We start from the raw sequence: 144,179 nt of genomic DNA, 5'->3' as shown, positions 1-144,179 counted from the left end.
TTTTAATGGGGTTCGAGGGCCCGATGAGAGAAGGAACTCGGAGTTTGTGGCCACAAATGCATTAGCTTTTAATGATTTTATTGATAGGGCGGAACTTGTGGAATACCATGGGGGGGGGGGGGTTCTTTTACATATATATATGATAAAGGAGATAAATTCAGTAAATTGGACCATATATTGGTTTGCAAATACTTTATGAATGAGTGGCCACTCGTGTCTTGTACACTTTTGGCTAAGGATTGTTCGGACCATCGACTGTTGTTGTTATCATATGTTTCATCTAATTTTGTTCGCTTCCCTTTCAGGTTCTACAATTTGTGGCTTGATTTAGGTGATATTGAGGAGTTTGTGGCCGCCGAATGTGGTCGATTCAGGTTACAGGGCGGGGCATATCTGGCTCTATCAACAAAGCTCAGAATGCTGAAGTTAAAAATTAAAGGCTGGGTAGTTGGATATAAGAAGCAGAAGGCGAGTCTATATGCTTTGAAGAAAAAGACTATTTAGAACCTGGACTTGACAGGCGAAAATAGACCGCTATCAAAGGAAGAGATGGAAATTAGATTGGAGTGTTTGGAGTTTGTGAAAAGGGTAGATGGCCTTTTAAGAAAAGAATCTCAAACAAAAGTCAGGGATCCGATGGGGCGTGGACGAGGATGAGAACTCGAAGTAATTCCATAATGTGTTGAATGCCAACCTGAGCAGTAACAGGCTTCATGGCTTACTTGTTGATGGGTTGTGGGTCTATAATTCGAACTTATTAAAGGAGATTGCTTTCGAATTTTCAAGTCACGGTTTCTTGAACCGGCGCAAAACAAGTTAGTCTTAGTCTTGTCGTTTATCAGTAGGTTAAATGGTATGGAGGCGGACTCGTTGGTTTCCCCGTTTACAATATCGGAAATAAAGGCGGCGGTGTGGGAGTGTAACAGGAACCGTGCTCCGGAGCCGGATGGTTTTAATTTTAAATTCTTGAAAATATTTTGAAGTTGCCTTCAAGGAGATTTGCTCATAGTGTATGAAGAATTCTTTCATGCAGACTCATTTAGTTTTGGGTGTATGTATTCATTTATTGCCTTAATTCTTAAGGACAAGGATCCGATCTGTCACACCCGGCCCTGAGCGGCAGAAACAGCCGGGCGCGCGCGAGTGGGGATTGATAATTAAGCACGGGCCATTGCAAACATTCAAAGTAAGATTTTCATTGCGCATGAAATGTTTAATAAAAATACATTACATTGTTTAAAAATTTCATAAAAACATCCAAGTATAAAAACTGTTGAAGATTTCCACGCCATATCCCCTTGCGCGGCGGGAACAACCATGCGCATCGAAGGGATAGAACTAAAATCTTCCAAAAAGCTAGTTTTAGATGTTCAACGTGAGGTGCTCTAAGTGTGACTCCATGCGCTACCTAGTTATCTCCTGAAAGACACGTAAAACATTTGAATCAGTATAAACTGAGTGAGTTCACAAGTTTTAGTAACTTGATAAATCGCATTGCATCATAGTCTTGATAAAAATCATATTGAAACACATGCTTAGTAAAACATAGTTCTGATAACATAATCTGATAAAATCGTTCCGCGGGTTACGCGCGAACATTTCTGGGAACTATGCTCGTCTGTGTAAGTGGCGCTGCCACTACGAGCAAAATAAGTAATACCGTCCCGCGGGTTACGCGAACGTTGTGCCGGAAAACAAGGCGCTCGTCCATGCAAAGAGGCGCGACCCCTACGAGCGGGCTCAATCCCGTAGTACTGCCCCATGACCATACTAGGCACTCGTCCATGCAAAGAGGTGCGACCCCTACGAGTGGGTGGATCAAACCAGCAGTCCCTACCCTTCGAGTTCCAATGGTAAAGTGATCACTTACTCGAATTCTAGCGCACATACATCGAAAACCATAGATAACCGTTCGCATTGCTCATTATGAAACATAATTTAAACACATAATCGCTTGCATAGCTTGTAAGTATACCATGATAAAACATTATTTAAGTACGTGTCCCTCGCCCCGAAAACAGTTTAAAAGTAGTGAAAACAGTGAAAATAGGGGCTGTGAGACTCACATGTGGTTCTTGTTAAGGGAGTAATCGAGATTCGGGTTTTCTTGGTGTTGGCCTCGGAATTGAAGGTCTAGAATACGATTAAATAACAAGAAGTATATATATTAAGATCAAGAAATAGGAGAATATAAGGGTTGGAAAGTAGATCTCAAGGTTATATTCTCGGCTTACCTAGTAACAGGATCGGAAATGAAAACAACGGATGCTTGGGAGATGATTAGTGCAAGTTTGCAGTTCTTAAGAGAGAAGTTTGAAGTGTGTTTTGGGTGATAATTTAGGTTACATATTTATAGGCAAACTCAAGGGAACACAATCCCTTGCTTTAGGGGATTGTAATCTTTTCATATCTAGGTGTAATGATGATAAAGTATGGAAATTATTATTATTTATTTAAAAGTGGAGTAGTGGATAAAAGATTTTGATTTGATTTGGACAGGACATGCAGGTCTGTGGTTGGTGGGAGTAGGGTGGCTGACAGTTGACTTTTCATGTTACAGTGTGCTTTTTCAGGTACTTTTGTCAGTGTACAGTAAAAAGTGGAAAATCTCTGAAACACGCTACTGTTTCCTTTTGGGCGGGAGTAATTCCCTTATGGATGGGGATTAGGCTAAGTGTTCTGCGCGTATCACTTTGTGCGCATAGCTTTCTGCGTGAAGGACATTTCTTTGCTGCGGGTAGGTACGTAACCTTCTCGCAGTCAGGGACATTGAGTTTCATTTGTAGATTCTCCAGGTGGTCTTGGTATTTCAACATAGTGATCAGTCATGTTGAAGTCAATTCCATCTTGGAGCTTCAGACAAACTAGCTCTCAATGTTCCCGCCATGCGGGGAGGTTAGTTCCCCTTCCGCACGCGCATAAACGATTTGGGATGCACCCGCCTTAGCATCATGCGGGACGGTCAACCCATCATAAAGTTAAGTTACGTGAAAACATAAAGCCAAAACGCTCGCGCAGGACGCACATAACATGCCTGCGCTGACTAACATAGCGCGCTCGCGCAGGGCGCACATAACATGCCTGCGCTGACTAACATAGCGCGCTCGCGCAGGGCGCACATAACATGCCTGCGCTGACTAACATAGCGCGCTCGCGCAGGGCGCACATAACATGCCTGCGCTGACTAACATAGCGCGCTCGCGCAGGGTGCACATAACATGCCTGCGCTGACTAACATAGCGCGCTTAATATTTACAATCACCTAATTATTAGGTTGATTACTTAGTTTATAGGATTGGGAAATTACCGGGTGTCACATTCTCCCCCTGTTAAGAGAATTTCGTCCCGAAATTTAGGAGACGTCGCTGGCAGAAGCCATGCTCTGAAAGAGGTGTGGGTATTTCTGGCGCATTTGATCTTCTCTTTCCCAAGTGAATTCAGGCCCACGCCTTGAGTTCCATTGAACCTTTACTAACTTGATTTTGCTTCTGCGTAACTTTTGTTCTTTCCAATCGGTTACTGCTATAGGTTCTTCTACGAAGTGTAGTTGTTTGTCGATGTGAATCTCTTCCAACGGTAAAATCAACGTTTCGTCAGATAAACACTTTTTGAGGTTGGACACATGGAACGTGTCATGAACTCCACTGAGTTCGGCGGGTAAACGGAGTTTATAAGCGACCGGACCGATCCTTTCCAGGATCTCAAATGGTCCAATGTAGCGCGGATTTAACTTTCCTCGCTTGCCGAAACGGGGGACTCCTTTCCATGGAGAGACTTTCAAAAGTACTTTATCCCCTACTTGAAACTCCAACGGTTTCCTTCGCACATCTGCGTAGCTCTTCTGTCTGTCACGCGCTGTCTTAAGGCGATCCCGTATCTGAAAAATCTTGTCTGTTGTTTCTTGGATCAATTCTGGACCAGTCATTTGCTTGTCACCCACTTCAGCCCAGCACAGTGGGGATCTACACTTGCGCCCATACAAAGCTTCAAACGGCGCAGCCTTGATGCTTGTGTGATAACTGTTGTTGTAAGAAAATTCAACCAATGGGAGATGAGTATCCCAGCTACCACCGAAATCGATTGCGCACGCGCGCAGCATATCTTCCAATGTCTGGATTGTTCGCTCGCTTTGCCCATCCGTTTGGGGATGATAAGCCGTACTCATGTCCAGACGAGTACCTAAAGCCCCTTGTAACGATCTCCAAAATTTTGAGGTGAACCGACTATCTCTATCAGAAATGATGGACACCGGGACTCCATGTTTTGAAACTACTTCTCGAATATACAATCGGGCTAACTTTTCCATCTTATCGGTTTCCTTGATCGGCAGGAAGTGCGCTGACTTAGTTAGCCGATCTACAATAACCCAGATCGTGTCGTAACCCCCAGGTGTCCTTGGCAGTTTGGTGATGAAGTCCATAGAGATTTGTTCCCACTTCCACATGGGAATTTCTGGCTGCTGAAGTAACCCCGACGGCTTCTGGTATTCAGCCTTTACCTTCGAACACGTCAGGCACTTACTGACATACATCGCGATGGCGCCTTTAAGATTGGGCCACCAATACAGCGCTTTAACATCTTGGTACATCTTGTCTGCGCCAGGATGTACGGAATACCGCGTCTTGTGAGCTTCGTTTAATACTTGCTCGCGCAATCCTCCCTTGAGAGGGACCCATATGCGGTTAGCGAAAAATAGATTGCCGTTTTCCTTAAGTTCCAAACTCTTAATCATACCCCCAAGGGATTCGTTTTTAGCAAACTCTGGTTTCAAGGCTTCTTGCTGAGCGTCTCGGATGCGGGTAGAGAGATCTGCGCGAATGGTCAACCTTAGAGCCTTGACTCGTAGCGTTTTTATTCACTCCTTCCTACTTAGCGCGTCTGCTACCACATTCGCCTTTCCAGGGTGATACTTTATTTCACAATCATAATCATTCAACAATTCAACCCATCTTCGTTGCCTCATGTTTAGATCCTTTTGATCAAATATATGTTGAAGGCTCTTGTGATCCGTAAAGATTATACACTTCGTACCATAGAGATAATGGCGCCAAATCTTTAGCGCGAAGACAACCGCTCCAAGTTCCAGATCATGTGTTGTGTAGTTCTTTTCATTGGCCTTGAGTTGGCGCGAGGCATACGCTATGACTTTGTCTCGATGCATAAGGACACATCCGAGTCCCTGATGTGAAGCGTCGCAGTAAACGACGATGTCATCCGTCCCCTCGGGCAGAGACAAAATTGGCGCACTACATAACTTCTGTTTCAACATTTGAAACGCCGCTTCCTGATTTTCGCCCCAAACAAACTTCTTGTCTTTCTGAGTTAGCGCGGTCAGGGGTAGAGCTATCTTGGAGAAGTTCTCAATGAATCGTCGATAGTAGCCAGCTAGTCCTAGGAATTGCCTCACCTCAGTTGGGGTTTTTGGCGCTTCCCAGTTTTCGATGGCCTTGACTTTGGAAGGATCAACGTGTATTCCTTTCTCGTTTACAACGTGACCGAGAAAGTGAACTTCTCTAAGCCAAAACTCGCACTTGGAAAACTTCGCATACAACTTTTCTTTCTTCAACAATTCCAAAATCAATCTCAGGTGTTGCTCATGCTCGGCCTTGGTCCGAGAGTAAATCAGAATATCATCTATAAATACAATCACAAACTTATCCAAGTATGGTTTGCACACACGGTTCATCAGATCCATGAATACAGCCGGCGCATTAGTTAGCCCGAAAGGCATCACTAAGAACTCATAATGGCCGTATCTAGTTCGGAAGGCTGTTTTCGGCACATCTTCCTCATGGACCCTAAGTTGGTGGTATCCGGACCGTAGATCTATCTTCGAATAATAACTGGATCCCTGCAACTGGTCAAATAAGTCGTCAATCCTCGGTAAGGGGTACCGATTCTTGACTGTCAGCTTATTCAGCTCCCTGTAGTCAATACACATTCTGAACGAACCATCCTTCTTCTTAACAAACAGTACTGGAGCTCCCCAAGGTGAAAAGCTTGGGCGTATGAAACCCTTATCCAATAGTTCCTGTAACTGATTGGATAGCTCTTGCATCTCAGATGGAGCTAGTCGATAAGGCGCTCGAGCTACTGGCGCAGCTCCTGGGACTAAATCAATACGAAATTCGACTTGTCGCGGTGGCGGCAATCCGGGCAAATCTTCAGGAAAAACTTCTGGATATTCGCGCACTACTGGTAAGTCTTCAATTCTTCGCTCATCTCCTTTCTTCTCTACTACATGCGCCAGGAAGGCGTAGCACCCTTTCTTTAGGCACTTGCGCGCCTTTAGGCACGAAATCAGTTTCGTCGCAACTCCCCTTCTTTCCCCTTGAATCACCAAGATTTCTCCGTTCAGCAGTGGGATCCGAACCTGCTTCTCATGGCAAATAACTTCCGCGTGGTTCTCGACTAACCAATCCATACCTATCACAATGTCAAAACTTCCCAAGTCTATTGGCAACAGGTTAATATTGAACCCGTGACCTCCCATGACTATTACACATTGTTCAGTTCTTTCGTTCGCGCATAACTGCCTACCATTGGCTAGTTCTATAGTATAAGGTGTGTCTAGCCTACTGGTTGCTAGGCCTAGGGAGTCTTTAAACTCGGCGGATATAAAACTTAGGTCAGCGCCAGTATCAAATAAGACAGATGCAAAATGGCCGTTAAGCAAAAACGTACCGGTTACCACATTCGGCTCTTTTTTAGCTTCGCCCGCGCCGATAACAAAAGCTCTCCCGCGAGCTTGGTTTCCCTTTTGCGGGCAATCCCGACTAAAATGCCCTGGCTTCCCGCATGCGTAGCAGTTGTCACTGGCTCCAGCTTCCTTAGCACGGCAATTCATCGCCTTGTGTCCTGGTCTGCCACATTTGGCGCATTCGATTCTTGCGCATTCACCCTCGTGGTGATACTTGCATTTACTGCACCATGGGCGGGGCCCGCTGTATCCTTTCCTTGATGGTTTCGCGGCTTGGATCGCGTAAACCCTTGCGCTTTCTTGCTTCTTGAACGGTGGCTGCTTGGAGTCGGACCCTCGGTGGTGAGAGTTCCATTTCCTCTTGGGATCAGAGGTTCGCTGCTCGATTCCGCGCGTAGTCAACATACCCGCACGGACCGTATCCCTTGTAAGGGTGATGGCCCGCGCTACCGCCTCATCAAAGGTTGGAGGCGCTGCGGCGTTGAGCGGAACCCTAACAACAGGAGGTAACCCAAAGATATACCTCTCGATCTTCTTATCCTCCGTGTTTGCCATGTCTGGCACCAACTGGCAAAGCTCGTTGAACCGGTTGTTGTAGGCGTCGATATCCGTTCCTAACATGGTGTGGTTCCAGAATTCCTGTTGCAGACTCTGAATTTCTGCGCGAGAACAGAACTTTCTCATCAACATTTCCTTCAGTTCCTCCCAGGTTTTGTGAAGAGCAACTTCTCGCCCCAAAGTCTTCACTTGAAGCTTCCACCAAGACGAAGCTGCTTCTTGGAACATGCAGGTCGCGTAAAGGACCTTCTGGTTCTCACTACATCCGCTAATGGAGAGAACTGTCTCCATCTTGTCAATCCAGTTGTAGAGCCCAATGGCCCCTTCGGTACCCTTGAATGGCCAAGGCTTACAGGCCATAAATGTCTTGTAGGAGCATCCTTTGTCCAAGGCTCCTGATTCGGGTTCTGGGGTCTCATTCTGACGACCCTGACTTGAATCGGCCTTGCTGGCCTCGTGTGTTGCGATCGCTTGCGCGATTATTTCCGCGAGTTCCTCGGGTGTCATGGTAATTCCCTTGGATCTAGTTGGAGGCATTCTCGCTTTAAAAGAGTGAAAATATATCAAACTTAGCGCATGTACTCTGAGCACATAATGTTTTTATCTTTATTTACTAGACACTGTGTGACCCGTGTTCCTAAGTGTGTGTATAGTTTCTTTTGAAAATATTTTCTTTGAAAAATATTTCATGCGATTTCCCCCAACGGTTATAGTCTAGGTTAAAACTTCTTTTCCTAGTTCGCTATAACCAGTGCCCTGATACCAATCTGTCACACCCGGCCCTGAGCGGCGGAAGCAGCCGGGCGCGCGCGAGTGGGGATTGATAATTAAGCACGGGCCATTGCAAACATTCAAAGTAAGATTTTCATTGCGCATGAAATGTTTAATACAAATACATTACATTGTTTAAAAATTTCATAAAAACATCCAAGTATAAAAACTGTTGAAGATTTCCACGCCATATCCCCTTGCGCGGCGGGAACAACCATGCGCATCGAAGGGATAGAACTAAAATCTTCCAAAAAGCTAGTTTTAGATGTTCAACGTGAGGTGCTCTAAGTGTGACTCCATGCGCTACCTAGTTATCTCCTGAAAGACACGTAAAACATTTGAATCAGTATAAACTGAGTGAGTTCACAAGTTTTAGTAACTTGATAAATCGCATTGCATCATAGTCTTGATAAAAATCATATTGAAACACATGCTTAGTAAAACATAGTTCTGATAACATAATCTGATAAAATCGTTCCGCGGGTTACGCGCGAACATTTCTGGGAACTATGCTCGTCTGTGTAAGTGGCGCTGCCACTACGAGCAAAATAAGTAATACCGTCCCGCGGGTTACGCGCGAACGTTGTGCCGGAAAACAAGGCGCTCGTCCATGCAAAGAGGCGCGACCCCTACGAGCGGGCTCAATCCCGTAGTACTGCCCCATGACCATACTAGGCACTCGTCCATGCAAAGAGGTGCGACCCCTACGAGTGGGTGGATCAAACCAGCAGTCCCTACCCTTCGAGTTCCAATGGTAAAGTGATCACTTACTCGAATTCTAGCGCACATACATCGAAAACCATAGATAACCGTTCGCATTGCTCATTATGAAACATAATTTAAACACATAATCGCTTGCATAGCTTGTAAGTATACCATGATAAAACATTATTTAAGTACGTGTCCCTCGCCCCGAAAACAGTTTAAAAGTAGTGAAAACAGTGAAAATAGGGGCTGTGAGACTCACCTGTGGTTCTTGTTAAGGGATTAATCGAGATTCGGGTTTTCTTGGTGTTGGCCTCGGAATTGAAGGTCTAGAATACGATTAAATAACAAGAAGTATATATATTAAGATCAAGAAATAGGAGAATATAAGGGTTGGAAAGTAGATCTCAAGGTTATATTCTCGGCTTACCTAGTAACAGGATCGGAAATGAAAACAACGGATGCTTGGGAGATGATTAGTGCAAGTTTGCAGTTCTTAAGAGAGAAGTTTGAAGTGTGTTTTGGGTGATAATTTAGGTTACATATTTATAGGCAAACTCAAGGGAACACAATCCCTTGCTTTAGGGGATTGTAATCTTTTCATATCTAGGTGTAATGATGATAAAGTATGGAAATTATTATTATTTATTTAAAAGTGGAGTAGTGGATAAAAGATTTTGATTTGATTTGGACAGGACATGCAGGTCTGTGGTTGGTGGGAGTAGGGTGGCTGACAGTTGACTTTTCATGTTACAGTGTGCTTTTTCAGGTACTTTTGTCAGTGTACAGTAAAAAGTGGAAAATCTCTGAAACACGCTACTGTTTCCTTTTGGGCGGGAGTAATTCCCTTATGGATGGGGATTAGGCTAAGTGTTCTGCACGTATCACTTTGTGCGCATAGCTTTCTGCGTGAAGGACATTTCTTTGCTGCGGGTAGGTACGTAACCTTCTCGCAGTCAGGGACATTGAGTTTCATTTGTAGATTCTCCAGGTGGTCTTGGTATTTCAACATAGTGATCAGTCATGTTGAAGTCAATTCCATCTTGGAGCTTCAGACAAACTAGCTCTCAATGTTCCCGCCATGCGGGGAGGTTAGTTCCCCTTCCGCACGCGCATAAACGATTTGGGATGCACCCGCCTTAGCATCATGCGGGACGGTTAACCCATCATAAAGTTAAGTTACGTGAAAACATAAAGCCAAAACGCTCGCGCAGGACGCACATAACATGCATGCGCTGACTAACATAGCGCGCTCTCGCAGGGCGCACATAACATGCCTGCGCTGACTAACATAGCGCGCTCGCGCAGGGCGCACATAACATGCCTGCACTGACTAACATAGCGCGCTCGCGCAGGGCGCACATAACATGCCTGCGGTGACTAACATAGCGCGCTCGCGCAGGGCGCACATAACATGCCTGCGCTGACTAACATAGCGCGCTTAATATTTACAATCACCTAATTATTAGGTTGATTACTTAGTTTATAGGATTGGGAAATTACCGGGTGTCACACGATCTCGTTAAACGAGTTTCGTCCGATAAGCCTTATTGGGTTCTTGAATAAGGTAATGTCAAAAGTGTTGGTTGGTAGATTGAAAAAGGTCATTGGATGGCTAGTTTTAGAGGAACAATCTGTGTTCATTGCTAATCGAAACATCCTTGATGGTTCTCTAGTTCTCAATGAAACCTTGTCTTGGCTGAATAGATCTAATAAGCGTGGTATGATTTTTAAAGTTGATATCGAAAGGCCTATGATTTGCTAAATTGGAGCTTTTTGGACTCGGTCTGTCACACCCTCAAAATTCACTAACGGAGTTGTACCGTCAGAGGGTGTGAACTAACAGGATCGGAATCATTAGTTATATCAAACACCATAATTAAAGTTTTAAAAACAACCAAGACATCAAGTCTTAAGTAAAGACGCGGAAGCGTAAACTGTAAAGCAAATAGTTGCGCCACACAGGACGACTTAAAGCAACACTTATCATGATAAAATTTAAAAGAAGTTTAAAGCATTAGAGTTCAGTGAATGCATGTCCTATACCGCTCGCCCGCCTCGGGCTACCTGAGATAAACATACTAAAAGTGTCAACACAGGGTTGGTGAGTTCACAGGTTTAAGCAAATTAAGCGTTTCGTTTTAGCTTTACCAGATAGTGTTATGTCAATATATATCAATAGGTAGCTAACCTATCAAGCATGTATTACTAAGTGTTCGACACCGAAGCTGACTGTTTATACGATTGTCTTGCCACCATGTCAACCACGACCATGGTAATGTGTTAGCCATAATTACACCCACTCGACCTACAGTCGAGTTTAGAGTTGGGTGGGGCTTGTCAAACCCAGTAATACTACTCAACACTGACTCGCTATTATCCAATATTAACCGGTTCGATTGTTTCTGAAGGACTTAGTTGGTTTGTTGACACTTAGTCTTACAAGTGATATATAAAGAAATAAACAAAATCTAAAGTGTTGGAGTATGTTATCTCCCCCTAATAAAAACGATAAAGAGTAAACGGGGTCGTGAAACTCACTGTTTGCGAAGTTATCAAAAATCCGAGAAAAGCGTGCGTCACAAATCCTCACTAGTGCTCTAAAAACAAAAATGAGATTTCTAAGTGTTTGAACTACGAGTGAGTCTCTAGACTCGACACATAAAGGTTATGCCTGAGATGTGTTCGTGTTACGCTTTTGAAACAAGTGCGACTCGACAAACACGTTGGTGATAAGTTACACATGTGAACAAGTATAGTGTTAGGTGTTACTATGGTACATCATCAGTAAAATATCTACCACAAGGGCAAATATGTCAAACACATAGCAAACATCAGTCAAATAATCACTTTTTAGGTTAAATCAAAGAATTCAGCAGCTAAGTTACCGAGACAGATTTTAACACGTCAAGATTACTCTATTTAACAAACCATACCTATAGATAAAATCACCAAAAATTCATCATAGAAGCACACGTGAGTTAGGTTTCTAAAAATATTTTTATTACATACGGTTTTCTAACAAGGATCAAAACATCACAGTAAGCACACATCAGTCATTATCATGCGCAACAAAACATTATTTTTTATTCCCGTTACATGATTAATCCAATTAATGCAAGGCCAATTAGGTTAGATTCCAAACTCAAATTATTAACTTCCAGAAGTGGAATAAACTCAATTGGTCTTGTCGTTTGTGAGATATACTAATTACAAAACAGCCTATAAGAAGGCTTCCCGAATCAGACTTGCGCAACAGATTTGTAAATTAATAAAAACTAACTTCCACACCTCCAAAAATTACAAACTCAGACTCTTTAGATACTAGATCGACCTAATACATCATAGAATCAATAATCACTTCCAAACACATCATTAACATCAAGTTACAGTTGTTTTAACATGCAATTATGATTCTGTCCAGCATCAGTTTTCATCAAAAACTCAACAAACTACTAATCTATGAACAAAGAATCATGCATACAACCTAGCTCATCAATAATCAATATATTTAGAATTTAGGGTTTATGATCATCATGTTTAATCATGCCAAAAATCGATAGAATAAGTTAGATAGAGTGTTTAGTTTACCTAGTTAGCAACCTTGGATCTTCAAACAACTTGTAAACAATCTTGTATGTATGTGTGTGTGTGTGTTTTTGGCCGATCAAGGGAGAGGGGAGGGGGTGGGGCTGCCGTTGCAAGGGAGAGGGAGAGAGGGGAGAGTTAGGGATTTGTGTTTATAAGTTTCTTTATATATTAACTAATTAATTACATGTTACAACTTGCACCCTCAACTTCTATTTTGTATAATTCCATCACAAACTATTTCTTTTTCATTCATGATATGAGGTTACACATGTAAGCACCAAATTACACATAAATGTAACACATAATTATATCAAGTACTTTTTTATAATATTTTGTTTGTTCACCAACGGTTTGAGTCGACTCGTATGTGATTCGGTGAAACTCCGAGAGACTACTTGTGTAATGATTGTCATGTGCACTCTAATTAAATGCAATTTGAAATGCGTTAACTGGAATGGCATAGTTCGTGTGATCTTGCGTTTGAATTAACGGAGTTAACCTGAAATTGACGAGTGTCACAGTATGGGCCACATGAATTTCCCGGAGAGATGGCGCAGGTGGATATCGGTTATCTTGTCAGCAAGCCGGGCTTCGTTATTGGTAAACGGTTCACCTACCCGAGAGGTTAGTGTTCCCGGGGCCTAAGACAAGGTGATCCTCTGTCCCCTTTTTTTATTTTTTTTGGCTATGGAAGCCTTGACGGGTTTGTTGAAAAGAGCTGCTGATCTGGAACATGGGTTGAAATGTGGGTCGGAGGGGTCGATTGTTTCACATCTCATTTATGCGGATGATGTGGTATTTGTTGGCGAATGGGATACGGTGAATGCTTTGAATCTGGGCTGAATTCTCATGTGTTTTTTCTTTGTTCAGGGCTTCAAATTAATCTTTCTAAGAGTTGGAGTTTTGGCACTAAGGTGAATGGGGTTGAGTTGAACCATATGGCAAGGAAGATTGGGTGTAAGGTTGGGATATTTCCTTTTGTACATCAAGGTCTTCAAGTGGGTAAGAACATGAGCAGAATCAGCGCGTGGGACCCGGTTGATGAGGTGGTAAGAAAACAGTTATCAAGATGGAAAGCTAACCACATTTCTTTTTGTGGTCGCGTCACGGTTATTAAGTCGGTTCTTAACTCTTTCCCAACATAATATTTTTCTTTATTTAAGGCACCCGAGGGCGTTCTAGATAAACTTGAAAGATTGAGGATGGTGTTTTTTGGGGGTGGGTCAGAAGAAAAGGCTAAAGTTAATTGGGTGGCTTGGGATAAGGTAGTGGCTCCAACTGAGTATGGTGGGTTGGGTCTTAGTCATCAAAAAGACGCAAACATGTATTTGTTAGCTAAGTGGTGGTGGCGATTAAAAAATGATAAAGGAAGTTTATGGCAGAAAGTTATTTTGGCCCTTCATCACTCTTCTAGATCTTGGTCTAGCATTCCTGCTAGGTTGTCGAGTCTGGGCCCATGGAGCCGGATTGTAAAACTGGATTCGGTTCTGAGTGAGTTGGGAATCGAGCTACGAAGATGTATGCAACATCAAGTAAATAACATTGCTATATTGCCATGCCTTTTGGACTAAGAAATACATGTGCGACTTATCAACGCTTAGTCAACATGATGTTTAAAGACCAACTATGGAAGACCATGGAAGTATATATTGACGATATGGTAGTCAAATCCAAGACGGCTGAAGATCATATTAAAGACTTGGAGGTAGCCTTCAACATCCTTGACCAGTGTAACATGAAACTCAACCCATCCAAATGCCATTTTGGTGTTAAAGCTGGGAAGTTCCTTGGTCATATGGTCACAAAGAGGGGTATAGAAGCTAGCCCAGAACAAATAAAGGTTATCATCAACTTGAAGTCACCCGCGAATGCAAAAGATGTACAAAGGTTGACCGGCAGGATCACGACCTTGAATAGATTCATCTCCCGATCTTTGGAGAAGTGTAAGGATTTCTATGATATCCTTAGAAAGATTAAAACGTTCGAGTGGACAGAGAAACATGAGGCTGCACTCAAAGCTTTGAAGGATTACTGATCCTCAGCACCAGCATTAATGAAGCCAGGAGATGGGGAACCCCTATCCTTTTACTTAGCTGTATCGAGTAATGCAGTAAGTGCTGTCCTTGTAAAGGATCATGAAGGGGAACAAATTGATATAATACAACCAATATCATGTTATACAAGATTATTTGGGTATCAAATTGATAAAAAAAAGGAAATACGGATCAAATATGATTGAATTACCATAAATCGTGTCTTTGATTAGGCCGATAATATCGTAAACAATGTATTCACACGATCAATTAAATTAATAACGCGAATCTTATGGTCCAAGATAACCAATTTGATATTCGGGTATAAGAAACTAAATACGGTCGGGTTAAAGGATTAGTTATCCAGATTCTGAAAATGGGTTATAATAAAGTTACAAAATGGACCTAGGAGTTTGAAGGTGGTACAAAGAAAGATAAAAGTTTATATTTTTGAGCTAAAAATGCCAAAACCTAAAAGTTATAATTATAAGTAATTAAATATTATTAAAAATAAATTTAGTTCGATAAAAGTAACAAATTTTAATTGATAAAATTAATCGAACATAAAACGGGTCGGGTAATATAGATTGGGAAAAACCGAGTTGTTACACTCATAACTTCACATACGTTAGAAATACTTAGAGTTCTCTCTAGCAATAGATACACACACATAGCATTCGTTGTATTAGTGATCATAATCCCCACCTTTGTAACCTTGTTTTTGATTAATAAAGTGGTGATAGACGATTTGTCATCACCCGGGGTTTTTGTGCCGACGATTCGACCAAGATCAAGGGCTTTTTCTCGTAACAAATCTTTGTGTTCTCGTTTACATTCGTTTCATAACTGTTATTGTCATACAAGCACTAAACCTCACCTTACAAATTTGGTTACATTATCCTAAATCAATTTTTGACCAAAACACTTTTTATGAGGAGATGAGTTTCGATAGTAATATTCTTATATACCAAACATACACCCACTGGTTCTAGCGGAGGGTGCGAAGCACCCGACACGCACACACACGGGCACAAGCAATGGGCGCAATGTGACACTTTGATGGCGCACTTTTCACTTCGCACTCTCGCATCGCCGCGAGCCGCTTGAGAGCCTTCTTAGTATTTTTGGAAAATGGAAGTAAGGCCAAAACATAACAAGTTACCAAAGACAATGGACTAAAAGTGAAAAATATGAAATCTAGATCCTTCGTGCTACGCGAACGTGCAAGGATCTGGCTTTTCACCATACGCGAAGGAGCATGGGTAATATCAAAGATTTAACTGGTTCGCGCTACTCGAAGAAACAACTCATGACTACTTCGCTCTACGCAAAGTGACCCTTAAAAAAACTTTCGTTTGGTAAAATTAGCATGTGTGACACGTGTGGACACATGGGAACACGTGTCAGACCACATGGCAGTCCCGACGATGATTCAACAAACATAAGGTTGGTCCGCATGATCCGAACGACTAAATGCATGTTCCTTCGCGCGATGCGAAGCAAAACAAAATTTGCTATAAATAGGGGGTACACTGCACGTACCATATCACACCAAAACACCTTCACTTACACACTTTGCATTTTTTTACGTGCCGAGCATCATAGTGCGTACCAAGCTCCGAAGTCCTGATAGTTTTAGTCCGCGTATGCGACATAGAGTAGAAGTGTTGCTCATAAAAGCTTAGGCGTAAAAACTCTGAGTACTCATGTAAGGTAGGGGTTCTGCCGAAGTTATTATTTTATTATTATTATATTACATGGCTTAGACCCTAGTCGGGGATATATCCTAGACCTTGATCAAATTTATAAATACAAAGGTTATAGTTAAAATAATGTTTCTTTATAACTAAGAAACATAGAATTGTATATACATCAGGATATAACTAAAATATTGTTTCTTCAAGATTAAGAAACATAAGCTTTACATACAAGGGGTATAGTCCAATTAGTGTTTCTTCATGAGTAAGAAACATAAGAATTTATAAATATAAGTTATAGACAAATGACGTTTCTTCTTGAAGAAGAAACTTATCATAGATGTTTCTTCATGAAGAAGAAACTTAACACACGATTGGTAAATAAACATAAAGACTATAATATTTTATTCATACAAATGATCAATCAAGGTTTAAAGCTATCAAAACCAAACTAAAGGTCCGCAGCCAGATCAAAAGACGATCCGAATATTTATATAAACCTATTTTATTATAGGTTAATCATCATTCATTCACAAAGGTTTTCAAACGAGATCACCACATTATCCAGAACAGACAATCACAGGTGAATACGTTAAACCTTTTTAAACAATAAAAACATATTTATACTCGATAAGATAAACGGGTTGTTTGTCTTAAAGAGTCAGTCAAATGTTTACATGAGATTACGTGATCTCTAAAACGTTATAATACAAGATAGATAATAAAAGCAACTCAGACCGATTACACATGTGTATAGATACCACTAAAAATATAAAAATAATTATGTATAATTTCTAGAAATTACACAGTCAACTATTATACCCAAAACTCATTTAAGTATCCCCTTGTACGTATTACATGGTCGCCGTAATCACTAAAATATCTAGGCTAATTCAAATTAAATAGAATAAGTAGATAGTAGTAAAATAAAAATAGATATAAAAATTTCCAGATCATAACAATTACGTGATACTAGAAAAACGATAAATTAAAATAAAACAAAGGCATCTGAAATGCTTGTTCTTGTAGTTCATATGTAAAATAAATTATTTTGAATTTGTGATGAGATGTTGAAAAATCCTAAAATGCAAGATATTCAAATTACATATAAGCCATTTTCAATTAAAATAATAAAGGTTTTGACAAATAAAAATCGTAATTAATATATTTAATATATTTTATTAATCTTATCAACAAGAGTTCGTTGATGTCTAAAATAAATATTTAAAACAAACATTATTAAATAACTTCTCAAGTTGTATTATTTGTTAAGTATTATATTATAAGTATATATTTTGAATTATATTACGTAAATCTTGGTAAATAAAAGTGGCTTTATATAATAACAAAGTAAATAATAAGTGTTTTCACAAACACACCCGATCATAATCAAATCCCGAATCTATATATAATCCGTCTTTAAATTTATATTTATCTTCGCTATCGTTCTTAACTAGGGTTTTTGGTTGGTAATTCTCGAAGAATGTGACGACTCATCTTCTTCTTATTAAATCATTTAGCCTTGTTGCTTATTTGACAAGGTGAGTAACTTATTACCCTTTTTATTTATTTTCAACTATTTTTGGGACATATACGTAACCTATCATATTTACATATTATTTAGTATTCACATTAGCAAACTAATGATAAAAACACCGTGACCCACGGTGTGAACCGTGGGCCATGGTCAGGGTCGTAACTGCCCGATTTCCTTTACTTTTAATCTCGTTTTTGATGTCTTTTCACCTATCTTCCATTCAAGAACAACCTAAAGACGACTTTGGAGTGCAAGAACAATATTTTGGTAATTTTTATCATTAGTTTGGTTTTGTGATTCGTATGATTACCCTAATTGATGTGATGATGAATCAAACGATGTGTGGCTAGTTCTCTTTGTGTTCTCTCCCGAATTGTAAGGGTTATAATTGATTACTTGTTATTCGTTTATGTGATTTGTGGGATAGTCTTTTGATTGTATGATTAAATTGCTATGGTGATTATGATTTTGATTAGTAATTGTTAATATAGTCTAGGCAATCGAGATTTAGTATAAGAGAATTAGGGTTAACTATATAAAACTGATTATTGTGTGACAACCTTGCGTTTTCATAATTCAAGTACTTAGTCCTCTTTTGTCACTGTCAAACGCATTTTCACGAACTAGTTTATGTAGTTCATCCCACAAGTAAACGTTAACTATATCAATATTGAAAACCTGAAATCAGGGGAGAGCATTATTTCTCTGATTGTTTAAAACTCGTTTATTTGCTTGAGTCCTTTATTGTTATTCAAATTAAACAACCAAATCATTGAATTTAATATAGATAAATTTCATAACTACTTAGTAACACATTTTCCACAAACTCCATGTGTTCGATACCCGCTTATCACTATCTAAATGTTGTAATCGGTTTATTTTTGAGTGAGTCTTCGACCTTACGTCAAATTTTGGCGCCGCTGCTTGGGAGTAGTGCGCAACGTGTGTTAGCTTTAGTAGTTGTGTTTGTTATTTTTGGGTTTACGCTGGTTGTGTTAGTGTGCTGTACCTATAGGTGTATGCATACTAGAAGCTCTAACAGGTCATCACCGCTAGTTATTGATCCTGAGATTGGCAGAACACATCGGAGAAACCGAGTCCTACTTAGAGAGAACAAGTTTCTTGGTTCTCCAACTGCGTCAAACAACAGCATGGATTCACCAGTTCCCACTTCGGGTCAAACAATTCCAACTACACCTCCACCAAATCCACCTCCACCAATCACTACTAATATACCTATAGCATCAAGTGAACTCCAACCACCACCTACAACACAACCCATCGATGCTTAATTCACCTATGCAACATCATCCACATTGCCACATATTACCAACCGTTTTCCTAACTTTGGTGCGTCATCATCATCTCAACAACATCAACAACCACCCTTTCAACAATCACAATCAATGTAACATCCCAAAATTTCAATAAATAATATTTTATATATTATCTTTTATGGTGGACAAGTTTACTTAAGATGGTAAATAAAATGACAATAATAGGAGGATAGATAAGTAGTCTAATTAAATGGAAATAATCATGGACCAAAAAGTAAATATGGGCCTTAGGTCCATGGGCTTAAGGGAGTATAAATACCCCTTAAACCCTAAATCTTTCCATTTCCATCCATCTTATCCATCTTATTCTCCCTACACCTTAAAAACACACACACACACCTTGCCATTTACGGCCGTGAGAGGAAAAGAGGATCCGAGATCAAATCAAGCCTTTTATTGATAGATCTTTGGTATACACGTTATATACAAGCTACAAGTTCACGTATCAAGCTAGACGTGACTTAGAGAACGTCAAAGGTACGTTCTTTACGATTAAAGGTACGTTTTTATGAACGGTTTGCTATGAAACTTAAGCCTAGAGTAGATCGGGTCTAAATGTTTCATAAAAATGCAAACTTGATGTTTAATGAGCATAAAGAACTAGTAAATATATACGGTTCATCAAGAAAACCCTAGATCTAGTTAAAGAACGTTTCTATGCTTAAAGGTCCAAGCTTTATGTCTAAAAACGAGTTAGATCTAGGTGATGAAATAGTGACGGGTGTAAAACGGTTAGTATGAGTAGAAAGGGTAGTTAAAATTCTGGTTATGAGCCATAAAACAGCTAACAGATCTGGGTAAGAATGATTAAAATGGAAGATTAGCTGAACACACCAAAACTGGGGGATCTCGGCCAAGACTGGGGGTTCTCGGCCAATATGGGATTTCGGTCAAACCTGAGTTCTCGGTCAAACCTGAGTTCTCGGTCAAACATGAGTTCTCGGTCAGACCATAGTTTTCGGTCAACATGATTTTTCGGTCAAGGGTTCTTGGTCAAACTTCAGTTCTCGGTCAATACAGTGGTTCTCTGTCTTGAGTTCTCGGCCATCCTGTTTCTGTTTGACCTTGGGCCCGAACCCAATTGGGCCAACTAGTGGATAGTTGGGCCTGACCTAGATAGGTCCGCTTAATGTAAAACCCATATCTAATTTAAAACAAATAAGCCCAATTTAGAAAATAACTCAAAATGTTAATGGAAAATGTGTTAAGACAGTTAATACAAATAAGCCCAGCTAGGGGCTCTGCCCCTTGGACCCCTCTAGGGGCTACCGCCTCTAGAACCCCGCTGCCAGGGGCGCTGCCCCCAGACCCCCGTTCATTGAGGGTAATGATTAGACTAGAAACGAGAGATGAGTAGTGATAGTTATTTGATGCATGTAATTATTATACAGTTAGCCGTGCCCAACTAAAGAAAGGAATTACGATTAACGGTGAACGCAACAAGATACAGGTGAGTTTCTAGCCCCATTTCCTTGTTATGTTTTCGGGGCTGTATGCATACTCGATGTGATAGTTAATACATTTACCTTAACTGGTAAGCGTATACCTTATATGGTTTATATGTTATGTATGTATATCTTAAATGTGAATGAAAGCTTGTCTGTATGTGAACGATCTTCGGATATTGCACGTGCCAACAAGGGAGGTATGTTTATGATAGATGAATGTGTATGGTAGGTATACATACAATATATGAATATGTATGAATGATTAAAGAGAGTATGTATGTTATGGGTATGTAAAGATAGTATGTACGAAGATGAATAAAGAAGGACCAGATCCTAATAATATCTGAGATAGAGAGGGAGGGACCAGACCCTTTATAATATCTGAGATAGAGAAGTAAAAAGGGACCAGACCCTAATAATATCTGAGATAGACAAGAAAGGGACCAGGCCCTAAAATATATGAGATAGACAAAGGAAAGAGGGACCAGACCCTAATAATATCTGAGATAGAATGGACAGTAACTATATAGTATGAAAGTAATAAAGAATGAATATACGTATGAAATTATGTATTGAAAGTAAATTAGTAAAGTAATTATTATGTATCTTCGGATGCATAATGGAAGGTAAGTGTATGTATTGTATTATGTTTGATTAACTAGAACTCACTCAGCGTAGCTGACTTTTAGTATGCACGCAGGTGAGTAGGATGAGGCAGCTCGCTTGAGGGGACACGTGGTATTGAATAAAAGGCTGGCATCAGAAGACTCTTGACGATATGTTTAATGTTATGTTATTTTGAAAGACAAGAATGTTTATTTTAAGACAAGTTATGGATTAACGTGATGTTTTATGAAAGTTTTTATATTCCGCAAATGTTTTATTAACTCTGATGACAAGAACTATGTTGATGAGTAAATCCAACACCCAAATGTGAGGCACCGGTAACGGGGCCTTACAATCAAGCTACCAATATCAACCCCAACCTTTTATGCAATATTCAAGAACACAAGGTGACGGATACAGATATGGGTTTGACAGTGAACTTAGGGGGTATGAAGTAGAAGGTTACTACATGGGAGTTGATGGAAGCAAATTGGTAAATCTGGGAAATTTTGGTTATGGTCAATGGCATCAACCGGAACCGTTGCAAGAGCTTAATCAACAACAACCACCGCCGGTTTTCCAACAACAAGCTCAACCACCAGTCCAACAACAAGCTCAACATCAACCACCAGTTGTTGTTAATCAAGTTCAACCGCCTTCGATTATTCAACAACCGCAAGGGCAACCTCAAGATCAACAATTCCAACCGCAAATGCCCCAACCATAGTTTCAACAACAATTTGCACAGCCAAGGCTCGTTTATAGGCAAATGGGTCAACCAAGGGTACCAATGGGGGTGCCAAGAAGGCATGCAAGAGAGATGGTAAGGGGGATTGAAGCCCATTTTCGACCGATAATCACAAATAATCCGTCTCCGGTAGTTATTCCTCACAACCAACAAGGGAGGACTTTTGAGGTGAGAACGAATTCCCTCCAAAGTCTTCTGAAGTATAAGGATCTAGCAACGAAGGAACCTTACTTTCATTTGGAGGCATATGACTCCATTTGCAACACAATTGGGGGTCAAGGTTTTACATCGGATGAGGTAAAGTTAGTTCTATTTCAGTTTTCATTGGAAGATAAGGCAAAGAGATGGTTTTACACTTTGCCTTCAGCATCCATTTATACTTGGTCCGAAATGCAACAAAGATTTTTGGAAGAATTTTACACGGCCCAAAAGACCAACGATGCAAGAAGAAGTTTGAGAACCTTCTAACAACAATTGGGGGAAATGTTCCATGAAGCGTTCGAGAGGTTCAATATGATGATTAAGAATTATCCTCATCACGGTATTGCTTTATGGGAATTGTTGAATGCGTTTCATGTGGGTTTGAGTATGGAAGATGAACGGGATTTGTGGTCGTTCACTAATGGTACATTTGGTACCAATTATGAACAAGATGATTGGGCGTATTTGGAACAAATGGCGGTTACATCGAAGAGAAAGGCTCAAACCGGGCGAAGAGCAAGACCGGTGATTGGTAGACCCCAAGTGCAGGCCGTGGAAAAAGGAAATGTACAAACCACTAATCAAGTAATCAATGTTTGCACAAATTGTAACGAGTTGGGTCATGCTTCGGAGGTGTGTGTGGTAGGTCAAGCACCGGTGGAAGAGGTGAATGCACTTCAAGGGGGAGGTGGTAGGAATTACAACATGAACTCCAACACCTACCACCCCGGGTTGAGAAATCACCCGAATTTTCGATATGGAAACCCAGCCACTCAATCTAACCCGAATTTTCATGGAAATCAAGGCAATTATGTTCCTCGCCAACAATACAATAATCAAGGTAATTTTCATGGTGGGAATAGTCAAGGGTTTCAAGGTCAAGGGGGTGGCGGTCAAAGCGGGTCAACGGGTCAAAGTTCATCGAGTGGAAATGAGGTTATGGACATGTTGAAGTTGATGCAACAAGACATGCAACGAAGAAATCAACTTGATGAGGTTAGAATGCAAAAGGATGAAGTTAGAGATAAGGCCATCCAGTCTTTGACCACACAAATGGGTCAACTCGCAACTGAAGTGTCAGAGTTGAAGAAAAATAAAGGTCAATTGCCAAGCTACACAAAGGTAAATCCTTCTCATAACTCTTCTCGTAATGTTCCTATTAACCACGTTAGTGTTTTAAGAAGTGGTAAAGAATACAAAAAATATTTATCACCGGGTGTGGTTGATGGGGAAGTTGAGGATATTACGGGTAATGAAAATGATAATGAATTTGAAATTAATAAACCCACTAAACATGTCACTTTTGAAAAACCGTTACAAAATCCGGGTCAAACTTCAAATGTAAAAGATAAAAGTACGGAAGTGGAACCAAATGCGGTTCCATTTCCCTCGGCTTTACTTGACCCGGGTAAGAAAAATATAATTTCAAGAAGGGGTCCTTAAAAAGAAGAGATGTGGGAAGTTTTTAAACAAGTAAAGGTAAATTTACCTTTACTTGAGGCAATTAAACAAGTTCCCGCATATGCTAAGTTTTTAAAAGAATTATGCACTCAAAAGAGGCAACAAAAAGTGCCTCTACGAGTGGATTTAAGTGAGCGGGTAAGTGCAATTTTAAAAGGAGATCTTCCTCCTAAGCTTCAAGATCCGGGAACGCCCTTAATTAACATTCAAGTAGGCTATTTTCAAATGTCTAAGGCGTTACTAGATCTTGGGGACGGAGTAAGTATTCTTCCGGGGGGTTTATACGACCAATATGATTTTGGTCCTTTAAAACGAGTTGAGACAAAGGTTGTGCTAGCCGATTTGTCTCATAAACTTCCCCGAGGAATTGTGCGGGATGTGATAGTAAAAGTTGAAGAATTTTACTATCCGGTTGACTTTTTGGTTTTAGACTACTCATCAATTGATTTAACCCAACAACAAAATGTTATATTGGGTCGACCGTTTTTAAACACCGCTCATGCTATTATTGACTGTCGATTTAGTACGGTTGATATGGCTTTTGGAAATAGGAAAATGAGATTAAATGTGTTCACTAACGGATCTAATTCTTTATGTGGTGATGAGTGTTTCATGGCAGATAATGTTGACATGTGTGAACCTCATGATTATGAGGAAGATGCTTTGGAAGCATGTGTTTGTGATTTTTCTGAACAGGTATATCTTTGTGCATTGAGGATGGAAGAGAAGAATCAGTGTTGGCAGTAAAAGAGGGACGACCACCATGGACTCATCAAATTGAAAGTCTGCCAGATGTGATCGATTCGGGTACAAAACCGTCATTGGAATGTCCACCGAAATTGGAATTGAAGGATTTGCCTAGCCACTTGAAGTATGTGTTTTAGGGGATAATGAAACATTACCGCTCATTATTGCATATAATTTAGAAGAGGCCCATGAACAAGAATTGTTGAAGGTGTTGAAGACGAACAAGGCGGCCATAGGTTGGACAATTGCCGACTTAAAAGGTACTAGTCCGTCTATAGTTATGTACAAAATCATCACCAACGAGGAGGCAAAACCAACCCGAGAGACTCAAAGAAGGTTGAATCCCAATTTGAGAGAAGTTGTGAAGAAAGAGGTAATAAAGTGGTTGGATGCGGGAATCATCTATCCCATTTCGGATAGCGTATGGGTAAGTCCTACGCAGGTGGTACCAAAAAAAGCAGGTATACAGGCAATTAAAGATGAAAGCGGTGAACAAATTGCCACCCGACCGGTCACCGGTGGCGAGTTTGCATTGATTATCGCAAATTAAATGCCGCTACATCTAAAGACCATTTTCCATTACCTTTTATTGACCAAATTATTGAAAAATTATCGAATCAAAAGTATTACTGTTTTTTGGATGGGTACTCGGGTTATAACCAAATTGCTATTCACCCGGATGACCAACACAAGACCACCTTCACATGTCCATATGACACTTTTGCTTTTCGGCGAATGCCATTCGGATTGTGTAATGCCCCAGCCACATTCCAACGTTGTATGATGAGTATTTTTTCGGATATGGTCGGGGAGTCACTTGAGGTATTTATGGATGACTTTTCCATTTTTGGTCCAACTTATGAAACTTGTCTCAATGAATTAGAAAAAGTTTTGAAAAGGTGTGTTGAGACAAATTTAGTTATATTTAGGAGAAAAGTCACTTCATGGTGAAAGACGGTATCGTGTTGGGTCACGCGATTTTGGAAAGGGGAATGGAAGTGGATAAAGCAAAAGTCCGGGTAATATCATCTTTACCACCACCTAAAAACATTAAAGGGGTAAGGTCATTTTTGGGGCATGCGGGTTTTATAGAAGATTTATTAAAGGCTTTAGTGTGATTACAAAACCTTTATGTAATTTATTATTAAAAGATGCTCCTTTTGATTTTACTAATGAACGTTTTCAAGCATTTAATGTTTTGAAGGAACAGTTGGTGAAAGCTCCCATTCTACAACCACCGGATTGGTCAAAGCCGTTTGAGATTCTGTGGGATGCTAGTGATACTACTATCGGAGCGATTTGGGTCAACGAGTTGATAAAAAGCCGGTGGTTATTTTATGCAAGTAAAACTTTATCCAAAGCTCAACTTAATTATACAACCACCGAAAAAGAATTGCTTGCGGTGGTGTATGCTTTGGATAAGTTTCGCTCGTATATTTGGGAAAGTAAGGTGATTGTTTATTCAGACCATAGCGCGGTTCGATATTTGATGGAGAAGAAGGATGCAAAAGCGCGGTTAATTCGATGGGTATTGCTTTTGTGTAACATCCCGAAATTTCTAAATTAATATTAATTATACTATTTATTTTTGGTGAGAAAGTTTACTCGGGTTAGCAGAGATATAATAAATAGAGTAGGAGTTAGCATGGGTCGGGCTTGTGTTGGGTAATGGAATTGGGTTATGGACTTGGGTTAATAAGGAAGAAAGACGGACCATGGGCTCAAGCCCATGATCCATAATATTTAAGCCTTAAATCACCCTTTAATCCTTTTCATTTCACATATTCCATACACCACACAACCCGAGGTAATGATAGTATCATATCGTAGAGATACAAACCCGTTAGATTTAGTCATGAAACAACGAGCTGACACTGTTAAACCGTTGAAGTCACGAGATCCGGGTATAAACCGAACCTAAGATGAGCTTAGGGATCACCCTAGCTCAGATCTGGATCGTACGGGATGAAAAACGGTGAAAACGGTTGCCAAACGAGTGAGATCTCGCTTTTCCGGCGAGATTTACGTTTTTCCGGCAACGGCGGCGCCGGAAAGGCGGCGCCGGAGGTTGTGTCACATCAGATGTGACGTCTGACGTCTGACAAAACCCTAACCCTAATTCGTTACGGAATTCTAACGAATTAGCGGTGATTCGTTAACGGAAGGGTAGCCAGTTCGTTATGGCAATTCGTTAAGATGGGAGGACGAACTAGAAGCAGCTCGCTAAGTGATTTGTTAAGGAGAAATGACGAATGAGGATAACGAATCAGACCATGTTAGCTGATTCGTTACTCGTCCATTTGTCATGACAAGATAACGAATTAGCCCACTAAGTTCGCTAAGTCAAGATAACGAACTAGGCGGTGTTTTGATAGCGAATTAGACAGTGTTGTAATAACGAATTAGGCTTAATTCGTTATAGCAAACAAGTGGGCGAATTATATAATAATTTAAAATTGTAGTGGAAAATGTGATAAGACGGTTAATAGAAATAAAATTTTTCCAAGCTGACCTGGCAGCTCGACCCTAGCCAGGGGCTATGCCCCTTGGACCTTGCTAGGGGCTGCCGCCCCTAGACCCCGCTTCCAGGGGCGCTATCCCCGGACCCCCGTTCGTTGAGAGTAATAATTAAACTAGACACGCGATATAGAAAGTGAAAGTAATCAATGCGCATAATTGTTATACAGTTAGCCGTGCACAGCCAAAGAAAGGAGTAATCATTAACGGAAGAAGTAACCGAGTTCAGGTGAGTTTCTAGCCCCATGTCCTTGTTATGTTTTCGGGGTTGTGTGCATACTCGATGTGAAGTGTGAATACACTTACCTTAAGTGGTAAGTGTATGCTACAGAAGTCATACGAGGTAGTTATTATATAATGCTTGTCGGTGCGTGAACGATCTTCGGATATTGCACGTATCGCCAAGGATAGTGATTTCCACGAGGTTGTTAGTATGTATGAATGCTATGATGTGACTTGTGTATTATGTAAATGATGTAATGATATGAAGTGTGTTGTAGACAAGTAGAGGTAGAGTGTGTTAGAAGTGGCAAGAGTCTAGTAAGAGTGTTAGTGGCATGATGGTAGTACGTGGTAGGGTAAGCCTATACGTGACTTCGTTATTAAAGTGGCAAAGTGGCATAACATTATACCTTATTAAAGTGGCAAAGTGGCATAACGTCATTCGTTATTAAAGTGGTTAAGTGGTAGGGATAAATAAGAGGTTAAGTGGTAAGGTGAGCAGGTCAAATAGTGGACTACGTGTCTTCGGATACGTATATAATGCATGTAGTGGTTGTATGATAAGTTGCTTGATTAACTAGAACTCACTCAGCGTATCTGACTTTTAGTATGCACGCAGGTGAGCTGATTATAGAGTTAGCATGAGGACGACACATGGCATCGATTGAACGACTGGCATCTAAAGATAGAAGTAAAGATGTTTTAAATATAATGTTTTGTGTTATGGTATCAAAGAAAAGATTTAATGTTTTGTAACAAATGGTTGATGTTTTATATTCCGCGAAAAGTTTTAATTAACTATAATTTGCAAGAACTGTGTTTATGAGTAAATCCTACGCTAAAGTAGGGCTACCGGGAACGGGGCCTTACATTTTGCAAGAGTTTGATTTAGAGGTTTGGGATAAAAAAGGGTGTGAAAATGTAGTAGCGGATCACTTATCCCGAATTCCATTGGAGGGTGTCGATGACCCGATGGATATAAACGAACGGTTTCCCGATGAACAATTGTTAGCCGTGTCAACCGCACCGTGGTATGCCCACTTTGTGAATTATCTAGCAATGGGGTCTATTCCAAGTCATTGGGTGAAGAAAAGAAGACAACGGTTCATGGCCCAAGTGAAACAATATATTTGGGATGAACCGGACTTGTTCAAGATTGGTTCGGATCAAATGATAAGGAGGTGTATTCCCGATTCCGAAGTGTGGGAAGTTTTGACTCATGCACATGCATCAGCGTGTAGAGGTCATTTTAGCGGTCATTTTAGAGATTTTAATGTACAGGGAATTGACTTTATGGGCCCGTTTCCAAACTCGAATGGATTTTTATATATCTTGGTTGCGGTTGATTATGTGTCGAAGTGGGTAGAAGCGGTAGCAATAAGAACCAATGACCATTCGGTAGTTTGCAAATTCGTTCAATCAAACGTCTTTGCTCAGTTTGGTATCACGCGGGTTATTATAAGTGACGGTGGGTCGCATTTTAAGAATTTCAACTTTGGGAAACTTTTAAAAAGGTACAATGTGAATCACCGAATTGCTACTCCTTATCATCCACAAACAAGTGGACAAGTTGAAGTGTCAAATTGCCAAATTAAAGAAATCTTGATGAAGACGGTACGGTCCTTTCTGTTCAATTTGACACAATTCGACCGTGACCCACGGTGGAGACCGTGGGCCACGGTCCGGCTGATATCGACGAGCAAATTTGAGTCAACCGTGACCCACGGTTGAGATCGTGGGCCACGGTCCGATCGAGACTGACGAGAGAAACCACGTTTTTGGTGATTATAAAACAATAAAACTTAAGTTTACACCAATTCTAAAGCATACAAACCACCTACCATTATTATTTACTTCAATTATCATCTTTTTCTTCCTCACAATCATCTCTACAAACCCTAACCCCAATTTCAAACCTTCATAACTTTCTCATATCTTCACCAATTCAACCGATTTTTGGGTCTAAATTGGCTAAAATTTCACAAGGGTCTCGATTATATCATTGCATTTGAAAGAATCCCTTGTTTTGTCGGTCGATTTTGGACAAATAAGTCTGAAAATTTTGTGGGGTTTGGTTTACTTTGAAGTTTTCTTCATCTTCATCTTCTACAACACCAAGGTATGGAATTTATTTTCATTATTGATGGTATATTGCATTGAAGTTGTAAGTTGTTCATAGTTGTTCTATATACCCACTTGCTTGTTTGAGTAATTAGTATAATGATTAAGCATTATGGTTGTGGCTAGTGAATAAATGTTATAAACTTATAGTTGTTTAATTGATAATGTGAAAATTATGTGTTGGAGCAAATGTTGAAATATTTGGTCAACTGATTAACGAGTAATTATCCAAAACCATAGTAATAAGCAAGTGTGGGGAAGTTTATGTTGACTTAACTTGGTTTGTTTGGGATGTTTGTTGTGTGTAGATGCGTAGAACTTCGGACAAGGGAAAGTCAAAGGCATCATCTTCAAGTGGGAGAGCAGCTCAAGCAAAGAGACAGAGGTTGCATGAAGAGCAAGCACATGTGCAAGTACAAATGGTAAAACCCACGTGGAAAGGTGGGGGATTGTCAAAGTACGCATTGGAATGGCAAGCGGAGCTGTTCATTGATAAAATGGCCATGTTAAATAAACGAATTGAAGGATATATGTGCGAGAAGGAGGTAACCGATCCCTGTTTTGAGGCTTTTGTGATAGTTGACAAACTTGAAGCTTTGGGTTGGGAAGCAGCTCTAAAGTGTTATGATGAAGAGACTAACACTTTGTAAGATCGAGAGATTGAGGAGTGGATATCTACATTAAGATGTTCCGCGTACAAAAAAGGTAATGACATGAAATTGATTGGGACGGTGGGAGGTCAAGAACTGGTGATGTCATTTAATACACTTAATTAGATCGCGCTTTTTGACACCAAACCAAGCAACTCATACATATACCCTTCTACCAAAGACTTATTTGAATGCCCTGACAAGCACCCTCAATGGCATAACATGCTTGAAAAGGTTCTTAAAAGAGGTGGAGGTTCGGGTGATCAGATTAAAATAAAGGATCTGAAGATTGAGGCAAAGTTATTGATGTCCATTTGCTTGTACAATGTGATGCCTCGAAGGGGAGATATTTCGATAGTGTGGAACTGTGATATTCCCGTATTGTATGCATTGGTGTGCGGGACGCCCCTTATTTCTTACCGGTATCTAGTCATGCATAATATCTGGATCAGCTGGGAAAGCAATAAGCGAAAGTTAATTCTGTATTGTCTACTGATCACAGCATTGCTAAAGAATCATGGTGTGATAACTGACGAGTCGGTGGGAATAACCAAGGTGTTCAAAGAGTTTAAGCTGTTGGATTTGTCGGATTGGAAATACACACAAACCGATAGGCATCACGTGCTTGTGTGTGATAATGTGAGATGGAGAGTAGTAAGAGAGGATGTTGAAGTGGAGGGGGATGATGAGATAGAACAGGTGGAAGAGGATGGTGAGCCCGATTTCATAGATGTGGGCGGTGGCAGCAGTTCCCAGCACGTGGGTTGGGACTATTCGGATGGTTATAACTCCTATAGTAATAATTGGGCCGATGTGGGGTCAATAAGTGAGATGGTAGAATGGCATAGGCCTTCCACATATGAAAATTGATCGGATGAGTCACGTGCATTATTTGACCATAAGACCTTTATGGGGGCTTATGCTGAACTGGCCGAAAAAGAGAGGCACGAGATGTTGGAGATGTGGAACTGTGCCAATGCTTATGGGCGAGAACATGAGATGAATATGAGATACTTGGATGATAGGAATTAGAGGATGCATGATTAATGGCATGCAGGTGAACCGGTTGTACCGGATCCACAAATTGTAGATTACACGACTCTACCTCCGTATGACGGTTCGGTACGATATCCCGAACCACCACTTCATCATTCCATGTGGGTCAGTCCAATGCAAATGGCACCACCACCACCACCACCACAAGAAGGAAGCAGCGGCGGTGATGAGGCATTTAATTTCGGCCAGTTTTCAGACTTCATGACATCTATCTTTGGGCCGGCCCACCCGCCTTACAACTGATCGAGCCTGGTGATGCCAGGTGAACATTGTTCTGTATATTACTGTATAATTGTTATCTTTTGTGTTTTTATGTGTTTTTGGGTGGATGGGTGGTGGACAAAATACTTTTGATTAAGTATTATGGGATGTGTTGAAATGAAGGTTGTGTTTAACAAGTGGTTTGTTTTATTTTTCTTAAAACCGTACATTGGGGACAATATATCCCAAGTATGGGGATGAGGAAAATTTCGCTTTTTTTGAAAAATTTCGTTTAATAATAATAATAATAATAATAATAATAATAATAAAATCAGATAAAAAATTAAAAATTCAGAAAAATAGAAAAATTTAAAAGAAAAAAAAATGTGTTTAAAGAAACCGGAAAGTGGTAAGATGGCGCGGTAAAGTTTTGGTCCATTTTCATGGTCACAATTCCCTAAATAACATGTGTCTAGTTGTTTTTAAAAGGAGATTATGTAGTTTTCTAACCAAGGTTAGCATGCTTTCGGTGTAATAACTTGCATAACATATTCGTTTACACTTGAGAATTGAGAAAGTATTGTTTGGTGAGAAGGTTGATATTCTCCGATAGAACTTGTACAATTAGTGCATTTCGAGATCTTAGCGTGGCATGAGTGCAAAAGTGATAGGGGCACTTAGGTTAAGCCTCGTCTGGATGAGCGAGAGTGTGGGTTTTGGGGAGTTGGGCCTCATACATTACATATATGAGGGGCAGGAGGTTGGTTCCTTTAGAAAACCTTATTGGGCCTATTCTTTTATTTAATCAACCCCGGTGTTATATTGCGAAACGATCCAACTTAATAGGTTTCTATGTAATTGTTTTTAGTATTTGTCAATTAGTATTAAGCATTATGTTTATTATGCTTACAAAAAAAAGTTTGTATTAGAGTTGCAATGTTTATGTATGCAATGTTCAAAGTATTATGTATTGAGTGAAAAAAAAATAAAAAAATAAAAAATAAAAATAAAAGAGAAGTTACTGATGTTTATAGTTTTTTATTTCTTTGTTTACATAGTTTGTTTGTAATAAGTCGGATCGGGTCGCTTGAGCTACTTTCAATATTCCCTTCCATACCCTTACACTTGGCCCCATTATAACCTGTTTTAAGACCACTTGATTTGTATTCATGTCAAAAGCATTTACATAGGTGGAGATTTGATGATTGTACAAGCGTATGCGAGGAGAATTGATTAAATATGAAATGTATGGATGATCACCAAGAAAAGGTAATGTGTTATGTATAGATAAAAACCGAAAGCATGTTAGGTTTGGTTAGAAATCTATGGTTTAAATGGAAAGTCAAGTGAACTGGTGCGACGGATAAAAACAAGGGAATAGGGTATGACTTGGGACCTTAACTGAACTGAAATTGTGGTAAAATTGGTGGTTACAAGTTGAATGTAATAGAAAGTTTGTGTTGAGATGTTGCTTGGGGGAAAGCAACGTTTAAGTGTGGGAATGTGACGGGTGGTACATGGGACAACCCTTAAGTGAGTTAATACCATAATAATCATGTATTGAATTGGTTTATCTTGTGGAATTAGATGACTACGGTGTATTCGGTAAATTGTAGGTACAAAGGAGGTTCCGGGGCTATTATGGTGTATAACGAAGAAACCAAAGGAACCAGCGAGTCAAGAAGATCAAACAAGTGAAGAAAATGATGTTTCGTGGCTGAAGTCCGACCGTGAGCCACGGTCCAAATGAGCAAAAAGAGCAGAGGCCACCGTACCGTGGCCTCTGTGGTCACCGTGGGTATCACCGTGGTCCACGGTGTGAACCGTGGGCCAAGGTTGAACAAAAATTCAACAACATAGTGACCCACGTTGTGAACCGTGGGCCATGGTCCAGGTCATAACTCCCCGATTTCCTTTACTTTTAATCTCGTTTTTGATGTCTTTTCACCTATCTTCCATTCAAGAACAACCTAAAGACGACTTTTAGAGTTCAAGAACAATATTTTGGTAATTTTTATCATTAGTTTGGTTTTGTGATTCGTATGATTACCCTAATTGATGTGATGATGAATCAAACTATGTGTGGCTAGTTCTCTTTGTGTTATCTCCCGAATTGTAAGGGTTTCAATTGATTACTTGTTATTCGTTTATGTGATTTGTGGGATAGTCTTTTGATTGTATGATTAAATTGCTATGGTGATTATGATTTTGATTTGTAATTGTTAATATAGTGTAAATCCGTGTTCTTGATTATCCGTTCTTGGTGCCATAGGCAATCGAGATTTAGTAGAAGAGAATTAGGGTTAACTATATAAAACTGATTATTTTGTGACAACCTTGCGTTTTCATAATTCAAGTACTTAGTCCTCTTTTGTCACTGTCAAACGCATTTTCACGAACTATGTTTGTGTAGTTCATCCCACAAGTAAACGTTAACTGTGTCAATAATGAAAACCTGAAATCGGGGGAGAGCATTATTTCTCTTATTGTTTAAAACTCGTTTATTTGCTTGAGTCCTTTATTGTTATTCAAATCAAACAACCAAATCATTGAATTTAATTTTTGCATTTACTTTAATATAGATAAATTTCATAACTACTTACTAACACATTTTCTACAAACTCACTGTGTTCGATACCCGCTTATCACTATCTAATAGTTGTAATTGATTTATTTTTGAGTGAGTCTTCGACCTTACGTCAATCATACGACCGTCGTAGTAGCCAAAACCCACTTGCAACGCAATGGTTTTACCGACACACTTAATTTTCTCAATGGCTTTATTGTTTATCTCACAAAGGACAGTTTCGCATTTTTGTATTATATTATATTTAAATTACTGATGTTTTACTCACCCAACCTTGTGTTGAAAAATCCTAATTTATTTTATACGCATATGCAGGTTTCTGGTTGAATTGATTGCCAAGGTGAAGAACTTAGGGATGATTTAAGTTAGAAGAAATTATTCAAGACTTATTTTGAATTTGAACTTGAATTTATTTTGTTTTTTATTTTAAGGATTGTGTACTTTGGTTGTTTGGAATATTTTTAAAATAAATATTGTCACCTTTAATATTGCATGATAGTACCTTATGAGCCGTGAATAATCAGTTCGCGCCCATGAGTTTCCTTCTTAGGTTGGGGTGTGACATTTAGCACACCTTTCGAGAACATACTGATTATTCTCTCATATGGTGCCGCACATGACATTCTCACCTGAAACCCTAAAAGTTTTCCGTTGTACATTTATGACTAATTCATATGATGGAAATCTTTTGAGTTGATCGTGTGTCTGTCTATTTGTATACTTACTATTATAAACAACATCTTGATTCTAGCTAATTCCACCGGCTATTATCAAGGGGTCTTTACATATTTGTATTCCGTGAGTATTCTTGTTGATTAAGTTGTTTGTGTCACTAAATCACTATCCTAACAAGCATCCAACTATCTCAATTGGATGCTCTCATCTTATGTTGCCACGTGGCAAAGGGAATAAAGTTGGATCTAGCCATCTCAGATGGCTGATCCAATCACTACAGACTTACACGTCGTTGCTTACGTGGATTGCCACTAGGAGAGATGAATCCAATCCAGCCATCTTAGATGGGTGGACTCCTAAATACCATTTGCTTCATTTTTAGAGACATAAAACCATTTTTTATATTAAACCTACTATTTAAAAAAATAACAATACTAATAGGTGCAGTTATACACCGTCCCACATATAGCTGATATTGTTTAAGACCCAACTAACAATAAGCATGTTGTTCTTGACCCATAATAAAATACTTCAATTAAAACCAACCAATGATTTAGATGGATTATTAATCTCACTAACCACAGTACGTTAGAGTTTATGAAAATTTTTTCACCGATGGTTCTCACTAACCACCATTCTTCCATTCAACTTTTGGCAACCGACAGAGATCAATGTGCTTTCAATGAAGCATCTTTAATGTAGTAGAAACTTTTCCAGTTTGACCGCAACCTCCTCGAACTCATAGGTCCGTTAGTGCTTAAAATAAGAATATCATGAATATTTATTTTAAAAGGATGTTGAAGAACAATGTTGAGTGTTCATTTTGAGAGGATGTTGGTGTTACACCCCAACCTACGGCAAAAATGCCAGGGCGCGAACTGATTGTCCCAGCTCTCAAGATTACTATCACGAAACATTAAAAGTTTTAATATCTATTTAATAATTTCAAGCAAATATTCATATACATCAAATTTATAAATAAACAATTGCATTAAACATCCAAAATTAATTTCTTGTATCTTTTCTCTAACATGTATCCTAAGTTGCTTCAAAAAATCTTGATAATCACGTCACACGATAACCTGCATATGCGTTGAAAATAAAATAGTTTTGTCAACACAAGGTTGAGTGAGCAACACAACAGTTTAGTTGTACATATAGTATATATCAAAAATATGTAGTTGCAACAAGTCATATGAGAATAAGAAATTAACCAAATGAGCAAGTATAACTGAGATGTCGAGAAGCACAAAGGCTAACGACTGGCGTATGATCATACTAGACTGAGATTATGTTGGACCTCTCCGAATGCGGAAGTATACAAAGCAAATAAGCACATAAACAAGTAAGGTATAAGTTGTTAACACATAATACAAAGTTGCAGTTTTGAGTATAAGTATATATATAAGAAATATAATTTACGCATATGTCCCCAAAACGTGAAAAACAAGTAAAATAGGGGAATGTGGTACTCCCCTTAGTAAATAAGCAAGGGATAATGATTAGGTAAGAAAGCGGTAAATGAAGTTCTCAGGGAATGCTACCGACGAGAAGTCCTAATAAAGAATACTTGAGGAAATAAATATGGATCGTATAAAGAAACTGAAACTAGTTAGAGACTCGGGAGTTGATGATCGAGTGTACTAACGAAAGTTAAATATTACATGACTTTCAATACTTTTATCATTTTAATTTATCAAAGTTTATAATAAATAATATAACTTATTTTTATAAAATACTTAACGAAATAAATATTCATAAATTTTTAGATAGATTGTATAAAGAAATTGTTTTAAAATGAGAATTTTATACTAAATTTTTTTATGTATTTACGTATATTGTTATATTATTAATAAAGATTTCTATTAAATAACTATCGTGAATAATTAAGTTACTAAATAATAAATAACAATATTTATATAAAATATAATCTTTTTTTATAAAATACTTGAATTTAAATATTTTATCTTAAAACCCTTTTTAACTAATAGAACATTAAATAAATGATAATAACTAATATATATATATATATATATATATATATATATATATAATTTTAACCATGAATCGGAAAATGTCTAGTTAATGTGTCGGTTTTAAAAAAATATCAATTTATTATTAATCTTGTGATATTTATAATTGAATTTGTTGAATTAATATATTATGTATAATTAGAATAAACCAAAAAAAAATAAAAACTTCAAAACGCAGCCTGCTAGGACTCGAACCTGGGTCCCCAGCCGGCATGACCTTCAAACACACCCACCCCTAGCCAACGGGCTAGGGGATTTAGTTGTTGTTAACCCAGACCAGAAAATATATGTCAGGCATTTAAAGATCCAAGTTTAAACATAAACCCTAACTAATCAAATCAGTCAAACCCGTGTATAATTGTTCGATCAAGCATAGGGTTTTTTATCTGCAGAAGATAACGAACATAACCATGTATTTATATACCTCGATTGAAGATTGTAGCAGGGTTAATCAGACAGAAACAGGGCCGGCGGTGGTGAAGACGAGCGGACCAATAAACAACGATGATAACTCAATTAAATAGAGGGTTTAGGATGGCGAGGGTTAGAATATGGGGTCTGCAAGTTCAATTGGATTATTACGATGTATATCGTGTTCTACAAGATTAAACGAATGACGGTTCGTTTAAAAAGGTAAAAGGGATCAATGATGATACAATTGACTTATTAGGGGTGTCGGTTAAGACCGATTTCAATGATAATAAGTGATTTCCAAAATCAATTCCGACAATTAAGGTCCAAGTTATTGATTTATAGATCCGGGTCCAAGAAATAGAAATGGATACAGGTATGGGTCTTGGCAACCCAGTATGATAAATGAGTTATAACACAAGTTACAACAAGGGACCCTGGAGTTTGAAGGTGGATATAATATAAGCTAAAAGTTTAAGTTTGGGTTGAATTCGTAAACTTAAGAAAGATATAATTAAAATAAACAAATAATAATATACTAATCAATTTAAACTTGATAAATGCGGTAAAATTTCCAGAATATCGAAATGGGTCGGGTTTTAAATAAAGATATAGTTTTTGAAAAGTCCGAGTTGTTAAAGTCTCCCCTACTTTAGGGAATTTTATCCCGAAATTAAAGGATCTTTTAACAAAACAATTAAATTTTGAAGAAAAGAAAATTTAAAATAAAATTTAAATATTAATCATGACATAGAATTTTGAATAGTTAGAACAACGCTTCAAATGCAAATCCGATAAGGACACTTATATATAGGATGTACCAACGGCGTATCCACCATGTACTTATCATCTTTAAATTTGTACCATTATCCCAACCACTTTCGATTATATATTATGACACACAATCTTACGCATCATGATTTCCATGCGAGGACTTCGATAATTATGTTCCGGACCATAATTATGTTCATCTTCGGATGGTCCATATAAATCGTCCCATCGTGTGGATTTACAAAACGTTTGATTAAAACATGACTTTAAGGAAACACAAATTTTAAGGAGTTTTAATTTAGAACACTAGAGAGTCACCAATGTAATTTCAAAAGTTGCAGTGAATTTCAATAAAGCAAAGAAATTGTAATACGACTTTTAAACGTAAAGATATAACTATTTAAAGTTGAAAAAAGAGATAATTCATTAATAGTTAAGATTAATGAGGGTAAATAAATAAGATATAAGTAAGCTTTAATTAAACAATCATTTTAAACAAAAGGTACTTTATTCTAGAGCTAGAAGATAAATAATTCAAATGGGGAAGTAATTGAAAGTCATAAAGAGGCGTTACAGTAAGTAATTAAGAAAAGACAAAATAAATTAGGATAGATAAAGGTAACGACAAAGGTCTTCAATATCGTTGAGTTTCTTAATTGATGTGACTTGGGGCACAATGAGGAGTTGTAGGAGTAGGAGAAGTCGAGGTAGGTTGATTTGAGATAGCTTGAATAACTTGAGCTTGAACGGTTTGCTAGAAGGTTTGATAGTGTTGGGTTAATTAAGATGGGAGGAGCTTGAGGGACATGAGGTTGATGGGTTTGAACCTAGTGAGCATGGGTCCAGTAGTATGGTGTAGTCGTGGATTGGGCTTGATGAGCTTGGGTAGGTTGAGGGTACGCATTACGTAGGTGATTTGGGTTTTCACAATGGTAGAAAGCACGGGTATTAGGAACATCAGGTTGAGCATGAGGGGTAGGTTGTTGCGGGACAGCTTGTGCAATAGGCGGGACACGACAAGTGTTTGAAAGATGGCCATAACGATTACATTGGGTGCAACAACGGCATAGGGATTTAACCGAGTGATCATAATTACAAACGGAGCATGACATAAAAGGACCGAGGTAAGGTTTCATATTTGAGGAGACTTGCGGGTGGTTAGGATTTGTCGCAGCATTGTTCTTACGTTTCTTGTTGTGAGGATGAGTGGAGGTAGATATTTTGTAGTCACCAGCAAAGGAACTAGTGGAAAAGGTTGAATCGGTTGCATGAAGGTTCCGAATTTGGGTTACTATCCTAGGGATCGCAGCAGCTAACTCTTTAGCGATACAGGCAGCCATACGGTGATTGTGAGAATCAAACGATTGATGTCGAGGATACCGGTGATTTCTTAGATGAGACATTCTACGAGGACCAAAAATAAAGATTTATAAGTTGAAGGATAAGTTGAGGAAAACATTAGGATAACAAAATGTCTAAGTATGTAGGTAACTTATAATAACATTGTCTCGAGAAGTAAAGGGAATTGTGTCATGAGGATTAAAAGTAAAAGTTTATAATATGAGGGGGGTACATTGCTTAAACATTTGTTAATGCTATAGTCAATAAGATTAATGTGTGATGACTACACGAGGAGTTAAGTCAGTTTAAAATGTAGATTACTATTTGATTAAGTTTACAATAAACTAACGAAATATAAATTGTGGATGTTGGCCTCCCATGAGCTTTCCATGGCAATTTGAATGGCCCAACGAACTTGTCACACCCCGACCAAAGGCGGAACATGCCGGGGCTTAACGTATTGATTGGACAGTAGCTCAAAAAACACTAATTTACGCGACAATATTATTTAATTTCATTAACATTAAAACAAGGACACAAATTGAAAATACAGAATAAATACATCGTACTTTTTGGGTTTAGAATAAATATCCTAAGGTAAAACTAATTTCTTCGATCTTGAACAAGGTAAATTACTTGTACTTGTAGCATGTATAAAAATAAAGTTTGTCAACACAAATGTTGGTGAAAATACATAAGTTTAGTTATATATATATATATAGATAGATAAATCACAATTCATATGTAAATGATGAGTATTACAATTCTTATGAAAATGTAAACAAACTAAATAGATGTGGACCCATTATTATTGATACGAAATCAAAGTACTTGGGTAAATGTATGATCATACTAGATGAGAATGAGATACCAACCACCAAACATAAATAAACAATTAAGCACATAGAGCAGTATCATAGAGCATGCAATAATCACACATAAACATATATTGAATTATGTTTTGAATAGATGTGGAAATAAAAATGGGTAATGTAAATAGGGTACGCATGCACCCACAAAATTTAAAAGATGAAAAAGGGGGATATGTAAACTCACCTTACAAAGTAGGATAAACGATGACGAGATAATAAAAGAAAGAGCTAGGATGAAAACGGTCAAGCTCCTCGAAGTTCACCGACAAAAATTCCTAGTTGTTACATATAATATTAATTAATTATAAACAATTAACAAGGATTACAATGGATTTGAGATTCGTTTGGGTGTTAAGTGAAAGCTTGTTATTTGTTTAATTATCTATATTATTATGGTCATTATTATTATTATTATTATTATTATTATTATTATTATTATTATTATTATTATTATTATTATTATTATTATTATTATTATTATTATTATAAATTTTTAGGTTTGATAAAACATTAAACTTTAATAAATAACCACTAGTTTGTAATATATATATATTAACGGGGAAAGTTAAAAAGAAAGTTTATTCTTTGATCATTAATAAATCATTTTGTTTGGTTTATTAAACGAACGGAAAAAAAAATATTAATATCATCATCTTTATAATTATATATATGTATACCCTTATATATGTATATATATAGGATTAGTTAAGAAGTAAAGGTTCAAGACAAGAAAACGATAACCCAAGGTTCGGTTTATTTAAATAATGGTTGTTTAATGTTATATATATATATATATATATATATATATATATATATATATATAATATCAATAATTTTGATAAAAAGCTCTTAAACTACAAAAATCGAGCCTGGGGGATTCGAACCTGCGCCCCAGGCCGGTACAGATGTTTGCGAGATCATGCGCTCGCCACCAGGCCAGCGCCTTACTTTGATAAGATGATGGAACTGAAAAAATAAATACATAACAAGCCGTTCTTGTTCATCCTCAAACAAACCCTAGATCACCTGAGTTCGTTTGATTCGTTTATAATTGATACAAATTGAGTTAGGGTTTTTGTTTGTTGATTAAAAATGACCAAAAAGCAATGTTTAATTACCGTTAATGCTGAAGTAATGATGGAGAACGTTCCTTTAGGGTTTGCTACTTTAGTATGACTTCAAATTTGATCTTACGCTGCTTATCCGTTGAAATTATGCCAGGGGTTTGTGTAGGCTGGTGGTAGAGGTGGTGTGTGCAAGTTTAATTGAAATATAATTGAGTATTTATAGTGTTACAAGGTCAAAAGAGCCACGGTTCGTGTTTGTTAGGTTTGCTGTCAATCGTTAATAGTTTACCCTGTTTAAGGTGTCGGTAGGATCAGATTAAGGTAAGCTAATGATTTGGTAAGATCAATTTGTCCAAAAATTGAGGAACAATAAGGGGGGGGGGGGTCATGGTCGTCGGTGGTGGTAGAGAAAAAGGAGGGAAAGAATATGATTTTGTTTATTGCTTATTGGTCCTTGATCTATGGTTTTGGATGCAAGATTGGATAAGTTAGTTAAGGGGGTATTATAGTATATTGTTCATAGTTATTGTTAATAAATAAATAAGCGAAAAATTTATCCTTATAAGATGGCGGGAATTTATTTAGTAACGACCGTTTGAATAATAAATGAGGCAAAAGAAAATAAACGGGTCGGGTTTCGGATTTGAAAACTAAAGAATGTTACAGAACTAACGAAAAAAACAGCTGAGTTGGATAGCCCATGGGCGTTACATGGAAATTTGATTGTCCCAACTAATTAACGAATTAACAATGCAATGAAGTTTGTCTGCCAATGAGCGTTACACGGCGTTTTAACCGACCGAACTAAATAACGAACTATCGAATTAAATATGGGTAGTCGGAGTATCTTGTGAACCATCACGTTTGATTACTCCAACAAAAACACGAAAAACAAGTTGAGAAATGGATAGTAGGAGTGCCCATGGGTTGCATGGATTTTTCACCCAACTAACCATTTAAATAACGGAACATAATAATCAGGAAAACCGAGTTTAGCCACGAATCACCGTGAATTCGGTTTAAAAATATTATAGGGGTGCAACCACTAACGTGGTCACGGTTGACAGCTTAGGGTGTCGGTCATATGGCATTTATGGGTCTCGCTCGGGTCCATAGGGTCGAGTACTGTGGTCAGGTTATCACCCAGGTAAGGAATAACGTCTTACCTTTGGTTCTTGGAACCGTTTTGCCAGTGCCCAACTCACATTCTCTTTCCCTTTCATTTATCATCGGGACATGCCACATAACCTAGCCTTAAGGTGTACGAGCAAAAACAACAGGTGGGAATTCTTAAGGAATTTCCCGAAAATAAAAGCAATCTAATTTCGAAAAGTTTTCTTTGAATGTTGAGGCATAGCCTCGGAGTTTGTGTGTGTGTGTGCATAACAATACAATAAATAATAAATAAAGAATTATCTAAGAAAGTTGTAACAATTTAATCTGAACACATAGAGGTTAACATATAAGCACGTATGGGGCTCCTAAGAATGTTACTATGGCACCACTAAAGACCTATCTTAAACCTTCGGCTCTGATACCAATCTGTCACACCCCAACCTACTGCAAAAATGCCTGGGCGTGAACTGATTGTCACAGCTCTCAAGGTTACTATCATGTAACATTAAAAGTTTTAATATCTATTTAATAATTTCAAACAAATATTCATGTACATCAAATTTATAAATAAACAATTACATTAAACATCCAAAATTAATTTCTTGTATCTTTTCTCTAACATGCATCCTAAGTTGCTTCAAACAATCTTGATAATCACGACACACGATAACCTGCATATGCGTTGAAAATAAAATAGTTTTGTCAACACAAGGTTGAGTGAGCAACACACCAGTTTAGTTGTACATATAGTATATATCAAAAATATGTAGTTGCAACAAGTCATATGAGAATAATAAATTAACCAAATGAGCAAGTATAACTGAGATGTCGAGAAGCACAAAGGCTAACGGATGGCGTATGATCATACTAGACAGAGATTATGTTGGATCTTTCCGAATGCGGAAGCATACAAAGAAAATAAGCACATAAACAAGTAAGGTATAAGTTGTTAACACATAGGACAAAGTTGCAGTTTTGAGTATAAGTGTATATATATAAGAAATATAATTTACGCATATGTCCCCAAAACGTGGAAAACAAGTAAAATAGGGGAATGTGGTACTCCCCTAAGTAAATAAGCAAGGGATAATGATTAGGTAAGAAAGCGGTAAATGAAGTTCTCCGGGAATGATACCGACGAGAAGTCCTAATAAAGAATAGTTGAGGAAATAAATATGGATCGTATAAAGGAACTAAAACAAGTTAGAGACTCGGGAATTGATGATCGAGTGTACTAACGAAAGTTAAATATTACATAAATTTCAATACTTTTATCAATTTAATTTATCAATTTATCAATTTTATAATAAATAATATAAATTATTTTTATAAAATACTTAACGAAATAAATATTCATAAATTTTTAGATAGATTGTATAAAGAAATTATTTTAAAATGAGTATTTTATACTAAAAATTTATGTATTTACGTATATTCTTATATTATTAGTAAAGATTTCTATTAAATAACTATCGTGAATAATTAAGGTACTAAATAATAAATAACAATATTTACATAAAATATAATCTTTTTTTTATAAAATGCTTGAATTTAAATATTTTATCTTAAAACCCTTTTTAACTAATAGAACTTTAAATAAATGATAATAGCTAATATATATATATTAGTTTCAAAACGAACCCTCTTCTACCCACAAGATACAGTGAACCGGACTTTGTCTTTCATCGGAACTAGATCAACTCATTACGGTGATACGTCGACGGTATATAACGATCCTTTTTTCTTGCCACAAGCTAACACGGGATTTCCTTTTACTACCTTCCATTGCCAATTCCCGAACTTAACATGGTAGCCCTGATCATCCAACTGTCTGACTGAAATCAAATGTTTCTTTAAACCTGGAAACCCTCACATCTTTCATAGTCAAAGAAGTACCGGCTGATGTTATCAAATCAACATCTCCCATACCCGTAATCTCTAGAATATCATCGTATTCTAGTCGATTCAAAAATCCCAAACTTTAGATTCTTCATCGTTTCACTACAGTGAGTGACACACCATAATCCGTCATCCAAGCATCAACGTTACTCTCCACACTGCAAACCAAATCCTCATCACTAGTGACCCCTTTCATCTGTTTCGTCTTCTGTAACATTCACATCTTTCTTACCATTCAGACACAAATTCCTGAAGTTTTCCTTCTATTTACAATTCCAACATTCAATATCTTTACAAGTCTTAAACTGACTCTCTTCTTGTTCCCACTGCCTCATCCTTTCCTCCTACCTCTTCCTTGTGCGAGTAACATATTGACTGATGATTCTCCTAAACTTCTTCATCTTGAATCTTCTCCCAGAAGCAGACCCCAATCCCATCAAAGGTAACTTTTTAGACAAACTAGAAACTGCAATCACTATTTGAGACCAACTGTCGAGAAAAGAGGATAATAACAAAAGGCCTTGAATTTCATCATCAAACTTAATGTTGGCTGGCACAAGGTGAGACAAGATTGAATTAAGATTATTAATATGTGTTATAACTGATCCATGATAGTCGGTCTATTTGTACATATATTTATTCGTTAATTTCTTAGTTATCATTATTTATTGCACGAGATTTGATACTTCATATGCATTTGTTATATTTCAAGTCATAGGTGACTAATGCAATTTATATGGACCTATACGAGCACGAAGTAAATACCCGGGAGGTCCATCACGCGTTACGAGACATGAAACTAAGTTTGTGGTGTAAACATCCGTCGCGATACACGGCGGGGTGGAATGAAGACCATCGCTTTACGCGATGGTATTAATTATTAATAATGGTTGACTATGGTCCATCCGATACGCGATGGACATATGAAGACCCTATCGCGTACCATGATGGGTGCCAAAGACGGCAAATCCAAGGTGTAACATACGCCCCTCACACCACCAATATTGTCCGCTTTGCCCACGAAGAGCTCACGGATTTGTTTTTGTTTGCCCAGGTACTTCCAAGGTGGTCACCCATCCTAGTACTACTTCCACCTAAGCACGCTTAACCGTGGAGTTTTCATGTGCTCCACAGGCAACTAAGCCCAAACCGCGTTGGTGATGTTAAGAGGCAAGACATTACTTATGAACCAAGGATCTCTCTTGTCCACGGCCGATGTGGGATAGCCTAAGAGTGGGACGATGTTGTGTTTTCCAAGGGTGTTACAAACAACCCCCCTTTGGACTCATCGTCCTCGATGAGGCATGTCCCATCATCTTGAACGGCACAAGAGTGGCTTAGATACTACCTGTAACATCCGGCCCCTCACACCACCAATATTGTTCGCTTTGCCCACGAAGAGCTCACGAATTTGTTTTTGGTTTCCCAGGTGGAGACTTCCAAAGGTGGTCACCCATCCTAGTACTACTTCCACCTAAGCACGCTTAACCATGGAGTTTTAATGTGCACCACAACCAACTAAGCCCAAAACGCGTTGGTGATGTTAAGAGGCAGGACATTACTAATGAACCAAGGATCTATCTTGTCCACGGCCGATGTGGGATAGCTTAAGAGAGGGACGATGTTGTGTTTCCCAAGGGTGTTACATAGGGTTTTAATTAAAACATTGTCTCACGACCCTATGATCATCCAATACTTTCCTGAGCAGTTTCTGAGGCAAGAGAGACCATTTCCATCCTTCGGATTCATCCTGAGATCATCTATATGGGTTACATAATCAGAATCGAATATCTTGTGATGTCGAGGCTCGTCTAATCTTCTCGAATCATACCCGAGATGTAGAGTATTGTATTTTTTATTTTTCTCATGTGCTTTAGAACGAATGATTTGTAATTAGCTTTGATTAATCTATGAGTATTGATGTTTGGTATCACGGTGCGTTTAGTCGGTTTAGGTTTATTTTGATCAAAACGACTAGTTTGTCAGTTACTATGATAATTTCTTATAGGGTTGTTTTGATTAGTCGATTATGATGAAGCATACAAATGCCCATATTTGAGTCACACTGGCTGTCACACCCTCAAATTTTGACTAACGGAGTTTAACTGCGATGCGTGTGACATACCAGGATCTAGCTTATTTATTATACCAAACATCCAATTCAAATATTCAAAATATTATTTAGGTTTCATTCAAACAAGGGAAAACAAAAACCAAACCATACAAATTAAAGTTTTGTGGAAGCGTAAAGTAAATGGATTAAATAATAAACCACGTGCTCAAACATGGACAACCCATCAAATGTATACAACGTGAAATAAAAGTTCATGCGACAACTGTGACTCCTAACATATGCAATGCAACCCGCTCGTTAGCACATCTTGCAACCTGGGCAAGTATAAATACTCAAGGGTCAACACGAGGTTCGCGAGTTTAAAAGTTGTAGTAAAAAGTATTTATGTAGTATAGATAGTATACGTAGAATAAGTAGATTTAGCACTTTTCAAATATACCAGGGTAGCTAACCCATTTACAAGCTACTAGACGTTTGAACCGAAGCTGACTGTTTGTATGCCTTCTTACCAGGTATATCACAAAACACTGGCGCAAGTATGTAAGGACAATTTACACCCGTCTGACATCCAGTCGAGTTTTAGCAGGTGGGGTTTGTCAAACCCAGTAGTACTACTTAAATTTCCCCGCGATCCCATCCTAACGGTTCAAGGTATGTAAGGACTTTAAGTGATATGAGGGCATCTAGTATACACTTGTGATATATAAGAAATTACATAAATCCAAAATAAGTTGCTTCGTTTTCCTCCAGGAAACTAGTATGTAAGTATGTATGTGCTTTCAATCCAGAAAACAAGTATAGACAAATGTTTTGTGTTTTCAATCCAGAAAACAAGTATACGAAAATAGTTTAGTGTTTTCAATCCAGAAAACAAGGAAAATGTTTGGTGTTTTCTTTCTAGAAAAAAAGTATACGAAAATAGTTTAGTGTTTTCTTTCCATAAAACAAATTGGAAAAAGCATGAACTCACCTGGTGTCGCGTGTAATAGACTTTTCTCAAAATCCAAAATGATGCACTTGACTCGCTAATCGTTTCCTAGTACAAGTGTTTAAGTTATGAGAGTGTGTTCAACAACACATGACTCTAAGACCCACATATGGACACACACATAAACACAAACTTGAACTGAAGACTCATTGGTGATAATAAGTAATTTCAGATGTACCAAAAAGTCCTAACAAGTATCCACACATCATATCATGGCAAGGCAACTAAATATTCATCATACAACTTAACTTATGATCATTCAGTTCACGAGACCAATTATGGAATGTACAAACTGATTTTATCCACTAAGTAAAACTTAAGGATAAATTATACAAAATTTACCATAGTAGCATATAAGAATTAGGTTTCTCAAACAATTTTTATTATATTTTCCCATGCATACAAAACTCACAATAATTCAATCATTGCAGATAGGTACCAATAGTTCAGCAGATTGTGCGACAAAAAGTTGTTTCATGGTTCTCTCAAGTCATTTATCCAAATTGTGCAAGGCCAATTGGGTTGTCTTTTAGACTCATAATTCTAAATTCCAGAAGTGGACCAACTCATTTGTCTTTGTTAATCTCAAGTAATGATGTCGGGAAGACAGACCAGAATTTGAATCCCCGCATCATCTTTGACACGTGTTTTTGTAAAATCATAAAAACTATTCAAAACTTGTTCAAAAATTACAAAATTTACCTTTCTGGAAACTAGACTTAGAATAATATATCCTAGAATCAAGAATCGATCAATAATCATCATTTAACATCAAGTTACAAACCAATCAATAAACGAGAATGAATCTGTCAGCAAACTGTTATCATCAAACCTCAAACCCTAACATGTCATCCCTAGGGTTCTAATTCATCAATTAACATCATAATCATCAACAATACAGAACTTTGTAGATTTACAGTTTATCAATAACTCATCAAAATCATAAAACTAAACAAAATTAAAGATTTATCTTACTTGATATGCATGTAGAATTGATGGATGGTCAAGAAACACCGTCAATTGCATTTAGTTGGCGTGATTAAAGATGTTGAAGGTTGGGTTGGGGTTTCACGTTCGTAAGAAAGGGAGAGGGAAGAGAGATCAGCTGGTTAGGAGAGAATTAGGGTTTAGGTTATTTTATTTAATTTTAATTTAATCTAATTTAAAAAGAATGGTCCTTGTTGAAACAATTTTTGCCTTAAACAAACTTTTTAACAACGAACCAGGTTATAACGAAACGTTATGACTAAAATGTTAGTCCAAGTTTATAAAAGTTAACTCTCATTGTTATGTTGTAAATAATACTTCATAAAAGCCTAAAACGTAGAAGTTACGCGCAATTGATCGAAATTTCACACAATAAGCTACGAACTAAGCACATAATCATTTAACGTGTAATTTCAAATAGATAATATTATAAACACATAGTTGATGTATTACTTTAACATAATAACTGAAAGCAGGTTAAGCGAGCATAATTTACTAAATCATGTAACACAAAAAAAATCATCTTGCACATAACAATTATATCCGAATTATGTAAACATACCTGATTCGACATTAATCACCAACGTGCACTAGCAGACTCATATGTATGACTCATTTTGACACATGTAAATGTCATGCATGACATGTAAGATAACAGACTTTGGATTAATGGAGTTAATGTGAAAATGTAGGGTGTCACACTGGCAGGGACCGTTTGATAACCAGTGTCATGTGTTAGCGATTGTTGATGCCTAAGGTTTATCTAATTAATCAATATGTGTTGATCATTGATGATTTATCTGTTAAGTTAACATGAGATTAATGTTGAATTGCATGCTTGAACCCCGGGTGTGATTTGTCTTTGTTAATTGCTTGAAAGTTGTTTAATTGCTTTATTATTCTCAAACCCAAATTTTTTTCTAGTTGATCAAACTTTTGACATTTACTTCATAATTCTTGAAGCTGGTTGCATATTACACTGACCACATACTTCTCGTGGTTCAACACCCTACTTACCCTAGCTAGCTTAGGTGATTAGGACTTGATTTTAATTGTTTTTTACTAGCTAGCGACAATCTAGCATAAAATTGGTGTCGTTGCCAGGGAGTTAGTGCATTTAGTGTTTTGTGTTGTTTTATTTTAGTTTTAGTTTTAGTTTTTAGTTTTAATTTTAGTTATTATTATCTACCCATTTTACACGGGATGTGTTGATTGTGCAAGTAACATGTTTATGCTCACCCTCCATTCAGGCATGCAATCCCCGCTTATCTTCGAGCCAAAGATTGAGAGAGTAGCCCGGCAGAACCGAGCTCAACACAGAGAATCCGAAATGGAAGGTCAACACAAGAGCCAGAACCAAAACTAAAACCACAACCAAAACCCGAACCCACTCAATGAAGATAATGCTTTCCACCCAAATAACAATAATAGCCAAGATCCGCTGAAAACGACCCAAAACCACCAATAAATTCCAGCCAACAACCAAACCCAAACAACTCAGCTCGCTTACCCAGAAACCAAAACCGAAACAAAGATCAACCAGGCTCATAATTCCCACATAATTCCCAAGACACGGAGTTCAATTGTATCCATGTGAAGATTATTTAAGTGTTCATACTGTGGAATAAGAATAATATGGGGAATGGAATGAAACAGATCAGAGGGAATATGGTAGTAATGGGGAAGATTGGAGGATCAGACATAATGAGGTATTCAAGCTAGTAAATGAAGTTAATGATGGGTTGGGATGAAGAGGTAGAATAACTAGTGAATCAGAGAGGTGCGTGGTTGTTGAACAGAAATAGGGGCAAAAACGGTATTGGAAGGAACAAAGTTAACGTAGTTGACAGAGTTAATAGGGATCAGGAATTGAGGTGTTCTACATAATCGAGGGGTGATGTATATAAAATTGTACATCTTTTTAGAATCAAATAATCCCTAAAAACTGCAACTTCTATCAAATAATATAGTTCAAATGGCTACTTATCATGATAAAATGTATTTTCATGTAAACCCAAGCCTCAAACGAAGAAATAAACGAAAATCCAAAGAAAAATCAAATAAACCCAAGAAAACATTAAAACACGCCCCCATACCTCATGGAACACGCCCCCATGCTTTCTAGTGCAAGTAAAGACAAAAAAAACCTGAAAGAAAGGACAAAATATTGGACAGCTGGACACGGGGCCGTGCCTCAGAAGACATGGGGTCGTGGTCACCTTTCAGAAAACACAAAAGAAAATATAACAAGACACCAAAAACACGGGGCCGTGCCTCATGAAGCACGCCCTGTGGTGAGTCATCATGTACAATCTAACAGAGCATTAAATGCGAGTGTACATATGAACACGGGGGCATGCCTCATGGAGCACGAGGTCGTGCCTGACCTTTCAGACTTCCTATAAATAGTGGAGCATGTTGCATTCAACAAATGTGCTTGAATAGAGTTCTATACGAGGTTCTCTTATAAAAACGCCCACTTTACACTCATATTGAAGGTCTTGTGGAAAGTTTGAAGGCTTGGAGGTTATCATCACCATCATCCATCATTATCATCACCATCATCCACCATCATCATCATCCATCACCATTGAATAAGGAAGATTCATCAACATTTGGTTAGATTGTTCTAGTTTGATCATGTGTTTGTTATCTTCATCTCTTTTGATGTTCATAACCATGTTGATTATGGGATAAACTTCATTTACCATCTAATTTCTATGAAGAATATTTGTTTTACTTGATGATTATATTAAATATGTGATTTAGTTTAGTTAAGTACATGGTTATTTTGCAATTATCATTTGATGAAAAATGTTTTATCACTTTAACTCAACAAATCAAGGTTGATGATTAACAATCATTCATGATTCACTTATGTTATTGGAGATTAGAAATGGTAAAAAGAATACCTTGATAACTTATTCAAGATAAAACATGGATCCTTATATTGTACTTAGAAATGAAGAGATATAAGCTATGATCTATTTCTCTAGTGTTGGTAATTCTGAAATAACATTGTTAACACGATTGCTTAGGTTATCATGCTAGTTAAAGAAATCATATGTTAAAAGGAATCTGTAGTTATAACCTAATTAAATCAACTAAGGGGAGGTTGTGTGACTAAATTATAACCACCCAAAGTTGTTAGAATTGGTATTTGAGAAATCGAAGTCAATCCTAATCGTTCAACTTCACTAAACTACTTTCCTAATTAAATTGACATTCTTGTGGTAGTATGAGATTAAGCAAGGATGGCCTTGAAAATATGTGTGCTACTTTCTTTTATGTTATAGAATATGTTCACTTAGAAGTGAGGGGCTATTATATCATATATTATTAGGGCAAGTTTATCACATGTTTACTTAATAATCATCAAGGAAGAATGGAGTGGATTCTTGATCTTAGATGGTAACCTTCATATAATTTATTTACTCGTTTAGAATTTCTCTTATTGTTCACCTACATATTATATATAAGTATTTCTATTAAAGTTTAAAAGTCAACCCCAAAATGATAAAACTTTCCGATTAAAGTAAACGAAGATTTACTATTAGAAACATTTGTGTTCATGGATCGACACTTCGTTCTTACCAATACTATTCTACATATACGATAGGTACACTTGCCTATTTTTTGTGTGTTTAGTCTTAGTAGAAATCATTTTTATAAATTTAAAACACGATCTTGTGCGAAAGCTAAAATTCAATCCCTTTATATTTTATACCACAAACGCAGCACATCAAGGGGGCAAAAGAGAAATTCTGTTGCCCCGGTTCAGGGTGTTAACAGTCGGTTTAGATTGGCTATTTCAAACGGTGCATCCCCATAGTCCCGCAGGTGCGTATACTGGGATAACTCGTTACCGATGTAAATTATTTGAAGTTGGGTTGAGATGCAACATGTGTTCCTAAACGAGCACTATTCACAATCGAAGACGAATGAGTCCAGAATTGAGATTCGTCATTTTTCACAATTACCAGGCGAGTTGTTTAATGAAGCTGTTATCCATTTCAAAGAAATGATCAAAAAATCATCGCACCATCAGATCGAGTTGTGGGAATTAGTGAAGAGTTTTGTAGACGTGTTAACTTATGAAGATAGAAAACATCTAAAAGCCTCGTGTAATGGTCAATTGTTAAATCAACTTGACGAGGATGACTGGGATTTCCTTGAGTTCATGTGTGAAGATTCTAAGTCAGAAGCAGCTGCAGAAAGAAAAAGGAAGCAGGTTAACACCAAATCGGTAAAATCAGACACAAGTGAATCTGAACGAATATCTGAGTTAGAGCGGGGGTTGGATGTGTGCAAAAAAGATAAGAATAGAGCGGTTGGTAAGTCGGGGTGAAATTCCCATTTTGCAAGGACTGTGGTGAACTCGAGCATACGATATATTATTTCCTCAAGTATGAAGATGATGAGGAGAATCCTGAAGAGGTCAGCTACGCTTACGGGGATACCAAAGGCCTAGGGTTTATCTCAAAAACCTATCACCATGCCCAGAGAAACCACCTGAACTTTAGATACGGGAACGCGGCTACCCACTCAAACCCGAACCTTCAGGGGTCTAGCCAGAACCGATAGCAAGGAAATTACCGCCAAGGTGGTTATCAGCAGGGTTTGTATAATCAGAACAACGGTCGAGGCTATAACAAAGAGCGGACCGGGGTAGTAGCTCGTCGGGTGGCTAGAATCAGGACCAATAAAAAGGTCCACGAGTAATTCAGACGAGTATGTGCACTTAAAATTGGACGCTTTGCAGAAGTTCGTGACAGATAATCAGAATGACACTCAGAAACAGGTTGAGTTATGAGACAAATCTTCAGAAGCGATGGCAAAGCAGATGTAACATCCTACTTTCGGTTGTATTAATAAAATAAACTTCGTCTATTTTATAGTGGGTCGTTATCGGTTTAGATAAATAGAATATGAGTTGGGCTAGTGTTGGGTAAATGGATATGGGTTATGGACTTGGGGTATGAAAGAAGAAGGAAAGACCATGGGCTTAAGCCCATGACCCCTAAATATAAATACCATTAATCATCACTTAATCCACATTCACACATATTCCATACACCACCCAAAAACACACACTTAAGATTTCTCTCTAGTTCTTCCCTATCCCTAGCCGAAATCAAGAAGGAAACCGAGCACCGACCCAAGGTAATGATAGTTTAATATTGTATGAGCTTAACCTGTTAGATATAGTTGCGAAACGACGAGCCGACACCATTAAACCGTTTAAATCACGAGATCCGGGTGGAATCGGGTATAAACCGAACCTATGATGAGCTTAGGGATCACCCTAGCTCAGATCTGGATCGAACGGGGCGAAAAACGGTGAAAAACGAGTTAAAACTCGTTTTTTCCGGTGAGTTCGCGTTTTTCCGGCGGCTTTCCGGCAATGACGGCGCCGGAAAAGTAATACGAGGTTAAGGGTATGTCAGGGAATGTTCTGACATTCCCTGACCTAACCCTAGTTCGCTAGGGGGGGTTAACGAATCAAAGGTGATTCGTTAAGACGATTCGCTGAGGAAAGCATAACGAACTAGCTGTAGTTCGTATCTAATTTTTTAAGGGAAATGGGTAACGAATTACCCTTGATTCGCAATAACCAGTTCGTTAGAGAAGATGACGAAATAGATGGACCAATTCGTTACTTGGGCTGGTTCGCTTGGGACTGATTCGTTAAGGTCCAATTCGCTATATGGACCAGTTCGTGAAAGGGTCCAATTCGTCATAAGGACCAGTTCGCTATAATGCTTGATTCGTTACAAAGCCAGATTCGTTATAATAGTTAATTCTCTATGAACTCCCATTCGTTAAGGACTGAATAACAAATTAGAACTTTGAAAGAATGACAGAACAATCCCTGGACTTAGAAAAAGAATGAATTAATTACAATTAAGCCCTTGAACTTTTGAGTTAGCGAATTAAATAATGATTTAAAATCCTAATGGAAAATTGTTGGTACATGATGTCAGTAGTTCAGTATCTAGTGTCTGTAATTGTGTTAGTTGGATTTGTATTAATGTTTTGTTAACTTGTTTCACAAGTTCGCCTCTTATAAGCGAACTTGTGGAACAGGCGAAGTTATCAACAACTTCACCTAACATGTTAGGCGAAGTTGTCGATAACCATAAAAGCTTAGCTGTGGCTTGTTTTGTAATTAACGATTCAGTACGTGTAATCGGTGATTGACATATCACGTGTTATTAGTTGCAATACAACGTGTTCTTTGTTTATTGTAACGTGTGTTTGCTTGTGTTTAACGTATATCGATTCTACGCTCGTATCGTCTTACGTAGGGATTCCGCACCTACGTAGAACGAGATATTTCCGTGTAGATCCGGCTGGTAACCTACAATTGGTATCAGAGCATTTGCTCATGATTATGTGGTTCGGGATTATCACACGGGTGTAGAAATCGTTCCTTTCGACTATTCGCGGGATGAGTTTACGTTAATATACCGAGTTTTCGTGTCCTACCCTTCTCCCACCATAAAAAACAACCCATTACACCTTCACATACCTCGCAATACGTCTAAATCAAACCTGCAAAATCGTTGTGTTCATCAGGCGAAGTTGCCGCCACTGTTTGTAGGGTTTAGGCGAAGATATAAGATTAAGCGAAGTTATCATTAACTTCGCCTACCTCACAAGTTCGCTTACCTTAAGCGAAGTTGTCATTAACTTCGCCTACATCACAAATTCGCTTAAATCAAGCGAAGTTAAGAAAGCAAGCGAAGTTAAGACTTAAGCGAAGTTATTATTAACTTCGCCTACTGGGTACTGTTCAGAATAATAAAATATTATTTTTGAGTTTCTTTGTGTTTTCGAGCCGTATTTCTTTCAAAGATGACTTCTATAAACATTACGGAACTGGTGAAGATGGAGGTGGAAGCAGGTTCAGCTACTAAGGCTCCAAAAATACTTAAGGGTACCGATTTCGTGGCTTGGAAAGACCGGTTTGAGCAGTATGTTAAATATCAAGATGCTAAGATGTGGGTGTGCATTCAAGATGGATACATCCCAAAGACTATCAGATTAAGAAGTACAATAAAATGGAAGAGGAAGAAAAAAAATGTATGAGGCAGAGAGTAAAGCTCATGCTGCTATCACCATGGCTCTTCCACAAGAGAGTCTTCACACCTTCAGGAAACACAAAACCGCTAGAGAGCTATGGGAAGCATTGGAAAACCGATATGAAGGTAATGTGAGAATACGTGCATCCAATATTAAGCTACTAAAAACCCAATTCTCGGTGTTCAAATATCTGAAAAATGAATCACTTGATGATATCATCACAAGATATTATCACCTGATGACCGAACTCAGCAATTACTCCATTGTTTACAAAGAATAGGAGATAGTAGAGAAACTTCTTGATGCTCTTCCACCGAAATGGGAAATGTACACTGTGTTGATGAGAGAAGATAAAGAATTTGCCGATTTTGATTTGGAAACGGCAGTCAATAAATTACGAACTTTTGAACTTAACATGGTTCGGAAAGAGACACCAACTGATCAGGTTCAGGGTCCGGGAATGTATGGTGCAAAAGTTAGTTCAAGTTCAACTTCAAGATCAGAATCAACTGCCTACTACTCAAAGGGAGACTCGAGCGCTAACTCAACTCATGAAGGTCATGTAACTCTCAACATGGATGGTGATGTGTGTTTCGTAGCTGGTGGAACAAATGCTTCTAAACCTCAAGCAACAATAGGTAGTTTTTCCTCAAGTGTTCCGAGCAACAAATACTCTCAGATGCCCATGAGTGTTAAATCTGCTGAACAACAGTTTGCTCTCTATGCATATTTCATTGCTTCTTATGAAAACTACATCAAAAGAAAATTAGTCGATCCCGCAACTTTGGATGAAGACTATGATCAGATTGATGCTGATGATCTAGAAGAGATGGATCTGCAGTGGCAGATGGCAATGATAGTAAGAAGAGTTAAAAGGTTTATGAAGAAGACTGGTAGAAAATTCGTTGGTGAAAGACCAGGTTTTGATAAGTCAAAAGTCCGGTGTTATAACTGTCAACAGAATGGCCACTTTGCTAAAGAATGCACAAATGACAGAGTAGAACGCAGTCAAAACAGGTCTACACAACAGAGTAGTGGTGGTAGTGAAAATAAGGCTATGGTATCTAGACACAATAGCGGGTATAACTGGAATCTACAAGTTGAGGAAGACTTCGAACAGGCAAATTTGGTGAACATCGAAACTGCAGGAAGTGAGAAAGTGACTGGAGAAAATCAAGCTTACATGGCAGAAGTGAACGATCAACTTTCTGAGGTAAGTTCTAAATTCCCTTGTACGAAATGTGAAAATGTGTCTAAACAATTGAAAACAATAACTGATCAGTTTGCTAGTTTGGATGCTCAATTTAAAACATTAAAATAAGATCATCATTACACTAAAACTAGAGAAAACAGTTACTCGGTAAAAATAAAAGCTAGTGAAAAAGATATCAGAAGTCTTAAAGCCAGTCTAGCTGAAAAAATACAAGTAATTGATCTTAGCTATGAAGTGTTAGAAGAGAAAACCAAACAAATTGCTGAAAAGGATAAACAGATAGCTGATTACCAGGTGAAAGTGGTGGAACTAAACAGAAAGCTTGAGCAATTTAGAAATTCCTCTGCAATACTTGATCACCTCGTAAGTGATCAACGTTCCCCAGTTAAAAGGTGAGGAATTGGATATTCTGAAGTTCCACCACCTTATAATCATAACTATACTTATGATCCTAGTAATCAGAAATCTGTTGATGTTGAAATTGGTCAGACAGTTCCTGTTAAGGTTACGATTAAAGATCCAGAAGTTAGCAAAAGTGAAACGAGTAAGCCTGTTTCGAATGTTAAGATTTCTGTTCCTAGTTCTGTCTCATCAAATTCGGACAAGACATCCGAGTCTAGTGAGACAAAAGAAGAGGTAGTGTTACTAAAACGTGGAGAGGACCATAAACCAACTGAAAAGAATTCTCCACTAAACCCGTATGTCCCACCATATGTTATACAAACGGGCAGTAATGCAACCTTAACATCTAAAACAACTGTTGAGATGAAAGTTGAACACAGGAGTTGTTTCAGATGTAATCAAATAGGACACCTGATTGCTAATTACCCTCTAAATCGAAGATTCAGAGATATGAGGCCTCCTAAAACTGAGAATAAGCCTAACGGTAATCGTTATAATGGTAAGAATGCTAACTCACCAATGTTCAGACATTGGAATAAACCAAGAAATCAGAGATGTCAATCTCAGTTTTTCCCTGTTAACTATCGAACTACTGGTAATAACTCATTTAATTCACGAAGGTGTGGATGGCCTCATAGTCAATCTACAAGAAGGTATCCTTTTAGGACTTACAGAAATCATTCTAATACTAACTTTGGACAGCCAGAGTACGGGAAACCTTTTAACATATTTAATCGACCCAAGACCAATAGGTCTTGGGTCCCCGGATTTTAATCCATTGCTTTAATCGTGCAGGAACAGTTGAACAAGGCTGCAAACAATCTATGGGTTGTGGATAGCGGCTGTTCCCGGCACATGACTGGTAACAAGAACTTGTTACACGAGTGGAAACCTGTTCAGGGAGGTACAGTAAGTTTTGCTGGAGAGAGTGGTGGTAGAATTACTGGAATTGGGACGGTGACTAATGGTAAAATGAAGTTAGAAAAGGTGAACTTCGTTGAAGAGCTGAAGCATAATTTGCTAAGTGTGTCTCGGATCTGTGACAAAGATTACACTTTGCACTTTACCAAAAATGAGGCGATTGTACTGTATCCTGGTTTCAAGATACCATAGGCATGGATAGTGATGAAGGCTCCAAGGGAAAAGAATACATATGTAATGGACATGAGGTCGATTGAGATGGCAACAGACGAATCATGTCTTCTGTCAAAAGCATCTGAATCGGAGTCCGAGTTATGGCATCGAAGAATGGGGCATATACATCTTCGAAAAATGAACTACATTGTCAAGAATGGGCTAGTGCTTGGTGTTCCCTTAAAAAATTTCAACTTTGAAGACCAATGCTTATCGTGCAAAAAGGGAAAGCAACACAAGAAACCTCATCACACCAAGAAGATCAATTCAATAGTCAGTACCCTAGACCTACTTCACATGGATCTCTTCGGTCCCGTGAATGTAAAAAGCCTAGGTGGAACATCGTACTGCTTGGTGATAACTGATGATTTCTCTCGATATTCTTGGGTATATTTCCTGAAGACAAAGGATGAAACGGTTAAGTTGGTAATTAACTTGATTACCAAGGTTGAGAATATTATGGGGAGAAAGGTTAAATACATCAGGAGTGACAATGGGACAGAGTTCAAAAACTATCAGATGGAGATATTCTGCTTACAGAAAGGGATAGACCACCAGTACAGCGCTCCGTATACTCCGCAACAAAATGGGGTGGCTGAGAGGAAGAACAGAACGCTAATTGAAGGAGCCAGAACCATGCTGGCTGATGCTAAACTTCCTGTGGTGTTCTGGGCTGAAACTGTTGCAACAGCCTGTTATATCCTTAATCGAGTTTTAACTGTTAAAAGATTGAATAAAACATGTTATGAACTTATGCATGGTAGAAAGCCTAACTTGAATGGTCTCAAACCATTCGGGTCCCTGTGTTCGACATTAAAGACGAACTCAAAATTTGGTGAGATAGCCGACGAAGGTATTTTAGTCGGATATGTTGTTGGGACACCCAACAGACGAGTCTTTAATCTATCGACCAGCAAGGTTGAGGTGGTGTGTAACACTGACATCACAAGTTACAAATCACCAAAACCAAGCACGGGACCCGCTGGGGCTTTCGACTATGATAAGCTTTTTAAATCTTTTAATTTGCCTTACTTGGATTGTGCAGAAGTTGATGAGAGAATAGCTACGCAGATTCTTTATGATGAGGAAGAAAATTTTGTGCAACGACAGCAGTACGATGAATGTCAACCTTCCTCGTCAACTGCTGTCGACACCCCTGCTGCCTCTACTGAAGACGAATTCTTCAATCCTTTTCACTCACAACAACAATCGCCCATTGATGAACTATCTTCGAACCTGGAAGACAATCTGCAAGTCAGTTCGGTTCCGACTAAAGGAGTTCATAAATATCACCCTTTGGAGAACGTGATAGGTGATCTGTCTGATGGTGTACAAACAAGACAAAGCTTGAATGAGGACACCTGTGTTTACATAAGTATCAAAGAAACAGGTATCCTTAACGAGTGCTTGTACACCTGTTTCATTAGCCAGATTGAACCAAAGAACTATCAAATGGCTCTAAAAGACAGCTCGTGGGTCGAAGCCATGCAAGAAGAGTTAGCCCAATTCGAGAAGATGGAGGTTTGGAAATTGGTTGCAAAACCGAAAAATGTGCATGCGATTGGCACAAAATGGGTTTTCAAATGCAAGAGAGATGAAAAAGGGATAATTATCAGGAACAAGGCAAGGCTGGTTGTAAAAGGTTTTAATCAGCAAGAAGGGATCGACTACAATGAAGTGTTTGCTCCTGTGGCGAGATTGGAAGCGATTCGTCTGTTTTTGGCATTTGCTGCACACAAGGAGATGAAGGTGTTCCAGTTGTTGGTGCATAAATGTCAGTAGTTCATATGTCTAATGTCTGTAATCGAGTCTGTAATATTGTTTATGTATTTGTTTGTTTAAAGCGAAGTTGTTGACAAGTTCGCTTAGGCGAACTTGTTAACCAAGCGAAGTTGTTGACAAGTTCGCCTAGGCGAACTTGTTGAACAAGCGAAGTTAAGGACAACTTCGCCTGAGGCGAAGTTGTCGTGTATTTATATAGGTTACGGTTACTGTTTACGAAGTGGTTCGAGTTACGTGTAATTCAGTGAGTCAAGTGACGTGAGGTCGAGAGTCTGTAAGTATCACGTGTTGAGTTATTAATATAACGTGTGTTTGTTCGTATCGTATTCGTGTGTTTGTGAGCTTGTGTTCTACGTCCGTAACGATCTACACAGGGATTCCGCACCTGTGTATATCGGGATATCTCGTGTGATCCGTCCAGGGAACCTACACCAGTTAGACGTGAAAAGTACGTTTCTTAACGGTAAAGTCGATGAGGTTGTGTACGTTGAGCAACCTCCGGGTTTTCCTGACCCAGATTTTCCTGATCACGTGTACAAGCTAAGTAAAGCGCTATATGGGCTACATCAGGCCCCTCATGCCTGGTACGCAACTCTATCCGATTACTTGCTTGAGAATGGATTTGAAAGGGGAAAGATCGATAGCACACTGTTCGTTAAGAGAAAAGGAATAGACTTTCTTCTGGTTCAAGTCTACGTGGACGACATCATCTTTGCTGCATCAAAAGTCGCCATGTGTCAGGAGTTTGAAGCCGTCATGAAACTGAGGTTTGAAATGAGTGCTATGGGTGAACTAACTTTCTTTTTAGGATTGCAGGTTGATCAGAAGAAAGATGGGATGTTCATTCATCAGACTAAATATGTCCAAGACATTCTCAAACGCTTCAAGATGGAGGACAGCACTCCATTTGATACTCCAGTTTGCGTCAACCATAAACTGGGTGTTGATTCAGACAGTGATGCAGACGTGGACCCCACCCAATATCGGGCAATAATAGGTTCTTTAATGTATTTAACTGCATCTAGACCTGATATTATGTTTGCAGTTTGTCTTTGTGCTCGTTTTCAGGCAAACCCAAAGGAATCTCACATGAAGGGTGTGAAGAGGATATTGCGGTATCTCAAAGGCAAGCCTAAGCTAGGGTTGTGGTACACGAAAGGGGGAGACTTGGAGTTAGTCGCCTACACGGATTCTGACTATGGAGGATGCAATCAGAATCGGAAGTCGACAACGGGTGGATGTCAGTTTCTTGGAGGCAGATTAGTGTCATGGCAGTGCAAGAAGCAGACCTCAGTCGCCATTTCTACATGTGAAGCAGAGTACATGGCAGCATCGAACTGCTGCTCCCAGGTTCTTTGGATACAACAGCAATTGCGCGATTACGGTCTGAATTCACTCATACCCCTATCTGTATAGATAACACTGCTGCTATCTCAGTAACTAACAATCCCGTAAAGCATAGCAAAACTAAACACATTGACATTCGTCATCATTTTATACGGGATTGGGCTGAGAAGAAATTAATAGTGCTTGAAAAGGTTGACTCGTTAGATAACTTCGCTGATTTGTTTACTAAAGCGTTTGAAAAAAATCGTTTTCAAAACCTTGTTGAGCTAAATGGGATGATCAATCCCGAGTAACCGTGTTTTTATTTTATTTAAAAAAAACGTCACTATCGCTTAGAATTATGTCGGTTGCTTCAGTTTGAAGGACATATTTTCGGATATGGTTGGTCCTCATTTCTACCTGTAGAGTATGAGGATAGCCATTAACCAGATGACTGAAAGTGACCGGGGCGGTTTATGATGTGTTTTTATTCTTTCGCTGAAAATTAGTCGTTCATACTTAGTTAGAAGGACACATACTCGTATGTGGTCGGTCCAGCTGATCCATTGGATCTTCAGGATAGCCGTTCACCTGAAGACTTTGACTTGATCGGGGCGATAGAAGTTAAAAATATTTTAAAGGGAGATGAAATAATTTTTCAAGTCTACTACTTCGTAAGAAGTATCTTTACAATGTTTATAAGAAAATTGATCCAACCTTGGAAAGTGATAGACAAACTAATTCTGTGTGCTTAACTAGTGAAGTTATTAGGCCTAAAAGACTTTAGAACAGTCATTGTATGTCATGGTAGCCTTTTATGGTGCGTAAAAGTAGAAGTGATACTAACTAACTCTCCTCGATTTTAAGTGGAAACTCATTAAGAGTTGTGCATGTCCTCATATATATCTTTCCGAATGATAGGCAGAAAAGCGATTACCCAGTCATAAACGAGCCCGTGAGTGTTCTGATTCCCGAGAAGATAGTGTGTCAAGAAACTGCAGTGATCCAGATTCGGGACTTGCAGTAGTCTACTGTTTACGGCTATGGAAATGTTTAATAAAAAAAATTATTATTATTTAAGCCTTCTGAAGTCTATTATGTTATACTTATCAATCAAGAGGCAAGACCGAGAACGAGACGAATATCGAGATGTATTTACAGCTTAATCAGACACTACAGGTCGAGGTCAACTCGGGGTGACTTGGGGAAAGCCAAATACGCTTTGAGAATAGATAGGAGACATCACATTCTCTGATGTGTTGCCCATTTATATTTTGATCTTAATTGAACCTAACCCGTATCACAGAAACGATGAAAACCATACTAAGTTGTTTACCCGCTTATAACCTGTTTCTTTATGTCATAATACAGCTGAACATGGATCTAAGTGACAGTCACTTAATTAGTATGATTCCAGTTCGGATCTTTTCTAAAACATGTAAGTCCCTGTCAAGACTGAAATTTGATCCCGTGTACTCTATCTCAAATTTTGATTTTACTTATGTCGTATTATGGTTTAATACCTGGTTACTTGGACGTTGATCATATTTATTTTAACGCTTTAAAGGAGGTTTTAATAGTTGATTGCAAGACGTCCTAATTATAAGGGTCTGTTATGTAACATTGTTATCAAGCGAAGTTAATAAAACAGGCGAAGTTAGCCCCAACTTCGCCTGTGCAACTTTGACCCTATATAAAGAAAATCTTGGTCAAACCCTTTATACTTTTTCAAAAACCAGCGAACTTATCAAATAATCTCTCGGCGAAGTTAATTCTCGACTCACACCTCGTTGTTTTATCTCAGTTTTAATCCGATATAAAGGTGTGTAGTGTCGTCATATCTTATAATCTATGACAATGACGTTAATCAAGGTCGTTTCGACCCGATAGTGACCCCGTTCATTCAAACCCTCAACACCCGCTTTTCAAACTTATTTTCACGTGGTCGTAATCATCTTGATCGTCGTGATCTCCTCAAAAACATGTTTTGTAGAGTCCACAATCATCAAACTCATAAAATTCACCTCGTTTGGCCGCCTATACTATTGCCGCTTCAGATTCAAGCGAAGTTACAGTTTAGGCGAAGTTATCCTTAACTTCGCCTGATATTTAATTATTTAACAGTATATGAGGCGAAGTTGTGGTTAGGTGAAGTTATCATTAACTTCGCCTGGCCCTTTTAACTTTTTTTAATTAACATTTATCAGCCGAAGTTAAAGTTAAGGCTAAGTTATTACCAACTTCGCCCCACCCCTAACTTCGCCTATACAGAATAAATCATAACTTCGCTCATGGTAACAGGCGAACTTGTGATTTGACTTGACGATTCTCTAACTTAGACTGTTTTTGTTACAGAAATGGCAGCTGTAGCTGGAGCCGGTGGTGCAGGTGGTGATGAAGGTGGAGACAACAACCGACAGTTTTTCCCGGGGCATAATATGTACATTACTCTGGACTCGGATGCGAGCGATGTTGATGATTTCCGCGAGATCATCACGTTTCTTATCCGCTCGCGTATCTTCCACGCTATTACTACAACACTGCCTATCTCTTTGCCAAACATAGAAGATTTCTGGCAGACAGTTGAATATGATTGTCGAGTCGAGCCCCCATTTATGCGTGCAACGGTTAACAATCAGGTAGTGCAGTTCTCGTCTGAGCAGATCAGGGTGGCTTTGCAGTTTGGGGATGAAACGAGGAACGATCCTACAGACTTCGTGGCTCCATTCAGAGATGGTGCTTTTCTAAGAATGGGCTATTCTGGTCCTTTGGGGGATACTCAAAGACGAAAGGGGTTCTTGTTGGACCAATGGCACTTTCTCATGCACGTGATGATCGTGTGTATGTCGGGGAGAAAGGCTGGTACAGATTGAATGGGTGCGACGATGCAGTCGGCGATGACAGCACTGACTTACAATAAGCGTTATAGCTTTAGTCAGATGGTGTTCTACGAGATAGATCGTCAAAGACGAGCGGTGGCGCGTGAGAGATTCTTAATGTACCCAAGATTTCTTCAAATGATCTTGAATCACGTGGCTCCCTCGTTACCTCAGCGCCGTCCGATTCGGTATGTGGAAAGTGTCAGCAAGCGAATATTTTCCCAGTGTAGATCATCAAGTGCCAGAAGTAAGCCAGAACTCCATCCTCGACATACTCCGCTATTTGGGTACTTGATCAACCCGGGGTATGTTGCAGCTCGTGGGGACGAGTTTCGGGATCTTGCACCACAACAGACTGAAGCACCTCAACCACCACATGTGGTTCAGCAAGCTTTACCTGCTGCTCCTGTTGTGGCACCGGAGGAAAATGTAGACCTTGAAGTTGCGTTTGGCGATCAAGGATTTTTTGATATGGAACGTGTTGATCCAGAGAAAGATGTACAACTCTCGGTTGCACGGGTTACTAGTGTGGATGTGGCTATGACAGCTACGACAGAGGCTGATTCTGATTCCTCAGATGATGATATGGCTGAAGCTAGACGGATTTTAGTTACACAAGAAAGGATTCATGGGAAGAGAAAGAGAGACACCGATTACAGTGATTCGGATTTTGAGGAAGATTTACATCGGTTGGTCCGTAGAGCGAGAAGGGAAAGGGCAGGTGCAGGTTCGGGAGCTGGTGAGAGCTCAAGGGTGGTTCGTTTCACTCCACCCGCACTGTCTGGTATGACTATGGTCCCTTCATCATTGCCGGTTACAGGGCCAAGCGCCACGGATGTTCCCGTGGTGACTACCTCATCTTCGTTTGGCATACCACCCACTTAATTTCAACTCTCGGCTCCGGAGATTGTGTCCTTGCCCCCTCCAACTCTTACTCCATCGGAGGTCGTTGCAAGGTTTGTTGAGTCGACGGTTGTCGCCACTGCAGGGTTGTCGGTTACGATACCACCTGCGGTTACGTTTCCACCTGTTTTTGAGGTGCCGGTTACATTGGGAATCCCTCCTCCGTACGCTCAAGACATATCACATATGAGGTTTGATTTCGATGCAACCTTATCCGACTCGGAAAGAATAGCAGCGCTTGAAAGGGTCGTGGCAGAACAATCAAGAGTAAATCTAAAAAGTTCGAGCTGTTGAAACCGAAGAAAGGAAAGCTCGTTAAAGACAAAGACAGAGGAATGAGAGCAGATGGCAAGCCTTGGATGATAATGAAGTATAAGCCGATCCGGTGTCTAAAAGAAGTGCCGATGAAACAAATGCCCAAGGATGTGCTCAAGGATCTGAAATGGTGGTACGTTGATAGTGAGACGGCTGAAGCGGTGATGGAGGATGAAGATGAACAGGAGCTGATGAGAGTGTATGATCCAATGCACTTAGTGAATTTGTCTCAAGCTGATCTGCAGGTGCTAAATGAGAAAAAGATATTTTATATTCCTGCCTGGAAAGAAGAAGCAAAGAAATATCAAAGAGTAGTTTCAGTTTGTGTACGAGAAGGCGTTCATGCTTGAAGATGGAAGATACAAGATTTTTGGGATTACGAGACACGTGTTTGAAGATAGAGATATGAAGCTACTGCCAAGGGGGAGTCTGTTGGTACATGATGTCAGTAGTTCAGTATCTAGTGTCTGTAATTGTGTTAGTTGGATTTGTATTAATGTTTTGTTAACTTGTTTCACAAGTTCGCCTCTTATAAGCGAACTTGTGGAACAGGCGAAGTTATCAACAACTTCACCTAACATGTTAGGCGAAGTTGTCGATAACCATAAAAGCTTAGCTGCGGCTTGTTTTGTAATTAATGATTCAGTACGTGTAATCGGTGATTGACATATCACGTGTTATTAGTTGCAATACAACGTGTTCTTTGTTTATTGTAACGTGTGTTTGCTTCTGTTTAACGTATATCGATTCTACGCTCGTATCATCTTACGTAGGGATTCCGCACCTACGTAGAACGAGATATTTCCGTGTAGATCCGGCTGGGAACCTACAAAAATATGTTACGACAGTTAATAGAAATAAAATTTTTCCAAGCTGACCTGACAGCTCGACCCCAGCCAGGGGCTCTGCCCCTTAGACCCTACTAGGGGCTGCCGCCCCTAGACCCAGCTGCCAGGGGCGCTGCCCCCGGACCCCCGTTCTTCGTGGGTCATAAGTAGACTAGAAAGACGTTATAGATAGTGATAGATAATTGATACGTGTAATTATTATACAGTTATCCGCGCCCAACTGAAGAAAGGAATAACAATTAACGGTGAACGTAACCGACTTCAGGTGAGTTTCTAGCCCCATTCCTTGTTATGTTTTCGGGGCTGTGTGCATACTCGATGTGATTAGTTAATACACTTATCCTAAGTGATAAGTGTATGCCATATATGTATTATGTGAAATATATGAATGGTTTCTTGCCAGTACATGAACGATCTTCGGAATTGCATGTACTGCCAGGAAACGGTTGATGTTATATGTTTGTTGTAAGATGACGAATGAATGATGTATGTATGTGCGAAACTTACGATTATGTATATAGAAAGTATGTTAAGGAGGTATGGAAGAAAGGGTACCGGACCCTAATAATATCCGAGGATGGAGGGTACCGGACCCTAATAATATCCGAGGATGGAGGGTACCGAACCCTAATAATATCCGAGGATGGAGGGTACCGGACCCTAATAATATCCGAGGATGAAGGGTGACCGGACCCTAATAATATCCGAGGATGGAGGGTACCGGACCCTAATAATATCCGAGGTATGTAGGGCGAATGCTCTTTATAATGTAAGGCTAGTTATGAATGTATACAAAAGAACGATGGACATGTTAAGTATGTAATGCGTACCTACGGGCACGTATATGTGTACGTAAAGTAAGTTATGTGATTAACTAGAACTCACTCAGCGTAACTGACTTTTAGTATGCACGCAGGCATATAGGTTGAGGCAGCTCGCATGATTGAAGACACATGGCATGGAATCGAAGATACTGGCATCTCGCAGAAATGTTATGATGAATTAAAGACTATGTTTTATTTTTAAATGGCTATGAATGTTTGGTAAACGAGATTTGGAAGTTATGTAATATGTTATGGTTGAAGTTATTATATTCCGCGTAAAGTTTTAATTAACTCTGATTTGTAGAACTGTGTTTATGAGTAAATCCAACACCAAAGTAAGGCTACCGGTAACGGGGCCTTACACCAAAGTGAAGCCGAATCACTACAGTTCAAGCTCGAAGAAACACGTGAATCAGGTAAGTACTTTAAGATGTGGGAAGAAATATGATAATAAGGTTGGGCTTCCACCACCATTGGGTGAGGGGGTGGAGGAAGAAATTAATGAAAATGTCATCAGTGATGACGAACAAAAACCGGTTACTTTAACTGGATCTAATAAAATGAAAATAAAATTAAAAAACCGTTTTGAGAGATGATACCACCGATTCTAAGGGCAAGGGGAAGATGAAAACCGCTCCTTAATCTGATGCTTTGTTGGCGCCCATCTAAGGCGAAGATGGCAGCAAAACAGGGCCCACAACAGGAGGAAATATGGGAAATGTTTAAACATTTTAAAATCAATATTCCTCTATTAGATGCCATAAAACAAATTCCCACCTATGCTAAGTACTTGAAAAAGTTGTGCACACAATTGAGGAATCACAAAATTCCGAAACAGATTGACTTTATCGATAATGTGAGTACGATTATTTCGGGTGCTCTTCCACCTAAGTTTCAAGATCCGGGAGCGCCTATTATACTCATTTAAGTGGGAAATTAAATAATGACACGGGCACTTGTTTTTCCCGATGAGGATCGTTGAACTCGATATTGATCTACGAAATCGAAAATGCACAGTGTTTGTTTCAGTGCGTTTCGGTACTAATCGATGAACGAAAACGATTGAGCACATACATAAGATGTAATCAATAACTCATTGAAGCTTGTTAGGAATTTCGGCAGAGTAACGTTACAATCGGTGTCTCGTAAAAGTGAACTCTTATGCAAAATGAAACAAACTAACCTATTTATATTGCATGCCCCATTCGTTACTTGACATCACATTCGTTACATGCATGCATTTTATCACATTCGTACTAAAAACTGACATGCACATTCGTTACATGCATGCTCATATTCGCCATCCATTCGTTGCCTAAGTCAAACTCCATTCTCCTCTTAACGAATGAGCCTTGAACTAGCGTTTGAACCTCGTAAGTATGCGTCATCTAACGAATGAGCCTAATTACAAAGACTAAACGTCTTGTTAGTTCAACTCCTATCACTTTTCACATTTCATGTACAAATAGACCCCCCTTGACAATTGTTGGAGTTCGTTAAGATCTAGTTTTTGTTGCTATCAATTGATCTTCACGTGTGTCTGTATACAGGTAATGCCTTGTAGACAATGCACTAACAAACTCCCATTTGGCATTAGTTGTACGTCCCCAATCTTTATCAGCGTCAATCTTGTACACACGATCAACATCTTCACTCCCCCTTAACTCGAATACTCTGTCATAAGTTAAATTCACCATCTTGAGAAGATACAAGGATTAAATAATCATAACTCTTATCATAACATCAACACATTCCATCAATAAACTGTAAAGTTTTATTTTAATTAGCATTTGTGCACAAAATAGTATGAAAAAGAATGTTTAATGGTGAAAATATTTGAATAACTCAACAAACAATTTGAAATTGTATATTAATTGTCGAAAGATCAAAAATAAATTGGAAAGAATAATCTTTTGGGTTTTTACAAACTTTATGCTAAAACACACTCAAAATATTTTTGATTTTTCAATGTTTATATCAAAACACACCTATAATATTTTTTTATTTTTCTCAAATTAATGAAAAGAAAATTAAAGTTGTAAACATAAGCAGTAAAAATAACTTATATTTTTGTGAGAAAGATCACAACATAGGATCTTATTGACTAGTAACGTCCTATAGTACACTTCAAATTTGACATTATTATGCATATAATCCAACAATGATTGCAGAAATAATTGTCCACTTTAAACTTTATACAAATCCTTCAGTAGCTTTACGATACAGATTAAGGTTCAATTAAGCTCAAATCTTATATGGACCACATCTATCAGACACAATTTGTATATCTTTTATATAGTGAATTTCACATGTAAATATGTTTCTTTTTCTTGAAATGATTAGTTGTGACCTACGCAAAAATTAAAAAACAAAAAACAAAGAAGAAGGTTAAAATATTCCCTTAAGATTGGTATTTCTACACGTAGATAAGGTTCCATTTTAACAAAATAAAATGATAAAATAAGTTGAAGCTGTACAGGGCCTTAGCCTCCAGTTCGATACATGTTTTCACACATTTGTGCTTATAGTATACGCAGAGAAGGTCCAAGGCTTGTACAAAACACTAGGAATATAAAGCAGAATATTTATGACTTAACCCTCATATCGGTATTACTACACGTAAAGAGGATCCAATACTTAAGGAAAAATAAAGAAAAAATAAAGTTGAATTTCTTTTCAAAATATAAAGAAACATAAGCTGAATTTCTTTGCAATGAAAGCATGTACACACAACAATCTATAAACTTTTTAAATCTTAAAACATATATTAACTGAGCATCAAGATGTAATACCACTAAATTTGGCAAGCAATTTAGGTTTATATCTTTTCAGCATTTACATGATCTGTTAAGCCTATCATGCACATCATATAGTTGAGCTTATGACACTTTTGAGTCTAATTTATTCATGTGTAAGATCCGCTAAGTTATTGTACTATCATTTTCCATATATGTCGGATCACGTTTCTCAAATTTTATATATTTCATATTTTTATATTTTTCATACAAAAAAACACACTATTTTTGAAATTTTCTGATTTTCTACCCCTAAAAATATTAACAAAAAAAATTTCAGAAAAATAACGAAAAGTGATATTCCAACATAGTCTTTTGAAGATCATGGTCACCAAAAAAGAATCTTGAATATGAAAGTGTGAATGGTGAAAAGGTTTGTCGATTGAAAATTTTATGAATTTGGAATCTTTGCAAGTATCAATCAAATCAAACGAAACCAATATGTTGAGATGATCCACTATCAACAAATTTGATTTAGCAACAATCCATATGTCATTGACGAATCTTCTTCGATATCCCTGCACAAAAACTAAATAATTAACGAGAAACTGGACCCAGACCATAGTCTTAGGTCAACCAGTATCCTCAACATGATCAATAACAGTCGATAGGATTTTTGGTTTCCAAACTGGTAATGGATTATCGACTTGTTGCCTCAAAAATTTAACATCATAAGAACAATGAAACTTTTCAGGAGACTTTAACAATAATATAAACTCTTTGTTGTGTGGATTTTTGTATAAGTTTCTCAAATTGCCTAAAGGTTAATTAAACCTTGTTAAAAGCATATGGCAATTTGTCCTTTAACATTGCAATAAAAACATTTTCTCAATTCAACCCGAATCGAAGATGATTCTGTTACAATTTTAGACGCAAAGGGTTGAATTTTCTCATGATTTTTCTTTTGGAAAAACTCAAGATTTGATCACTATGCAAAATTGTTCAATACATCAGAACCAGTAGATTTGACAATCTCCAATAGGCATCACTAATGTATCACAATTAAGAGAAACCGAGTGATCACAATCATAAACTTTTTCAACACACTCAGGTTTAACAAGAGCTATCGGAAAGAGCTCGTCAGCAAACATTTTATCGACACCTTTTTACTTGTAAACTTTCCATTTTCTTCCCTCAACACTCGATTTTGAAAATGATTTCAATATCTTTTCAGAAACAACTTTCTTCTCACATGTCTTTGGTTTACCAGTTTTTTATTTCTCAGGAGTTTGTGGTTCACAAAGAATATGATTTTCAACAGGTATATTTTCATTCTTTGGTTCGGTCTAAACTGGCATACATCCACCGGTGGCAACTAGGTATATATTCTTTATTGAGTGACAAAGGATTACAAGTACAAGACGTGGTATAAATATAGACTGTACTAGGGTTTCTAAACTATTAAACAAGAAATCTAAACAGGCCCAGCCGGCCACACCCGTCTCCTCTTTTGACTGCATATAATAAACTTGGCGAAAGAAGGCCTAAGAACCCAACACGAGCTAGACATAATTTGGTAAAAACTGAGACGTGCATTTAGTTCTTTATTCGGTCCTTACGGTCGATCGATCTATGGATTGACGATGAGCTCGCTTTTAAATTTTTCATGAATGTGTATCTCATGTCCTCAATATTTTTTGTGAAATTTTGACATTCTTGGCTGTTAGTATTTGACGATTTAATGTTTAAAGTAACCAAGGTTTACGTGTAATTGATATTTGTATAATGTGAGAATTTCTATGAATCTATCATACTTAGTTGATCGGTTAACTTGCAATTTCTATGTATAATCGCTTATCAATTATCACACTGTATATATCGGCGCCATCGTCGAGTGTCAAACTAACGATGGACGGTTGAAATCTCGTCTAAAATGTGGACATACATGGGATATAAAGAGGCACGCCACTGAGCCCGAATCGTCATCCTCGAATTCGGAAAAAAATTGTAAAAATTATTACAAATTTCTTTGTAATTATTCGATACTTCAACAAATCAGTAAACTGAGTTTTTATTATTCGATATTGTTAATTAAGTACATTGGAGTATACATGAGCTTGGCCATTTGAATAAGAGTAAGCTAGTTCAACTCCTAAATTTGTGTACCTTTGGAAGAAAAATTATAAGTAAAAAAAAAGAAAAGGAAAACATAAACGGATGCTTCCTTAAAAAGAGTAAGCATGCCGCAACCTCAAACACCAAATCTTGAAATGCATTTAGAACTGCACTCGGCTCGAGTAGGTTTGCCCGAATCTCCAATTCGATGGAACGATGTTGGGGAAGGTTCTAGTCACGCCATCAGTAGTTGTGATCATGAACGAGAGCGATTGACCATTGAGGTACGAGTTTGATTGCCAGTTTGACCCCCAGTTTCTTGACATTGGTGACCAGCCGGTTCTAGACCCCTTTACTTGAACCGATTGAATCGACCCAGCTCCACCAACGTTTGTTATTGAAACAAGCTCAAAGTAGTCTCTTCCGTTTATTGTAAACCTAACTCCGCCATGTCTCTTGCATGGTACCCTAAAAATCGAACACAAAACACATGCTTTTATAAGTGACACATCTTAAACTTATACTATTGATTAAAGTAAATAAGAAAGTTTCTAATTATTGATGTGAAAATAGGTCACTTTAGAAGCATTTTATTGATAATTAATAAGTGATATAAAGCAAAGCTAGAAAATGGATTATAAAAGTTCAAACAATTTAAAATTTTTTAAATTGTTAATATTCATATCCTCCAATTGTTTTTCTTGGAGAAAAAATATAAATCATTAATGAAATGATGGTTTTCATAATATAAGTAATTTTCATAAGTATATTTACAAGTTACAAATGGTCTGATCTATAGTAATTATTTGATAAAGTCGATAAATATTATTCGAGCAATGACACTTATACATAAGTATATTTAAAAGAATAATGGGTACCTTTTATAAATAACGGGGATTATTCCGCCTTTGTAAATGCCAATCTTCTCCCAAGCGGGTTGAGCCATATCGAAATGTTGAAGGGGCGGATTGCACCACCCTCCCGGACCATCAAAATTTGGTGGGCAAAAATTGGTAGCAGTAATGGTTACAGATCCTTTCTTGCACCATCGAGGGTCAGACTTGCGATCACATACAATCTTGTAGCATTGGCCACAAGCTGCACCCTGGTTGAATAAAGCAGTACTTAGTGCCGCGGTTCTTGTGCCATATCCAGCTGAGAACAAATTACCATAACCACAAGCACCCCCTACAATCAAACAAGATCATATTAGTATTGCTTCTTCATGACCCGTCTTACTACATGCAAGCAGGGGCGGCTCAACTGTATAAAAAAACATATATAAGCTGAAATCCGGGCCCATATTTATAAGCCCCAAACTTTTTTTACGATTTTATTGCGTTGATTCACATTCAATTCTTTATCTCCAACTATCGACAACTCTCTCGGCTCTTAGTCTCTCAAATTTCTAGTTGGAACAGACTTATTCCGTGGCTTTTAGGTATGGAAAACAAAAAATGTGTTTCATCATATTCCTGCTTTTAGGATTCGAATCTGAAAAAATAAATTGTTTGAACAAGAGTATCAAAATTTTAATTCGCTTTAGGCATTCATAAAGGTCCACCCGACAATGTATACATGCATTAATATTGGTAATATTGTACGGAATCTATATTTATGAAATCAAATTATCATTGAAACACATACCCATTGTTCCCGAAGCATCACTGCCTCCATAAAATGTGGCATGAGCTCTAATCCAACTTGAAGCAATTAAAGATTCAACATCAGTAAGAAGATAGAAGAAAGCCGTTAACAAAAGAATGCACGCTTTTGACATTAGTCCGCAACGAAGAAGAAGATGAAGTTGATGAAGATGAATAAGAGGTAGGGATGAAGAAATCTGAAGGGGATGTGAATCACATATATGGATATATATAAGATCAGATGCTAAATAAACAACTTAAATTAATCAAGAGTATCATCAATGGAACATCTTCACATGTAACCCTGCTAGTACTGATTCATTTTCACATTTTAATTCATTAAAATTATGTTATCACAAGATTGAAGAGATTTCTAAAATCCATTCAATTATTCCCACATTTAGTTTCAAGTTAATATTTCATGCATGTGCTCTTTGAATTATGCATTTTGTGAGGTGCTATTAATCAACCGGATCAAATACATTAAAGCCTATACAAAGGTTACGATAGGAAACTAGTCGAAGTAAAATTTGAACTTAAGACTTATGTTAAAAGGAAATCAGAGTTTATTATTGCACATTGCGATCATAAAATAAAATTGTTTAGTTTGTATCACGTGTCATGATAATCGGCCTACTTGCTCGATTCTTTGATTGCAAAATGGCTAGGGCGTTATGTTTCCATGGTAAATAAGTGCTATTAGAAAATAAGTCATTTTCTTTATGGCGGTTTTCATTGGAATTTTGTTGGAAAACTCACTTTTCAACGATTTTCCTATAAAAAGTTGTGTTGGAAAAACACATATAAAAATTATTTCCAACCTTTCCAATAACTTATCCTACAAAATTGCTACAAAAGTATGTTGTATACAACTTTTCATCTAAACTTGTTTTATTTTTTAATTTAGATTTTCTAATTTGTTACAACTTTCCAACAATTAGCATAATACTAAAGATAACACAAATAATTACATTTATACTGTTTTCCAACAAAAATTATAAATATAATTGATAAACGTTTTTTTTTTTTTAATTTTGTTGTAGAGCAACTATTTTGTTACTATTTTTGTTGCAATACTATAGCAAAATTAGGTTTTTTTTTTTTGGAAATTCGTCATAAAATTTATTGGAGTTACATGTATGTTGTAGGAAACTTTTAGGAAAACAAGTTGTTTTTTACAATGGTGGTTTTCCAACTACTGAGCTCAAGATTTGCTGGGGCAAGAACTAGCAATTTTAATGGTTTTATATTAAATTCCATAAATACTATATGTAAACTTGTTATTTGCTTTGTTAATTTATTAGGCTAGAAAGCAGATGTGACTCCGTATGTTAATTAATTAAGGCAAATATATTAAAATATATACAAAGTAGAAATGCCAATAATACCTGAATTAAATATCCTTTAATAATATCTTCGAATTCATTGCATCCAGCTCTGAACATGGATACGCAGAGATACGCAAAGATTAGCAATTACAACTTGATAAACTTATTATCTTTATTATTACTATGACGTATAAAAATATATTCATACACTCTAATTATAGCAATGTATCAAATTAGTCTACTTAAAATTGTGCATCTAATCTAGTTAAAACAAAGTGTTTAAGTTGGGCAATTACAACGATGTGCCTAAACAAGGTATAACAGTGCGTCTAAACCAATTACAATAACATGTTTGATATACAAAGACACCAGGGCCAGCTCCGAGAAGACGAAATTTTTTTTGGGCCAAAGGCGAAAATTTTTCTTTGCCTTAACTGAAAGGAATATTTTGTTAGGTTTAAACAATTTAATTTTAAATAAGCTTACTTAGTTATGATTTGGGTTGTGTAAAAAACTTGTGTATAAAAATAAACATAATAATGTCTTAACTAAGACAAGAACTCACAACATCTTGGTTAGATGTCATACTTCTTTACCAATAGATCAAGCTAATGGTTATATAATTATGTTGAAACATTGATTATACATAATATTTTTCTTAAAAATACATATAATTTAAAAAAAATAAAAAAATTCGAGCTTAGCGAGGTGTCGGGCCTGTGGCCGTCGACTTCCCGGCCACACTCTTAGGCCGGCCCTGAAAGACACGTCCCAATATTATAAGATCAATTAAACACACTAATGAATGTTACGGTTACAACGATACGTCCCGTGTTATCATTTAAATATAATATTGGCTCACACATAAAATATTACTTTTAAAATAAACCAAACCAAATTTATCAATTATCATACCACTTCCATAATCGTGTAATTAGTTTGTTGCGATGACCATTGCAATAACTTCTATAAATTTAGTTAATTTGGTTAATAGTTTCACTAATTGTTAAAAGTTTAACCCAAGAATATCAAGGTGTGGGCCAACAATCAAAAATTCAAAACATTGTGATTCAATATATAGAGAGATAGATATAGATATACACACTATGATCCCTTAATTCGCAAGATTTGTAAACAATACAACGATATATAAGACTAAAAAGTAGCAAAGAAAGACATACCAAAAGAAATTAGACAAAATACTGATGATTAGAAAATGAAATGATTATTTAGATTTAAAGCCTACTGAGTTGTCAAATAGTAATAAAAATAAAAGAGAAGAGAAGGTTCGTTTATAGATAAATAATTTATAAATAAGATATAACATTGAAGAAATCTTTATTGATAAATAATAATTAATAGTTGCATTAACATTAGATCTGAGTCAATTTAAAACCCCACCAGTGGTTGTAGTATTTTAAAATTTGGCGGTGCTCAAGAAAGATCTTTGAAGGCACAAAAGTACTTGTAGTTGGTACGTACATCTCTATGTTTTTGTGTGGTCCAAAAATTCCTAGTATTTTCCATAACCAAATTATGTTTTACATTAAATTATATGGACAGTCCTTATGATATGTCTATTTGCTTTTTCCCTTTTAGGTATAGGAAATTACATTACAGGTCCAAACTTGTACATGAATGTAACAAAAATGCCCCTCACAAGAATAGAGGTCAACTTTTTTAGTATAATGTTTTGACTGATAGTTAGGTCCGATCGGAAAAGCAGTTTGTGGTTTAACTGATCAGCTATTGATCAGCTATGGAAAATGATGACGGGGGTAGCCCAAGGAAATAATAAAATGGCTGAAACACATTAACGTTAAAAGGGTTAAAAGGTTAAAAGCTTCGTTTCCCGCCCAAACTTATGTAAACAAGTACCCACGTGCTACAGTACGATGTCAAATCACTGTTCACATCATTGTCCCTTCTGACCAAAGGGCATATTCAGATAAAGTATTATTATTTTAGTTAAGGATCAGCGTTCCAAACCTTCCCGCCCATAAAGGTCAACTCTCAACGCAAACAAGAGGCTAACTAGTTTAGTTAACTGGACTAAAAGGCTTACATCTTCTTCATATAAATAGATGACTTAGCCATAAACATAAACACAACATATTTGGGCAGATAACATCATCTCCTTAATCTTCTCTTCTTCCTTGAGAAATATGCTCTTAGCTTATTTCTTACTTCAATAACTTCATAGCTTCACTAAGAACATCATCCTAAAACCGATTCCAAACATCACGGTTCTTGATCCTCGGTGAGCTATAACAACAAACAACTAACTAGTGAACCTCCTTCTACGTTTTGCAAACGTAGAGGGACACCACGACCTGCGTTAGGCTAACCTGAACCCTTGAAGCCTGTTAGCCTAACCTATCCATTCACTATCATTGGTCTTATCTTTGTTGTAGCAATAAGTTGGCGCCCACAGTGGGGCTACGCCGCTTACTTTATCATAAAGACCAGTAGTGTAGCTCCATCACCATGTCAGAAGGTGGATCTCCTGGAGAAGTTAATCAAGTGTCAAGAACACCGACACCAAGCGTCGGTCAAGAAACTCCGGCGACAACCTCGATTTTTTCCACTCCGGGAGGAACTTCGACGGGACCCTTGTTCCTCGATTTTTCACCTTTTCAAACTCCAACCCCTTCACGATCCGGAGTTCCTTCTCCTCATGCAGGAGTCACGAACACCCCGGAACGTGTTGACTTGACAATGGAAGGGGTATCACGGCATTTCTTGCAACTAAGACATCTTCTTAACCAACACGTGAGCCAAGAGAGAGAAAAGGGGATAAGAATAAGGCTAGATTATGACGAGTCGGAGCCCTCATTGTCGCTCGGACGTCCACCTTCCCCTCCAACCAGCTCACGACCGGCTGTTTCTCTTTTTGAAGCTGGTCCAAGTGTAACCTGTCAACCCTTTAACCAATCTCCTTACACCTATGGGAGATCAAGCCCAACGGCTTTCCCTTTGTTCACTTCACAACCCCTTGGACATGAGACCACTCTCGACCAAATATGGCAGTCACCAGCTTCAAGTGCTCCTCCCACAGCCACCACATGGGAACAGGCCATGTCGGTCTTGCCCTTGGCTCGAAGTGCTGCGATGAGCACTCCCATGGGAACGAATCAAACAGCAGCCCCTGAAAGCCTTCAAGGCTTTAACCTGATGCCTCAGATGATGGCTCAAATGATGGCACACTTTCCTTGGACCCAAATCATTAACCAGGTGCTGGGTACTCACCAAGGAACAACAAGTCATAATCCTGCTGTAAGGCTAGTCGAGGATCTAGAAAAACCCTACAAGTCCGGTAACCTATCTTGTTTCTCTCAACAAATCGCCGATTATGACTTTCAAACAAAAATCAAGATGCCACCCCATATAAGAACGTATGATGGGACTGAAGATCCCGAAGACCATCTCCAAGTCTTCAATGGGGCGGCTAGAATCGAAAAACGGTCCCATGCTGAATGTTGTTTGATGTTCATGCAACGTTAGTTGGGTCAGCCAGGATATGGTTCAATGACCTTCCTGCTCAAAGCGTTCGAAGCTTCGAAGATCTGAGCAAAGGCTTCTTGGCTCACTTCTCACAGCAAAGAAGGTACGTCAAGGAAGCCACTGTCATTTTTCAAATAAAACAAAAAGATGATGAGAACCTTCGAGATTTCATCGAAAGGTACAAGAAAGAAGGGTTACAATATGTGGGGGCTGATGAAAAAATGAGGGTGGCAGGCTTCATGAACGCCATCACCTCCAAGCACCTCACAAGGGACTTTAACAAGTGCCTGCCTAAGACCCTTGAAGAAGCTCTTGAACGAGCTGAGGCCCATATTCGAGGCGAAGAGGCCATTGATTTCAAGGAGCAACGAAAAAGAGCTCCTAGTTGGCGAGGCAGCAGTCCCAACCGAAAGAGAGGGAACTACAATCCCTATGATAAATATCCAAGGGGCTTAGATCAACGAAGGCCTGAAGGCCGGAACCCTCCAAGCAGGGAGAAGACTGTGAATGTCACAGCCTTAAACAAAACCCCTCAGGAGATCCTTGCCACTGAAGAAGTAAAACACAACTTCCGACCTCCTCGACCCTTGCCCAAGAGCAAAAAGAACGAAAGCTCCACCCAGTTCTGTGAGTTTCACGAAGAAAAAGGTCACCACACAAATGATTGCTTTCAACTCAAGAGAAGAACTGAGGAAGCTATCAAGTCTGGAGAATTGGCTCATTTGGTGAAAGGGGTCAAAGACAAGATGGCTGAAAGAAAAAAGCAAAGAAGTGAATATGGTGAATATAGACCAAGGTGTTCCCCACAAACGACAACGCTTGGAAGCTTGGGAGCTTCAATGCATCTGCTTCCCACCGCCTTAAGGTGACTTACTCTCAAACCCTCTAACGGTGGAAGCGAATGTGGGAACACTTCAAACGAACAAAGCCTATATCGACACAGGGGCGGCCACAGAAATCATGTATGAAAGATTCTTCAACCGGCTGAGGAAGGAAGAACGTTAAGGCTTCAACCCTCCGAGTCGTCTATAAAAGGTATTGCCGATGTATCCTTGAAGCCTTTAGTCCAACTAACCCTTGATGTCTGTTTTAGTGAAGGCAGGATGAAGAAAACCAAACCGCTGACTTTTGTGGTTATCAATACACCTTCCAACTATGATGTGATCATAGGAAGGCCAGGGCAATGCGTGTTCAACATGGCTGTCTCGGTTAGTCAAGGTGCTGTGAAGTTTCCCACCGACAAGGGAATTTCAAACCTTCAACCTACCCAAGAGGTTCACACGGTTGAAGGGGAAAGCTCAAAAAGCAAAAACGAAGAGCAAGGCTTAATCATAAACCCCAAGTACCCTGAACAAAAGGTACGGGTAAACACAAGCCTTTCCAAAGAAACACTTTCACACCTTGAAAAGCTGTTGATAAACTACAGCGATGTCTTTGCTTGGTGCCCGGAAGACATGACAGGCATCCCTCGAAGCATTGCAGAACACGAGCTGAAAATACCTCCCGATGTCAAGCCTGTTGTCCAAAAGAAACGGAGCCTAGCTCTTGAAAGAAGCTTGGCAGCATGCCAAGAGGTTGAAAAGCTTGTACAAGCTGGGATCCTACGCGAGGTCAAGTATCAGTCTTGGGTAGCTAATCCAGTCATGGTTCGAAAGCCTGACAAGTCTTGGAGGATGTGCATCGACTTCAAAGACTTAAACAAAGCATGTCCAAAGGATTGCTATCCTTTACCCGAGATGGACCTCAAGGTTGACTCTTTAACCGGACATCCCTTTAAGTGTTTTCTCGACGCTTACAAGGGTCACCATCAGATTCTCATGAAAGTGGAAGAAGAAGAAAAAACCACTTTCCACACGGACAAGGGTATTTTCTGTTACCAAAAAATGCCCTTTTTCCTACGAAACGCCGGTGCAACCTACCAACGATTGATCGACAAAGCATTTGCTAGCCAAATTAGCAGAAATTTGGAAGCCTATGTTGATGATCTAGTAATCAAGAGCAAAACCGAGCATCAAAATGCTTGAAGACGTACAAGAAACCTTCCAAAACTTGAGAAAGATCAACATGAAGCTTAACCCGTGAAAGTGCTCATTCGGGTTCGAAGAAGGCAAGTTTTTGGGGCACATTGTGGGAAAACAAAGCATAAAAGCTAATCCCAACAAAGTCAGGGCTGTTCTCGAAACCAAATTCCCACAAAGCAAGAAAGAAGTGGAAAGCCTGAATGGAAGGCTTGCAGCCTTGAAGCGTTTTACCTCCAACAAGAAAGATTTCAGGTGTACAGAAGAAGCAGAAGAAGTGTCACACCCCAACCTAAGGCGGAAATGTCGGGGCGTGAGCTGACTTTCACAGCTCTCAAGGTACTATCATGCAATATTTAAATGACAATATCTATTAGTTAAATTCAATTTTCAAATAAATCAAATACAAACAAGTACATAATCAAGTATCATACAACAATACAACTTATATTACAAATGATATTGATTAATTATTTTCTAACTTATATTCTTCACTAAGTCTTCACCAACCTGCATATGCGTATAAAATAAAATTTTGTCAACACATGTTGAGTGAGTAAAACTCCAGTTTAAGACACTACAATAATATTATATAATAAATAAAGAAATATGCAAACTGTTCCTGTGAGATAAGCAGTTAAGCCATAGCACATACACAATCAATCAAACCAAAAAGAAAGGTAACCATAAAGAAAGGGCTCAACCAATCCATATAAATGGACATTGGTTACCAAAGAAAGGACTAAACCGTTACTATAAAAATGGACATCGATTGCCGAAATAAGCAAGTAGCATTCAAACAAGCAAGTAAGGAAATAGCAAGTTAAGCATAAACTGATATACACATAAGGATTAACAGTTGCGGTTTTAAATACTAGATAATAGATAAATATATAAGATACGCACATGTCCCCCAAAAGATTTAAAAATAAGTAAAATAAGGGAGTGATTGCTCACCTTAGCCATAAGCAAGAGATAAACGAATGTGGTAAGAACGGTAGTAAACAAGAGTCATGCTTTTCAGAAATTACCGACGAGAAATCCTAATAAAGAACAATTGCGGAAATAAATATGATTTGAATGACAATACTAAGATTAAATAAAGGCTCGAGATTCGATGATCGGGTACACTCTAAAGAAACTTTTATATTACATAGATTTATTATTAATAAAGATTTCTTTTAAATACTTACATTAAATAATAAATATTATTATTATTATATAAAATTTAGATCTTTTTTTAAAATACTTAGACTATACTTTTAATACGTGAATTTACATGATATACATATAATAAGTTAAAATTCCTTTTTAAATAAATTAAAACATTTAACAAATTTTAATAACTAAAGTATATATATGTAGTTTTAATCCGAAATTCGAAAACGTGACAAGTTAAAACTGTTTTGGACAAAAATCCGCTAACGATAATGTATCCAAATATTTTATGTGAGGTTTAGTGTTAAAATGATAACAGCGAATATGTAAACGAAATAATGATGAACACAAAGATTTGTTACGAGGAAAAGCCTTTGATCTTGGTCGGATCGCCGGCACAAAAACCCCGGGTGATGACAAATCGTCTATCACCACTTTTATTAATCAAAAAGGGGTGTTACAAGGGTTGGAAGCTATGATCAGCGATTACAATGATGTCTAAGTGTGTGTATAATGCTAATTTCGTAGAGAGCAGCGTGTGTTTGTCCTAGCTGATCAACTTCAATTTATACAAAAATAATATAACAAATATCCCTAATTTTAGCCTAGAATCAAGCCTTTCCATAATTAGATCCGTTTCCTTCATTATCCACACGTTTTCTTAACTTGATAGCGAGATTATAGGTTGGACCTGGTCATTAGCCGTTATACATGCCATAAATATCAAGATAACAAAGGAAAATCGTTAATAAATAATACGTACTGAGGATCATTGATCTTGACAGGATCTGCAACATATTCTAAAAATAATTGATCCGTATTATATGCCAGGATAACATATCCACAATGTCAAATTTCCGTGCACTAACAATTGCCCCCAAAATGGCGGTTGTGATAAGATCACAGCTGTCATTTTGCCTTTGAAATCTTCCTGCAAAAACAGATGAGATTTGACAAGCTGGATATAATTGTCATCACGGAGTTTCCTTGGGAACTTCCCTTCCGGCTGTATATCCTTTTACCATAAGTTACCATAAGCGTTGATCCTTCTGTGGTCCTTGTAATTGAATTTAGGATACCTGATGCATATAACTTATGATATTAACTGGGATTAAACCTAACAAACTGGGGACAAGACCAAATAAACTTGGGACAAGCCAGTGAAACTGGGGACAAGCCCGTGTAACTGGGGACAAGCCCGTATAACTAGGGACAAGCCCAAACTGGGGATAAGCCCAAAAACTGGGGACAAGCCCAAAAATTGGGGACTGGCCCAAAGATACGGATGTTAACTGGGGACTCGCCCAAACCGGAATTTAGCCCAAACGTGAGATAACGTGAAAACGTTATAAACCGGTGGTATGGTACGTCTACCATAAATCGTAGGATCCTCCATATAGCCGAAGACAACGAAATTGTCAGCCACTAAGCGTGTACTGGTCCCGCTGCCCTGGACTATACGTTGGATAGCGTGCGCTCCAAGCGAGAGTGTAGAAACTCTAATTTATAAGAAAGGTGAAAACATTTAAACCTTAGGGGATATGACCATCGGGGGTCATATCCAATCGTGGGCTAGGCCAAGGGAAATAGTAAAGTACCTTAAATGTAAAGGAGAGGTGGCCAACCTCTTAGACGTTGAACCTCTTATTGAAATCTGCATTGTTATTTAAAACTTGGAAACAGACAAACTTTAAAAATATATTATCCTTAAATTAATAAGAATCTGAAATAAATAAGTGATCGGATAGATATTACCAATTTCAGGATCCTTGACCCTTCTGAGGATACTTGATCCTGATTAGAAAAAGTATTTCTTGAGATGAATAGCATTCCATGCTCTAGGTAACTTGTTGCCTTCCATAGTCAGCAGGTGATATGCCCCCTTTCCGGCTTCTGACTTGATCAAGTAGAGACCTTCCCACTTAGGTTCTAGCTTTCCATCCGCTGGATTGGTTGTATTTTGGAAAGCTTTCCTCAAAACTAGATCTCCTTCTTGAAATCTTCGAATCCTGATATTCTTGTTGTATGCCCCGGCTACCCTTTGTTGATATGCTGTAATTTTGATCTTAGCTAGGTCTCTGAGCTCATCAACAGTATCCAGATCTTGGAGAAGGATTTCATTGTTGGCTTGAGGATCACGAATGCTTGTTCTGGCAGTAGGAACCACCATCTCCGTAGGGATTACAGCTTCTGAGCCAAACACCAATGAGAAGGGTGTTTGACCTGTTTCATTCTTTGGTGTTGTTCTATCAGCCCAAAGAACATATAGTAGCTCTTCGGCCCACTTGCCTTTCTTGGATCCTAGTTTCTTCTTCAAGTTGTTGATAATAATCTTGTTACTTGATTCAGCTTGACCATTAGCTTGAGGATGAATTAGTGTAGAGGTAATCATCTTAATTCCCAACTGTCACAAAAGTTAGTGGTTCTTTTCCCGATAAACTGGGAACCATTGTCACAAATAATTTCTGAAGGGATACCAAATCTAGTAATAATATTTATTTTAATGAAGGATGTCACCTCTTTTCCGCGTACTTGAACAAAAGCTTCAGCTTCTATCCACTTTGAGAAGTAATCAGTCATGGCAAGCATACACACTCTTCCTCCTGGTTCTTTAGGTATCTTACCTACAATATTCATGCCCTACTTCATGAAAGGCCATGATTAGGATATAGGATACATAGGCTCTGCTGGCTGGTGTAGAATGTTGTTGTGTCTTCGACATGAGTCACACTTCTTTGAATACTCCATAGCATCTCTCTTCATAGTTGGCCAATAGTATCTTGTTCTCAGAATTCTAGAGAATAGGGCTCTACCTCCAATGTGATTACCGCAATCTCCTTCGTGAAAGTCTTTGAGCACGTTTTGAATTTCAGGATCCTCGATACATCTCAAGTATGGACCTGCAAGAGATTTCCTATACAGAATATTATTTAATAAAATGTATTGTGATACCTTAAGTTTTAAAGGACTTAGGATTCTCTGTGGTTGGAATCTCTCCATTTTGAATGAACTTCTTGATCGGGAGGATCCAAGATCCTTGTTTAGTTGAGGATAATGGATCCCAAGGCACAATCTCTTTGTCAGGTGTTATCTCCCCAACTTCTTGTTCTCCTATTGCAGATGAGAGTATATGGATGATTGGGATCTTCGTATTTTCTGGAATCTTCAATGATGAAGCTAAATTTGCTAAGGCATCTGCCCCAGCATTCTCTTCTCTTGGTACCTGTATAATACTAAAAGAATCGAAGAACTTTGATAGTTCCTTCACAACATCTAGATATTTGATTAGTTTTTTACCTTTAACAGCATATGAGCCATTAAAGTGGTTAGCTATCAATAATGAATCTATATATACTTGAAGATACCTGATCCTCATGCATATAGCTAATTGCAAACCTGCGATCAGAGTTTCATACTCTGCTTCATTGTTCGTTGCTTGGAACTCACAGGCTATAGACTGGGGTAATATGTCCCCCTGTGGCGATTTCAGTAGGATACCCAATCCTGTTCCTCTTACGTTGTATGCTCCATCAGTAAAGAGGATCCAAGGATCCTTGGTTTCTTCCAGTTGTTGAACCTCCAAATCAGCTTCCTCTTGCATATCACTACTGAAATCAGCCACAAAGTCTGCAAGCGCTTGTGACTTAATGGATGTTCTAGGCTTATACTGAATATCATATGCACTCAATTTCACAGCCCACTTAGCCATACTTCCTGACAATTCTGGTTTTCTAAGCACATTCTTAATAGGATAATTAGTTCTTAAAATAATAATATGTGTTTCAAAGTAGTGTCTCAACTTGGTTGAGGCCATAATTAAAGCAAGAATTAAGTTTTCAAGGTGAGAATACCTGACCTCTGCATTTAACAAGCTTTTACTTACATAATATACCGGGTGCTGTTGTCCTTCATGATCCTTGGCTAGAATAGCACTGATTGCATTACCTAACACAGCTAAGTACAGAGACAGCGGCTCACCATCTATTGCCTTCATCAAAGCAGGATAGATAATCCTTAAGAGCCTTTAGTGCATCTTCATTCCTTTGAGTCCATTCAAACTTTTTATTTTTCCTCAAGATATCATAGAAGTCTTTGCACTTCTCTGAGGATCTGGAAATGAATCTGTTGAGAGCATCTATTCTTCCCGTCAGTCTCTGGACATCTTTAGCATTCACAGGAGACTTTAAATTAATGATGGCTTCAATCTGCTCGGGGCTCACTTCTATTCCCCTTTTGGTCACCATGTATCCTAGAAACTTTCCTGCCTTAACACCAAAATGGCATTTTGACGGGTTCAGTTTCATATTGTACTGATCAAGGATATTGAATGCTTCTTCAAGATCTCTAAGATGATCCTCAGCCCTCTTTGACTTCACTACCATGTCATCTATGTAGACTTCCATGGTTTTGCCTAACTGATCCTTGAACATCATGTTGATCAATCTTTGTTATGTTGCCCCTGCATTTCTTAGTCCGAACGGCATAGCAATATAACAATATATGCCGGTAGGAGTCATGAATGTTGTACCCTCTTGATCAGATGGTTCCATCTGAATTTGTTAAAATCTAGAGAAAGCATCCATAAAGGTAAGCATCTCATGCCCTGCCGTTGCATCCACCATGGAGTCTATATGTGGTAACGGGAAAGGATCCTTGGGGCATGCCTTGTTTAAATCGGTAAAATCGACACACACCCTCCACTTTCCATTATTTTTAGAAACAACAACTACATTAGCCAACCATCGAGGATACTTAACCTCTCCGATCATACCGTCCTTAAGAAGGTTTTCAACCTCCTCTTGTATGATCGCGTTCCTCTCAGGAGTGAATTTCCTTCGCTTCTGATGGACGGGTTTAATAGAATAATCAATGCCCAACTTATGAGTAGTTACCTCCTTAGAAATACCTGTCATGTCTGAATGTCTGAAGGCAAATGTGGATTTTCATCGCTTTAGGAAGTATACTATATTCTCCTCGATCTCGTCAGGGATACAAGATCCTAGGAACACCTTCATGTCTGGATCTTCAGGATCTAAAGATACTTCTTTTACATCTCGCTCTAGAGCTTCCAGCACGTCCCTAGGATGTTGATGTAATTGCTATGCTATCGTTTGTTTAGCTGTCGGCTTCATTGATGAAGAATAATAATTCTTGGCTTCCACTTGGTCACCATCTATCCTTACTACCCCCCAAGGAGTTGGTAGTTTGATGCACTGATGGTAAGTAGAGGCTACAGCCTTCATTCCATGTATCCAAGACCTGCCAAGAATAACGTTGCAACAAAAATGACTGTCAATAACACAAAACTTTTGGTAAGAGTTTAACCCTTCGATGTATATTGGGAGTTTGATGTCCCCCAATGTTTTCTTGGTTTCACCACTGAAACCCACTAACACCGACGTTCTTGGGATGATTTCTGAGTCCGGGATGTTCATTTTCTGTAGTACGTCATGTTGGATGATGTTGACCGAGATTCCACCGTCGACTAGGATCATGCGTACATAATGGTTAGCAATAAATAAATTTATAATCAAACCATCGTGGTGAGGATACTGGATGCTTGTCTTATTTTCTTCGTCAAAGAAGATTCTTTTGTCAGTCGTCAAAGTAGTGGATATGACTGGTCGGTCTCCGTTCTCCAACTTCGTTTCTTTGGCGTGTCTTTTTGCTGAGGAGAAAGAAGTACCGCATATATCTGAGCCACCGGAGATGAAGTTGATTACTTGTGCGTCTGGTGGGGGTGGAGTTGCTTTCTGTGATACATCTTCAGGATCTTGGATCCTAGACTTTGTTCTTCCCAAGAGCTCTTTGAAATGACCATTGCTCAAGAGGTATCCAATTTCCCTCCTTAAACTAATACAACCATATGTCTGATGGCCAAAGTCTTCATGGAATGCACACCACTTGGACTTGTCTTTGAAGGATGTTGTTTTCTCATTTTTTTGAGGCCACCTTGATTTCTCTCCAAGATCCTTCATGGCACAAATCAAACCATGGGTATCAACTGAGAAGCAATACTCAAAAATACTTGGGTAGTCCTCATCATCTTCTCCTTCTTCAACTGCCCGGACATTTTGATTGTTGGATTTTGAGTACGGCTTTGAGTCATTGTTCCTGAACGAGGATCCTTGTTTCTGGTTAGGTGACTCTTGCTTCATTGGAGCTCCTAACCGTTCTTGGATCTTCTTATAATCTTCTAGTCTTATAAATCTGAGTGCCCTGTTTCGGACTTCATCTAAAGTCCTGCATGGAGTTATCACAAGATCATCATAAAATGGGGAGCCCCTTTGAATTCCCATCTTGAATGCTTCAACAACCGTAGCCATATCAAGACTAGGGATCTCTAGGTCCTCCCTGCCAAACCTTGTAACAAAATCCCTAAGAGATTCATTATAAGGTTGGACAACTCTATACAAATCACTAGTTAACTTCTCAAATTTCCCACTACAAGAAAATTGGCTGTTGAATAGGTTAACTAAATGTGAAAAAGAAGTAACGGAAAAGGGAGGAAGACTTAGCAGCCATTTTAATGCAGATCCTGTTAGTGTGGATCCGAAACCCTTGCATAGATAAGCCTCCTTGAGTTTTTCGGGAATTGGATTGATTTCCATTCTCTCCCTGTATTGAGCCACATGCTCTTCAGGATCAGTTGTTCCATCATACACCTTCGTATTGGGGTCTGAAATCGTTTTGGGACTTCAGCATCACAAATAGGTGGAGCAAATCTGGATAACTTGTGGCTTCCTTCTGGTATTTCAGGAATCGGACGGAACACTCCTGGCATGCTGGATATCATATCCTTAAGCTTCTGAAGTTCCTTAGCCATAGCCTGGTTGATACCTGTATCCTGCATAGAGCCAAGGTTAATATCTAAGGATATATGATTATGCATGTTACCACTCGGTTGATTGAACGTTGGCATCCCGGAAGTGTAGCCAAGGTAAGAAGCATCTGCCATGGTAGCTATTCTACCAAAGGCAATGGTTTGCATGGGGATGATGTCTCCTTCATGAACCTCTGAGGATCTTTGATGTTGAACCCCTAAGGATCTTTGATTCTGCCTGAAGGACCCTTGAGGTTGGGAGCTGAAGGATCCTTGGTGATACATCCCAGATGACCCTGGTTGAAGGAACGAGGATCCTTGAGTTTGCTGGCCCATGGATCCCTGTTGAAGGATAGATGATCCTTGTTGAAGGAACGAGGATCCTTGAGTTTTCTGACCCATAGATCCTGGTTGAAGGATAGATGATCCTTGCTGGAAGATGGAAGATACTTGAGTCTGTTGAGCCACAGATCCTGGAGTAGTGAAATCTATAATCCTTGGCATCAAAGGAGTCTCATCCTCCAGTGGCCTCTTTCTTCTCTTGAGATCTTCAATTTCACGAATGATTTTCTGATTAGTCTTGTTCTGATGCTCCATGTATGCTTTAACCTGTGAAAACATAGCAGAAACATCTCATTGTTAGAGTTAACCACCGATGTGGCATCATTGGTCTTTGAGCTCTGGAAGACTGGAATTTGTGTCTTGTTTCCAGCAGCAGCCCGTGATGCTCCCGTGATTGGAGGAGTCATTGGCGGCAAAGTCTTTGATGAGAGAGAAACCGAAAATGGCATGGTTGATGAAGCAGAGGTTGATTGAGAGGCCATTGATGGTAATATGGGTATGAAAGGTTGAATATTGATAAGTTATTTTCTGGATTATAGCTAGGGGTGTGCGTGGTGCGGTTCGGTGCGGTTTTAGGGTAAAACTAAACCCAAAACCAAAACTTCGGTTTTTGGATTTTTAAAACCATTCGGTTTCGATTTTTCGGTTTTCATTTTGGTTTCGGTTCGGTTTCAGTTTTTTCGGGTTTTTTCATTTGAGCTTGAAAATTTTAAGCCGAAGAAAAAATTGATGAAAAACAATGAATGTAAGTATAAATAGTTCTATTAATTGTTAACTAGTTGATAATTATACATTTGGTGAAAAATATTTGAGTTACATATTTATTAATTTCTTATTAATTATTTAAAATAATAAATAAAAATATAAAAGTTTAGAAATTCGGTTCGGTTCGGTCTTTTCGGTTTTTTTTCATGCAAAACCAAAACCAAACCATAAGTTCGGTTTTTACAAAAACATAAAACCAAACCGTCGGTTTTCGTTTCGGTTCGGTATTTTCGGTTTGGATTTTTTGGTTTTTTCGGTTTAGGATCGTTTTTTTTGTTTCTTGCTCACCCCTAATTATAGCACCAATTGCCCCAGGGTGGGCGCCAAATTGTTTTGGACAAAAATCCACTAAGGATAATGTATCCAAATATTTTATGTGAGGTTTAGTGCTAAAATGATAACAACGAATATGTAAACGAAATAATGATGAACACAAGGATTTGTTACGAGGAAAAGCCCTTGATCTTGGTCGGATCGCCGGCACAAAAACCCCGGGTGATGACAAATCGTCTATCACCACTTTTATTAATCAGAAAGGGGTGTTACAAGGGCTAGAAGCTATGATCAGCGATTACAATGATGTCTAAGTGTGTGTATAATGCTAATTTCATAGAGAGCAGAGTGTGTTTGTCCTAGCTGATCAAGCTTCAATTTATACAAAAATAATATAACAAATATCCCTAATTTTAGCCTAGAATCAAGCCTTTCCATAATTAGAGCTGTTTCCTTCATTATCCATGCGTTTTCTTAACTTGATAGCGAGATTATAGGTTGGACCTGGTCATTCGCAGTTATACATGCCATAAATATCAAGATAACAAAGGAAAATCGTTAATAAATAATAAGTACTAAGGATCATTGATCCTGACAGGATCTGCAACATATTCTAAGAATAATTGATCCATATTATATGCCAGGATAACATATCCACAGTGTCAAATTTCCGTGCACTAACAAAAACGTCAGTTTTTTAAAATTTATGAATTAATTAAGGTTTTATAACAATTATAATCTTAATTATTGGATTAATATGATTAAAAGAACAAGTTTTAAACAATATACAAAAATATAGGAGCTGGGGGGTTCGAACCCGCGCCCCCAGCGGCCCTAAGCCTTAACCAAACCACCCACAACCAACTGCGCTATCAGCTAGTTGTTTATAACTTCTGAACAAAATATTTTTAAACAAACAAACATGAACCCAGATTATATTATGAGCCCTAGAAATCTAAATCGCTTAAACCGTTAAACGATAGATTGATTAAGGTTAGGGTTATTGAAGAGGAGGTCAACGCGATCCCAAACATATAATCAATTACCTTTACCAAGTTTGATCTGAACATGAACGGCGTGAAAAGACCCGACGGCAAGAAACCACGCAGAACACCCAGTAGATGATCAACAAAACGTAATTAGATACAGGGGTTTTATTGGTGAGACATCAAGGCTTGTGTAGGTAAGTTTAATTGAATTATAATGGTCGTTCAATAGTCACAAACGGGTTTAAGGACGGCTCGTTTATAAGAATAATACATATACAAATAGATTTCGTTTTCTAAATTATAAGTGTCGGCCAGAACCTATAAGGCATGAGAATCAAAACTCACAAATCGATTCCTATAATAGAACCAGAATTGTGGTTCAAGAAACTTAAACGGGTCACCGGGTTGCAAAACCGGTTAAAGGATCCTGATGGTGTATAATAATATAATATAATATATCAAAATTTGCAGATAAGTCCCTTGACTATGGAGATGGAAACACTAAATGGTTAAAGTTTAGTTTTGGTTTAAAATCAAATATCTTTCAAATTTATTTGTATATAATAATTAAATATAATAAGCAATTAAATAAAATATTAGTTACTCGATAAACGTGATAAAATTTTTTCATTTAAAATTACCCGAACGTAAAACGGATCGGATAATATAGACTGGTAAAAATCGAGTTGTTACAAGAAGCCTTCAGCCAAATGAAGCAACACTTAGCTTCACTCCCAGCTATTGCAACCCCTTAAACAGGAGAACTGATCTCTGTCTTTCTCTCAGTGGCTGAAGAAGTATTAAGCGCGGTTCTAACCATCGAACGAGACAAAGTTCAGGTACCCGTTTATTTCTTTAGTTAAACGCTAAAACTGGCAGAGATCAAATATCCTCCTTTGGAAAAACTTGCTCTGGCCTTAATTCAAGCGGCCAGAAGGCTTCGAAGGTACTTTCAAGCACACCCCATATAAGTGGTCACTGGCCAACCTATCAAAAGTGTGCTTGAAAAACCAGAAAACTCAGGCCGATTGGCCAAATGGGCTGTGGAACTAGGTGAGCATAACATCACCTATGTCCCGAGAAAAGCTATCAAAGCCCAAGTCTTGGCGGACCTATGTCCTGAAATACATACAACCGCCACTGAACCTTCTGACCCTGAAGCCTGGAAGCTTTTTACCGACGGAGCTTCCAGCATCGAAGGGTCAGGAGCTAGGCTCATTATAATCAACCCCGAAGGGTTAGAATTTACATATGCTCTTCGACTTGAATTTCAGACCACCAACAACGAGGCTGAATACGAAGCATTGATCGCTGGTCTGAAGATTGCCAAAGAAATGAAGATCCAAAAGCTACAAGTCTTCACAGACTCGTTACTCGTTTCAAGTCAAGTCAATGACAACTATGTAGCCAAAGAGCCCAACATGAAGAAATACCGTGAAAAGGCAAAAGGGTTGATGACCACGTTTCAAGAATGCACCATCAAACAAGTCCCAAGATCACAAAACAAAAGAGTTGATGCCCTAAGCAAACTAGCATCTCTCACATTTTCACACCTCACCAAGAAAGTATTGGTGGAGGTGTTGAAAACTCCTTCAATTCAAGAACTGGAGGTTCAAGACGTGATCACTGAAGAAGGTCCCAATTGGATGACTCCTATAGAAAAGTTCCTCAAAAATGGTGAGTTACCTTCGGACCAGACAGAGGCTGAAAGGGTTCGAATCAAATCCAGACAGTATGTGTTACAAGGAGAAACGCTTTATAAAAAGGGCTACCTTGCACCACTGCTGAAATGTGTAGGCCCTGAACAAAGTCAATACCTGATCAAAGAGGTTCACGAGGGGATATGTGGAGCTCATTTTGGGTCAAGAACGGTGGTTGCAAAACTGATAAACCTTGGATACTTCTGGCCTACCATGCATCGAGATGCAACGGAACAACTCAAAAAGTGTGAAGCCTGTCAAATTCATGCACCAGTTCCCAAAAGCCCTAATCACGATCTAGTCCCCATCTCCTCGGCTTCGCCATTTCACAAATGGGGAATGGATATTGTTGGTCCATTCCCACCGGCCAAAGGTGGGGTAAAATTTTTGCTTGTAGCCGTCGACTACTTCACCAAGTGGCCTGAAGTCAAACCACTCGCAAAAATAACGGGCAAACAAGTCATCGACTTCGTATGGGAAACCAGCATTTGCCGTTACGGGCTGCCAGGAGTGTTGGTCACGGATAATGGGAAACAATTTGCTGAGAAGCCTTTTAGCACATGGTGCAAATAATTCAGAATCACTCAAGTGTTCAGCTCAGTTGCATACCCACAATCCAGCGGCCAAGTTGAAAGAACAAACAGAACAATCGTTGAAGGAATCAAAACAAGGCTGGGAAGGCACAACAACAATTGTCTTGAAGAACTCCCAAACGTTCTATGGGCAATAAGAACAACCGAAAAGACAAGCCACAAACGAACGCCTTACAGCCTAGTGTTCGGATCGGAAGCTGTAATCCCAGCCGAAGTCGGAGTTGTGACTCAAAGAACACTCAACATGGACCTCGAATCAAACAACAATGAGACCATGTTGAATTTGCAACTCCTTGAAGAAATTCGTGATCAAGCCGCCATTCAAGAGGCCAAATACAAGCAAAAAATGGAAGCCTACTATAATGCCAGAGTGAAGCATGAACGCTTCAAGCCTAGAGACCTTGTACTCCAAAACAATGAGGCCAGCAAGAAAGAAAATCAAGGAAAACTTGGCCCAAAGTGGGAAGGACCATATACAATCCTCGAAGCTCACAAGGGTGGATCCTACAAACTGGCCGACACAGAAGGCAAAAAGCTTCCAAGACACTGGAACGGCAAAACCCTTAAAAGGTTCCACGCCTAGTCAAAATGTAAAAGTGTATTTCAAGAGATGTACAATTCTCCTTTTTGTGAAACAACAACCTCTTGAATGAATGATAAACTTTTTGTCATAACTTGTCTTTACTCATAATCAGGTTGAGAACCTAGCAAGAAACTCCATGGCAATGTCCGTGTAAGGGGATGAGCTCCCATGCCACATCGCTCAATAGGTTCAAGGGTTAAATGGACCTATATAAGGGGTGAGTACCTATATCAATTCGACTCCATGAGACTTAGAAAATTTTCAACTAAAACTTGTTTCATAGACAGGTCTGAACAGCCTACACCAGTTCGTTCCTTAAACTTCAAAAAAAGTTTACGAAAACCAAAAACATACACTAAATAGTGATATAAAGGATAGCCAGCATGTGCTTTTTACCTAATGAAGCCTTGAAGCTAATAGTGACCGCAGCACTAAAACTTCTTAAGGAAAGTTAGCTAAAATCACATCAAACTAACAAGACAAGCAACAAACACACAAATACATAGAACATCATAGTTCATAAACAAGGCCATTCCAAGGCCATAGCTAAATAGCATCCATACATAATAAGCCAATTAAGGCTAAAACAAGGAAATCACAAGGATCCCCAAGAAAATGTTCAAAGGGCCATAAAGGCCATACACAACCACAAGGCAGGAACTTTAAGAGTTCCATGCCAAACCTACATTGTTTAAATATTACATAACATTGTTTTAAAAGTGCTAAGAAAGCTACGAATAAAGTGTTTAAACATCAGGAACAACCTTTGAGGTACTAGCTTTACCACCCTTAGCCTTCTTGGACTTCTTGACTTGTGGTACAACATCAGCAACAGCCGAGCCTTTGAGGCTTGCCACATGAGACCCGTCGCTTCTCCTAGATAAAGTCTCTTCACTAACATCAGAACGGGAATGTTTCTTCGACAAAGACTCAATCACCTCTTTGGCAACCTTCTCATCAAGGCCAGCTGGTTTCAAATTCTGCAAAACCGAAAGTGGCTTACCATAGCATGATGAAACTGCACCCACATAAGTGTAAGTAAGCCTCTCCATCGCATGAACTGAACCAGTGAAAAGCTTGTAGGCTTCAGGGTTGAACAAAAGAGACTGCTCCATAGGCTGACCGGTTTCGTGATGATGAAAGCCTACAATAAAACCCAATTGCTTTCCATGGCCTAGCAGCTTCGTGTAAACATCACCCAACACCGAGTTAAACTCTTTAGAATGAAGCAGGTAGGATACAGCCTGCTGAAACCCATGCTCGGTCAACCACTTGTTATCTTCAGAAGTCTGGGCGACTGAAGCCTTCAATCCTTCCTTCTCCATCTCAAAGGCTCTCCTCTGTACCTCAAAAGCTTCACGGTCAGCATCCAACCTAGCCCTGTCAGCTTCCATAGCTTTTTTCAATCCTGCCATCTCAATCTCTTGGCCACGAGACAACTCTTCAATCTTTTTCACATGCACTTTCTCCTTCTCTGAATAAGCTTCAACTTCCTTCTTCATGGCCGCCATAGAGGCCTTCATCTTCTCCTTCGTCTTCATAAACTCTTCATACTCCTCCATCCCCTTTCAAAACCGAGTAACACCTTCTGCCAAAAGTGCAGAAAAGTTACAAGAGTTCAAGATCAATCGGGACAACAGGGAATCACCCTCCATCTTGGAGATAGTATCACGAACCCCCGGAGGAGCAAAATGAGCCAATGCGTCAGCACAAACCTCGGGATCTTTGAAACTATCCCCAACCTTGACACCCCAATCTGGTACATAAACTGCATTACCATCCAACTCTTGAATGACTGGCATCTCAACCTTCTTACCAGTCGATTTCTTCTTCTTAGAAACCACCAACCACTGTTCCTTATCAACCTCCATAGTCAGACCTTGGTCTTCAGAAGCTTGAATGTCATCACTAACCTCAACTAGCTCATGAGAGGATGAGGTGGCAACAAACTTTAGCAAACGTCGTGTGGAACGACGAGTGGAAGATTTTGGAACAACGGTCTTGGTGAACCCTTTAACATATGCAACCCCAGCATACTCAGCATCTTCAAATCGACCCTCTTTCCCTCGAGTAACCGAATCCTCCCCAACAACGGCTGCAGCATCAGTAAAAGCAACGTCGGAAGTATCGTCACTCTTTAGGAAGTCCAAAGCAGGCATGACTGAAAACACAAAAGAAATCCATCAACAAATATATCATCAAGGTAAACCAAGTACGGGATAAACAAGCGCATACCCTTATTATCCCTCGTAAGCACGGGATCCCGATTAGGCTTATCCCAAAGTTTGATAATCCCTAATAACACAAGAAGATGTTCGGGGAGAGGGCGGAGACGCGAAGGACATGTTCTAATGGATTTCAAAAAGGCTTCGTTTAACTCGGACTCGGCCGGTTCTGGTTCATTTAGAACGGCTTCGGGTTGTCTCCAAACGGGTTTAAACGGAAGGATAGAATCAGAAACAAAGAAAAACCGTCCTTCCAAGAACCGAGGGTCGTAACCGCCGAGGAAACCAAACATATATCAACCTTGGTATGTTCGAACGTGTACCAATCACCATTTTTCTCTAAGCGAAAGAAACGGCGAAAATTCAACAGCGAAGGGTCATAACCTAGGGCTCTACACAAAACCTCAAAATGCAAAACCCTAGAGAACCCTAACGGATGGATTTGGCCGAATGATATACGATAATACTCCAAAACATTAAGAACAAAAACCGAAAAAGGGTGTCGGAGGTTAGAAAATTAGAAATGACGGCAATATAGGGCGATAAAACCCGCTGGACAACGATCAGTGGAAGAATCGACCGGCGGAGCAATCGGTTTATACTTTAAACATATCCCCCATTCAATACAAAACGATTCGACCTCTTCTTGGGTCAATCGGGAAAAACTGATCGGAAGATCCTTTTTGGCAACCATAATTTTGAAAGAAAGATGAAGGATCGAGACTAACCTGTTGGAAGATTGAAGGAAACTTGTAAATGTTTATGGTGGAAACTTTTAAGAGAAAGATAGAAGATAATGAATAGTTATCTAGTTAATAACTATTAATGAAAAGCAGTTATTGGAAACCATAATCTGACAATTACAATCACATCAACTGTCACATCAACAATTCAAAAAACAATCAAAACTGAACAAAGCTTCGGAGCCTTCAAGCCTTGAAGCCTTTAAGCAATGAACAAAATGTGTGCAAAAGTCAGAAGCCCTTGAGCATACTCCTCAAATACCTCTGACTTGGGGGCTGATGATGGGGGTAGCCCAAGGAAATAATAAAATGGCTGAAACACATTAACGTTAAAAGGGTTAAAAGGTTAAAAGCTTCGTTTCCCGCCCAAACTTATGTAAACAAGTACCCACGTGCTACAGTACGATGTCAAATCACTGTTCACATCATTGTCCCCTCTGACCAAAGGGCATATTCAGATAAAGTATTATTATTTTAGTTAAGGACCAGCGGTCCAAACCTTCCCGCCCATAAAGGTCAACTCTCTATGCAAACAAGAGGCTAACTAGTTTAGTTAACTGGACTAAAAGGCTTACATCTTCTTCATATAAATAGATGACTTAGCCTTAAACATAAACACAACAGATTTGGGCAGATAACAGCATCTCCTTAATCTTCTCTTCTTCCTTGAAAAATATGCTCTTAGCTTATTTCTTACTTCAATAACTTCATAGCTTCACCAAGAACATCATCCTAAAACCGATTCCAAACATCACGGTTCTTGATCCTCGATGAGCTATAACAACAAACAACTAACTAGTGAACCTCCTTCTACGTTTTGCAAACATAGAGGGACACCACGACCTGCGTTAGGCTAACCTGAACCCTTGAAGCCTGTTAGCCTAACATATCCATTCACTATCATTAGTCTTATCTTTATTGTAGCAACAGAAAATATAAAAAAAGAATTTTTTTTTTGTTTTTCCTACATTCGATACGCCTAAATACATGCACATAATTTCTTTTTGATCATACATGCGCGTCATTTGATCAAAAACACTTGTGAATACATTCTTGAGTATTTCAACGGTGTGTTCTTTGTGTATATAGCACATTAAACTTGGTTAACTCGTGACACTTACCCGCAGTGGCGAAGCTTGGACTTAGTCACGGGGGTGACCGAAGTCAAGGAGTCAAAACCTTCGGGTCGACGATTCGGTTCGTGTTAGTGATCCGGGTCGGGTCAGATCAAACAATATGACATCTATATATCTAATTTTTCTTCATTTATTTAAACAATTGTTCTTATAATAAAAAAACAAATGAATTTTTTAACCAACAAATACCTAAAATATTCATGATAATACAAGATGAATGGTGAGTAAGGATAAGCAAAATATGGTGTCGATACCTAATAGATACCAGTGTTTTGAGTTTCGGTACCGGTATATCTCAAATTTTACCTTAAATACCAGCACCGATACGGTACCGATCTCATCCATAAGGGTGAATACCTAGAAGAAGAATTGTAAAGACCTAAAATATTTATAAAAACAAATATTTTACTATTCGACTACTATTTTGTAACTTTTGTTATAAATACTGCGAGGTATTATTAATAAAAAAAAACAAATGATGGGGCATTGTATTTAAAGAAAACAATCAGTGGTGACCGGTAGCATTTTGGAAAAATACATCGGGGGTGACCGCGTGTAATACTTATAAAAGTTTTTGAGAAAAATCGTGAATTTTACCCTATTAACGAAGAAAACGACAGTGGCCGGGGCCACCCCGGTCCCCAAAGAGCTTCGCCCCTGCTTACCCGGAAGTTTGGACGTTCATAGTGGAGACTATAAATTCTTGAATGATAGTAATTTCATGTTCTTAACACGTTTATCTACTAGTAGAAAGCTTTGTGATTTTCTTCTGAAACGCGCCTTCTTTTAACACCAACTTTAAGGGCGTTGTGTAATGTTACATTAGTGTTAACAGTTTAACCTCCAAAGTATAATGTATGTGATACCATTTTAAATATCAATGGCGTACAACTTAATGATCAAACAATGACAAGTACTTCTCGTCTACATTGACAAGACTCAAAACAATAAAATGTTGATTTGCACAAAAAACAAAGAGGATTTAAATCGAAGGATGTGAAAAAGATGCTTTCATAGTCAATTTTTAATGACGAATTTCTTTTAATTTTTTTATATGCGAGACTTGAACTTAATACCTTTCAAATCATATCAACCCAAAAGTATTTAAAAACTTTATCTTTAATAATAGACCATCTAACCCATTATTAATGCAAAATATACCCAAACTCTTACGACCCAAAGTGTTTAAAGGATTTCATAATCATTTATGAGTTGGGTTCATAAATTAAATGGAAATGTGGAATCTATTAGAATGCTCACATGGAATTAAACAAATGCTAAATGCGAATAAAAGTCAACATTGTAGCACATGTTGCATCCGTACATATAGTTATAGTAGGCCATGTTGATCGATGACCATATACAGAAAATGGATTAAACAAATATTAAACCACATTATTTTAATTTAAAACGGTCTAAGTCACATACATTATATTATAATTATAATTGAACAATACAATTTAAATACAAAAAGAATATACAAAAAAGAATATTAAAATAAATACGTTTAATAACATGGTTTCGAACAATAGAAAACATAGATTTTTTTAGTAAAAAAACAGAAACAAAATTAATATATTTCATAATTGTTTTATGTAGTCATACACCCATACATGACAATGAATTAATTTACATGCATTTTGACGGGTTTGACTGAATTTTAAAATTCTCACGAAAATGGCATTTGGTTAAAAGAAATCTCATTCTCTAGTTTCACATAAAGAGAAGTTTTAGGTTCAAATTCATTAATCTGTATCAACTTTTAGACCCAAGTATTTCAAGCCTAAATAAAAAAAATACACCGAAATATTAAAATTTCGATTATACGGACAAATGCACCCCAGAAATTTCACACCATTGACCATAGAAAGATACAAAAAAACCTCTAAATTTGGTGTAAAGTCACAACCAAACCCCAAAACTATGTAATCAGGCTCACTGATTGGCCGAAACTCTCATGCTTCAAATTATTACCATAAACAACAAGCTATTGAATCGTCTCAATTCTCAAATTCTACATGAATGAGTTAACAAGAAGATGTGGCAAATTTGACCGATTTAATAAATGAGTTGACATAACAGGGCTGGCTTAACGATTTTAAAGGCCTAAATTAAAATGGGATTTTATGACCCTTTCTTGACAATTGTGAATCATCTACTTATAGAAGAGCAGATTAATATACTTCCAGACTGCATGAGAGATGGATAACCAACTTTTTAGCAACACAAGATCCGAGTCCGCCATGATTAGGAGAGTTGGATTAGCAAGATTTTGGCTACAGTAGAGCCTAAGGTTCTCATAGCTGGCTTAGTACACGTGAAATATGTTGGTTGAATATTATGTGGACCTAGGTGTTTCTTTATGTGTTACTACATATATGCGGGCTCCACATGTGCCTTCTCTGTCGAATAAGCTTAGTTATCAACATTCGATCGGGTCTTTTTAGATTTGGTTATTTTCTATTTTGGGAAGAAATATAGACAACTTGAATAATACTATTTTGGAGATTTAGTGAATGGTTACATTCAAAGAACCCTCTTAAAGTAAATAAGTTTTATTCGAGGTTGGGTTTTATTTGAGGCTCGGGTTCGACTCGTCATGACGGGGAAAACCAAATAAACCCCCCATGTTATAACAAGCTCTTCGAGCACTCAGCCACCACCACTCAGCCACTACTCTCACCTCCCTTAACACCGCCACACTCTCCCTCTCACAAACCCGTTAAACCTGTGCCCAACTCCTCCGCACCGACCTTTCCCTTGACTGCCATTTCACCACCAATCTCCTCTCTCTTTAAACCACCCACCTTTTCATTCCAAGAATCCAACAAGCTCCTTAAATCCATCCAAAACCTAGATGTATTCTATTTCTCAACCCTCATCCACACGGACGCCTACATAACTTATTACCATTAAAAACCAATATTATGTTTTATTCGCACAACTTTAGTTTATAAATAAGTCCAATATCATTTACGTGTTCATAAAACTAATAATAAATAAGTACATGGGTTTGTTTTCAAGGGTAAAACAGTAGTTTTGTATAAACGTAAAAAAATATAGTATCTATTGTGTGTTAATTCGGAGGATATGAGTTTTTCTAGGGCTAAAACCAAATCAAAAAATAATTTGGTTCAGTTTTGCTGTTTTTTGGTTTGCCTGTTGTAGCTTAAATATTTTGTACCGAAATTTTTTTTGACCTTAAATAATAAATTTAGGTCTAAATCATTTCATTAAAAGAAAAAATAAATTATTATTATATACTTCTCCTAAAATATTTATATATTTAATAAAATATTTTAAGTTAAATATAGAAGTATTGGCTTTTATTAATCCTAACTATCATTTTATTCGTTGTCGGTCCTAACTAACATGTTGGCTGCTGACGGTCCCATCTTTTAATGTATTTGTTCCCAACTGTTCGCGATTATAAGAATTCTAACACCATTACTTGCAGGTCGCCGGAAACGTCACATTTTTTGCTGGAAAACTCAACTTGAACACCACTACCACTTGAGCACCGCCAGCCGATTCCGACGATGTTTCTATGGTTCGGTTGAGCTCAATAATTGGGGGCTTTTCCTGGAAAAAAAACTTTTAAAGGTTCAATCTAAGGTTAGAAAGATGCTTGTGATGGAATGTTGAGTTTTCTAAAAAAATTTGTGAGTTTTACGGCCAAAAACGTTTTTCGGGCGATCTACAACTAATGGCGCTAGAATTATGTTAGTAAATAATCATTAGGAACAAATATGATATACTGTGAGATTGTTATTAGTCAATTTGTTAGTTAAGACTGAGTATCTAAAAAGTAATTGTTGAGATTCACAAAAACTAATATATACTGAAAATAAGAAAATGAAAATCTATAAAATTAGTTCGGTTAAGTTTTTCTGTTTGTTCTTTTTATACATGCACCAACAAATTTAAACAAGAGTTTAGTTTATCTGTAAATATAAAATCAAACATAAAACCAAACCGTGAGATCAAAAACATATACTCCTGAAACAAAATCCAAATAAAACCATAATGTCAAAACTCATACACTTCTCCACCCTCATTCACTCCTACTCAAAACTCAATCACTTCAATAATATTATTATCACACTATACCATATGTTATCAGAGCATGTATTACCCGATTCGCGGGTTATTCCGTCAATTATCAAAGCCTGCAGCGGGTTAACTAGTTTAAGATTCGGTAAACAGGTTCATGGGTTTTGTGTAACGTCAGGAATTAGTCAAGACCCATTTTTACAATCTTCTTTAGTTCATTTGTACGTGAAATGTGGTGAGTTGAATCATGCACGAAAGGTGTTCGATGAAATGCCTCAACCGGATGTCGTGTCATGTAGCGCGCTGGTTTCGGGGTATGCGCGAAACGGGTGTGTTAAGGAAGCGGAATTGGTGTTTAATAGGATGGTGGAGATGGGTATTGAGCCGAATTTGGTGTCGTGGAACGGTATGGTTGTCGGGTTTAACCAGAGTGGATATCGTTTGGAGGCGGTGATGGTGTTTCGAAGAATGTGTTTGTCGGGTTTTAAACCGGATGGGACTACGGTTTCTGGTGTTCTTCCTGCTGTTGGGGATTTGGAGGATGTTTTGTTAGGTGTTCAGGTACACGGGTATGTGGTTAAACAAGGCGTTGGATCGGATAAATGTGTCGTGAGTGCGTTGATCGATATGTATGGGAAGTGTTCGTCGGTTAAGGATATGTCACAGGTGTTTGATGAAATGCTTGAAAGAGATGTTGGTGCGTGTAATGCTTTGGTTTCAGGGTTTGCTCGGAATGGATTAACTGAGGAGGCGTTAAACGCATTTAACAGGTTAAGAGATCAAAAACTCGAGTTGAATGTAGTCTCGTGGACGTCGATTATATCGTGTTGTTCACAAAATGGGAAAGACATAGAAGCCCTTGATCTTTTTAGGGAAATGCAAGTGTCGGGTGTGAAACCGAACGCGGTTACCATCCCGTGCGTGCTTCCCGCTTGTGGAAACATTGCAGCGCTAATGCACGGGAAAGCCGCACACGCGTTCTCGCTTAGAACCGGAATTTCCGATAATGTTTATGTCGGAAGTGCTTTAATCGACATGTATGCTAATTGTGGGAGAATAAATTTAGCTCGGGTTTGCTTCGATAGCATCCCCGTTCACAATGTGGTTTGCTGGAACGCGATCATGGGAGGATACGCGATGCACGGGGATTGTGTCGAAGTCATCAAAATATTCCGTTTAATGGAAAAAACCAACCAAAAACCCGACTTTATCACGTTCACTTGTTTATTATCCGCCTGCAGTCATAGCGGATTAACAAACGAAGGCGAACGTTACTTTAACAAAATGTTAAACGAGTACGGAATAAACCCACGAATCGAGCATTACGCGTGTTTAGTCACGTTGCTCGGTCGAGCCGGGAAGCTTAACGAAGCGTTTAACGCGATCAATAACATGCCGTTTGAGCCCGACGCGTGTGTTTGGGGAGCGCTACTTAGTTCATGTAGAGTACATAATAATCTCAAACTAGGAGAACTAGCTGCTAATAAATTATTCAACCTAGAACCGAATAATCCCGGGAATTACGTATTATTATCAAACATATACGCGAATAAAGGATTACATCAAGAAGTAGATAAAATTAGGAATTTGATGAAATCAAAGGGGATGAAGAAGAACCCTGGATGTAGTTGGATTGAGATTAAGAACAAGGTACACATGCTTTTAGCATGTGATACATATCATCCTCAAATGGATAAAATATTATATAAGATTGATGAATTAAGTATGGAAATGAGGAAACTAGGGTTTTTGCCAGTGACATCATTTGTGTTGCAAGATGTTGAGGATCAAGAAAAAGAGCACATATTATGTGGGCATAGTGAGAAACTTGCAGTGGCGTTAGGGCTTTTGAATACTCCACAAGGGACTAGTATTCAAGTGATTAAGAACCTTAGGATATGTGGTGATTGTCATGATTTTATAAAGTTTGTTTCTAGAGTTGAACAGAGAGAGATATATGTTAGGGACACGAATCGGTTTCATCGGTTCGTTGATGGTTCATGTTCGTGTGGCGATTATTGGTGAAAAGTTTTGTGGAAGCTTGGTTTAGTGTTTGCATACATCGCCGTGGCACTTCAAGAAACATGTGTCTAGATCAACTGTTGCGGCAGCATACAGCGCAAACTTTTCCTTTGATCATGATTCATTAGAGTATTACTCTTAAATTCATGGACCCTACCAATACCCTGCGAACCAATGAGATCATGTAAAACTTTTACATTAAGTTTTATTAGGTATGCGGTCTTCCAAGGCACATCCCAGTGGAAGCTGGACTCGAACATGAGAGATGCTTATGGACCATGCAGTTTTTTGAATTTTCAGATGTAAAGTATATTATTGTTTTTCGACTTATCCCGATATTTTTGAATATAGATGTTGTATTTGAAAAACAAAGTGAAAAGCCAACAAAAAGAAGATCGAAATTGATTAATTATTTCAGTTATTCTTTGTAGACAGTTGTTTACCTATTTATGGTCACTATTACCTCAAAAACCTCATGTAGTTTTTTGTTTACATGTTGCAAAAGCTAGTTGCTGTTATTTATGTGACCTAACTCGACTTAAACTGATAACTCAGACGTCTAGTCTACAGACACTCAAGCAACAAAAAGAAACAACACCTATTAGAAAACTATCCTAGGCCCGCCATCGGGGGCGCTTAACTACCACCTTGAAGGTTATTGAGTGCAAACTTAATGTCAGTCTTGAGAAAGATATGTGTATAAAACTATAACCTAGAGTTGGCGAGAGGAGAGGACTGGCAATGGGTCAAAACGAGTACGGATCCCAGCAACTAAATAAATAGTTCTGCTTTGTCGATATTGTAATTATATATGTGCATCTTCTTAGTTATAAGTTTTAAATCTGAGTGTTTTTAAATGGATATGGTAGAAAAAAAAGTTTCTAATCTGAGTCTTTGAAATGTTTGCACAAGGTGGTTTGCTTTACGAACCATCCACGTTTCTCGCTTATGTACGTTTAATTTTGCGCCTAGTTTCCACTTTAGGTAATTTGTATTGAAACATCTTTAGTTCAGGTGTCTACTCGACGCAATGTTTAGGTGTTTTAAAACTTTCAAGTCCGTGTGGGTTCAACACGCCAATGACTCATTTTTAAAACTATGTTGAAGGACCGATACCTTTCTTCTTTCTTCCTTCCTTCTTTTATAGGCTCATTTTCTCTTTAGATAGATTTGTCTTCTCTATCTTGTTTCCATGTGCTATTTTTTTTCTTGAAATTTTCCATTGTCAGATTGTCAAATTTGATGAGAATTCCTTATAAGACCTAGGGGTGCAAATGAGCAGAGCTGCTCGCGAGCTACTCGAGATCGGCTCGTTAAAAAGCTCGTTCGAGCTGAGCTTTATCGAGCCCGAGCCCGAGCTCAAGCCTAAAAATAAGCTCGTTTAATAAACGAGCCCGAGCCCGAGCTTTACTTATCGAGCTCGAGCCGGCTCGCGAGCCTAAACGAGCCTGTCATTTGTATAATTTTTTTAAATATATATTTAAAAATTATTAATTAATAAATATAATGTTATGAAAAAATAAATAAATATAACTAAATATATATATCTTTTATACATAAAATTATAATAGAAAAAAATATATAAAATATTATAATTTTATAAAAAAATAATTTATAAATAGTAAACGAGCCGAGCCCGAGCCGAGCTCAAGCTTCAAAATCCATTCACGAGCCGAGCTTTGAAAATAGAGCTCGAAACGAGCCGAGCTCGAGCTCTATGTAAGTTAAACGAGCCGAGCTCGAGCCTAGTCGAGCTCGGGCTTGGCACTTTTGCACCCCTAATAAGACCTAAGAGATTCAATAATTTAAAAGTATTTCAAAATAAAAAAGAACAAGGGTCCAACATGCTTTCGTACCTTTTTGCCGTTTTAACCAAGATACCGGCGGATCACACCATGAGTCTTTTTACTAGGTTATTCCAGACCAAACCGAAGTAGCCTTAGGTAACTCCTCTCTGGCTTCTTCAGCAATATTCAGCTCAATCAGGTTTCGTTTCCTACTTCCGGTGTATGGTAAAAGAAACAATTCGTAGTTGGAGATTTCCTCTTTTTAAAAGAAAAATACTTCTAAATAGGAAGAACACTCAAAGGTATTACAAGGAAAGTGAAAGTTTTATTTCATGATGGGTATTTTACAATGGAAATGTGAAAGAAAGTACCATTTACGGACGTAACCTATAACCATTTATAATTTGCTTACGAGGCAGGTCTTAATAAACAATTAGATTATATAGGATACATATATTTTTAAAAACTTGTCTTTTACAAAAGTAAAGAATAAAGAAATTACATGAAAAAGAAGCTCAAGCTCACTATAAAATGGCTGGCATGACATATAACAATTAAATTAAAAGCTACTAAAAATAAAGTGAAACTCTTACAAACTTATGTCCTAATCTGCTGCTGAAACACACAAAACATAGACCACATCCAAACCGGTGAAACACTCCTTTCTTTACATATCATCATTCATCTCCAGCTGCAGCCTGGCTCGGCCCGTTTGATCTAAACCCGCGACCCCTGCCACGGGCTCCCCTCCCACGCCCACGTCCTGCAAAACTCATCAAAATAAAAACAATCAGATCACAGGTGAGATAAGCCGATAACAGGTTTATGTCAAAACTAGAGACGGATCGTGTTATATATAATATTTGTAACTACAAATATGTAATATATAATTATAAATGCATAAAAATAAAATAATTAAATTGCTAACAAATAAATATTTAATCAGTGATTCATGCTCGAGCTTTAAAAAACTGAGCCCAAAACAAGCCAAGCTCGAATTCTAGTATGCTAATATTTTACAAACCTATTCAAAACATGTTGGGTCAGGTCAAATTAGTCCAAGCCACAAAAACAGGTATTTGTTCTTTTTTAATTAGTTTACATGTTAAAACTGTTAATCTGTTTACTAAGCCATATTATTAATGTTGTACTACAATAGTCAAAAAATAATAAAGCAATTTGGTTGGTTCTTAATGCAATTTAACAGATTTCAGATGAATTTTAACCCACTTGACCACACAATTTGGTTAGCATATCACATTTGACCTGTTAAGAGGTAAAAACATAATCCAGATTGACCCGTTTGTATACGAACCAGCCAAGTTTGCGGAACCCACAAGAATAATTTCTATGACATGAAATTATGAATACTCTAAAAACAGTTTTTAGACTGGGTTGATGACTTAATGGGTTGACGGTTGACCCACACACACTGTAAAAATTTAAATATTATTGGAATATAACATGATTACAGTGCTATCTTATTACAGATTTACAATAAATATATAACTATCAGGTAACCCAGACACGACCTGTTTAACCCAATTATCTAAACATGTCAAAACAGGTTGGAAAGTAGCAATCAAGCTGTAAACATGTTAATCAGGTTGGTGGATTGTAAAGAACGAGTTAACCAGCTCATGAACAGGTTAGCAGTTGGGTCAACCCATTTAATCAAACAAGCCAACCCGTATATAACAAGAACACAACCCATTTTCATAATATTATAAGGCAATACCTCTTCCCTGCTGCATGGGTGGTGCATCTGGATTATATCCTCCATCATACTGATCATCCATATAAGAACCATTATTATAATTGTAACCTCCTCTTCCTCGGCCACTGAAACTACGACCTCGCCCTCGGCCCCTACCCCGTGTGAAATCACGAGGTGCATCATATCCCCCGTCCTCATACTCTTCTGCTATTATAGATCTTGTTATTATAGCCATTGTAAAATAAGAAACGGGTCTAACATGTTGACCGCGACCAAAAGTCAACTAAATCGCTTAATTCCTGAGACTCGAACCCAGGACCTTTGGCTGCTTAATTCAAAATATTTCATCGTTATTATTAGGCTTGTTAACGAACTGAACCTTCAGTGAACCGTAAGTTCGTTTATTTAAAAAACAAACAAACATGAACACCTGTCTCGTTCATTCATTTATGTCCACGAACGTTTGTTTATGTTCATTCATTTATGTTCGTTTATGTTCATTCGTTTAAATTCATTAATGTGCGTTAGTTTAAGATTGTCCGTATATGTATTCATTTAAACTGTTGGTGTATTACAATTTACTCTAGTTTTATTAAGTTCAAATATCATCCATTACAATTATGTTCGTTTATATTCACTCATCTAGGTTCAGCTATATATATGTTCATTTACTTTGTTTACATTCGTGAACCATTTGTTTATACCATTCACTAACGAGCATAATCAAACATGAACACCTTCATTTTCTTAATAATCAAACACGAACAACAAAACCCGTTTGTGTTTGTTCGGTTCATTTACAAGCATATAGTAATAGTAATAGTAATAGTAATAGTAATAGTAATAGTAATAGTAATAGTAATAGTAATAGTAATAGTAATAGTAATAGTAATAGTAATAGTAATAGTAATAGTAATAGTAATAGTAATAGTAATAGTAATAGTAATAGTAATAATATCATACCAGGGATGGTGGCTCGGGACCTTCCTCTTCCTCTACCCCTTCGATCACGTCTCCGACCCCGTGGAGTTGGTGATCCCTCTGAATAAGCAAGAAAGTTAACAGATCCATCAAAAAGTTAACAGAAAAAAAAAGTAAACAAATAAAGTATGGCTAGAATGAGTGAATGACAGACCTCCTTCATACTCGAATTCAGTTGCTACTTTCACCTGATCAGCTGGCAATGGAGGCTGATATCTGAAAACAATCAATTTAATAAGTACGATTACAGAAAAAATATAATTGCATACAGAAAAAATGTAATTACAATGATAATCTATATCTTTAAATCAAACAATTCAAAAGGTCAAAATTTTTATTTGACCCATTTGACATAAAACACAACCAAACTAGATCTATAACGTAAATATGTCAAATTTCCACATTTAGAAATAACATAATTTCACCTGATCAATAATTCATGTATGCTTGTAAACAAACCGAATGTTATTTAAGTTTGTTTATTTAGAAACAAACTGACATGAACAAAACTTCTGTTCATTTAATTAAATAAACGAAAATGAGCACATGTTCATTTAGGTTCGTGAACGTTCGTTTACATCGTTCATTCAAATCCAATTATGTTCGTTAGTTTACATTTGGTTAAGTTCGTTTGTTTATGTATTCATTTACATTTTTGGGCCCATTACAATTTAGTCTTGTTTAATAAAATTAAACTATTTAGTCTAGTTTTGTTAACTTTTTTGGCCCCGCAGATTGATGTTCACATTTACTATTAATATGTTATGTCTGTTCATCTATGTAATCTATGTTCGTTCGTTTATACTATTAACGATTAACGAACAAACATAAATGAACATGAGCATCTTCATTTTCTTAACGAACAAACGCGAACAAGAAAACCTCGTTCGCTTAATTGCTCGTGTTTGATCATTTGTTCGGTTAAAGTTAAACGAATGACCACGAAGATATGCATATTTCATTCACAAATCACTACTATCAAAAAACATTATATTGGAAAAAAATTATTATAAGTCATTAGCAACAAAAACATGAACATAGCAAATGTAATAAACAAACTCACCCAACAGATGATGTATTCAGTTCCTTTGTAGAGAGAGTTACAGTGATCATTGAAACATGCCTTGTGGTTTCTATACTGCAAAACCACAAAACATAAATAAATTTAAATAAGATTCCAATAATATACAACAAAGATCATTCATTTTCTATATAAGAATCAAGATGATCTTACGGAAGTAAGCCTTCTTCTAGTGGTTCCCATGTATCAGTTATGTCTGTTGATCCAATGGTTGTGATTTGATGAAGTCCAACAACTCTCCTCTGTGATACAACTAGAGTTCATAACTGCAAATCCAGAATAAAAATATACATAGCGGAAGATTTAAGATGTGAAATACTATACCTTTATGAGCTCAACAATTGTTACGGTTTTACTGATTGCTCTGCCCATTGCTTTAAACACAATTTCTGATGATCCTTTTTCCTATTAAATGGTATAACAAAGTGAAGTTTAGAAAAACTAACGATTATATAACCCCCACTCGTTAATTATTTAAAGAAAGAGTTACCATCTCCATCTTAAAAATATAAAAGAGAAAAAAAAACAGATACAAATTTAACCAAAAAAAAAAGAACGAGTATATAACTAGGATAGTAAAGAAAGATATATGTTTTCAAGCAAAGAATTGACCAACAAAGTTAGGTACTTAGGTGATGTGATTTCAGCGAAATAATATATGAAAATAATCAGTATAACTGAAATCAAGCATCAACTAAATAAGAATCCACCAATGATGATGCGACATGTAAATATGAATTTCCAAATCAGTTGTTGTGCATACTTCGACTAACTTCCTAACATTTTACGTGCATGTGACGGACAAAACAACTGATAAAACAAGGCAATCACATATCAACTACGCATGCTAATTCTCAAAAAACAGGTTTCATTACATAAGACACTAGACCTAGACTTACATGTTACTTCTAACGCAACTCTACATAAATGCACATGCATAACTGATTAAAAGAATACCTGAAGCAAACCGATGCCATAGGTGATATAGTTCCGCATCCTACCCTGGCTGGTAATTCGAATCTCATTTGCATCAATTGGTTGCTCTGCTCTCGCCTTTTCCACCTTTTGGTACCGATCCATCTTCAAAACTCAAAATAAAAACTTATTAAATCACTAAAAGATAAAAATTTAACAGTGTAATGCATGCTGTTTTCTGAACAAGTCCCTATATTTATGATGAAAATATGCAATCAAACAGTAATTTTATGGGGAGCAACACTCACAAGTGACAAACCATTATAAGTACTGAATTTACACAAGCATACAAAACAAAATTTGAACAATTAAAGAAAACATGCATTTAAAGCATCAAAACACTTCTCAAATGCTGTGAAAATATCATAACATAACCAAAACTTCATTAATTCAAACCATCACTCCAATTTAATGCACAGAAACACTGCTAAATTGTTGTGGAACTTACACGGCCATAATTTAAACTATCACCCCATTTAGCAACTACAAACTCATCATAAAAAAGAAAAACAGACGTATTTAAACTGGAGCAAGATAATCAGATAAAAACAGTCAAAATCAAAGAAAAGTACCATGAAATTAAATAATCAAAAATTAGATAAATTCATTACACATAAACATTAGTTACCTATATAAAAGGAATCATCAAAAACGAGAAGACTATGGCTAAGGGGTGCGCACAAAATCGGCATAACCAAATCGAGCCGAAACGAAAACTGACAGTTTGGTTTATGTCATCGTCAAATGATATATCGTGTAAAAAAAAACCAAACTTATAGATTTTAATTTTTTATTTTAAATTTTAAGCAATTTATAATAGTTTAGTATATTACTTAACCAAAATATTTTAGCCCAAGTGTATAATAAATAAATAAAAATTACAAGAAAATCTAAAAACCAAAAATTCAAAAACCAACATTTCAGCTTTCGGTTCAGTTTTAGTCGAAATCTAAAGAGAACCAACCCATGCACACTCCTAATTAACAATAGTTACCTATAAAAGCAATCACCAAAAAGTAGAAGACAATGGCTATGATTATTAAATAAGTATTAATTTATTATAATTATAATCAACAGACTATTAGTATGATCCGGAACCTTCTACGCATCTAAAAAGTGCACAAACATCATCATTCAAATTCAAATCACTAACATACACCGTTAACAATAATCACTCCAAAAACAACTCCGAACACTGGAAATACGAATCGAAATACTAATAAACAGAAAATAAATATATAAATTCATAAAAAAAAAAGACAGTAGTTACCTATAAAATGTATCTTAATAAATAATGTGTATATAAATTCATAAAAAAAAAAGTAGTTAAGTATTATCATGACATGATTATCAAATTCACATCACTAACATACACACAGTAAACAACAGCCAAATCGAACCGCTAAAACGAATCAAATCATAAAATTGACAGAGAGATTATACCTTATGCTTTAATTGATTCGTCGTTAAGCCCTAAACCGTTTTGAGAATGGAGAGTTTGAAGTATTATTTATAGTAGAAGTTTACCCGTTGAACCGGGTAGTTGGAGGATTGTTTTTGTTGATGTTGGACCGGTCTGTGTCTTACTTTTGACCCAAGTGTGTGGATCAATATCTTGGTGTGTGGTTTTTGACTTGTTATTTATTTACAAAGGAGTACGATTTTAATCAAAGAGTTTTTTTAATCATTATTAGGATTGAGTAGTTAAAGATGTCTTTTATATTTAATCGTTTTTAATAGCGAAATAAATGACAGAAAGAATACTTTATTATTCAAATCTCTTTCATGTTACATCATTTGGCCATAATCTAGCTAATTGTTCAAGTTAAATCTGGTCATGTAAGGGTAGTGTTGTAAATTAACATATATATATATATATTTATTTATTAATTAAAACTAAAAGAAACAAAAAAAATATATAAACCTCTCTCTCTCTCTCTCTACAACCTGCAAATCAAACCCTAAAAACACAATTCTCCTATAACCCAAATCCCTCCAAACCCTTAAAAGACCACCATCGGGCACCGCCAGCTGACAACCATGTATGTTTCATGTTTCCATTAGTCACCACCGCCGACGTTTTGTTCCGGATCTCGTCACAGCCACCATTAGCTACCATAACCAGTCAATGATTCCACAGTGTCGTTATTCAGATCCGGTTCGAAGCCCTAACCCATGCCCGCACCATCCCTGTAATAAAAGATCTAGTTCAAAGCCATATTGAAGCCATAACCCAACCCCAGAAGAGTTTGTGTTCAGATTGGGCCCATACGCATGAAAATCGGTCACGTAATTGTGTTGGGGAACTTTATTCAGGTCATTGTAGGTGGTGGTGGCGGCGGTTAACGATGGTGGTGGTGGTTTCGACACGGGTGGTGCTCACCGGAGACAATGGTGGACGCGGCTGATGAGAGACAAAGAAGATCCAACCTTGAACTCTCTATTTATGCCTTTTAACGTTTTCACTTTAACCTGCAAATAGTTTAAAGTCGGGCAGATCGTGAGCAAATGCGTGTTGTGGCGGGATTGGAGACGAACCAAAGCCCTGCGCTTTGGGGCTTTTCAGAGAGAGAGACGACGAGAATGGTTGAGATGAAGATGGTGGCCACTGGGGGTGGTGGCAATGGGTAGTGGTGGCAGTCGGCACAACGTGGCGGTGGTTGTTTGGTCGGTGATGGTGGTTTTGGATATTAAAGAGAGAGAGAGAGTGTATATGTGTGTGTGAGAGAGAGAGAGAAAGATTTTTATATATATATATATATTTTATTTCTTTTAGTTTTAATTAATAAATAAATAAATATGTGAATTTATAACATTATCCTCGTGTGTTTTGCACATTACCAGATTTAACGAGAAAAGTTAACTGGGTTAGGGTCAAATGACGTAACATGAAAGAGATTTGAAACATGAAGTATGTTTTCTACAATTTCTTTTGCTAAAGTACGTCCATTGAACAAACGATCAAACATAAATGACTTGTTTTGCTATCCTGTCTGTTAATTACGTCGTTAGTGCATGTGATTTGTAAAAAGTAACACGTTTGGGTGTTGGGGTTTTATTTTTTGTAACACACTTAGACTAAGGCTATCCTTATTAACAAACCCAATCCAATCTTTATTATAAAACTAATTTATCTCTTTTCTACTTGTCAAACCCAACCAAATCTAACTTTCCGCACTAATTAGCAACCCAATCTTCACTATCTATTATTCAATAAATATATTTATACTTGTTTTTTTATTATTAAAAGTGACTAGAAATATAAAAAAAAACTTTGTCTTTAATTAAAAAATAAACAATATATTAAATTTAATAATATTTAAACAAATAAAAAAATATATTTGTACACACATACTCAATAGAAATATAAACATACTTTTATAATCGCAGAATAAATATAAAATTATACTAAAAAATTATACAAAGTTACAAACTACATAATTATTCATCATCGTCAAAGTTTTGCCATATATGTTCAATCAAATCGTTTTTAAGCGATATAAGCAGCTGTATTGCAAAGTTGTTCCCTATTAGTTGGAAAAGTTTCCAATTCCTTGAGTAAAGTATTGAAATGGTTGTTCATCCTCTTCACTAGAGCTTCTTCGTCGTCGGTTAACTGGTCTATCTTTTAGAAATTTAGATGAAGCATAATAGTTAAGGTATGTGTCTCATTCATTCTCAACGATCATACCATGCATGATAATACATGCAATCATAATAATCCCCATCATATCTTTATCCCACACATGACATGGGTGCAGTAGAAATACAAAACAAGCTTGTATGACTCAAAAGGCTCGCTCAACAGCTTTTCGAGCGGCCTCTGGATGTTGTGTGAACAACTTGTGTTTATGCAATTGTGGAGAAGTTGTTGACTTGAAAAGGAAGCCTATGAAGGATATGTAACATCAGTAAAATAGTATGCCCTCGACCATTCAACACGTAGCTCACATTTGGTGCTCAATCTAACAACACATCATCAAAAATAGGAGATCTATGGAGGGCGTTAATGTCATTGCACATACCTTGTGTTCCAAAAAATGCGCATCCTATCCATAGGTTATATGATGTAATAAATTCCAAAATGATTACTGGTTTACCACTTCTACCTACATATTTCCCAACCCAAGTGACCGGGAAATCTTTCCATTATCAATGCATCCAGTCAATGTTGCCTATCATACCTGGAAATCCACGTTCTACCCCGACATGGAGTAGCCTTCTTAAATCATCTTCGTCTTCTCAGGTACTCTTGACAGAAACATGAAGTGGCACATTTTACGAACTTTATAAGAGAATAACTTGTTACAGTATCACTCATTCTTAAATATTCATCTTGTGCATCGTTGATGTTCCATACGCCAACACCTGTATAGCTCCGGTACATTTTTTCTTCTGATAGCATTATGTCTTTGTTGAAAATGGATAACATTTGTTGTTATAGCAGCCACTATATGGAGGAATAATGGTTTTTGTGTAAGGCCCCAAGCCCGTTGCCCTACATTATCGTTGGGTTTACTCATAAACACAGTTCTAAATATCATAGTGAATTAAAACTTTTCGCGGAATAATTAAAAGTCAATTATATATTACATAACATTCAAATCTTGTCTCAATAAACATTCACTTATCTTTAACAAATCAAACATAATAAAAGAAAACATCATAACATTCTTTCTCGTCATATGCCAGCCTCTTCACGTGTGTCTCCCTCAAGCTAGATGATTTAACCTATTTGCCTACGCGCCTACTAAAAGTCAGCTACGCTGAGTGAATTTTAGTTAATCAGGCAACAAATATTACATTCACATACATACGAATCCGAAGATACATATTTACATCCTTAACCTGCTTACCTTTCATTCATACATACACAAACACATACATTCATACTTGTATACTTTCATACTTTCTTATTTTAACTTACTAAACATACCATCTCAGATTTTATTAGGGTCTGGTCCCTTCTATCTCAGATATTATAAGTATTCTGGTCCCTTCTATCTCAGATATTATTAGGGCCTGGTCGTCTGGTCCCGTTTATCTAAGATATTATTAGGGTATGGTCCCTTTTATCTCAGATATTATTAAGATCTGGTCCTTGCCGTCCATACATCCATACAATCATACATTCATACATACATTGCTCCATATCATCATTCATATAATTACATACATACTTTTAACCCTTTTTATATCATTCATTAAACATTCATATAGCATACACTTACCACTAAGGTAAGTGTATTAATTAACCACATAGAAGTATGCACACAGCCCCGAAAATATAACAGAGAAATGGAGCTAGAAACTCACCTGGATCCTGTTTCTCTCGAAGTTAATTGCAACACCTCTCCTTAGTTGTGCACGGATAACTGTGTAATAATTTATAAGTATCAATTAACTACACCTAACTAGATCATACTTCTTAAGTTAGTGAAGCCCTTAACGAACGGGGTCCGGGTGCAGCGCCCCTAGCAGGGTCTTAGGGGTAGAGCCCCTTGCTGGGGTTAAGCTGAAAACCAATAAAATCGAATTCCAAATGAACTGAATCGATTTTCTAGAAACCAATCGAATTGAGTTTATGAAAAACGAATCGAATCGAGTTTTTGGAAAACCAATCGAATCGAGTTTCTAGAAGACCAATCGGATCGAGTTTCTGGAAAACCAATCGAATTGAGTTTTGCCAACGAATCGAATCGAGCTCTTATATATACGATTCAAAACTGATTTTCATGCCCTTGTAACACCCCGACCCGGTTAGGGCTGACGTGTCACACAATACGGTCAATCAGATTCATTAATAACTATTTAATTAGATACTTAAACCCCAAAACATATATATACCTTACAACGATTTAAAATATTCAATGCTCAAATATATTTTACTCCATGTTCTCCATAATCTAAAGTTTTATTATCTCTCACCACACGTTTTCCCAATTTCCCTTGAGTACCTGCTTAAAAAGAATAAGAGAAAACACCAAAACGAAATACGGGTGAGACAAAAATTTGCTCAGTAACGGAAGAACAATAGCAATAACTGTTTAACAATAAGAAAGATGTCATACACTGAACAATCAATGACCAAATAACGATAAAACGATACCATGAGGTGAATGATCAAGGACGTATCAATAACTGCGTAATGATAAGACGATACCATACGATGAAGGAACAATAATGAACCACTAACCGTGTGACGATGGTGCGATGCCATACAATGACTATTTAACAATAAGACGATACTATATATATATATACACACACGTTAGCAAACGATCAATGATTAAACTATTCAATAACAATTTTTAACTTGGAAATACCCATATGAGCCAATAATAATATATCAATACAATATGTACATTAGTTCTAGACTAATGCACCAATATGTATAGGGGATGTGGGAACTCACACCTATCCTTCTACCAATAACAATGAAATAATAATGTTTCCTAGGATCGATCCATAAGCCTCTATAACAATAATCCGTATCCAATAATTAAGTGCCACTCTAGCACACATTAACAATGTAGAGACGTCGTGGGCTAATCGCTCCGCCACAGATAGAGCACGTCAATAGTGCCTCGATTGATGCCCTATGTCCCCATAGGTGGATGTGCTCGGGTATTGAGGTCAATGAAACAATATATTTTCAATAAACACCAATATATAAATAAATATAACCATATATAATGGTTCAATAACTATAACCAATGATCAATAGGAACATGCGATAATGAGTCTAAATGATTGATCTATCGCATGTAGAGATATGGAAATAACTCAATCCAATACTTGCAATTTTACTCGAATGTCTAAGCAAAGGTTTCAATGACGTCGACAATACGAGGACGATAATGAATACAAAACACTATGAGAGAAAGACAATAAAATCCGTACACTACGAGAACGATTAAAACAATATAAAGCTAAAAGGAGAGGACCACAGAATCCGTACCTTAGTTGATGAGGAAAACAAACGATAATATAAGTAGTCTTTACGTCGCACGCAAACCTACAATTATAATTGTAGCTTCAATTATATTTTGACATTCATGTTTCATTGTTGGTGTTAGTGTATTATATGTCTCGATTATTGGTGTTAGTGATCATATTGGTATATATACGATAAATGACTAGTTTCATTTATTTTATTGTACCTTTTGAAATGAATTCTTTTTTGGTAACAACTATTTATAAATCAAACTCAAACTAATTCTTCTAATCAACACTTTCTTTATATAATACTAACTAGTGGTTTGCGCTCGCGCGTTGCGCGAGGAACTCGACAAAGGTAGAATGCCCATCTATTTGGTAATTTGCACAGTGTATATGGTGTATCCAACCTCGAAGCTCCCCACAAATGGCCACAAAGTTTTTGGAAAGATTACAACTTAGAGTAAAAAATTCAATTCGCTTAAAGGAAATGGATAAACCGTAAGGCCCCTAACCCGGTGCCCTACTTTAACGTTGGATTTATTCATAAACATAGTTCTAAATATCATAGTTAATTAAAACTTTCTCGGAATAAATAAAACTTCAAACATTTGTCACAATCATTCAACTTGTCTTTAAAAACATAACATAAAAAACATATTATTTAACATCATGTCAAATCCTTCTGCGGATGCCAGCTTCTTCAGATCCGCCATGTGTCCTCCTCTCAAGCCAGTGTCTCAGTCTATTAACCTGTGTGCATACTAAAAGTCAGCTTTGCTGAGTGAGTTCTAGTTAATACAGGTAACATACAATACATTCACATGCTTACTCATACGTATTCGAAGATACATATTACGTACTTAACCTGCTTTACTTTTTTCGTACACACATGAGTGTATACCTTCGTTCTTACTTCCTTACCTTCATTCTTTAATATTTTATATTCTTTTATATACATACTTATACGTTTTAAAGAGCATTTCGCCCTACAACCTTCGCAGATATTATTAGGGTCCGCAACCCTTTAACCTTCGCATATATTATTAGGGTCTTCAACCCTTTAACCTTTGCAGATATTGTTAGGGTCTGCAACCCTTTAACATTTGCAGATATTGGTAGGGTCTGCAACCCTTTAACCTTCGCAGACATTTGTAGGGTCTGCAATCCTTTAACCTTCGCAGATATTTGTAGGGTCTGCAACCCTTTAACCGTCAATTCATACATACCTTCCTTTCCTTATATATATATATATATATATATATATATATATATATATATATATATATATATATTATATACTTTCATACATACTCGTAATCTTTTCCACTCCCTTCACATATCATATATTCATCATTTACATACATTCAGATATCATACGTACATCATATATAAGCATTCATATAGCATACACTTACCACTTAAGGTAAGTGTATTAACTAACCATATCGAGTATGCACACAGCCCCGAAAACATAACAAGGAAATGGGGCTAGAAAGTCACCTGAATGCGGTTACATTCGAGTTAATGGTAATCCCTTTCTTTAGTTGCGCACAGCTAACTGTATAATAATTACACGTATCAATTCAATTATCACTACTTATATCGTATTTCTAGTTTAATTATAACCCCCAACGAACGGGGGTTCGGGGGCAGCGTCCCTGACAGCAGGGTTCTAGGGGCGGCAGCCCCTAGCGGGGTCCAAAAGGCAAAGCCCCTGGCTGGGGTTAAGCTGCCAGGTCAGCTTGGAAAAATTTATTTTCATTAACTGTCTTAACACATTTTCCATTAGAATTTTAAATTATCGTCTAATTCGCTAACTCATTCTCTATAACGAATTAAGCCTCATTCGTTATCTTAACATAGCGGATAAGCATATAACGAATGACCTGATTCGTTATCTTAATCTAACGAATGAGCATATAACAAATTACCTTATTCGTTATTTTAATCTAGCGAATGAGCATATAACGAATTACTTGATTCGTTATCTTAATCTAACGAATGAGCATATACCGAATTACCTGATTCGTTATTTTAATCTAGCGAATGAGCATATAACGAATTACCTGATTCGTTATCTTAATATGACGAATGGATAGGTAACGAATTATATGTTCATTCGTTATCGAGTCACACGAATGAGTCCCATTCGTTATGACCACGTAACGAATGATCATTCATAACGAATGATCAACAATGTTTATCCAGACTTTGACTCAGGGGTCAAAGTCAAAATCGTCAAGAACACCAAAACAATTAACATACACCAGATCTTCGATTAACCCTTAAATCTTGATGAAATAACACAAAATTGGTATCAATCTACTCGTATACATGTCGCCTACAAACCCCAATCAACTAATATGTTAATCAGTCCGTTTTTAATGGTGCGATAGGTTCATTTTCATACCTGGTTCTTTAGGTTAACAATTAACATATCAAACATTAACGAATTTAGTTGAGAATCACTGCGTTTGATTCGTTTTTACCAGTTATATACAAATCTAAGATTACTTTAACGAATCCGAACTTAAATGAACAAGTTTCCTTTATAAACGTACCTTAAAGGAGTCGGTTTACGAACTCGAGCTAGTCTTGATGTAGGTTTGGCTTGTTACGACGTTCCATCACCAACAAGCTCGGGTTTTCACCTTCGGATCTTGGTTTGGGATGTAAGATGGTGTTTGCGTGTATTTTTGATGGTGTAGGCTATGGTGTAGAGATGGATAGAAATGGAAAGGTTTAGGTTTTATGGGGTATTTATACTCCCTTAAGCCCATGGACCTATGGCCCATTCCATCCCGTATTCCATCTTTTAATATCCAAACCCACCTTCCATTAGTTTAATTATCTAAACTGATAAAAGGCACACTTTAAATAAATGAAATTTATTTTATTAATTTTTTTCAAAAGCAAGATGTTACATAAACCATCAACACAAATAAAGGGGTGACTTAAGTTGTACGCCTTCGGCCCTGATATCAATCTGTCACAACCCAACCTACGGAAAAAAATGCTGAGGCGCGACAATATTGTATCATAGCTCAAAAGACACTAATTTAAATTACACGTTTCAATATATAAATTATTCATTTCATATATCAAGCACGCAATGAACAAACATTGTTCTCAAAAGAAATAATATTACAATCAAAATAAAACACAAATCAAAGACTTAAAAAAAATAACTTGTTCCTTATTCATCATGCAACCAAAGGTATATTCTAAAACTTCATGATACGGTCTAAAATATACATATTGTTATATAAATATTTTATACACTTTTAAATACTTTGAGCTAGGTTTTTGTTGAATATTACTCAAGTGGCTCATATTTATGTATTTAGAGTTTTAAAGAGGCAACAAGCTAAAATAAAGTACTTATACTAAACTTGTGACCAACGTGTAAAACTTTAAACATTTTATATATCTATCGGTTTTCTTTTGAGTTAATGTCGTTTAATGAATTAGAATTTCGAATATGCTTCATAATATATAAAATAAAAGCATCACCAAATATAACGCTTTAATATAAATGTTGATTTCATGTTTTGAATTTGTGATGCAGGTGACTTGATAATGCAAGATTCTACAATACAAATGCATGTGAGATTGAGCTCAAATTGCACCACAAATAATTTAAGTGAATCCGTGCACTAGAATAAAGACATCAACTAATAGGAGCTGGGCTCGTTTAATATCTTTGATCATGGGCCTTTTGTTTAGCCAATATGAATTTTCCGTGTTTAAGGATGCTTACGTAAACAACAAAGGATACATCAGATGGGCCTCATTTATTATTATTGTAGAATTGTCGGCAATTGGTTGGGTGTTTTAACTTAGACCAGAAGATAACAACCTATATATAGATGTGACGAGACAAAAGGGTTTGAGAGCAGGAGGTAAGAGGCCGGAAATTAATTAGAGAGGAAAAAGGTTTTTGGAGCAACATCGAAGAATATTATATCGGAGAATGTCATACCCTAACTTAAGACGGAAATGTCAGGTCGTGAGCTGATTGCTTACAGCTCTCAAGGTACTATCATGCAAATATTTAAAGTGACAATATCTATTATTTAATTTCAAATTTTCCCACAAGATTCGAATAACAAATACAACAATTCATAATTAACATAAATAAAGACAAAGTATAATCATGCTCTTGTTATCTTCTCTCTAACATGCAACCCTAAGTTTTCTTCAAACATGACTTGATAATCAATCACATGATAACCTGCATATGCGTTAAAAATACAATAATTTTGTCAATACTAGGTTGAGTGAGTATAACACCAGATTAAGACACTATAATAATAATAAATAAAAGTGCAAACTGTTCATGTGAGATAAACAGTTAAACCATAACACATAAACGATCAATCAAACCATAAAGAAAGGGCTCAACCAATTCCATATAAATGGACATTGGTTACCAAGCAAGGACTAAACCGTTGCCATAAAAATGGACATCGGTTGCCAAAGATAGTAGTATGATCATACTATAATGAGGAACTTCACCAGAATGCGTTCAAATAAAGCAAGTAAGCAATTAGCAAGTTATGCAAGCTGCTAAACACACAAGGATAAACAGTTGTGGTTTGAATACTATATAATATAAAAATAGCTAGTTACGCATATGTCCCCAAAACAGTAAAAATAAGTAAAAGAGGGGAGTGAAATAATCACCTTAGTAAATAAGCAAGAGATAATGATTCAATAAGAAAGATAATGGTAGATCAAGCTCTTAGAGAAAAACCGACGAGATATCCTAATAAAGAACAGTTACGGAATTTAAATATGAATTCAACAACAATTATAAAACTAGATAGAGGTTCGAGATTTGATAATCGGGTATATTCTTGTGAAAGTTATATTTTTTCAAGGATTTATTATTATTACTTTAACTATTTTGAAATATCATTTTTATTTATCAAGTTTTAACATAAACAATATGATTTTAATTATATGAAATACATAAAAATACATAAATAATTAATTATAAAGACTGTATAGTTTATATAAAGAGATTTGTTTTAAATAATTATTTTAAACTAAAAATACACTTAATGTTTGTATATATTTTTATTATTAATAAAGATAGCTTTTAAATAAGTATTGTAAATGATCAATAGTATGAAATAAATAATAATATTTGTATAAACTATAATATTTTTTTATAAACACTTGAATTTTATATATTTTATTATGTTCATTGATAAGATTTTATTAAATATATTTTAGATTCAAAATCTTTTCAGAATACATTTTCACACACACACACACACATATGTTTAATTTCTTTTGAGAACCACTTTGAGTTTTAAGAACTCGAAAGAGCTCAACGTAACAATTTTTTTTGAATTTGTTTTTACACATATGTAATACGTAAGTGTAAGTAACGTAAAAAATCTATAGTATTTTTTTACACACCGAATCGACTTATTACACATGTGTAACTAACATTTAAACTTGTGAAATCATTAAAAATACTTATCATCTCTCCTGATTAATTTTTTAATCAGATTTATTTTCAGCCACATATTTCATACTCATTTAATTAAATGTGTGGTCCATATTGAGTTATCTTAAAGTTCTTACAACTCATTAAGGTTTCAAAATATCCCTCTCCTATATATATATAGTTTTTAACAAAGATTCGGAAATGTAATTAGTTAGAACGCCGGTTTTATAAAACAAATAAATATTATACGTTTTATAATTTTTATGATTTTATAATACTAACTTAATATCTAATATGGTTTAAATAACCAATAAAGGAATTAATTCCAAAAACATGGTGGCTGGGGGGAGGGGGGTTTCGAATCCGCGCCCCCAACGTCTCGTGACCTAACATACACACCAGCTATGCGTGCTGGGGTGTTGGTTGTGATGATGATGAAACTGCAACTAATTAAACATACAGAGCACAACAAAAATAATATATAAACCCTAGAAATCTTAATCTGCAAATATGTTAAATGTTAATCCAATTTGTGTTATGTTTAATGTTAGTTGATCATCGACGAAAATAAATCATATATCTATTTACCTATGAGATCGCTATATACAGGTTAATTTGAGGTACAGTAGCCGGCACAAACGAGTTTAGGAACACAATCAAACAGGGAATTATAATGCAATTCAATATAAGGTTAAGGACGGCGATGGTATAAGAATGGTTTTAATAAGTTTAATTGGCTTATAACTATCTTTAACTTGTATAACAATCTCGAACCATTGACGGTTGATTATTATAGGAATAACGAATTGTTTAGATCGATATAACCAAATTAAAGCTGTTGGTAGGCCGAACATGGAATGTACAATAAGGATTTTGATTCAATTTCCAAGTTAAAGCCGATAATTGAGGTCCAAGCTATGTAAACGGGTCAACGGTTGAAATATGTGTCATGTTAAACGAGTTTGGTAATGGGTTATAGGGTTAAAGATATTATATTATATTCTTTAATTATTTTGCAGAATATTCCTTGAAATTTAAGTGGGGATTCAAAAAGAGGTTAAAGCTTAAATTTAGGGTAAAAATGTATTTAAACCAAAGTTATATATATATATATTTATATATACATATATATATATATATATATATATATATATATATTAAATAACTATAATAACAAATAGAAATAAAATAATAATAACTCAAGTAACGAAATAATTTCTTGTTAAACTTTCCCGAATCATAAAACGGGTTGGGTTATGATTGATAAATATTAATTTAGAAAAACCCGAGTTGTTACAGAGTAAAAGACGGTGGTTCGAGCAGAGAGCGTTTGGGTTCAACATCTACTCATCCAAACAATATTATTATTCAGTTTGATATTTTCATCATGAATTAATTATTTGAACTCATTTATTTTCTTTTGTTCTTAAGTATGGTTGTTGGCTAAACCCCCTAGACGCATAGGCTTTATGATGAACCACTGTTGACGTTGGACTTTATTTGGAATTTTCTTTTCATTATGAGTTTATGAATCAATAGAGAGTTTGATATTATTTATTCGATGCATATGTGTGCTAGGTTTTGGTTGACGAATTTTAATGTTTCAAGTTTCCTTGGTGATTTTCTGTCATATAATAGGATTCTGTTAGGTTATTAACTATGTGTTCTTGACTAGTTTGTGATTGATTTATAATAAGATCATAGAAACAATATTATTATTCAAATAAAAAAAGTGTGCTGCTAATCTAAAAAGTTGTAAGGTAATAGATTATTTGATAGGTCTTTGTTGATTAAGATTGCTAGGTTTAGTTCTTCGTAAGGATTCAGTCTAGGTTTGATTTGTTAGCTTTGTCTATTGAGTCTAATGAATTTATTAAACTACCTTTGATTTCCACGCCGTAAGGTAGGTTTTCGTTTAAAGGTACCCGTTCATAAGTAATTAGATAACCCGTAAAGGAAGTCTAATATTAAAGCTAGTGTTTTTAAGAACTTAACAGAAATCCATAAGTGTCTTTTTGAGAAGGGTCAGGTCATGTTCGGGTTTTCTTTTAAGTGACTATTTTATGATCCAGTTCCATAAGAAAGCCTTTTTCAGATTAATTGACAACCGAATCTTTTGGATTCTAGCCTAGGTGGTTTTTTGTCATCATTTGAAGTAAGTCCAGGTTTATGTCGTCTTTAAGTCTTAGTAATTAATTTACTATTAGTTTTTAGTAAAACTTCCCTTTTAATAATAAATAAATAGTTGTGTCAGTAAGTTGAGTCTAATTAGGTAATTTACGTAATTTAAAGAGTCTCGTGGGTTTGATACGCGGACTTACTTAGCTGTACTAGAGTTGATCGTTTCACTTGTCGGTTAGTTTAAAAAGGGCCATTTCTCTTGTCCCAACGGGTCAAGTTACTCCGGCGGTGTATGATCATACTAATGAGGATGAGATACCAACAACCATAACTCAAAAATAAACACATAGTCACATTTGCACGTATAAACTAATTGAGTAATTGCATAACTACGCAAATAGTGGAATTGTAGTGAAAATTTATCTATTTAAATTGTGAACGCATAACTCCCTAAAATATAACACATTAAAAAAGGGGATGTGAATTACTCACCTTATTGCGTTGATTAATGAGAATGAGATGATGATAAAAGTTAGGATGAAAACGGTCAAGCTCCTCGAGATATGTCAACAAAAGTTTCCTAGTTGTTAATGATAAAAATTAATTATAATGAAATACATATAACAACAATAACAACAAGATAATGACGGATTTTTGGATTAGATAGGGTTAAGTAATATTTTAATGTTACTGGTTTAATTATTATTATTATTATTATTATTATTATTATTATTATTATTATTATTATTATTATTATTATTATTATTATTACCATGTGTTGGTGCATAGTGTCAGTAGTTCAGTATCTCGTGTTTTGTATGTGTCTGTAATCGTGTTAGATTGTTTGTTTTGGTTTTGGATATTGTGTCACACAAGTTTGCCTGGGATGTAGGCGAACTTGTAGACAAGCGAAGTTGTGACAACTTCGCCTAGTTTGTTAGGCGAAGTTGTCGAGGTTATATAAACCTCAACTTCGGCTTGTTTGGTTTAAGTTTTTGCAGAACGTGTAAGTGATTGTTGATATCACGTGTTGAAGTGTTGCAATACAAACGTGTTTTATCAGTATTGTAACATGTGCTTGTGTATCATCTCAACGTATTATATATCTTACGCTCGTATCGTATTACGTGGGGATTCCGCACCCTCGTGTTACGAGATACTCCTGTGTAGATCCGGCTGGGAACCTACACCATGTATTATTATTATTATTATTTTTGGTTTTGATTTTTAAATAAATAAAATAAATACTAATTGTTGATAAATACATAATTATAATGATATTTATTTACGGAAGTTCTCTTTGAACATCAAATGGTTCGGTTTGTTAACTGAGAGTAGTAATAGATATTATTATCATGTTTATTAAATTCATATATATATATATATATATATATATACATATAAGAATTATAGAGAAAATAAAGGTTCAAATACATGAAAACAACAATTTGGAGGCTTAGTGTCAAAGAAAAACGTGTATTTAATGTTATATAAAAGATATGATAAAAAAATTAAAAAACATTAAAAAAATAATAATTCAAAAATCGGACCTGGGGGGACTTGAACCTGCCTAAGGCTGATTGAAATGCCTTAAAACATTCATGCACTTGCAACTGGGGCATGCGCTTAACTCGTTTATAACATGAAACTAAAAGAATATAATGCAACTCTCTATTAATGTTCTATTCTCATATAAACCATAGAAATTAAAATCAAGTTAAATGGTTATCGTTGATTGAAATTGGTTTGGGGTTAATGTTACTAGGTGATAAAGGAACTGTAAGCATGTATCAGTTACCAACAATGTTAATGGATTAATGGAGAACGATGAACTAGGGTTCACGGCTCAACTTTGATCATGAACGGGTCTTGACGGCTTTGCTTAGTAAAATTGAGTTAGGGTTTGGTTTCGTGATAGTGCAGAGATGGTGTGGGCGAGTTTAATTGAATTTTACTCTAATATTTATAGTGTAGTAAGGGAGAATTAGGCTGCGGGTTACATGTTCATCATTAGTTGTCGATTCTTCATCGTTTACTATGATTAGAGTGTCGGTGGACGTGTATTTTGGTTAACAATTGATTTAGCAAGATCAATTTCGTGATTAGGCCAAAGATTAAGGAACAAGCAATGAGGAGGGGGGGGGGGGGGGATAGCCAACAGTGATGACGGGGGGAAGAAGGAGGGAAAATAAATTTTTGGTTAAATTGCAAATTGTTCCTTGAACTTAGGGGTTGGGTGCATAAGTGGATAAACGTTTTGTTATGGGTTGATTTTGCACTATTCTCATAGTTAATACCAATTTAAATTAAAGATAAATTAAAATAAATAAATATACTAAATAAATACGGGATTTTATTGATAAATTATTCGAATAAGAACAGGGCCGGGTAATAATTACAAATACAAGGAAAGTGGAAAAACGAAATGTTATAGCCGGAATAGAGTTGGAGGGGTGGCGGCTGTATTGGTTTAGGGCTTGGTTATTTTTGGCTGATAACATATAAAATTGGTTAACAACCAATGTGTTTTCTCATTCAATATTGTTCAAGATAAATACAAATGTTCCTAGGCTATAATACATGGAGATTACAACATAAAAGGAAAATAATAATTACATGATACTATCCAAATATAATACAAATAATATTCAAATTTGTTTTATTGTTTAGGTGGTAATCCGAGGTGATCTCTAATAAAAGGAAGGATGATCCTGATCTTAAAGCCAAAGAAACGAAGACCTCACTTAAACTAAGTCCATTGAAAAACTTTGATTGCATCTAAGAGTTGTGATCGCCTCCGAAATCTAAATAACAAAATCAACTGAAATTAAACAAAATCAACCCCAGATAATAATAAAAGTATGACAGTTTACATTCTCGATGCGTAACAACTTAGAGTTTAGAATGTCTTACCATTACAAGAAATGGTTTGCTCTGACAATGCACCTGGTTCCTATGCGACCCGATCCCGAACCTAACAGAAGCCTTATCAACTTGCTTGAAGCTGGTGCAACGTTAACAGACTCTTCTTGTCCACCATGTCGCCCTCTAGGATTGTTGCATTGACCAATACCAACTACCTCTGGGGGCTTAGGCCTTGCACTCCACTACAACTTCCACTCTTCTTTACCATTGTAACTAATATTAGAACAATCCACTATTAACACCATAAAAATAATTAAAAAAGCAATAACAACAAAAACCGGCCACCACCTTTAATGTGTGCATACACCTCATCTGTGTCTTGTTCAGCCTACAAATTCGCCAAATTTCTATTAACATTCTTGATAAAAGCCCATTTATCAAGCAGTTAAATGTAATGCCCTAACTATGATGGCGATTAAATTAGAGAAAGTTTAATCTAGTATTATGTACGTACCATGAGGTTGTTGTTAGTCTATGAACAATCAACATGCTATAATAAACAACTACTGTTGGTTCTTCGGTTCCCTTTATCATTAAATAATAGGAAAACATTGCAAAGAAATCACAGCGCAAGCTTTGCCGACAGCGGTTAGACAGACAACACAAGAATTGTGTGCTAAGAAGAGAAGTAGCTAGGGTTGTTTTTATAGTAGTGTCAGGGTATGAAAAGTTTGAGATATGATATTTTTATATTAAATAGTTAACATTTTGTAAATATTTTAGTATTAAATGATATGATATCTTAGTATTAAATAGTTGTCATTTTATAAATATCTTAGTATAAATATTTATCTTTTTGTAAATATCTTAGTAATAAATAGTTATCTTTTGGTACTTGATTCATAAAATCTCAGTATATATGTATAGAGGTTGTTATAAATTAGATGACAAACTAGTACATGGTGAGATAACATGAGTATAGTTTACACATGGGATTGTAAACTTGAAATTTTACTCTAGCTCGTAAAGGATCAAAGCTTACAATTATTGAACTTATAAACATCACTTAGTTTAATTATTGTTATTTGTAATTAAAACTGGTACTTATGTTATTATTTGTATTTTGGATAATAATTTCCGGCAACATTAGTAAACGGTTGCAACAAACATAACGTTACCAAAACCGCTATTTTTGCCAATTATATAGTAGGATTTTACCTTGAGAAACAAAATATATACAAGAATTTAAGGTAAAAGAGCTGTTAACACGTCATATCATAAAAAATTGATTTGGGGTTTATATATACATACGAAATAAATACTACGTTTTTCAAATTTGATAAATACAATACCTATGAATAAGCAGTTATCAAAAAGAATACAAAAATCACTACATAGAATTTATGAACTTGACATTTTTGACATATGTATCTCATTAGTATTTGCTAGACGTACGATGATGGATGATTGCTTTTTCCAACGTCCACAATGGTGTAGCTTCTGAGGGTTATAATGTTGGTACTTTTATTTTGACTACTATATATGTAACTTATGTATTTTAAAAAAATAATAAATAGTGGTGTTCAAATTATATAGATGTACATCTCATATAGGTGTTGCAATTTCCTGTTCAGTTCTATTTGTAACTTATTCATGTTGATCCATCTAACTTTATATTTGGTTATGTTTTAACTTTATCTTTTCTTAAAACACGAAAAATGAATGTATCATATATTTTAGGGCTAGAATGATGGTACATATAATGTAAAATTTAGTTCATGCGTATGCTATTATTTTGTAATGTTGGCATTTTAGGGACTTGCTTTATGACAATCACCAAAGTTGGTAAACCTAATAACATAATTAAACTTGTGAGGCTTGATAAAAGTAGATTTGGAAAATTAATTGAGACTTTTAAGTGTGTGTAAATGTGGATGAACAATCAACAAAAGATATGGTAACTATTGATTAAAAGTTTCCATAGTTCGTAAAAATGTTCGCTCGAAATAAGAGAAGTATATAACTGTATGATATTAATTAGTTTTCCTTAACGAATAGCTAACCTCACTAAAAGGGAAATAAGTCTTTGGTTTAACATGTGACTATAGTGTTAAAATTCTATGAGGTTTGGGATTTTTTTTTTAATCGAAGTTTTATATAATTTACTATAAAACGATTACAATAAAGTGGCAGGCAAACGGGCAACAAGCTGCGCCGCAACCCCCTTTTGAACAGCAAAGCCAATCCTGCTAACAAGATAATATCATAATTTATCACTAGTGCCTCATTTAGGCAACTTAAGCAGTTATTGTGTTTTTATAGTATTCTGCTTGTAAGAGTCACGTGCATCCATGTATTTAATTTGAGTATAGTCTAATTCATTATTTTAACTGTCTATTTTAAACTCACCAAAAATCGCGTACAAGTTGTTGCGATTTGTTCAAAGTATTTTACACCTTGACGGTATTTAACTCTAATTGATTTCTCCATACAATCATCTACTTTTCTCTATTTACTTGTTTTCTTAGTCAAAAATAGTATTTTTTTTCAATATACTTAATGTAAAACTTAGTTCATAGTATGCTACTTATTTTGTCATGCTGACATTTGGGACTTGCTTCATAAAAATCACCAAAGTTGGTAAACCTAATCACGTAATCAACCTTGTGAGGTTTGATAGAAGTGGATTTGGAAAATTGAGGCTTTTACTCATGTGTAAATGTGGATGATAACATTCAACAAAAGAAAAGGTAACCGATTAAAAGTTTTCATAATTCGTGAAAATGTCTGCTTGAAAAAAAGCAATATACAATTGTATAATATTAATTAGTATGCTTTAACAAATAGCTAACCTTGCTAGAAAGTGAAGTAAGTCTTTGGTTTAACACGTGACTATAGTGTTAAATCTATGAATTGTGGGATTAGATAGCCCTAACAAGGCGATCTTAATCGATGTTCTGTATTCGAGCTGAATTTATCAATAGATCTCATGTAGGCAATTTAGCGGTTATTGTGTTTTTATAGATTTTTCTTTGTAAAAGTCACATGCATCGAAGTCTTTAATTGGAGTCTAGTATAGTTAGTAACTTCAGGTATCCGTTTTGATCTCACCAAAACCGCGTGTGAGTTGTTGCTATTCATTCAAAGTATTGTACACCTTGATGGTATTTGTCTCTAATTGATTTCTCCATACAATCACCTATTTTTCTCTATGTACCTGTTTTCTTAGTTAAACACGGTGTTTTTCGAACACTTAGGCTATCAGTAAGGATAAGGACACTCTTAGTTAAACACGGTGTTTTTCGAACACTTAGGCTATCAATTGTTTTTCTAACAATTACCCATTCTATATATATTCATATAATTACATTAAAAGTTAATACATGTTCACTCTTGTTCAATTAAATAATATTTTTCTTTTTTATTATAAAATTTTTTCTCTCCTCCGGTCAAAATCCCTTTCAAAAAATATTTAAAAATTATATGGTGTGAACAGTATAACCCAAAATTGAACTTTCTGATATAACATTTTTTTTCTTCTCTACTCACAACCACTCATAACCACACTATATAATTTACAAAATTCACTCACAAATTTTTAGGTAACGGGCTAAGGATATGCTCTAATCCCTCACATAATAGTCCTTTACAAAAGAAAAAATATTATCTGTATTCCTTTATAAGCATAGTTTAAACAATGGGTTGCAGATTTGAAAACTTTAATCTAGCTCATAAAGGATCAAAATTTACAATAATTAAACTTATAAACATCGTATCATTTTGTTATTTTTATTTGTAATTAAAACTTGTACTAACGTTATTATTACTATTTAGGATAATAAATGTCGCGTGACATTGGTACTAAGCTGCAACAAATATACCGTTACCAAAATAGTTGTTTTTGGCACCTAAACATTGCAACGTTTACATTTGGCAATTACACGTCAAATGTGTGTATATATAAACATGAAGCTGTAAATATTTACCAAGATTTGATCCATTTTTATTTGACGCCGTGTTTGTTTAAATCTGTCTTCTTGATTGCCATTGCAATACCTAGACATATTTTATTGAGATTTGATATAAATACACAAGTTGTTGTGCATTGATCAACCTCGGATTCTTGGCGTATGTAACTTTAGTTTTCACCCTCTTTAAGCATGGTTGCTTGCTTGAGGATGCCATTATGGAACCTGTTTCCTTAATCTATTAACGAACTTCCTTTCTTTCATTATAACACCCTATGTATATATTCTGTTTTCTAGTACTTGCGATCATACTCAGCATATATTTAGGGTTTTATATTGAGAAACGAATTATGCACAATGATTTATTATAAAATGACTGTTTAGATGGTATATCAAAAATTTGATTCAAGGTTATATATCAATGATAATGGAGTAAATGCCTAGATAAGATATGAAGAGATGTTTACAATATACATACAAAATAGTACAATAAATTTTTCCAAATTGATAATTTTCTTTTTAAATTAAAAGTTCCAATAAATTTATCATGTCGTTAAAAAGAATACAAAAATCGTTACATAGAATTTATGAACTTAGCATATTCGACATATATATCATCATTATTTGCTAGAAGTACAATGATGGACGATAGTTTTTTCCAATGTCCACAACGGTGTAGTGTCTGAGGGTTATAATAATGGCACTTTTATTTTGACTACTATATTTGTAACTTATGCACGATCTAACTATACTATTAAAGTAATAGGCTTTAAGTCTATTTCCCCTCTTTCTATTGGTTGTTGATTATACTTTCCATATATATTAATTACTTGCTAATTTTCATCTTAATAAAATAAATCAAAAAGAAATTAAAATAAGATAGAATCAATTCTCTTTAATGATTATGTTTCATCTTTCGTTTAATCTTTAATGTTTAATAATTATAATTGTTAGTACACGGTTTTGCTCTTGAGTTTTTGTATTTATCGTTAACGTATTTGTCGTTTTGTTTAATGTAATAAACAAATAATTTATCTTGTAGTTCGTTAATGTAATAATAGTCTAGTTCGCTAAGGATGTTTAGCGAACTAGATCTAAGTTAATTCCCTCCTGATTCGTTAAGGATGTTTAACGAATCAGGGGGTGTTTTGTTAAGTTATTATCTATTTAATGTATGTAACGAATTGGATGTTAGTTCGTTAGGTGATGTTAACGAACTAACTCCATCGTCTATTTATAGTGAACACTGTTCACACATTAATGAAAGTTTTTAAGATTTAATTAACGAAACTCTGCCCAAACTCTCTCTCAATCTTCATACAAATAATATTAATATTATACTCAATACTGATAATATATACACATACATAACATACAATCAATCGTGATAATGAGCTAGATCCAAGTTTAGAGTTAATCGTATATATCAGATCTGAGATCTGTTTAGTGTAAAGTATTAATTCTAAGGTTCAAACAAGTGGTATCAGAGCTTTCGGTGCTCAATTACGCTTGAATTGGATGTTAATTTGTGATATCAGACTGTTAATTGATATTAATTATTGTTAAGTCTCCGTTTGATTAAGTTTGGATCAAATTGAGGTTAATTGGTTGAATTATGGATAGATTGGATTGGATTTGAGGTTTATAAGGTATTGGTAAGGTTCGGATAATAGGAATTGGACTGGTTTTGGCCGAAAACAGGACATCCGTTTTGGTCAAATTGGTTTTGATCTATGGTTAATTGGGTTACTAGATATGTTGAGTTGGATTCGCGTGGTGTTTCTGAGTATTTTGATAATTGATTTGAGCGATTTGGTTGGATATTGTGTTTGTATTACAAATTTATGTTTCTGGGTTTGTGTTCTTCAATTTCCAGATTTCTGGAAATTTTCATTTGAAGATATTAAGATTCAAGTCTGATTCTTTAATTTCAGCTTAATTCGTTAACCCATTCAACCTGATTCGTTAACATATTTCACCAATTCGCTATGAGTTATAGTTGATTCGTTTAATCAATTCGCTACAAAATCAGATTCGTGTTCATTGATTCGTTTGATACGTGTTTACCTCGGAAACTGTGTTATAACAACCTTTGCCACGTGGCATTCGGTGTCAGAGTTTGTTACAAACCGTTGTAACAACCTGATTCGCTATAAGTTGATTCGTTATCAACTGTAGCTTGTTCGTTTTCTAATTCGTTAAGTATCTATTGGTGATTCGTTACAGAAAAATTTTCTAATTCGCTAAGCTTGTACTTAGTGATTCGCCTAGTCAATTAGTTAGTTCGCCTAGTCAATTCGTTAGTTTGACTCATTCGTTGACCATCAGATTTATTAACCATCAGATTTGTTATTTAATTCGTTAAACTTCAATTCTGATTCGTTACCTGATAAATCTTAACTTCGTTAACGTTTAATTCGTTGATCGCTGTTCACAGTTCGCTACAACTGTTTACAGTTCGTTACATCTACTGTTTACCATTCGTTGATTTTATTTTTCAAAATTACCCCTTATAATTTTCAAAACTTGTCAAAAATGGCTGGTATGTATGCATTAGCTTCTCAAAACATGTTGATGCAACAAATGTTACAATTGGATACCGAGATCGTTTCACATTCGAAATGTCCACGTTTGATGAAATTTAGCGATTTTGCTAAATGGGAACCCATTTTCGTGCTCATCTAGGGTCAGTTCACCCTGATTGTTCATACTGTTTGGATGAGGTTTACACCGTTCCAATGATTGGAGATGAGACTATTGGTTTTACATCTAAAGCTATTTCTCAATACTCGGTTGAAGAGAAGAAAGCATTAGATGTAACATCCTACTTTTTATAAAGAATTAATAAAATAAATTTCGTTTATTTTATAATATGTGGTGTATCGGTTGAAGTAAATAAACTAATAGAAGGAGGGCTTGGACTTTAGAAGATGGAGTAAGAAATAGAATGGGTTAAGTCCATGGGCTTAAGGGAGTATAAATACCCCTTAAACCCTAAACCTCTCCATTTCATCCATCTCTACACCTTAGCCTACACCTTCCAAAACACACATATCATCCTATAACCCGAACCAAGATCCAAAGGCGAGAACCCGAGCTTGTTGGTGCTAGATCTTCGAGAAGAACCAAAACAACATCAAGGACCAGCTCGTGTTCGTAGTTCGACTCGTTTAAGGTACATTTATATTTAGAAATCGTTCGTATAGGTTCGGTTTGATTAGGGAAATCATAGATCTGTCTTAGTATGTTAAAAACGAATCTAATGAAACAAACCTTACTGAAATTGGTTAGCATTTGATAGGTTAATTGTTAACCTAAAATAACCCGTAACATAGATGCACAAATCGCACCCCTTAAACATGGATGTTTGGCCGATTTGATGGTTAGGGTTTGGAGGCGCTGGGATTGCGAGTTCAATGGTACCAATTTCATATTGTTTCGTTAAGAATCGAGGGTTTAATTGCAGATTTGGTGCCCTTGACTGTTCTTGTTCAAATCGATTTTGACTTTGACCCCGAGTCAAAGTCTGGATAAGAATATAGGCTAATTCGTCAAGGTTTGGAGAAGACACAGCCAATTCGTTACGCTAAAATAACGAATCAGGTGATTCGTTACTCACCCAATTCGTTATGATTACAACAACGAACTAGGTCATTCGTTACTGGTCGGTTCGTTATAAAAAGACAGCGAACCAGACAGCGAATCAAGAAACTCGTTAATAACCAATTCGTTATACTTAGATAACGAATCAGTTGATTCGTTACTCACCATTCGCTATGTTAAGGTAACGAACTAGAATGACGAATTAACTAACGAATCAGGCATCTAAGATGACGAATAAGTAACGAATTAGGCTTAATTCGTTATAGCGAAGGAGATAGCGAATTTAGTAATAAATTAAAATCCTAATGGAAAATGTGTTAAGACAGTTAATGGAAATAAAATGGACGAATCAACTCGACCCCAGCCAGGGGCTTTGCCCCTTGGACCCTGCTAGGGGCTGCCGCTCCTAGACCCCGCTGCCAGGGGCGCTGCCCCCGGACCCCCGTCCGTTGAAGGTTATAATTAGACTAGAGACGCAATATGGGTAGTGATAGATAATTGATACGTGTAATTGTTGTACATTTAGTCGTGCACAGCTCAAGAAGGGGATTACCATAAACGGTGAACGTAACCACATTCAGCTGAGTTTCTAGCCCCATTTCTTGTTATGTTTTCGGGGTTGTGTGCATACTCGATGTGATAGTTAATACACTTACCTTAACTGGTAAGTGTGTGCCTTGTATGGTTTATATGTTATGTATGTATATCTTAAATGTGAATGAAAGCTTGTCGGTACGTGAACGATCTTCGGATATTCCACGTGCTACCAAGGGAGGTAGTTATATGATAGATGAATGTGTATGATATATATATGTACAATATATGAATATGTATGAATGATTAAAGAAAGTATGTATGTTATGGGTATGTAAAGACAGTATGCACGAAGATGAAGAAAGAGGGATCAGACCCTAATAATATCTGAGATAGAGAAGAAAGGGATCAGACCCTAATAATATCTGAGATAGAGAAGTAAAAAGGGATCAGACCCTAATAATACCTGAGCTAGAAAAGAAAGGGATCAGACCCTAATAATATCTGAGATAGACAAAGGAAGAGGGATCAGACCCTAATAATATCTGAGATAGAAAAGAAAGGGATCGGACCCTAATAATATCCGAGATAGAAAAGGACAGTAAGTTATATAGTATGAAAGTAATAAAGTACGAACGTGTGTATGAACTTATGTAACGAAAGTAAGATAGTAAAGTAATTATTATGTGTCTTCGGATGCATAATTGCAGGTAAGTGCATGTATGGTATAATGTGTGATTAACTAAAACTCACTCAGCGTAGCTGACTTTTAGTATGCACGCAGGTTAACAGATTGAGACAGCTGGTTTAAGATGGACACATGGCAGGATTGAAGAGGCTGGCATCTGAAGATTGTCATGATGTTTTGAATGATATAATTTATGTTATGTTTTAAAAGACAATTTATGGATAATTGTAATGAATGATTGATGTTTTATATTATTCCGCGAAAGTTTTAATTAATTCTGATATTTAGAACTGCATTTATGAGTAAATCCAACACCAAAGTAGGGCTACCGGTAACGGGGCCTTACATTAGAAATTGAGACAAAAGCTTATTCTACTCTTACTATGGCCTTACCTGAAAACATCTTTCACCAAGTAGGAAGTATTAAGATTTGTGCTTCTTTATTTCAACATATCCGTATGAGAAGTATGGGAAACACTGCTGAAAGAAAAAAGGTTATGCTTAAGTTTCAATATAGAAACTTTAACCTACTGAAGGGTGAAACTGTTGAAGAGATGACTACACAATTTAATCATTTAATAGCCGAAATGGATAAGATGAAATTGGAGATATCTGAATTTGACAAGATTGATACTATTAAAAGTGCTTTGCCAAGTTCTTATTCAACTTTCCTTATGGTGTTGAAGGAGAATAATTATTTTAATAAGGAGGATTTGATTGCATCTGAGTTTCTTCAAAAGATCGAGGCTCGAGATTATGATCTTAAATGTCAGAAGTCTTCGAAAGATAATCAAGATCCTGCATTCCATGGTGGAAGCATGCCATTAAGTTCAACCATTTCACCTATCACAACTTTTCTCACACAAACTGTAAGTGAAAATGCAACAACCATCTATAGTGATCCACGTGCGTGTTTCTACACAACTGGAAATACTGGGTCTACTGGAGGATCTGGGAGTTCTTCATCATCAAATCAATTCTCATCACAACCAAATGTAAACATGAGAGAGGCTGAACAAAATTTTGCCTTCTTATCTGCTTTCATGACTTCATATGAGAATTTGGTTAGTGGTAAAATTGCCACAAGTGATTTAACCGATGAAGATTACAATCAGATTGATCCTGATGATTTGGAACTGATGGATTTAAAGTGGAACATGGCTATGATAGTCAGAAAAGTGAAAAATTTCATGCAAAGAACGGGTAAAGATCTTCCTTCGTTGAACAAGAAATTGGGATTTGACAAATTAAAGGTCAAATGTTACAATTGTCAAGAGTTTGGTCATTTTGCCAAATAATGTGATAAGCCTAAAAAGGAGTATACCGGTCCCAGAAAACAAGATCAAAACTCATCAAGAAAGAGTGGTAGTGATGCTGGAAAGTCTTCTGGAGGTAAACCTTCGTCTTCTGAATCTCAAGCAATGTTATCCAACGTAGATGGAGATGACTGTTCACAAAGGTTATTATATGGTAACAATCAAGCCAATTTGGCAATGTTTGGATTTCCTGAGTACTTTCAAGATGTCAGTGGAAGTGAAATCTCTTCTGATGCTGATAGTGAGTCTGAGTCTGATGATTCAAGTGAAAAGCTTCCAACTACATTCTCTTGCATGGCAAAGATCAGTGATTCAACCACTTCTGCTTGCATGACCAAACAAATGAGGTTATTAATTCTACTTCTAACTTATCATGTGTTGATTGTGAGACCTATAAGTCTAAGATCGATGCCTTGAAACTTCAAAATGATAATTTGTTGAAAGAGATTGTTTCGTTAAAAGATACTTATAGGCAATCCTTGACCTCTCAAATGAATTCAAGAGAGAAAATTGAGGCTTTAACTATAAGTAATCATGATTTGAAGGCTAAGTTGTCAGTGAAAATGACCATCAATGATAAAAAATTTCAAGAAATCTTGAAACATAGATCAAAGATAATTGAACTTAAAAATGAGGTTCTTGATTTAAAGAAAAAATTGGGCAAATTTAGAAACTCTTCCTTTTTGCTAAATGAAATAATTGAAGTATCTTGTAAGCAAAAAGATTCAAAGAAATGATAGGTTTTGTTGAGATTCCACCACCTTTTCATAATGATTACAAACCAAATCCTTTTGCCAGACAAGAAGAGGATGTGATTGTTAAAGAATATGTGATTCCTGAAAAGACAAAACCGATTAAATCTGAATTTGCTAAAGCCCAACCTTCAATTCAGAAACCTCATGTTCAAAGCAACAAAGTTATTGTTGAAAATGTTGACAAAGTTATCATTCAGGATGTGTTCGAACCTAAAATCATACACAAGAATAAGAACATTCCAAGTTCAAATCACATACTTTGTGAACCTCATGAATTTGAGGAGACTGTGTATGGCTCGCACACAACCAAGGTGAAACAAGATAATCATGTCAATGTTAAACCAGTAAGGGCCAAGAAATCAGAAAAACCAAAAATTTCTGACGAGGATTTGTTGCGTTTCATAAATCCAATTGTTTCCAAGCCCTCTACTGGTAGAGTATTTAAGTTAAAGGGGATAGACACAATGTTCACTGAGAAAGACATTCCAATAAGTATCATTAAACCAGAACTTATTGAAAGTGTATTTCAAAATGAAACTTCTAAGATTCAAGATCTTGAAAGTCAGTATGCTCAAGCAAAAACATCAGCTTCATCTGATCCATTGACTAAAGCAAAGCAAGTTTTTAAACAAGCTAAGAAAGTTTAATTTGTGAAGTAAACTGGGACAGATACATTAAAAAGATTTTCAAACTATTCTAATTTAGATTTCTATTTGAAAAAGAAATCTGAATTATCTGATGACTTTGCTAAAAGCATGACCAAAAATGTGAATCATCATTCATTCTCTGTGTCACATGTTCCGACAAATTCTCAGCATCATCATGTTGACATGCGAAGCTGTTTCCTTTGCGGTCAACAAGGTAATGTAGTAAGAAATTGTGGCCAGAAGAACTACAGAATCTTCATCCTTTTATCAAGGACTATTCCAAACCGGTTCCTTTGGTAAAGGAGATTCTGAAACGACCTGTGTCGTATGCTGATGATACTCATATTATGTACTCAAATGTGCATCCTCGAAAAGTTGTTCATGTGAATGAAACTCATGGTTCTGTTAAACCAAAGTTTATTCCAACCGAACCGTTATGCAAAAATGTTAATTCAAATGTAGTTCAAGCTGCGTATCTAAGACGAAAGTCTAAGAAACCTGTAACTTATTCTCAAGTTGCTGAACAACAATTGAATGCAACTAAGTTTAACTTTTCTCAAGAAAACCAAAAGGTGCCCAAGACTGAGGCCTGGGCTGCCTTTTTGAACTAATCATTTTCGTTTGTGTGTAGGGTACATCCAAGACCATTTCTGGTGAAAACTGGATTATAGATAGTGGATGTTCTCGTCATATTACTGGAAATCTCGACCACTTAACAAATGTAAGAAATATTCAAGGGGGTTAAGTGGCATTTTCCGGGAATCCTGTGGGTATGATTACACAAGAAGGTGATGTTTCGAATGGGCATATTACATTTGAGAAGGTTAACTATTGTGATAAAGTGGACCATAATTTATTGAGTGTGTCGTAAATCTATGATAAGCAATACACTACAGTATTTACAGATAAAGAGTGGCTGATTTTAAAACCGGGTTATGTGATTCCCGAAGACATGGTTGTCATGCGATCACCTCGATCAAATGATATTTATGTCTTGAATATGAGCTCTAAAATATCAACATCGATCGAAACATGTTTTGTTTCAAAAGCAACCGAGAAAGACTCCATTCTATGGCATCGTCATATGGGTCACATACATGTTCGAAAGATGAACTACCTGATGGCAAATGACCTAGTTGAGGGTATGTCATTAAAGAATTTTAAATTATCTGATCACTGTGTTGCTTGCAAGAAGGGCAAACAGAAGAAGAAGTCGCACCCATTGAAGTTATTAAATTCCATTGATACTCCTCTTGAACGACTTCATATGGATTTATTCGGTCCAGTGAATCGAACGAGTATTTCTGGAGATTGGTATTGCCTGGTAGTTACTGATGATTATTCACGATACTCATGGGTCTTGTTTATGAGTTCAAAAGATCAAACACCGGTTCTTGTTCAAAACTTAATCACTAAGATCGAATCACTATACAAACAGAAAGTGAGGAGAATTCGAAGTGACAATGGTACTGAATTTAAATACTATATTGGATTTCTTTTGTTAACAAAAGGGAATTCATCGAGAATACAGTGCCCCATATGTACCACAACAGAACGGTGTAGCAGAACGAAAGAACAGAACTTTGATTCAAGATTACTGCCGGAAAATTCCCTTCTACTCCTATTCCCGTGGGTCACAATTTATCACCGGGTGAATTGGAGGATACCATTGATCCGACCCTCTATCGAGCTATGATTGGTTCTTTAATGTATCTAACTTATTTTCGACCCGACATAATGTTTGCTGTTTGTCTATGTGCTAGGTACCAAGCTAGTCCCCGAGTGACTCACCTGGCAGCGGTCAAGCGTATTCTGCAATATCTAAGGGGAAATCCTAACATCGGGTTATGGTACCCCAAATACAATACTTTTGATCTTACCGCTTATTCCGACTCAGACTACGGAGGATGCAAGATTAATTTAAAGTCTACCACAGCGGGATGTCAGTTCTTAGGAAGCCGGCTTGTTTCCTGGCAGTGTAAGAAGCGGACAACGGTCTCCACTTCAACCGCCGAAGCTGAGTATGTTGCAGCCTCGAGTTGCTGTTCACAGGTTTTGTGGATACAACAACATCTTCGCGACTACGGTTTGAAGTTTCTTACTACTCCCATCTTAATTGATAATTCTGCTGCTATTAGTATCACCAAAAATCCCGTACATCATTCTAAAACAAAACATATCGAAATTCGATATCATTTTATACGGGATTGTTATGAAAAGAAATTAATTAACCTTGAGAAAGTACATATTGATTTTCAGAAAGCTGATCTATTTACCAAAGCCTTTGATAAAACGCGTTTTCATTTTTTGCTTGGTTTAAATGAATTGAAGACCCTCGCTGATATCCTGAAACAAGGATGATTATGTGTCTTTTTTGTTAATTTTGGTTTAACATTTTATTTTGTTTTTAGGTTTTAGGGGGTGAAACTTAGAAAATATAAAAATATTGTGCGTTTTCGTTTGTATAGATAAAACCCAAAAACATCAGAAATTTTTAAAAAATCAAAAATATTGTGATCTAATTTCTTGAATTTAATTTGAAAAACCAAAAACATCTTAAAATTTGAAAAATCAAAAAGATTGTGTTTTCAGTTTGTACAGAAAATTTTGAAAAAGTCAAAAAGATTGTGAATTTCCTGTTTATAAAGAAAAATCTGAAAAGACAAAAAGATTGTGTTTTTAGTATGTAAAGAGAAAAACTAAAAAGATTTTTGCTTACGTTCGTTGAAAATTATGCCATTTACTTCTATGTGAAAGACATATACTTATATATGTTTGGCCCTGATAATTTCTTGTAAATCTTCGGGATAGTCATTTACCTGATAATGGAAAGTATTTGGGGTGTTCGTTAAGTTTTCTATTTTATTTTAGTTGAAAATTATGTTAGTTATTTAAGTTTGTGAAGCATGTTTGCATGTATTGGTCCTGTTATCTACTCGTAGATGGACAGGATAGCCATTAATTTATGAACTTAAATTAACTGGGGCAATTAAATTTGTTTATGCTCCTTAAGTTTTGAGTTTTTGAAGCATAAAGAGAAAATGATAGTACATTGACTATTTGACCCCAAATCCAGAAAGAAATAAGCTTAGAAGACTGAGTGCTTAATCATTTGTGCATTGATAGGTCTTAAACAAGCTGTTAGAGTAAAGTAAGTGATATAAACCTAAAGAAAAGCCAAATTGAAACAGGTGTTAGTCTCTAGCAAAAGTCTCGGTGAGGATGGCAAAAATGTAATAACCATTCATACTCAAGCCTTATAGTTGTTGATCACCCAAAAATATAATAAAGCAAATAACAAGCGTTAGGATTCTAGACACTGTGAGTCTTTATGCGGCTTAATCATCCGGGTATTCATAAACATGAATATTTCATTCCCTTTTAGAGCAAACCCAAAGTCATTAAACTTGATCACTGTTGTACTTCGTACAATCCAAATTACTGACTTGATCGAAATCCAATGTTAGTCATACAATTGTTCCTCCCTTACGCGCGTCTCAATACCAATAAGAAACGGACCCCAGGGGATACAATGTATGTAAGCCGGCAGATGGACTTGTGCATACTCACTCACAGTAAAGGAAACTTGATGCATTGCTCAAATATTCTTAAATCTTCAAAATTTTGATCAACAGTATAACGGTTTAAGTCAAGTTGGGGTGATTTGGTAAAAATCAAATTAAGCTTGAACCGAGATTAGGGGCTGATAGTTTCTGATATTCTATGCGCTTGAACCTTAAAATCATATCACAAAAATGCTCGAAGGCTTGTTATAAGATTTAAGTGGACAACAATATCAATGACCGACTTAACGCCAGTCACAATATCGCTGAAATATAAAAACTGTGATGGAAGGGCATTTTGGTCAATATGATTCTCTGCTCAAACTCGACAAAAACACAAAAATATGTACTGCTTTTGAAGCTCATAGAAAAACACAAAAAGATTGTCTATTTTCTAGTTTGGATATTTCTGTAAATACATTCTTTACTTTTTACAAAATACCAAAAATATTTTATATTTCATTTTACATATTATTTAAGTTGTAATTTAAATTATGTTTTTAATGAACGTAAAACATTTTTAGTTATTCGATTATCGAGATAACGGTCCTCGGTAATTCTAGTAAGTTATTTAGATAATCAATTTAATTTATTTTTAATTTTTTTAATTCATTTATTTATTTATTTGATTTATTAATTTAATTTAAATTCATTTAATTTAAAAGATAAAATCAAAATAACGTCTAAATTCGTTAATTATGGATAACGAATTAGGTGTTTTTAACGAACTACACCCTAGTTCGTTCATCTAATTCGCTTCCCCACTCTGTAACGAAACACTTCTAGTTCGTTATGCATATTTAACGAATCAAGACACGAATCAAGCCTCATTCGCTAATCTGTGCGTTCAATTTGACTAACGAATTAGCTGATTCAATTTTAAACGAATTAGATCTGATTCGTGCATTGGGAAGTGTGTAAGGACAGAGTATATAGGACGGCGTGTATACGAACCGTCCTATACTATTCATCTTCTTCCTTACACTTAACGTTACTCTGCTCAAATTTTTCATAATTTTTCGACCATCGAAATTTGACCTTTTGAGTATACCAGTGTATTGCTAAGGTATAGATGATCACTTCTTTGTGATTTTCGTAAAAAATGTTACAGCTTTGATAGGCTAATTATGTGATTTTGTTATAAGGGTTTTACGGCTTTTAAAACTTTGCATAATCGGTATCATACTGTGTTAATGTATCTTATTTTGATATCATTGTGATCGGAATATCATTCCGAAACCCTTGGTAGTCTTTTATCAGAGTTTGATTCTAGATTGCTGGGTCAATTGATTGTTGTTGGTTCGGGTGTTTATGCTCTGTTAAAACCCCCTATTAACCTACCTTATTTCATGTTGTTGAACCTCAAATCAACACCATTTGATTCGTATAGTGTTTTCGAGATCGTTACGAATGTCGATTCGATTATTCAACGATTATTATGGAATAATTGAACCTGGATTCAGCATGATGACTTTCAGTGTTCTTATTTAATTTTAACTTTAACCAGGAGAGTCAGAGATTAAGTCTAAGTTTGACCATTCGTTACCCTTAGCGAATTAGAACTTCTTCATGTCCAATTCGTTAAGGATTCAGACAAATTAGTTCAGCGAATCACTTATTTAACGAATCAGATTTGGATTCGTCAATTTGACACGAACTAGAAATCAGTTCGTTATCTTTCATAGTTCATTCTCTGTTTCTTTTTCGTTAAATTATTTACTTGATAGCGAATCAATTGATTCGTTATATTTCCTTAACGAATCAGATTGATGTTTTAACGAATGACATTTCAATATTAATCTATTTAATTAATTTAACTAAGTATTGTAAATAATAAATTATTCCAAAGGTCTAAACTCGTCTATACATTGATTGTACACGACATCTAAAATTAAATACGCTGTCTATTGATATATATATATATATATAGATATATATATACGTGCTTATAGTATATTAAACTTTCACATTACTTATATTAGTC

At 36.8% G+C, this 144,179-nt stretch overlaps 3 protein-coding genes across 5 annotated transcripts; 1 reads left to right on the top strand and 2 right to left on the bottom strand.

The window, feature by feature from the left end:
- Positions 1-71,100: 71,100 nt before the first annotated feature.
- Positions 71,101-73,246, bottom strand: LOC143565979 (expansin-A11-like). Its single transcript, XM_077053026.1, has 3 exons — positions 72,938-73,246; positions 72,169-72,478; positions 71,101-71,758 (listed from the first exon to the last, which is right to left on the bottom strand). Exons 1-3 carry the CDS (start codon positions 73,068-73,070, stop codon positions 71,452-71,454), a joined length of 750 nt encoding a protein of 249 aa, XP_076909141.1. The 5' UTR covers positions 73,071-73,246; the 3' UTR covers positions 71,101-71,451.
- Positions 73,247-101,124: 27,878 nt separating this feature from the next.
- On the top strand, positions 101,125-103,273 carry LOC143565016 (pentatricopeptide repeat-containing protein At1g20230-like). Its single transcript, XM_077052343.1, has one exon. The coding sequence runs from the start codon at positions 101,143-101,145 to the stop codon at positions 103,192-103,194; it is 2,052 nt and encodes a 683-aa protein (XP_076908458.1). The 5' UTR covers positions 101,125-101,142; the 3' UTR covers positions 103,195-103,273.
- A 1,972-nt stretch (positions 103,274-105,245) lies between these two features.
- LOC143587008 (uncharacterized) lies at positions 105,246-111,288 on the bottom strand. Of its 3 annotated transcripts, none has more exons than XM_077069589.1 (9): positions 111,176-111,288; positions 109,715-109,837; positions 109,082-109,162; positions 108,911-108,999; positions 108,740-108,814; positions 107,831-107,892; positions 107,659-107,736; positions 106,717-106,899; positions 105,246-105,741 (listed from the first exon to the last, which is right to left on the bottom strand). In XM_077069589.1, exons 2-9 carry the CDS (start codon positions 109,835-109,837, stop codon positions 105,656-105,658), a joined length of 777 nt encoding a protein of 258 aa, XP_076925704.1. In that variant the 5' UTR covers positions 111,176-111,288; the 3' UTR covers positions 105,246-105,655. The 3 variants fall into 3 exon arrangements, with proteins under 3 accessions (XP_076925704.1, XP_076925228.1, XP_076924762.1); XM_077068647.1 differs by having other exon boundaries at positions 105,249-105,741; positions 106,717-106,902; XM_077069113.1 differs by lacking the exon at positions 111,176-111,288 and having other exon boundaries at positions 105,248-105,741; positions 106,717-106,902; positions 109,715-109,934.
- Between the last annotated feature and the right edge of the window lie 32,891 nt (positions 111,289-144,179).

The sequence above is a fragment of the Bidens hawaiensis genome, unplaced genomic scaffold, assembly GCF_021521415.1.
Source record: "Bidens hawaiensis isolate Kalapana, Puna unplaced genomic scaffold, B.hawaiensis_p1.1 tig00000001_1, whole genome shotgun sequence".
NCBI classification, from domain to species: Eukaryota; Viridiplantae; Streptophyta; class Magnoliopsida; order Asterales; family Asteraceae; genus Bidens; species Bidens hawaiensis.
Note: the sequence above shows the minus strand (reverse complement) of the source record. Positions and strands in the feature narration are given on the sequence as shown.

Excerpts from the sequence above, each read along its gene's own strand:
- LOC143565979 (XM_077053026.1), bottom strand. The coding sequence starts at position 73,070 with ATGTCAAAAGCGTGCATTCTTTTGTTAACGGCTTTCTTCTATCTTCTT. Across the intron at positions 72,479-72,937 it reads TGATGCTTCGGGAACAATGG|GGGGTGCTTGTGGTTATGGT; the intron begins GTATGTGTTTCA and ends GTTTGATTGTAG. Across the intron at positions 71,759-72,168 it reads ATCCCCGTTATTTATAAAAG|GGTACCATGCAAGAGACATG; the intron begins GTACCCATTATT and ends TTCGATTTTTAG.
- LOC143565016 (XM_077052343.1), top strand. The coding sequence starts at position 101,143 with ATGTCAAAACTCATACACTTCTCCACCCTCATTCACTCCTACTCAAAA.
- LOC143587008 (XM_077068647.1), bottom strand. The coding sequence starts at position 109,837 with ATGGATCGGTACCAAAAGGTGGAAAAGGCGAGAGCAGAGCAACCAATT. Across the intron at positions 109,000-109,081 it reads CAATTGTTGAGCTCATAAAG|AGGAGAGTTGTTGGACTTCA; the intron begins GTATAGTATTTC and ends GTTGTATCACAG. Across the intron at positions 106,903-107,658 it reads GTCCCGAGCCACCATCCCTG|CAGAAGAGTATGAGGACGGG; the intron begins GTATGATATTAT and ends GATCTATAATAG.